The sequence below is a fragment of the Diabrotica undecimpunctata genome, chromosome 1 (assembly GCF_040954645.1).
Source record: "Diabrotica undecimpunctata isolate CICGRU chromosome 1, icDiaUnde3, whole genome shotgun sequence".
Classification (NCBI taxonomy): domain Eukaryota; kingdom Metazoa; phylum Arthropoda; class Insecta; order Coleoptera; family Chrysomelidae; genus Diabrotica; species Diabrotica undecimpunctata.
This window is the reverse complement of record NC_092803.1, coordinates 121,538,804-121,681,272: the sequence shown is the minus strand read 5'-3', so window position 1 is coordinate 121,681,272 and position 142,469 is coordinate 121,538,804. Positions and strand designations below refer to the sequence as shown.

Below are 142,469 nucleotides of genomic sequence, written 5' to 3'. Positions count from 1 at the left end.
ACGCAGTTAAACTAGAAAGAAAAAATTTTTTGTTAACTCACCAAATAAAATTAGTTTGGTTAATAAAATTGCTGCTAATACATTTCAAAAAGAATTACTACAAAAATGTCCTTGTCTAATAAATGTTTCTCTGAAATTTTAATATAATTTTGAAAACATTTTCTTAACACAAAAACAATGGAATTTATAAATAAGTTAGAATAGCGACCAATTACAAATAAGCTTCAATGTCATAAACGCCAACTTAAAATTTTTATTTTTGACAATTATATTGCCAAAAATAAAATTTTGTTTAAAAATTATTTTTTGTTTAGTAACAAAAAAGAAGAAGATTTATTCACCATGGATAGATGTCTAAAAAATGAAACAGATATATGAAAAATTAAATCAAAATGTGATATTTTACAAGTTTCATATATAAATTATAAAGAAATAATATAATTATAAACTTTGCTTAGATTTTGAATTTCTGATCTTTTGTTTAAATTATTATCACTTTTGCTAATACAAACCATTTCCAAAAAACTTCTTTTGAATTTATTACTTTCACTACATAAAATTTTAATGTTATCAAAATCCATAATATGGTCTTTAAAAATTACATGCTCTGCCAAAGCACAAGATGGTTTTTTAATTCTGCAATCATTTTTGTGAGAAATAATGCGATTTGAAAGATTTCTTCCGGTCTCACCAACATACTCAGCTTCACAATGAGTACAACTACTGCTGTACTCTACATTTGTTTTTTCAAATTAGTCTATAGGATATTTAGTTTTGGAATATAAAGATGAAATAGTTTTGATGTTCTTTATTGCTATTTTTATATTGTCAATGATAGCCGGTTCATCAGAACCCAGAACAACTCCCTGATTATCGACTGGCATAGAAAACTTCATAGTTCTGGACGGTTCCTTAACTATTGGTCATATCATAGACATTCAATAAAAATCAATTTGCTCAAGCAAATGAAAGCTAGAATTATAGCGATCAGTGATCCTTCTTTCCATTAGAAGAACCTAAAAATCCTGTCTAACCTTTTCATCAACAATTTCTACTCAAAACACCTAGTCACCAAGATTTTATTCAGTTTGACCCCGAACATAGTACGCCAAAATGATGAGGTGTAAATTATTGTCACAAGCGGAGAACAAAATATTTCACCAATTTAAAAATAGCCTTACTTCATTAACTGCAAGATTTATATATTCTAAGGTTAAAGATAAAAGTGACATCAAAGATTGTTCCAACGTATTCTACCAGATTCCTTGCAATAATTGTAATTTGGTATATGTGGAACAAACCACACGCAGCCTAGGTAGTCGCTTAATCAGTCATCGTAGCGACAGCAGACTATATCCGGAAAGATCTGCCCTTGCAGAACATGTTAATAAAGAACATCATATAATGAATTATGAATCAGTCAAAGTTTTAGCTACTGAATCCAATTAGAAAAAAAGACTTTTCTTAGAAATGGCATTCATTGCTCAAAATTCAAACGCAATGAACAAAAGGAGTGACATTAATCAGTTAAGCACTATTTACTCCTAACTATTATATTTGGATACACATTCAGATTCCAATAATGTTTCAACAACTGAGTCATTGTAAAGTTTCCAGGTTTCGTCATTTATTATAGTTCTCATTACACAAAATTGTTTTTCAACTTAAATACAATCTTTGGTAAATTTTGATGTGTAATATTAGTAGTACTACATAAGACAAAGAAAATAAGAAGAAGTACTGTCATTTGCCATGTCCAGGAATGACAGCTATTCTTAACCTAACACTCCACATTTGGCCGGCACACGTGGCCTTTTTAAATCGTTGTAATTGTCTTTTTCTTATGTGTTAAAGTAAAATAATTTGTCAAGTTTGGTCTTTTACACCATACAATTTTTATATTTTTTAATAATTGACTCAATCAATGAGTGGTGCGTGAATTTGTCACCTGTGAGTAGAACATCCACGAAAGACAAATCTCAATAACGTAAGTTTTTTACAACCTTTACACTCTTAATAGATTTCGAGGATGCTTTGGGGAGGAGTGGTAACAGTAGCACTTTATTTCAGTTTTTCCTGATGATGAAAATAAACATTTTCGAAAGCTTGAAACTTAGCTAAAAGAGTACACTTATTTCACTGTAAATCCCAATAAACCTCAAAGCTCCGGTTTTCTAACGTTGTCAGCAAAGACTTCTTTTCCTATATATATATATATATATATATATATATATATATATATATATATATATATATGTATATATATATATAAAATTTAATTTAAAACACCGTTTATGAACATTGAAACATTTATCAGGTGAAGGTTGACAAAATACTTATACGGGGAATATTTGTAATATTTTCTTTTAATGAATCGTTTTTAACTATGTTTTTATTCGTATATATATATATATATATATATATATATATATATATATATATATATATATATATATATATATATATATATATATAGAAATGTAGCCATAAGCTCCCTTACTATTAAGAATGAGCAGATTCCGATATCCGACGTTATAAATAGGAAGAAATCAATATTTTGATTATTATTGTTATTATTATGTTTCAATAGTCAAGTTTAAAATCATTAAATGTAGTAGTTTGTAGTATTTCTCAAAATTGTAACTTTTATTTTCGAAATAAAGATTTTTTTTGGGAAACTCAACGTTGAAGAAACATTTCTATATATATATATATATATATATATATATATATATATATATATATATATATATATATATATATATATATATGTATATATATATATTTATGTATATATATATATATATATATATATATATATATATATATATATATATATCTTTTTATCTTTATTCTTTAAAAACGATCCATTAAAAGAAAAGATTACAAATATTCCCCGTATAAGTATTTTGTCAACCTTCACCTGATAAATGTTTCGATGTTCATAAACGGTGTTTTAAATTAATGCCATGCTCATCCTGTAATGACTGATATAAATAAAAGAAAGAATCGTGAAGAATATTTCAAAGAAGTGTCAGTGTCTGGGGATTTCCAAGCCAGTTCCTGTTCACACAGAGCTCAAAAAATTTAAATGAATGAAACGATCCGATCTAATTAATGGAATTTCCGTTGAATCTTATCATATGTAAATAAAATGGTCGAAAAAAATTAACAAAAAATAACAGGGAAATTGTATGATTTTTCTCAATGAAACAGATTTTATGAGACCAGATCATAAAATTAAAATTTTTATGATTGTACTGTGTTGCCATGTCTTCAAGCTTTCTAAGATTATTTTTTGTGCAGAGGGCCAATGAGATAAAAAAAACGATCTAGAGTCTAATGTCTATAGAGAGGAATTCTTTCGAGAACACAGTTTTCGGTTGAGGAGAAAAGTTATATTTAAAATATGAAAATTATGTTGAGATCAATTTAAGACAAATTATTATTATTATGTTATTGGTTGTTATATAAATATATATATATATATATATATATATATATATATATATATATGTATATATATATATATATGTATATATATATATATATATATATATATATATATATAAAATAAACTATTATTGATTTTTTTTATTGTTTTTTATTATTTGGCGTATAGAAAATGCAATAAGAGAAGATGATTTATTCAGAAGAGTCTAATATACCAACTTGGTTATTTTTTGTTTCTAGCATTAGCAGAAAGGAATAAATTTTGCTTAGGTGTTGTATATCTGATTTTATGTTAATCACCTTATCTGTTGTTATGATGTAAGTCATTTCTAAAAAAAAGTCTTCAAGTATAGGATGTTTCTTTTTCAAGGATTTTAACATCTGTACAATTCATTCTGTGATTTTGAGTGTAAACATGGTTAGTTACTGAGCACCTATCATTATAAACCCTGCAGTCACTTTTATGAGTAGTGATGCGGTCCTATCTATAAACATCTGCGGAGAGTTATATCCTACCCTATCCTATCTGTAAACTTCGCGGATGCGGAGTTATCTATAAACAGAAAATTGGCTTACTTCGGCCACATCATGCGTAATGATAAATACCGACTTCTACAATTGATTCCACAAGGCAAGATTAAGGGTAGGAGAGACAATAGACGTAGACGTATATCCTGGCTGTAGTTAGGCTGTTAGTAGGTATTGAATTTACTGAAGTGGTTAATGTTTCCAGTGGTGTATTGTAGCAGTTCTATTTTCTTTTGTAGGTATTAAAACACCGAAATATTTTTTCAATCCTTTTGCATCGTTGGAATTGATAATATAAACATTTCTGGTTTGTATATAATAATTTTTAATTGCCTCTTTTTGATCGTGAATTCCGCCTGATATTGCTCGTCAAATAAACATCCATTTGTGTTAATGAGAAAGTGTACGGGGAAGCGAATGATCTTTAAAGATTATGAGATCACTTTGCAATAGACCACGATACGATTCAGGTCATTGGGATTCCGGATTTTCTTTTCTAAATTCGTAATGTAATGTTATTTCGCCTATACTCGATCATCAGAGCCTTGTTTGTATAAAGAGGGTTTACCAGCAAGAAGGTAAGATCGACATTAGAGTGAGAAAGGCTGTTTAAAATATCACTAGTTCACTAGAACCCCAGAGAAAGATATTTATTAAGGTAAAAAAATTGCTCACATTAACCATCAAGCTAGTTGGACTAGTTAATTATGGTTAATTATGAAATTTTGTCAGGACTTAGAACTAGGTATAAAGTCTTGTTTTGCATCTGCTAATAATATTATATTTCTAATTTAGATCAGTTACTTTATACTGACTTAAATGAGATTTTGGTACAACTTGAACGATAAAAGAGATCCTAATACCATTACAAATTGAATGCACTGTAGCTGATAAGTAGAAGGTTTTGTCCAATTTGTTTCAACTGTTTATAGTCCGAATAACACTAATATCACTGCTACAGCAACAAACTAGTGAAAGTATAGCGATTTCGAACCCTATAATGTCAGTTAAATAAATTTTAGATAGAATTGCAAACTTAGTTCAGGTTCTGATGGTTAGCAAATTATTTTTCAAAGTACTGTATAGAAGTAGTACATACTTCTTACTTTCTTTATATTCTTTTTAAAGTGTCATTAGAATCGATATCTTTTTTGATCAGATATCCTATGGACATCTGATGGAATCAATCTTTCTTACGCAATTTTTGCATTTTACCGCAATCTTGATTCTCATAAAACCAATAAAATGTATCACTTCCATTAATCTGTCGCTATAGAATTTTGATCATTAGAGCGTAATCTTTAAAACTTATAACACAAAATTTCGATTTTGGGTTTTGATATACCAAAACTATTTGGCATATAACAAAAATATAAGCCATTTGAAATACGCCTAAAAACGTTCAATTGAAACTTTCTCATTACAAACGATCTCGTCAATTCAATTGTTACCGAAGACGTAATTAAGTGTAATTTATAGATGAGGTTGTGTTGTTTTGAAAAACGTACATGGAGTAAGGAGTCAAAAAGGAGTTCTAAACGTTTCAGATCGTTTGTAATGTGAATGTTTAAATTCAGCGTTTTTTGATCATATTTCAAATGCCTGATATTTGTTGCCAAAACTTAAAATCGAAATTTTATGTTATAAGAATTCAAAATTAGGCTCGAACAATGAAAATTTAATAGTGAGCTGTCAATGTCCCATGAGAATTATAAAAAATGACAAAAGCGCGCAACGTTTATTTATTTAACAGCTTTATAGAAACTGACTTCATTTGCAGCAAAAATAAAAAATAGATACTAAAGCTGCATTATTTTGCTTTAAACTTCAGTTTGATTTTTGTCGATAGAACACTCAGGTAAAAAAGATATCGAATTTTTACCGCCGAGCTAATACAAGTTTTATTAAATACGCGCGCAACTTGATATTCAAAATCGCCAGTTTCAAGCGCTGCCTGAGAGGACGGTTCATTCTACAGAAAACGTAAATTATTGGTTATGTATAAGTTCCCAACACATTGTTGCAGAAATCCTTATCTTAAGCTTATTACAAAGTCATTTGTATTTGAGTGGTTTCGTTAAGTTTTAGAGGTATCTACCATTAATAAATAATCCAGTGTCACAGATGAACACAATGCTACTGCTACCTACTTTTGTTAGTAATTCTATCAAATAGAAACGACTTCATAATGACATGCAAAAAATAAATTCTACAATAATTTGGTGGTGACTGTATTTTAGACAGGAACCATCCTATAATACAAAGTTAAAGGGGTTTTATTGTTTCATATTATGGCCAATGGATCTCCAAATATGAAAAATATGTTACAGTAGGCAGTACAGTAATCTAGCGCAAAGCTTTATAGTATGTTTTCTGTATTTTTAAAATTTAAATGATATTTTTAAAATTGAATAAAGTAACTTTATATTTTATTATATATTTTATTGTACATTTTAAACAAATCATATGATATTCAAATAACTAAATGAATTATTATTCTGGCACCTAACGCCACCTGTTGACATATTAACAAAGCATAAGTCGTTTATTTTTGATAGACCTGTCAAATTTAAACCAAATATTAAATTATAATGAAATGAAAATAACTATCATTTGATAGGTACTAAATTTAATAATTATATAAACTGAAAAATGTGTTTAAAAATAATAATTGTATCTATATGAAAATGTTTTAAAATGAGAAATGTGTTTAAGATTTCAGCAGATGATTCAATATTGTTATTAATGAGATGACATTTATTTATGACTTTTACATTTTGACAATCGCTGCGAATCGAATCTTTTATTGACAGATAATCTTTTAATTTCTTATTTCTCAATAAATTTTATTGTATATATTTAGTTACTATAGAGAAAAAAGTAATACAACGCAAGTATAGAAGCTTCGTTTTAAAAATATGAATTATATGCACTTTTAGTACATATTGAAAAGTTCAAAATAAAATTTGCTATGGAAATGTTATTTTTTAAAGTCAAAAATTTTGTTTTTTGATAAAAATTTCAAAAAACCAAGCAAAAAGAAACAGGAACACATGCGATTTTTATTTTTGTCCCATAACTTTTTTCCACTGGGGTACAGGTATAGGTATTTTTGAAGAAAAAAACTTCTACTCTTCGTCTTCAAAATGAGGTTTAGTAAAAGTCTTTAGGATTCACAGTATCCGAAATACGATTTTTTAAAGTCACTTACACCATTTTTGGACCATTTTCCCTATTTTTTTACAAAAATTGTTCTATAATTTTTTTCTACGCATTTTATTATTTGATAGAAAATGACAATTTTCAACACCTGGATTTATTTACTTACAAATAAAAAAAAAAATAAACTTAATGAAGACAATCTGCTCTGCTAAACTACTAAGTGAAGCTTCCTGTTTAAATATTTATAGTCTTTCATGCCTATCAGTGGTAATTAGCCAGGTAGGTAGATGCCAACGGAGTTAATAACCGTATTAAATAAAATTTATATACTCGCTATTTTTATATTATACCAGTTTGTGAAAACCCAAGTCATGACTTTATTTCTATTAAAAATAATACTGTTATTTAACTAAGGAAAACTTGACTTTTATAATCAACACATGATAAATGTCGATGATAAGGATAATATAAGATTCAGGGGCGTAGCTATAGGCTAGCGTAGGTCATATAGTCAATCTTCTAAAGGTTTAACAATAGCAATATAAATTGTTGGACGCTTTTGTGAGGCGCTTTATTGCAATACAAAGTATAATTTTACTGCTGCCATAATATGCTTATTCGATTTGGTTTGGACTACTATACCAAGAAATAAGAATGCCTTATAAATTTATTACAGAAAATGTATATAATCGGTTCACAATTTGTCGATAGCTCATTAGAAGTTTAACCCTAATTAGAGAACTGAAATACAGAGAGGATAGGTAATACGATATAATAGTAAAAACCAACCTGAAACTGACGGTTTAAGATGTTTTCGACTAACCCACCTCGTATCTGAAGGAATACAATACAGCATAAACCTTAGAATTCGATTACGAAGGTATTTTGAATGGTTACATACAGATGACGGACCAGTTTCGTAGAGTATATGATTGAAACATTTATTTGAACTTAATAAATATATTTTTATATATAAATAAACTTCTTAATTTTATTCAAAAATAAAAAGTTTCTTGCCATTTGTAAAAGATACATTTATTTAAATAAGGGGAAATGCGCCAAATGCAGCCTGGCAAAATTTTCAATATGTTTTAAATGTATCCATTATTTTCGAATACGGAGAAAACTAATAAATATTTTTGAAAAATTTAAACGCAGAATGAAAGATTAGACTGAGGAGGCAGAAAGTCCCTGAAAACTTCTACAATGTTTATTTTAATATGTTATGTAACAGGAGTGAAAATAAAAGAGAAAATATAGTATAATTTTTAATTGAAAATATTGCATGCAAAAGAAACTTTTTATTTATTCTAATAAATATTTCATTCTGCCATTAAATTTTTCAAAAATGCTTTTTAGTTTTCTCAGGATTTGAAAAAAAAATAGATACATTTAAAACACAATGAACATTTTGACAGGCGACATTTTGCACCTTTCCTCTTCAATGCCGTAAGGTTGATTACAACTACTATTACTTACCTTATATAATTACGATTAGAAAACTATTCAAATTCAAAATAAATAGGATCAACTTCGGAATCCGAGTCGTCTTGAGGGTTAATAATTAGCTGTTGTGTCTCTACAGTCGCATCAATTATGTTATCAAGATCCCACATTTTTTGTTCTTCTTCTATTACATGTCTTACTGCATCTTTCCAGTTTTGTTCTGTAATATGTTGTAAAGACTCGTATAACAATTCACGTACAGCTTGTATTTTATATGACGTATTTTTTCTAGCCACATAACTTTTCATTTGTACCCAAATGAGTTCAATTGGATTTATTTCGCAGTGGTAGGGTGGAAGTCTAAGGACTGTGATGTTTCGCCTTTCCGCCATTTTGTCAACTACGCATTTCTTGAACTTAGATTTGTGTTGCAGGGCAATTTTTAAAAGTTCTGCTTTTACCATTCCATCTTCGTAAGGAGATATTTATTCCGCAGCCAGTTAAGAATATCCTGTTTCTTCTACTAGTCGTGAATGATAAGGTGCATTATCTAATAATATTATTGAATTTGGTGGTATGTGTTCAATCATCTGCTCAAAATACTCTTCGAAAACATCAGCTATCAACTCCTCGTGATAGTCTTTTGTGCTTTTGGACTAAAATTCCAACAAACCATGCTTAACAAATATTTTTTCACTGCCAATGTGAGAAATTACTAATCTACTGCCTTTACCAGAAGGTGGGGAGATACCAGTAGACCAACCTTCCATAAAGGCTTAATATATTTTTATCTGACCAAATTTTTTTTAGAGTATGACCTGAGTTTATCCACGTTTCATCCTGGTAGAAGATTGGCCTTCCTTCAGCCCTGAATTTTCGTATGGATCTTAGATAATTTCTTCTCCAACATATTATCTCTTCCCGGTCAATCAAAAGTGATTTTCGGTCTGATTTCTCCCACCAGAAATTTAATTCTTTTAAAACTTGCCACAATTTAGTTCGTCCGATATGAGGCCAATCCGGGTCGTCTCTAACTTCTTGTAAAATTTTGTTTAGGTTTGGTATTTCTTTTTTGAAAAAAAAAGCCATGAATTTTCCTTCGAATACCATTTTTGGCAAATTCATCAATTTCAATAGGCTTTTTCCCTGTCTTTAAGTGTTCGTTTGTGTTTGGGTTAGCTATACCGCGTTTTTTTCTTTCTGATAGGAACCTATATTATATAGTTGACTCCCCTACGCCAGTCATGTTGGCACAACTTTCGATTATGTTGCGACCAGTGTTTGTGGGATTCTAAGAAACCAGAGCATCGTGAACATTCAGGACAATAGTCTTCTCTCTTGGTGAATAGACAGACTTACTGACTTTACGCAACAGTACCGGTGTAAAACTTGATAATGTTGATGATGAAGCCATCACAAACAATCCAACAAAACGAGCACGAGCGAAAGGTACGTATATGTTCGTAGGCATATGGAATAAAAAATCACTCACGCACTGCATATAATTCGCAAAAGAAATATTCGAGACGCTAATTACTGACGTAGACGTGGAAACACCGACGAGCCGTAAATTACATGCGATCAAAAACGTACTAAACAAAAAAATTGTTTTCGTTCGTAATAACTTCACCCTTTCAAGTTAAGTTTCGAATACAAACTGAACAGACGAGGCACGTGGCCAAAGCCGGCATCTTTATACCCATTATATTATTAAAAATCTGGGGAATTCCATCCTAATTATCTTGCAACGGATAGTACCTTCGGATATGAATTCCAGGTTTTCTAGTAAAGTGAATAAACGCGAAGATTAGTATTGAAATATCCAAAGAGATAAGGTATTCTTATTTAAAAAATTGTTAATGGGTAAATTCTTATTTTTATTAATATAACATAATAACCAACATTAGCCGTGAAAGTTTTAATTGTTTTTTGCTAAATATATTGGCAATAAAACATTATTAATATTATATATAACAGTATTAAAACATTATATTATTCTTTAATGAATAAACACCTCAGCAACGCCTATGATGATATAAATTTTACGACCGTTTTATGACTTTGAGGCACATTTCGTGCTCTCAACAATTTGTGAACGGAGAATAAATCCTTGCAATAAACTCTACCGAGCAACCCTTTTAGTCTGAGTCATTAGTGTATTTTTCGACTTTGCTTTATTAGAGTTTATTTCAATTTGTGCATTCGATTCATAATGTCTAAATTGGGACACAAATTCATAATATCTTTGTCTTTAGTTGTAAAAAAAATAAGTAAAAGAAAATGAGGGTATCTCAGTGGAGATATGAAAAGAAAAATAAAACAAAAAAATAAATAAATTTTGAAGAAAAAGCCCAAAATTTCTTCATTTTCCTTTAACCAGAGTCACAAAGTGCTTTAAATTGCAATGGTCAGTAATAGGTTTTTATCTTCTAGTATAGCAATTCGCATACAGTGTCGTCTGTAACTTATTGAAGGGCTTGGACACAGTAAAATAAATGTGATCCTATGATCAAAAAAAAATTAAGATTATTTTTATTATAAGTTGAATTTTATTTTATACTGAGTATTCTTTTATTTTTCTGTATCCAGCGAGGTTCCAAAAATTGAAAAATGTCACACCGAAAATCCAAATAAGAGTCAAAAGATTTCTTAATATTTCTTAGTCAGATCTAAAAAATTTTGGTAGGAGCCTCACCAAATACAAACAAAAAATGATTTTTAAATTCGATTCATTTAAACTACAAGGGTCATTTCCTAAGAATCAACAAAAAAAGCGAGCTTTCTGAATTTATTATTATTCCTACTTAAATAAGACTGCTTAAAAAATTTTAAGCCATGGCTGTGTTATTCTAATATTTTGAATAAACTCTATTGCCGTTTCTGTTGGTTGTAGCAGATTGTCAAAGCAAATTATACTGTTCGGCATGGGTTAACGGTGTTTCTATATTTCATTTAGAAGACATTTCACACAATGTATATCAGATTATGAATACTCACAGCACCATATTAAGTACAAAGTTCATTTTTTAGATAATTATTTAATGTTTAATACTATTGGCGGACAAATCAAATGGTGCCAGAGCGCCCCATGAAAAATAAGTAATTTTTGGCGTGAAATGCAAAAATTCGCATTTATTAAATCGCGTTATTGAGAATTATGCGTATAAGAAGGATTACTGGTATTTAAGTAAGTATTTGATATTTTATATTATATTTTGTATAATTATTAAAAAAATTTGTAAAAATAATATAAATATATATAAACATATGTACCTATACAGTAAAAAATAATTCAATAATTAAACTTTTTTTTGTCATTCTTCATCAGAACTGTTATTTAACTCTTCATCGAGACCTCTTAACTGAGCTTTTATTACCATTTCATGGTGATTTTTGTTTCCAAAAGCCTTCTCGAAGAGCTCAACTCGCCCCATGTTGACGTAATTGCTTTTTAAGGAATAAACTTTACAAATAAATTCTTCAATGACTTTAAATGTTGGGTTTGAAGTATTCATTTCAGATGGAGGGATTCTTAAAAGATCCAGGAAGGCTACCTGGTATCTCTCGTTTTTCTTCAAAATATCAAATGGTCTCTTCTTTCCTTTTCTATACAATGCAGGGTTATAATATAATCATTGCCAGTAAATACATGAGCTCGTGTCATTTGTTCTCCATAATTTTGATAAATATCATTAATATTAAAATATTCCTTTTTTTTGTTGGTTGACATATCTATAATTACTTCCACATTAGATTTTAAAAATTACATATTGGATAACATAATTATAGGAATGTCAGAATCGGTACAACGAACTGTCACTCGGTAGTTCGTGTTCATCTGGCAAATATGGTGTACAATCTTTGTATCTGCTTCTTCATGTGTACAAGAATTATAATCTACAGATCTCTTCATTAGATTGTTGAAAACTTCATACACGTAACAATTATCATAATTCAATTTTAATATTTTTCCTTCACATATCTTAGCAAATTCGTCGTTGCACCAGTCTTCAATGAGAAATTTCACAAACTTTTCTTTAAAATTTCTATTTTTTAATAATTTGCCAAAATCTTTTGAGCGCATATTTTCTCTTCTGACATCATATTGAATATTACTCTCTTCTCATCTTAACTGATGGTCGTGGTATTTAATAGTTGAGGAGTTGTATTTGTTAAATATGATATGAACTTTTTTTCTTTCAAAAAGTAGAAATTTCAAAATGTATTTAGAAATTGCTGCATACTTTTGAGGTAATCTTGTTAAAGTATGTAGCACGTAAAATCCATCATAAATAGTAATGTCAAAGATATTAATAAATAAAAACGCAAGTTTTACAAAAAAAAAATTATACACAATTTTAGCGAAGGGTACGACGAAACGTTTCAGACTGAAAAATTGGAAAAAGATTCTTGTCCGTCAATTCTACATTTGTATACTACGAGATTTTATAAAACAGCTTTGAAAAAATAAGCTTGTTATTTATAAATAGGATATATCTACAATTTTAATGCTCACACATTCTACAAAAAAGTAATCTTGACTGTATATTTTTTTAATTTTTAGATAAAAGGCCCTATTTTTTTGTCGGACAATTCATTCATTAAGTTGTACTCTTCATTTAAAAACTAAAAATCATAAAAAAACGTTATTAATAAATTTCCACAGACTCGTGGAAAAGCCGATTTTCACTGTCGGATGAAAAATCCGCGAGTACATTTTATCGGACTATGTAAAAATAGTATTTTTCACGTTATTTTTGAACGATACAGAGAAAATCAGCTTGTTATTACTAAATTTTTTGAAGTTGTTTTTTTGGCATGTTTAGTTTGGTGGACTCCCTTATGAAACCAAAATTTTTGTCGGACAAGATTTTTTTCGGATATTTCACGAAGTCGACTTTTGTATTCATTAAACAGCAATAGGTTATTAATAAATTTGATACATCACTTCAAAATGACCACTTTTGGAAAAGCTGGAGAGAAAAAGCACCCGGTACAGAAAGTATCCCAAGAAATATTTGGGGATCGAGGTCTTATAAAGCTATCCTGAAAATTGTAGCCTGTTATGTATGAGTGATACAGTATGTCGCCTGGCACCTAGACTACACGTTAGGGAAACAACTGTCTCAGAAATTATAAAAGCTCCATTTATGGCGATCATGTATACAACTCAAAACTTGTCAAAAGCTGACCAACTTTTTCTGGTTTTTCGATACGTGTCAATAGTAAAAAACAATAAGTGTGTACCCAAAGAAATCAAAATCTGTAAGTCGTTTTTGGGGTTTATATCAGTAGATGATTGCAGGCAGTACAGACGGCTTAAAATTCGTATTTTAAATACTGTCACAGAATATGGAATTGATTTATTCAAATGTAGGTTATGGCATTATTACGGCGGAGCATAGGTACGTTATATCGGGTGTATATGGAGGATTACCAACACTTATAAAAAAATATGCGTCAAACTCAGCTTAAATGCATTGTGTGGCACATACATTAACCCTATATTACATACCGGAGCTTTAAGGCAACACCGGAATTAATTTTCGTTAGGAAACTAGCCTTTAATTTATTAAGTGAATTAAAACTGCATATTGCGTACTGAAAAACACATTCTATCTAAGTAATCGCGCAAACTCCTACGTCATTACGTCAAGTCAAGTTTTCGCGACTAAAGTTCTCGGGCGGGCATAATTGGAAATCTCCGGAACCACATGAAGTTTAAAGCATTCTGGTTTTATGAAGTCTAAATATTACTCAAATATATTACTTCTAATCTAGAAAAAGCGACATAATCTCTTGTCCAGGAAACAAGTTATGTAACAACGAAAACGAAGGATTAAAACAATAGATAAGATCCAGTCAAGTATCGTCAATTATTGGTCTTCCAACAAAATGGATGGTTTGTAACATAACTTGTCTGGAAAGGATATTGGGAATTAAAAGAGAATAAGAATTCCAGGTGCAAGTATGTTGACCTTGCAAACCGGCTTTCAGATGTTTTGAAGGACACAACAGGATGTGAGTTACAGTACAATAACCGCTACCATCCAGTGAATTGTACCACGTGGATTTCAACACATGGCTACCGCTCTAACATTCTGGACTAAATTGCGACGTATCGAACAGCAAGATCAGCAATTATAAAATTATAAAAGCACCATGTTAAAATCAATATTTTCAGTCTGATTTAATTTATTGTTGTTGTTACTAAAATCTTTGTAAGTCGAAAATAAAAGTTTTAATTGTGAGTTCAATTTAAAAAAAAAGTGTTTTTCCCAAGAACATTCATAATTAGCGCAGTCAGTAGGATCATCAAATACATCAAAAACTACAGTTCACAAAAAAAACATAAAAGAACAAAACAAAATCAAAAACTAATTCTGAACCTTCCCCACAGGATCACCCTGACGATGGGAGAGGAAGTGATGATCAAGGACCTGAAAGACAACCCAGGAATAATTCCCCTCAACCTGGGACAAGCAAAGATTCATACTAGTACACACGATTTTATACACTTTTTCAAATTACTAACAATAAAGGAAGAATTGGACAGAATTGGAACCCAGTACGTTGCAGTGACCACAGCAATTCAAAATGGACTTAGCCATCCGTATTTTAGCAGTTTACAAAATTTCGACCAAGCTCTTAGATATCAATTAAAATCAGCTCAAGAAAAATTCAACAATTTACCCCTATAGCAGAACAGAAAGAGGGCTAATTAATGGAATAAGAAGCATTATCAAAACAATTTCTGGAAATCTAGATCAAGATGACGCAGAAAAATACAACAATGCTATAGAAACCTTACAGACGAATTAGGGAAATCTTATAAATCATCTTAATCGTCACATTAGCTTGAACAAGAAGATTATAAAAGAGTTCAACGAAACTATCACATTACTAACATACAACCAAGAAATAATAGCAGAAGAAGTAAATAATATCATCACGAATCTCAATACATTCATTTTGACCTCAATCATTATTTGCAAGCAAGGAATGTTCTGGACCAATTAAATTTGACCCTTCAAATTATACTTCAGTTACTTAATGACCTAGAAGAAGCCATTACCTTTTCTTGTGTAAACACTCTCCATAACAGTGTGATCAAGAAACACGAAATAAAATGGATCATCAATGAAATGCTAGAACACCATAAAGCAGACCAGCTTGTGTACATCCAAGACGAAGACATCCTAAAGTACTATGAAATCATCAAAGTAGATGCCTATTATTCAAACCGTACGATTATATTTATCCTTCATGTTTCTGTCCTACATCCTAATTCCTTTACTTATTATCATTTATTTCCTATACCCACCCCAAATTCTACTACAATCATTCCTCCTGAACCATATCTTCTCATAAACGAAAAATCCTTTCAATATTTGGAAAAACCATTTGCCCGAATCGACACAAGATATCTTTGCCAAGAGGAAACAATACTAGAAACAACGAAAACTGACGACTGTATCAAACAAATCCTGCAGTTGAGCACCCAAGAAGCTTCTTGCCAATAGACCCCCGTCCAAACTCGAGATGTCATCATACAAAGATTATCAGAAGCCCACTATATAGGAATATTCCCCGAATCAACCAAAATTACAACTCGATGTTCTACAACAAAAATTTTGGGCCTAAAAGGAACTTATCTCATCAATCTTCCGCCCAGATGCGAATTCAAAACCCCAATCCAGAGTTACATAAATTCAAGGACAACCATCCCAGAGCAACCGCTAATGCTTCCCAAAATAAGGACCATAGATATTTAAACATCGATTAAATTCAAACCATTAAGGATAGATCACATCCCCTTAGACAAACTGCATGAACTCTCTAAGGAAGAGGAACATCTAGAGACAATTAACCCGAAATTATGGAACCATAGCCATAACCATTTTTGGATGATGAACCATTTTAACTTTTATGTATGTATATAAAATAAATCAATGTTTTAGGAGATCTATTATCTTTTATTCTTCCATTACAAACTTTTACACGTCTTAACACAAGGGTTTATGATCTCTATATTGGTTGTTGTGAAAGGAATTAATCAGCCCTCTGACTAACATACTACGACTTCATGTAAATTTGATGCTGTCATGATGGGACTATAAATGGAAAGAAATATTTTGTCCTCGCAAAGCTAGTTGGGCACTCCCAGTTTTTTAATTTAATTTCGAATTACGTCTAGCCTGAATAGGAATTATGTCGGAAACGTTGCCGATAATACGCGTCTAAATTACAACGGTATTTTTCTGATGACGTTAATAAATGTAGAATCTACCACTAAACGTGATCGTCTAATCAGAGATATTAAAATTTTACGTAATTTGTTTATATTAATTTTTTTTGTTAACGGAATCAGCAGAAAAATTAAATAAATCAAACAGAGAACTCGATGATGGATGACAATGTTTTATCCGTATTCACCTTTCTTTGAACTTGTTGATTTAAGTTTGTATTCCCTTTTGAAATACAAAAAAATATTTTATACAAAATTACAAACTACCCCCTTTTTAAATTAAATATCTGTTTTGTCTTTTGAATTTGTTTTGTTTGTTCTATAAATGTTTTTTAATTTTAATTCTTTTAAATTTATTTCTAATTCAATGTTCTGATATCACAATAATTTCTTTCTGTCTAAAAATTCAATATCGGATCTTTATTTACTAGATAAATATAATTTGGAGTAGTTGCACACCCAAACTAACACCAAAAATAAAACATCTATCTTATTCTACTTTGTTACAGTGCTGTTTGTTCTAGATAAATAATTTCACTAAATAACACACATTTTAAAATAAACTTCTTCAATAAATACAAATAATTTTTAAATAATATAATATCACATTTAATTTTCAACAAACAATTTACATTAATACCTACATTTCTATCCTAGTCGTTAATATCACTCTTCCCTTCAAGAACTTTTCCGTTACTCGTTAAATAGTTGCAGTAAAACTGATGATCACCTGTTTACTATAACGGATTTTGAAACTATGTTTTCTCAAACATTTAATAATAATCCTTGTAGAGGCATGTAAGGAATATTATTTAATTTCATTTTTCATGTGAAAAAGAAAAGAGTGAAAATTTTAGTTTGCAGCAACGCTACACGATCTCACAAACTCCTCTAGGATTTATTGGAAAGTCAAAAAAACCTAGGGCTTTTAAAAACTTTGGAGACTGTTCTTCCCTGCCAGTTTGGTACCGTCATCAAAAGAGTACTTGGATTAACAGTCTTTTATTCAAAGAGTGGTTTCATAATCAATTTGTACCAAAGGTTGAAAAGCATTTAGCAAAAAATAATCTACCGAGAAAAGCAGTCTTGCTGTTGGACAACGCACCCTCTCATTCCGACCCAGAAGAACTAAAATATGGCGAAATAAAGTGTCTTCTTTGCCCCTAAATGTGACATCGTTGTGTCAGCCTATGGACCAAGGTGTTATAAAGTCTATAAAACATGTCTATCGACGAAAGTTACTGAGGGCATTGATTGCTGGAATGGATGAACGAGAAAACGTTACAGATACTCTAACAAAAGTGGACATGTTGAATGTGATGTTGTGGGTGGCACAAGCATGGGATGACATAAAACCAACAACAATGGTAAGGTCATGGAGGAAGCTGTTTGACCACAAAACATATGATAAGTAGACGGGAGAAAAACCAGATGAAGGTACCAATGAATCTTTTAACGAAAAAGAGATCGCTGAACTGGTAAAGAACCTGCGGGGATGTGAAAAAATGATTAAAGACGATGTTAACAAGTGGTTGAGTGCAGGCGAACAAAACAAATTAACAGACAACGATATATTGAACATGGTATACCAGAATGATGATATAAACTCAGACTACGAAGGGGATGAAAGCACTGATAAAAATCCGGTCGTAATGAGTCACTCCGAAGCATTCAAGTCGTTCGAGGCTCTGCTGTGCTACGTTGAAAGTCAAGAAGATACTTGTGCAAGTGATGCTCTTAAAAAAGAATGAGAGACATGGCTTTAAAAAACGTGTACAGTGTAGAAAGCAGCAGAAAATAACCAATTTTTTCAAAAACTAATGTGCAAGTTGTGTAACCTTTTGTTTTTAGTATGGAGCATATAGTATGTATTTACTAAGCTTATAAACGTTTAATTTTTGTTTATAAGAACAGAAATAGAGCTTGAAAACTCTATAATATTTAGGTTTTTATTTTACCTTTCTTATCTCTGTAATGTATGTATGTATTGTATTTTAGTTCTGATATTAAATGCCTAAAACGGTATAAATAAACTATGTATTGTAAAAATTTCGGGCCGTTTTCGGCTACATATTTTTAAATAGTCTTGATATCCGGATCGGTCGGTCGCCACATTGATCCGGATGTGACAGGTTATACTGTAGTTTGAGTGGAAATAAATATGCCTTTTTATTTAAATATAAACTTTACAAGCGTTCTTGTAAACTTTGTATATTTTTGTAAACACTGACGCCCTTTAGGAAGGATAAACGTATTTCAGAGTCATTCATAGAATTGCCCCTCCCAATGTTGATGTATATATCTGTGAAGTAGTCACTCGCCAAGTTCTGCTGATGGGAACATATTCCCAAGTCGCCCAGTAATCTGACGATCATTTTACAGCTGGCTATATTAAAAGCAAATCTTGCGAGGAAGAAAGTTACCATTCATTTGTTCCTACCTACGGATACCTCCCTCTTGATCATGCTTATGCAGCCTACCGCAGATTATCCTTTTCTGAACACATACTGGCGGTCGGATATCCCATCTTTCTTAAGGACCTTGCCTAAAGTATTTAATAGGCATATAGGTCTGCTCGCCTCAGGCTCCAGGAGATTTGACGTTTTCAGATATTTTGGAAACTCTTGCCTTCTTAGCAGGTTATTTATTTCCTGTACCTACTCATTGCATCTTCACCTCAATGATAACTTTTATTATCTCAGGTGTTCCTATCAGGTCTAGACTATAACATTACCATACCCTTACACAAAAAAAAACAAAATATTAAAAATTATGCCCATTATCTTACAATCACCTAGCTTAACACATCTTAAACTGCTAAACAAGGATATTTGCTAATAAATTTAATGAAAAATACATTAAGACAGCAAAGATCAACAAAACATTAAAATCCTTTTTTGGAAACGAATGGTATAAACATTCAGACAGAAATCTTTAGTGATGACAGTCAATCGAATAGGTCTCGAGATTAAAGTATCTGGAGGTAAAAAATATTCCACTACGAAAAGATTAAAGAGAGTGCCAAAAAAAAGCTTACTCAGGATGTCTAAGAGATGTCATCTTGAAAAATAAAATATATATAAATTCTGTAACTCCAATAATTATATATGCGGAATAAATGAGAGCAGAAAAATTGGAAACTTAAATAATATTTAGAACGTCAGAAATGGGAGCCTAAGAATTAATTGTTGGGGAAACATTAGTAGATGGAACACCAAACAAGAGATCTCTGTAAAATACAGAATATTGTAAGATTAGGAAGACACAGACGACAAGAATGGAACCAGTATGTTACACAAATGATAGTAAGAGAATAGCACCAATATCAAGAGATTTCAGATTGACAGGTATTTAATAAAGCCTTAAGGTCGCTCCCAACACTCCCTATTTATACACTCATGGAAAAAAATATCGAATATTTTGGAATATCCCAATTTTTTTTGTAGTCACTATTATTTCAAAATAATTTTAGATTACTGATAATACTCATATAGTAGGCTGATGTACTCAAATGGTTTGAAATATTTTGATGTTTATTTTGACGTTTTTCCAGTGGTTAGTGTCATTCGTACATTTTATTTAAAAATCCTTCTTCACGTAAAGGAAAAATCATACTAATTCGGTTATTTTTAGTTTAATTTATTAAGTTTAATTAAATATTGTTTTGATTTAACTAAGTTTAAAACAAGTATCCCAAAAATTTGGCATTGCGATGAAATACAAGTAGCACATAATTTGTAATTTTGTACGAGGAAGGATATGCACAAAAAGGTATCGCACGACGTCTCAGTAGAACTGAATCTATAGTTTCAAATACTCTAAAAAGGTACCGCGAAACAGGAAATTTTGTACGAAGGCCTGGTCAAGGACGCCCAAGGTGCATAACCGCAATTGATGACCGTTTTTTGGTTCTTAATTCTACACGAAATCGTTCATTGACATCGATGTCCTCAGAAATGAGCTATTAAATGTTAGACAAGTTAATGTGAGTTCACAAACGAAGATCAAAAGAAGCAAACTTAAAGCCCAGACGCCCCGCCAAAGTTCCACGTCTTCTGCAAAATCATAAAGCTCGTCATTTGGAATTTGCAAGAACACATATTTAGTGGAATATCGACAACTGGAAAAACGTTCTTTTCACTGATGAGGCCAGAGTCTTATTATGGAAACCAGATGGTCAAAGCTATGTCTACAGAAGAGTTGGAGAATGATTCGCCAGCTGCAGTCTCGCCCAGACCGTTAGTTTTTGAGTTGATGGCATAATTCTTTGGGAAGGTATTAGTTGGGAGGTACGTATCGCACTTGTGGAAGTAATTGGACGGATGACTAGTGATTATTACGTTTAACATACTGCAAGATCATGTTTTGTCATATGTTGGTTACATTGGATATGAAAGATTCACGTTAATGCACGATAATGCTCGAACACATGCCGCTGCCATGGTAAGTAATTACCTTGATGAGGTCCAAATTCGAAGATTGGATTGGCCACCATCTAGCCTGGATTTAACTCCAATAGAGCACATGTGGGATCACCTAAAACGCAGCATACGATAAAGAAATCCCATTCCAAATACGATAGAGCAGCTTCGGCTTGCTGCACAGGATGAATGGAATGCAATTTCCCAAGTATATGTCAAAAATGTATTTGCAAGCATGCTGAGAAAGATGCAAGCAGTAATAAGAGCTAGAGGGATAATACTCGTTACTGATCATGCACTTCTTTCAGTTTAAAACAGTTGTTTAAGCAATTTAAATTATCATTTAAGTTTAGAGTAAAATAACCTTATTTACCTAATATTAGACATTTATTTTTTTCACAATTTTCTCAGCATAAAAACTTAAAATTGTTCATTAAACATTGTTAAAATAAACTCTATTTTACAATAAACGACTTGCTTGACCAGAATTTATTTTGAAAAACAAAAATTTGAAAATTCCAAAATATTCGATATTTTTGTCCGTGAGTGTAGTTATAATTCTATTACTTTTTTAGTAGACAAAATATATTTGATAAAGTTTGGCAACCCTGTATGTACTCAACTCTCAGTGATTCATTGTTGTTAAATAGAATTAATTGTTATGGTATTACATATGCTTGTGTGAAATTATTCAACTCATATTATCTACAAATGGTAAATAATAAAAAACTGATTTTAAAGCGGATACAGTACGTATGGAACGAACTTGTAGCGTCATACGAGCTAATTATAGAACTCGCCAAGAACAATCCATTAATAAAAAAATGAAAGGGATCGAGAAATGGAATATGTATTTTTCTATGAATTATGATGTCTAAAAATGATTTAATTCTTTAAATTATTTAATGTGCTTTTACACTGCTGAGTAATTTTTAGATTTTTTTTATTTATAACATAGTTTACTAACTGCTTGCAAAAAATTTGATTCTTCAAAGTTTATTGAAATTAATTGAAATAAAGCAAAATAAATTGAGCAGTGATAACTGCTTGTCAACGACAAGTTTTGGACACAATTTTGGATCATATTCTGAGAAAGATTGTCTCATTCTTGCACCAGTAACCAGTATGTTGCGAACTTCTCCTCATCTCATTTAGAATATGGTCAATGAGATTTGGATCTGGACTTTAAACAGGCCAAAAAGCGCGTGATTTTAAATTTATCAAAGTATTTAGTAACTATGTGAGCAGTATTGGGTCGGAAATTTTAATGCATAAATGTTGCGTTGTTTCCAAGAATAACCATGACTGGTAAAACATGGTCATGTACCTATGCATTGCCAACTTTCCATTCTAGATAGAGCCTAACTTCTAGCGAGCGTCAAAATATATGTCTTCCCATGCCATAACTGATCGTTCGTCACATAGAAGTTGCTCGACAATACAGCTACAATTTTTTTACGGTATCTGGTTCCTTCTTCTTCTTTATGTGCCATCTCCTTTAAGAAGGTTGGCAACCATCATGGCAATTCGCACTTTCGATACCAATGCTCTAAAGAGGTCAGCAGAAGTGCAGTTAAACCAAGCTCTCAAATTGTTTAACCAGGAGAAGCGTCCTCTTCCGCGACTCCTTCTACCCTGTATTCTTTCTTGCATTATTAATTACAGCAAGTTATAATGCTCGCCCCTCGTGATATGTCCCAGATATTGCAGTTTTCTGACTTTAATTGTATTGTCAAACCTATTTACAATGCTGCTAGAATATGTATTTAAAACCTAAGTTGGAGACCATGGGAATTATGGGAATTAATATCGATGGTAAATGCTTATTAGACGTACACTTTGCTGGTATCGTCTTAATTTTAGACAGTCTCAAGGAAGCAGGCTAGCAATAGTGTTGAACCCAGCCTGTGAAACTTCCCCTCTTCTGAAACACTTCGAAGAATGACATTTGGGTGTTACAATTAATTTTGGCGAGGGGAATTAGCTCCTCTCCACACCTCCACAATGCTCTAGACTATCCAGTCACCCTCTCCCATAAGACGGTGATGCTCTATAGAAGCTGCAAATCAGCAGAATACTTGTCATGTGGAAGAGCTGGGTACAAATACTCCCGGATAATAACCTACCCCGAACTATGCAAGACAGCGTGACGTGCTTTAGTCCCGCTATCTCTAGTGATTTATCATAGAACTGTATCGCTTGTTAGGGAGGTTAGTTTCCGCTCTGGGATAAGCCCAGTTCAGCTACTCGGTGCTCGAAGGTGTGGGCCAATCTTAAACGTTTTTTGGGTTTTGTTAGTGTTATTTATCCGACACCCTATTAGGGTAAAAGGAAGGGGAGAAAGAAAGAAAGTTAGTGTTATTCTGATTTGCGCCGTTTGTTAGTGTTTTATTAATTTTTTTGTTGACTGAAATATATAAAATCAAAATTAGTAAATACTCAAGGATGCAAAAGGTGAGCGCGTTGTCTTCTTTTTGATGCAGCTACTGTTATCTAAACTCTATATGTTTGCTTATATTTGCGATTTGCGTCTTTTGTGCTTCAATCTATGGTGCACATCATACCTTCATACCTCAAAAATTTTAATTAAAAAATGATTTATAAAAAGGTATATTTATTTAAAAGAACACTTCGGGCTATATCACAGAGCATTTTTAAAATGACTATCCATGCTATTAGTTATGCATGTGAGCAGCCACTAAATGTATGGATAAAAACCACATTAAATGTTATTAAATTGGTTTTATGTATATTACATTGTTGTTAATAATTTTATACGATGTTAAAGTTTTACACAGATTTAGTTCATGGCAACGTAAAACTCCCAAACGGGGATTGCTGACCCTGAGCCGCAGTCTCAATAAGGACCTTAGATAGCAACTAGTTAGGCAGAAACATAAATACTTACTATACAATCTGTAAAAAAATTAAATGAACTAGATTTACAGGGCCCAAGATCAAATGTACTAGACACAACTGAGAAAGATGAGCCAACTAGAACCTATGTTCAGCCGTAGATGCCCTTAACTGTATGATGATGATGGTTTATCAGAAAAGTCAACTAATGTTCACCTGGTATTCAAACAAAACTGATATTTACTAACAATATACGAATATTTTAGTATTTGATGATCTATTCAAATACTACTCTTACAGATAATGCCATAAATAGTGGACGAAGAGTCTTGAAGCTTGGTATTTAGATCCATAGACATGTAAATTTTTGGTATTTACTATTTGATTCTTTTTCCAGATCTTTCGATAAGTCATTGTATCAATTTACTTCCTGTGCGTTTGAATATTCAGTTTTCTTACTAGTGATTTCACTTATTGTTTTACTCTAATAGTTGCTCTGTAAATATCAGTACTGGATCCAAGCCCAGATAAAGGAGGTGGCTTTGCGTCAGGAAAGACATTCGGCAGTAACAACCTTCTTAAAACCATGGAAAGACGAATATCAGCAGAATGTAACAGACTTTGGTTGTCAATACTAAAAGAAAAAGTCAACAACAAGAATATACCAACAATAGCGGAGTAATAGGATGTCGAAAAACATCATCTATAATCTTACACAAAACACATATAAATACAAAATCTATTTTTGCTCAATTTTCAACCACAACTACGATACAGTTTTTTACACAAACATATAACACAAAATACACAAAACATCAGAATTTGATATTTCTAGGGTAAAAAAACACACCAGTATATGCTGTTTTATATATATAGGTGACGATCGCATAAAACGCGTGAAAACTTTTAAATACCTTGGCACCACAATCAATGACCAATCGGATCCACAACAAGAGATAAAAACCCGAATACAAATGGCAAGACAAGCTTTTGTGAAATTCAGACCGCTCCTATGTAATCAAAACCTAAATTTCGAAATACGCTACAGAATGGTCAAGTGCTATATATGGTCCATCTTGCTTTATGGCATGGAAACGTGGACTTTGAAAAAAACATCTATCAACAAACTTGAAGCATTTGAAATGTGGTCATTGAGAAGAATGATGCGCATACCTTGGGTGGATAGAGTTCGAAACGATGACATCCTTAAGAGAGCCGGCGTGGAAAGAGAACTCTTTGAATTAATTAAAAAACGCAAGATTGGTTACCTTGGGCACATATTGAGAGGAGCAAAATATGAAATACCACAGTTAATCCTACAAGGGAAGATCGAAGGTAGGAGAGGAGCCGGCCGCAAACAATTATCCTGGTTAAGGAATATTAAAGAATGGACAGGAATACACAATACAGGCGAGCTGTGTCACGCCGCCAAGAACAGAATTCTAGTAATGAGATAGTCGCCTACGCACTTTGGTGTATGGCATGTTAAGAAGAAGAAGATATGCTGTTTGCCTACAAAATCGAGGTCCAGCATATCAATTTTGAAATGACATAACCAATAACAAAAACTTTGGTTATACATTTCCCAGAATTTGTATGATAATCTTGTCTCAAAATGATTTCCGGAGTAGAAATCAAAACATCAAACATTAGTTAAAAATGTGATTTTCATTACAACCAATAATTGTGGCTTAATCCCTTAAACATGATATGTAAATTGAGTAGCTGAGATGCAAAACTTGCTTGTTACCAAAAATTATAAATTCGAAATAGTTGTGGAATCTGACACGTATGGCTGCCCTTAGTCTTATCCCAAAGTGTACTGTCAACGCCATTTAAGTTGGCGAGGCGCACAAACCCAAAATTGAAGTCCGCTTAGGGTGGATTAGGTGGTTGTCATCAGTCTCCTCCCAGAAGTCAGGTTCGTAACACAAAAGTGAAGTGCGGCTGTTATTTTTCAGATTTCTTATTATTTTGGATAGTTAAGTGTGTTTGTGGCAGTTTCTTTAAATTATGGCGTTAGAAAGTAATAGAAAGACTAATTCTGTTATTAATGGACAATCTCGTGAGATCATATATAATGTGTTATTATTTCAAAAATTTTAAGCTTGAAGCAAATACCTTGAAAACTGTGAAAGAACAACAGCTAAAGCAACAGGTAAGTTTATACAATAAATTAATTTTAATTCGCTATCAAATGAACTGAAAATAATCGAGAGTTTTTAACTTTGCCTTTATATTTTATTAGTCATATCTGCCTAATTCATTCTCTTTTAGTTGTATAACTTACTTTCGTGGTTGTATCATATGGTATTCTTCTTTTTCATGTACCGTGCTCGAATATCGAGCGTTGGCTATCAAATTGGCTATAGTAATTTTGTTGACGGCAGCTCGGAAAAGGGATGCAGAGGATCTGTTAAACCATTCTCTTAGGTTTCTAAGCATGACGTTCTTCTTCGACCTGTCCACTTTTCTTCCGTCTACCTTGCCTTATATTATTAAGTGGAGTATATTATATCTCTCTGGGTGTCGCATAACATGACCAAAATATTCAAGTTTGCAACGGCATAGCTTTTTAAATAAACATATTTGCAAACATTTTTGAAATTTTAATTATTGTATGTACATCGGTCTTACTTTCGATAATCGAAAGACATTTTTTAACATACTTAAATTATTACACCTATTAGCACATGAATATATTGTGTACTGTCTTATGGTATGGCAGTAAATATAGACTTTTTTATACTTACATATTAGATAAAATAACTCACTATAATTACTTTTACAGGAATTTCCATCATAACAATCGAAAGGATAACAAGAGAGGCAAAATGTTCTTTGAAAAATACCGACAGAGTCTAATTTGCCAGTTCAGGCAAAAAACGAGTAAGGAGATCAATCATAGATGTGCCGGAATACCAAAAAAGAGACATAGAATAATCTACGATTTTTATAAAACAGACAAATGTCAGGTTACGGTAAAAAAATTAAAACAAAAAATTCATAACGATTTGGATATCACAATTTCACAGACATCTCTAAGGCGACTTTTACGCAAAAAGCAATTTCGTTGGAGGAGAACCGAAAACAACTGAGAATTACTTATAGAAAAAAGTGAAATACGAGCTTTGAGTATAAAATATCTCAGGCAAATCAAACATTTTCGTACCCAAAATAGGCCAATTGTGTATGTTGACGAGACTTACTTACACAGCGGTCATACTTTTTCGATTATTTTCTATAATTTCTAAAGGTCCACGACTAATAATAGTGCATGCCGGTGGAGACATGGGATTCATTAAGGATGGATTATTAATCTTCAAGTCAGGTACAAAATCAGGGGATTTCTACTCTGAAATGAATGCACATAATTATGGAAAGTGGTTACAAAAACGTTTAATACCTAATTTACCTAACTCGGTACTAGTTTTTGATAACGCATCTTATCATAGTATTCAGTTAGAGCGGGCGCCTACATCAAACTCAAAAAAAAAAAAATTAAATGATAGAATGGTTAATACAGAAAAATATTCCATTTATACCCACCGTTTTAAAACCGGAATTATATGAAACCATTAAATATCATAAACCCCGTCATGTAAAATACAAGTCAGGCGAAATTTTACGCGAGCATGGCCATATTCCTTTGCGTTTACCTCCGTACCATCCTGACCTAAACCCGATTGAACTTATATGGGCTACAGTCAAAAATAATGTAAGCCAGAAAAACGTTACATTTAAATTAGCTGACGTACAAGAACTGATTGAGGAAGAATTCAATAAAATTGATGCAAATGAGTGGAGAAAATGATGTGACCATGTCATTAAGAAGGAAGATGAAAAATGGACAGCGAGATAGTGGTTGATAACGCCATGGAAATAGCTCCTATTATTATAAATATTAACAGCGAATCTTCCAGTACAGAGTTTTCTTTTGATGATAAAGATGAAAAAAATTAGCGATTAGAAAATTATTTTCAGTTACTATTTTTCTACACTTGATACTCGTTTTAGTGTTATAATCAAACCAAAATATCAAAATTAAATAATTACTGTGTTACATTTATTTATACAACGCCCTCCATTTAATATGAAAGACAATATCAACGTAGTTTTATTTGTTAATTAAATTCAGTCATAATTATTATTGTGTTTGTATGTTAAATTAAAGAGATATTATAAACCAGTGGCTTTCTGTTTAAATTGACTAAAAAAATAATAACAATTTCATCTTTCTAATGATATATTAAAGCTTGCCAAAAAATATTACTACTTTTTTATTTTGTGTAATAATTCTTTGAACTATACCGTTACGCCACTGAAACTACTTATCAGAAATAGTAAACCAATAGGAGAATCAAGGGGCGTAAACATAATCTATTTCTCAGTGACGTTCTGCGTAATCCGTCGCCAAGCTAACTGGTGTTTGCTGTAGCAAAACGTGCTCGATTCTCTTGGTTTTCACTATATAAAATAAGAGTTCCATACCTTGCTTTAACGAATTTAACCTAACATTTATATGCAAAATAATTTGCTTTATTGCAAACATTAAAAAGTTTACTTTTTTTAAATAAAAGTAATAAAAAAACCAAAGAAAAAAACAAGAATAGTTAAATATGAAGTGAAAAAGGACTATTGAGAAACGAAATAGGTAGGTTTATTTGGGGTTATGTTTAGATAAATAATTTTGAGCTTCAATTATTCAAACAATTTATTAATTTTATTGTTATTTATTCCATGCATACAGCAAAAGGCTTCCCCTCATTGCCAACATGCACTCATTCAAAAACATTTTATTGTTCAAAACTTAAACCCGTAAAGATGTACGTATGAGACACCAAATAAGGTGGACAAAAATAATTTTATTTTAAAACATACGAAGCAAGCAACTAGCTCCAGTAAAGAATAGAAAACAAAAAAATCATGAAAGTCTGGCTAACAATGTAGAGATAAAAAGCTGTATATCCATAAAATATTTCGTGTCAACTCCAAATACCGCGTTCAAAATATTGACAAGAAATTCAAGAAAGATCTTTTGGAATTTTGGTCTCCAAGAGAACGAACGGGAAGTGACCAAAAACTGAAAAATTTAAAGGTAAAAAAGATGCTGTTTTAAATTTTTTACAATCGCTACAGTTTGTGGTGTCTCATTATTTAAGGAAAAGAAGCACCAGACACTATATGCCAAGTAATTGCATAGCAAAAAAACTCAGGAAACAGTACAACTAATAAGTGATTGGCAACCTGCAAGTGAAATATTCTTACTACCTGTTTATTTTCAACTATTATTTTCATAATCCACAATCTACGTTCCTGTATTTGGCTGTATACCATATATTAAAAAATTTATTAAAATCCTTTGTAAAAGGTATATATTTAAAAACCCAAACGGGCTGTGTTAGACAAAACGTTTTCGGAATCCATCATTCCATCATCGGTGTCTAGGAGTACATGAATGTAGCCACTAAATATATGTGTAAAAACCCGTTAACAAATAATTAGTTACATTTGTTTGACATTATATCTTATAAATTATTAGGATGTTAAAGTTACCGTTGGATTAGGTAACATGGCGACATATGACTCCACGTTGAAGTTGCAAGTCCTGAGACGGTTTGTCTACGAGGAGTCATATGTCGCCATGTTACCCAATCCAACGGTAACTTTAACATCCTAATAATTTATAAGATATAATGTCAAACAAATAATTATTTGTTAACGGGTTTTTACCCATATATTTATTGGCTACATTCATGTACTCCTAGACACCGATGATGGAATGATGGATTCCGAAAACGTTTTGTCTAACACAGCCCGTTTGGGTTTTTAAATATATACCTTTTACAAAGGATTTTAATTAATTTTTTAATATTTTCATATTAGTTTTAAGACTCCAGCAACAGATACTTGTTCGGAATGCATTTGTCTGAAATGCCAAATCAAAACGATGACTGCAGGACCCAGGATGAAGTTATGACTGATCATGCGGTTCATAAAATAAAGCCAAAGACTTTTTATTCGGTGCTGAAAAAAGGCGACGGGCCTTCTGTACTTTTACTTTCTTCTGATTGTCAAAAAAACGTGTTATAACGCGTTCTAGACCAGGCTGTCTAGTTAAGAAGGCAACTGTACAACTGTACTGTTCCTCTACAATTTTACCATCCGTGAGGAAAATTCTACTAGTGCTCAAATTCTTGGTTCTATGTCTGCTTATACATGGTGTGAACACCAAATATAACGGGTCTAATGAAATGGTTTCGATTTTATACTACCAAGTTAGAAATAAGGATCTTTCAGAAATAAAGGAAATAATGCTTTTCTGCGATGGCTGCTCTGGCCAAAATAAAAACATTATTGTGATTGGCATATTGTGCAAATTTTTATATGAAACAATAAGCTTCAAAAAAATTACTGTTACTTACCCTGTGGTTGGATATTCCTTTATAGCTCCCGATAGGCTATTCGTAAGGATTAAACACAAAATTAAAAAATGACACAATAATAAAATCTAGTGAATATTAGGATTTGTTTTCCTAATTTAGCACAATTAGAAAAGTTAGAACCCAGGTAGCCATTCAAGACTTAAAGTGTAGTTACTACAGTTATAAAACCTTCACGCCAACTCCACTCCAACTCCTTCAAATTTGCTGATTCCAAAAGAATAATCATTGAAAAATTTAATCAAAAAATGTGACTTTGCAAGTTAATTACAGCTAGATTGCACCGTCCAGAAGGCGTCCAGAAACCAATTTTAAAAAGGGAAAGAAAAAGAAAGAAAAAAGAAATAATAAAAGAAGCTAATGGGCTCTATTTTACATCAATTTTTCTATTTATTTGAGTTATAACGATTATGTTGCATAACTTGTTTGTTCCTAGGTGGTTGCCAGCAAAACTATTTCAATGCAAAGTTTCGTTGCAAAACTCGTTCGTTCTTACTTTTAATCTATTATTTTTCTATAAAATGTTGCTTCTGATTTTTTAATTCTTAGTTTCTTTAGAATTCATTTTACTTAATTAGTCAGACACAAGTTTTTTACATTTCCTGAAAAACTCGTTTAAGGGTGAAGAGCGAGTTTTGCATCTCAACTACTCAATTAGACATGCCACAAGAAAGTAGTTTCAGAAATTAACTAGTGTATATTATATGTTTCGTGAAATATTGATGTTGTAATAAGGTTGATGAAAGTTGCTTATTCCTACTAGAATAGTCTGCATTCGTATAATTTGGCAGATATTCGTCAATTATCACTTCCTCCTAAAGTAATAAATATATAATATATCAATTTTATATCGAATAATACACAATAAGTATATATTTTTCTACGCGAATACGTTCCTGTAAATGTTTAATTGCTACTTATTGAACGAAATATAAGAAATTGTTAGAGGTTAAAATGTAAAACAAACAACGAATAGAAAAATATTAATAATTCTACTTTTACGGCGAACCGGAATCAATCTAAATTTGGTACACACGTCATGTTTAGGATTTTTGATATTCCATCGATAAATAACAAAGATAATATAAAGGATAGTAAGGAATTACTCATATGTTTTTATTAAATGTAGAGATTGTTACATATTCATAAATTTTAATCCAAACACAACCTGGTTAGCATTGAACAATTATTTCTTTGAAATTTAGCTTAATCTTTTTAGTTTCGTAAGTACTATTATATACCTGGTTTAAAAGTTGTACGTTTTATATTTTTTTATTTTTATTTAAACCCAAATTTCTACTTTCACTCAGAATGTCTCTGTTAAACAATAAAAATTTTATTTTTCAATATTTAGTAAACCGTTTTTAAACAAATACAGTCACTCCCGGTGCTGGTGCTAGGGTGTAAAGTGCCCGCCTGCAAAACTAGCATAGGCACCCTTCGTTTTTTTTTTTTAATTTAATTGTATTTATATATTCTTTTAGCAATCATACAAAATTTAGTATGCTTATGCAGAAATGTAAAAGGGCAATGTAATAAAAGTACAGTATACTTACCAAATATAATTTTATGTTAATTGAGTGTAACACTAGATAATGTTATTTTAACTACACAGCTGACTAACTGTTCTGTATTACTTAACCCGTAAAATACTAAATTGAGAGAGCTCCTAATAAACTATATTTTATGTAAAATGTTTATTTTACTAAAGATCATTCATTTATACTCCTAACTGTTGACACAATACCTATAAATAACTTACTCATATAAACAACTCTATAGAGAACTTTGGAAGCCGTAATTCAAGTAACTAAAAAACTAACTGATAATTTGCCTGTTTTCATTGAGACATACGATTTATTAACCAAAAATGACTGCAAACTGGACTATCTTACAAAAAAAATTGACGAGATTAATAAAATAAATAACCTGCTAAATCCTGACAATGTTTTAAAATCTATAAGGCAGATGAAACAAGATATTTTCAATATATCAACAATTTTTTTCGGCTGTTCTGATAACACTATCAAGGTTTAAATCCAAGACTCAAATTCAACTGAGATTAAGATGGGAATAGAAAGGCTCTCTTCAAAGATCAGTGAAATATCGAATCAAATGGGTAATCTTACCAACAAATTATCTATTATACAAACGAAACAGGAAGTATTGAAGAAAAATACATTTTATTCCACCTCAGGTACCCAAACTGAAGTCACTCAACATTTGTGTGTGTGTGTGTGTGTGTGTGTGTGTGTGTGTGTGTGTGTGTGTGTGTGTGTGTGTGTGTGTGTAGTTTCATTTTATGACTAGAGACATAATCAATTAGCGTATGATGTTTTGAGTTATTAATAAATTTTTTTTTAAACAATTGTTATAGAGAGAACCCGTAACAACAATAAAATCTTCTATTGACTTATATATAAGTACGTACCTACGTTTAAATTTTTTTTTTATTATCACTATTTTTTTTATTTCACTCAACATTTCGAATCAACAAAAATAAAGTCAAACATTGCAGAAGATAAATGACCATATTTTTCAGTGGAAGAGTTTCTTAACGAATAATTGAAAAGTTACAGTACGTTTAGGTAAAGTTTGTTTCACGAAAAATGGTTGAGTGCTTAATGGTTACCTGAGTTGATCCTATTGTGTATACAAGAGTCTCTCAATAAACTACCGAAGTACACAGGGTCGCACTTCAGAAAGTTTTTTATTTAATATATTTCATTGGTAGCTGTGTAATACACGATTATAAAAATTTATTAAATTATTTCATATGGTATTTTCAGGTTGTTCAAGTGAATATACTTGATAATTGAACAATTTTTAACATGAAGAAAGTAGTTTAAAAATGTACAGTAATAATAGTTCTATTTACAGTATATACATACAAACGAATACATAATGTACAAAAAATAGATGAATTGAAAAAAAAAATATAGAAAAATATATACAAGTTAATATTTTACAAAAAAAATACCCAAAATAACCAAAATATATTTATGAATTCCTAAATACCTAATTCTGTTTCGCTGTCGCTATCCTCTTCAAGATTAATAACAATTGGTTTAATTATGTGATTCAAAGTAACATATGAATTTTCTACGTTCATTACATGGCGTACTGAATTTTTCCAACTTTCTGGGGAGATATCATCAACACATTTCCTTATTAATTCGACTACACTACCACTTAAAGTCGAAGAAACATTTTGTGACCTAACATTTGACTTTAGTTGTTGCCACATATGCTCTATGGTATTAAATAAACAATAGTAGGGCGAAAGCCGTAACACTGTATGTCCCATGTCCTCGGCCAATGCGTCACAAACATATACTTTTTTAATAGAAAATTATTTTAACACTTCTAACAGTTCATTTTTTAAAAAACTTTCTTCAAAATATATATCGTTTTCTAACAGGTAGTTTTGAATTTCAATTTTCGTGTTATTTGCACTTGGGGACTTATATAATTGACGACTGTGGTAACTTGCATTGTCCATTACTATCACACTATTTTGAGGAAGGTTAGGTATAAGACAATTCTTAAACCATTGGTCAAAAAGCTCTGTCGTTGTATCCTCATGGTAGTCCACGCAGGAGTCTTTAATGTTCTTTGCAGAAAGCCATAAGGCATTTGGGATCCAATAATTTTCTGATCCGTAATTTCTGCATGTAAAATTGTTATTCTTTTCCCTTTGTTTGATGGAGCTTTTGTTTGACACCTGTTGGAAGAATCGGACCATCCTTTGGATGGTGTTTCATGAGTGTCAAACCATGTCTCGTCCAGATAAATTATTGGTCGTTCTTCTGTACGGTACTTTCTTATGGAAGTATATTCAGTACGCCACTTTTGTAAACGATGGGACTCCATAAGCACTTGCTTTTTGTCAATTTTACGATATCTGAAGCCCATTTTAGACAAAATCCTCCAAAGACTAATGCTGCTATAGTTTATTTGTGTATTATCATTAGTAAGCCGTTGTTTTAAAGCATCTAATGTAGGTATCCGTTTCTCTTCGTACATTGTGTAAATTTTTCGTCTTATTAAGTCCTCATCACTTTCATCAATACATTTGGTAGAACCGGCATCCTTACGCTTCCTTCTTGACTTAATGGGATTTGATGTAATTCTTTTCACTGTGGTTAAAGGTATTTTCGTTAAATCAGATATTTTACTGGCAGCAGTATTAGCAGTAAGTCCTCTTGTAAGTAAAGAACTATATATTATTTTTACGATTTCTCTAGCGTCAGCAGATAAATGCTTTTTCTTTGCTGGAACACTGGAAGAAGCACCATCAATGTTTACCCACGGACGCCACATAATGCTGTTTTATAGGTATTAATAGGTATAACACTGGTAACACTTGTAACACTTTCAACTAAATGAAAAAAAATTTCTCATCGGTTTTATATACTTCTACAAATTATACAGAATAGAGGGAACCTGTGTAATTATTCCAGGAAATACTTAACGATCAACAAATTTATTGTGGTCATTAAAAATCAACCATTGATAGTGAAACTCACTGTTAAAATGTTTAAAACTTTATGAAATAAAATGTATTCTAATCGTTTTTATAATTTTATACGATTTTTTAATCGTTTTTATATTACCAAGAATTTATTATACAAACAAGATAACGACACTCCACAGTAGCTTCAATTTTACCTGAATACTTACCTGCTCAACTAATGTTGACTAAGCTGGGGTACTTGCGGTCGGGTTTTATTGCAATCATTAAGCACTCAACCATTTTTCGTGAAATAAACTATACAAGCAACAAAGTATTTTTATATTTATTTGGGTATCACATGCAGCAGCTTAAATTTATTCGTAAACTAGTTCGTAAAGTTTATTAGGCAATTTGTAAGTTAGTAAAATTTTACAATGGATTGTATATTTTATTACGTTTTATTTTGTGACATTGACGATTTATGTAATTTTAGTTGATATTTTTATTTAGTTTTAATTTAATTGTTATTCTTATTTTTTTGATATTGTATGCTTTGTCCAAAAAATTGTACAATTTTCAGTGACAATAAAGCATATTTCTATTCTATTTTATTTACTATTTTTATTATATATTTACTATTTACTTATAACATTACCAGAAAAAAGCTCATTTTGGCGACCCATAAACAGAGGCACCGACTGCACTGCATCCCTTGCAGGCCCGTTATCGCCGGCTCTGCATACATGTAATAAAATAAACATGCAAAAATGCATATGTAATGTTGAAATTTGGAACAACTCATAGAAACCTAAGTATTATTTAAATCTATGCTTTTACAAGTGACAAGTCAGAGCAAGAAATTGAAAAAAAAAAAAATTATAACAAGTTAACACAATCCAGTTATAATGGATTTTAGACTAAAAATTTTTGTTGAAAGTTAAAAGAGAAAAAGTGGCAAAAAAACACCATTTCACAACTAAACAACACTGGAAGGAAAAAATAAATAAGTATTAAGGTTGAGAAATAAATATACCTAAATGATAGAGAACTTGGTATAAACAAGCGATGAAGTAACATGAACTATTTTAAAAACGAAAATAACAAAGATTCAAGAAGAAGACATCGGGTTCAGGATAAACAACAGAAAATAAGAATGAACGTTTGAATGATCTCATGAACGTAGGACAAAAACATAAAACAAACCCAATAGAATACAAAAGAATCAATAAAATCATTATAAAAAGTGAGGAGCAGCTAAAGAAAACTGGATGTCAACAAAATGCATAGAATTTCAACAATTTTAGGAAAGATACAATCCTTTAATTTCCATTTTTTAATTTATGTGCCGTTTTTATCGATAGTTGACCACCATCAAACGATAGGTTTCTCAATTTCATCCTCATCAAGTATTATGTTTGCAGCTTCTGTTATTTGGAACTTTTCTGTTAAGTTTCTCAGTCAGAGTTTTTTCATTCTGTCCACACCTCTTCTACCATTAATTTGTCCTTCCACTATAAGCTTTAGTAGACTGTACTTATCATTACGGAACAGATGGGCTAGATATGACTTTTTCTTCATTTTGTTAATAATTCCATATCTTTATCCATTCATCTCAATAGCTCTATATTGGTCAGTCTGTCTGTCCAATCTATTCTCAGTATACATCGATACATCTGCATTTCAAAAGCCTCTAGCTTTTTTACATAAATCCTGAAAAAAACTGAAATCAGGTCACTTGTTTGATTAGGTCGGTAGCGAAACTGAAACAATGGGAGGCGTTGGTCTCTTAGTACACAGAAAACAACACATCAATAAAAGGTGTCTCTACTCGAGGAGCTTCCTTAACCTTAAAACTTAAAACTTAGTAAAAGATATAATTTAAGAACTGAACAAGTATATGCCCCAGCAAGCGCTCATGCGACTGTGAAATAAAGGAATTCTACGATGACATTACTTTAGCTCTCAATGATACAATAATACACTATATCATAATATATGGTAATTTTAACACTAAAATAGAAAGAAAGGCAGATGAGACAGAAACATTACTTGGTAAATTTGGTTTGGAAAACAGGAACAAGCATGGTGAAATTTTATTTAGTTTCCTGCTGGAAAAAAACTTCTACAAAAAATAACATCGGTGATGGATGTGACAGAGCCCGAATGGAAAAACTAGGAACGAGATCTATTTTATGACCACTAGCAAGAGGCACATCTTTAAAAATGGTACAGTCCTTAACCAGTTTTCACATGTAGAGACTACAGAATGGTAAAAACGTCGATAGAAATAGACTTTGGGAAAGGGAGATACCGCGTAATCAAAAAGAAGTCTACACCTACCTGGACAGAGCCTAATAATATAAATGCATTTGAAGAACACATCAATAGAATTCTCGAAAGCAATCAAAATACAGACCTAAATGTCATCAAGGATACACTGCCGAAAGAAATCATATAACGAAAGAGTAAGTCCCAAACACAACATTAGTAAAAGAAAGGAGAAAGAATTCAAAGTAATAAAAGCAAAGAACACCATGAACTTGGAGAAATAAGTAAAATAACCCAAAAATCTATTAGAACGGACAACCAAAGGCATAAAAATAAACAAATCTAACAAACGATTGAAGATAATAAAAGCCTCAAAGTTGTAAGAAAAAAATTAACAAATGGCAAAAAAGAAAAAATGAAGTTAAATGATAAATATGGAAATACCATTACCAACAGAGATGAATTACTAAAGGTAGAAGTAGATTTCTATATAGAGGTATACGGAAGTCAACAAAACCATGATGAGCAACTAACAGAAAAGTTAGAAAATTCAGGAAAAAGATGAGTCGACCAAGAAACGAAACTTACCATTGATATATCAACAAACGAAGTAAGGAACGCACTGAAGAAAATGAAGCCCGGAAGAAGATATACACGCGGCAGACTTTTAAAGTATATAAAGAAATTGTTCAATTTATGTCTGCATCAAAGTGAAACACCTACAAGATGGCACAATGCACTTACCATTTTATTACACAAAAAAGACAATCCAGTAGACCTCGAGAATTATCGACACATAAAATTATTGACAAGAGTAATAACAAATAGACTAGAAACAAAATTAGATATTAACGAACCTAGGGAATAGGCAGATTTTAAGAAAAACTCTATGGCGCTAACTATATCCACTGCATAAAAAGGATTATAGAAAAATCCATCGAATAAAACCGACCATTGATCTTGGCTTTTGTATACTGTCACAAAGCATTCGATACGATACAAATTAACAGTGTATTGGAGTATTGAAGAAAAGTCGCATAACTGATCTCGAACATATACAATAATGTAACCGTGATCGTAAGACCAAAGATATAAAATAGATAAAAATCAAGAGAGCAATCAAACAAGGGAAAAGGTTATCTCTCAAATTCTTTACGGCAGTTCTGGAAGATGCTTTCAAAACAATTGGAGTGGGACGCCAAATAAATTAATGTCTCCCACCTACGATTTGCTGACGACATAGGTCTAAAAACATTTAAAAAAATTGAAACTATGCTTACTAACTTTGATGCTGCCTAAAAGGAAGTAGCATACACTTTAAAAAAAAATTGGTACCAAGCGAAAAGCCAGAAGTCAAATGCAACTGAAAAGAAGAATCTCTTTAGCATAGTCCGCATATGTATTTCTATGAATATGCCAAATTATTTGAAAAAGAAGCCATTTAATCAATTTGTAGTTTCAGTCATGACTTACGGCGCCGAAACTCTTTCCTTAACCCAAGCCACAGCAGCCAAACTCCTCCTCTTAATTGCTTCAGCCCTTGTCAGGCCGTGGTGACACTTGGGATATTATTAGCTTTCTATCTCCATTGGCTGCTATTCTGTACCATATGGACGGCTTCATGTAGGAAATTTTTCACCAGAGTCTTCATTTGATCTGCCTATCGTGATGGAGATCTTCTTCTTGGTTGTTAACATTCTACCTTTCCTTCTACTACCCATAGGTTCATGGTCTCAGTTCTTCTAGCTATGTGGCCGAAGTAAATTAGGTATGCTCGGTTTTCTCTTTTAGAATTGACAGGTTGGTTCCATATTCTGTCTAGGACATGCGTAAAATTCTTCTATAGATCCACATTTCAAAGACTTGGATCTTACTTCTACCTAATGGCCAGACAGAAAAAGCAGAGGTAGACCACCTAGACGATGGATAGATGACATTAACAGAATCGCTGGAAACTGGCTGCAGGAAACTCAAGACCAACAGAACTGGTAAAAATTGGGGAATGCCTATGTTCAAGTTTGGACGCAGAAGGCTGGATAATGATTATGATAATATTGGCACCAAACTACACAATTCAAAATAGAGCAGTACGAATTCGACGAGGAGTCTATATTCAGAGAAGCAGTAGACGAGGTCCAAGGTGGAATCAAGATCAACAGAACCAGCATAGACAACATCGGATTCGCTGATGATACAATCTTAATAGCAAACAACCCATAAGAACTACAAAATATAACAAATTCGGTAGTTCGTCATTATTTTCGAAGATCTAGCATGTTGCTTTATGTCACTTGAAAATTCTGAGAAAAATGCAAGTGAAATGAATGGTGCATACAAATTATCTAAAAGTAATGTCTTTAAAATGTTAAAAAATATTTGGCTGCCATAAAAAATACAAACCAATAACGTCATGAAACAAGGACACAATTTATTTCTATTATATTAAATATTTCAAATGGAGAAATGTTTTCAATAGTTATATAATTATAGAAAAAAGTTTGATGACTTCAAATTTAAAGTTCAAAAAATTCGCAGTTTTCTTCAATACATTTTCTATATCTTTTAAGAAATTTCTTCTTATTAAGAGAAATGAACGATTCTGTTGAATAGCATTATCCTTTACCTTAATTTATTTCAGGTATTAAAAGTAGGCTCGGTAGAAACTAACTTGACGTATCCCCAGAAATAAAAAGAAATACGTTCTTTAAATGATTTCCAACGGCTAAGATGAAATGAGCAGGTGCGCCATCCTGTAAATACCAAATACCAGCCCTAATATTTAAAGGAACGTCATCTAGAAGATCGAACAAATTATGCTAGAGAAAACGTAAGTAAAAAAAATTCATTCTCTTTCCTATAATAAACAAGATACGAAATAATAAATTTATTTCTTTTATTTGCCAAATACTATATCTACGAGTACATTCTGAAAAATCTGTGAAAAAATGAGTAAACTGTACATTTTAAAACAATAAAAATCCAAACGAAAACACGTCTAAATACTGAATGATTTAATTTATCGTCACTTATAAAAAAATACATTGAACTCAAGTCTTACATATTATTTGAATACTAATTTAGCAATATAGCCAGAGAATATAAATTAGTCAAAATAAAGATTTGTATAAGATAGGATATCTGAAGTTTTTTTGAATGAATTTACAAATAATGTACACGAAAAAACATTGACAAAAAAAATAAAATAAGTGGTATCAAAATTAAGAAATAATGAGAGATCAAATTAAATTAAAAAATTAACACCATACAACAAAACCGACAAAATATAACATTTAAGAAATTGGAATTCCAAAAACAAACATAGATTTAGACCATTTCATGATATCAGTTCATTATTTAGAGTAAGTAGTACTGCTTCGATCTTGTGACTTTGATTATCGGAATAGTATATTATATCGCTTTTAATATGACATTTTCCGTTTACTGCTAACGCGTTTGACTTTAATTGTGTGTTCTTACATTTCCCAAACAATAATCTGTGATTTTTCTGATTCATACATACTGCTAACTTTCCCTGCTTAGATTCTTCGAATATTTTATTGCTAATATTTTGAGAAGATTTTTGCGTTGTAAACTTTGGCCTCTGAGACTACCATGATCGGTTGTGTTCCAAACATATTATATCATGATGTAATATGGTATACTAAAGATATCCTGTAGATGTAGATCCTTAATTTAGCGTTTCTCGTTGCCTGCTACATCCCAATATATTTGATTTATGTATTGGTTCCTTTGTCTTTAAGGCCGATTTCTTGACTTCAAGAAAATGATTTGGCCTATCAGTTACCAATTCATCTACCCGCAGCTGTTGACTGGTAATTGTAGCGACGACTCTCTCACAGAAAAAATTACAAATTCGAAAAAACATTTCAGCAATTTAGAAATGACGATTGACTAAAGGGGCAAGAAACAGGTCAAAGGAAACAATCAAACACACAATCATTGTGAAAAATAAAGAAGAAATAAACTTAATAATACTAGAAATATCATAGGATTGTGTACAATAGGTCCAAGTATAACTATAGAAAAAAAAAGAAAAAATGGACATAGAAAGAATTGCAAACTGTACCCATGAGAGAAAGAGACAGAGGAAAGCATAGAAAGACGTGGAGAGACGACGGCGATGGAGGGAAATATATAGGAGATAGACAGAGGTACAAAGGTGTGGAATAAAGTTACTGTTGCAATACGACATATCCAAACATACAAGACGAACTATACAAAATTAGACAACGTGGAGTAATTGAAGATAGATTGTCTGTCATAATCTTACGAGAGTAAGCCGTTAATATAAAAATGGGATTACAGGTAATTATTTCATTAATTATATAAGCTTTACCCAATTAAATTAAATATATTTTAATATTGTATCATCATGAATATTATTACTCTTCCTATTAAAACTTAAATAGGATTTTCCCGTATCTATATTTATAATAGCAGTTGCAATAAAAGATGATGTCTTGAAAATTTTGTTTATTTTTGATCCAATTAACATACAAGTGCTAATTTTTTTATACTAAGTTTTAAAATTTAAAAAGAATTTCCAAAAACTCCAAAGATGCCTAAAAAGGTGTTAACTATTTTATATCATATCATTAATAGTGATATCAAAATTATTGATGTAATTTTTAAGAATAAACTGCATTGTAAAATCCAGATTCAAAAATGTCTTTTATTAGATGTTATTAATTTAATGGAATTATCTAATGGTGTAAATTTGTTTCTTAGCTACCTACATATATTTCCATTTTTTGATATGTGCATTTTAATTTCATATTATATTAATGCTTTTTTTTAATCGCAAGACGCAAGAACTGGAGTAGTGGACGGAGCAGATAATGTTTTATTATGCTTGAGGAGAGGTCTCCATGTTAAAGGAAACAGGGTATCCTCATCTCTATTACTGGAACAATTAGGGTGTTTTCTGATCTAAATCGTTCTATGTACATAGAAATATTAGACGCATATGTTAGCTACGATATTTTAATTATACACTCGTTATTTGACTCCAAGGTAGGCAAACCTTTGTATAATTTCAAACCCTTTCTATGCTAAATCTATTCTTCAAAGAATGGTTCCATTTGTAATTAATCATTTTAAGTAAATATGTATATTTCTCTGGTCTTAAAATACTTTAGTTACTAGTCTATTATTTTGTTATGGGGGTCAACGTATTTCTTATGGGCATAATTGTGTTTAGTATTGAGACCATAATGTCCTACTCTTGCTTTGTATGTTAAGTTTGGAAGACTTCTGCAGAGAATATTTCCAGTATTCAATGTCTCTTCGTTTATACATATACCTTCATCTACATCATCTAGGGCTAAATTTACAGTTTTTGGAGTTTAGATTAAACAATAGTGGGGACATTATACTGTCTTCTTCTTCTTCTTCTTCGCGCGACTAGGATTACTCCTGTTTGTCTGCCTCTTATTCTGTTTCAGTCGTTGTTGACTGTACTTTATCTTTCCACCTTTTTGGCGGCCATCCAATGTGTCTTCTGCTATACGGCTTGTTGTTTTTACAGATGTTCGCTAATATATCTGGTCCCATTCGGTTTACATTTTTTTTTCTTGTTCTTATCCACCTGTTAATATTTTGTATTTTGCATTGTTCGCTTATACTTCTGTTGGTTTGTCTGTCTCTTAATGATATGCCCGGTATTGATCTTAATACTTTCATTTCGATATTGTTGATTAGTTGTTTCGTCTTTCTTGTATCGGTCCTTGTCTCCGCTGCATATGTTAGGATTGGTCTTCCTGTTGTCTTGTATACTTTGATTTTGCTTTCCGTGGTCAGATATTTATTTCTCCATATGGATTCTCGGAGGCAACCACTTACTCTTGCCGCTTTTGATGCTTGCCTTGTGGTCTCTGTTCTTATATCCCTGTCACTAGTGATCTCTACTCCTAGCATCGAGCAAAAAGATAAAAGAGGGAATCTAATCGTTATGAAAAGGCGACCAAAAAAGTGGCCTCTGATAGCGGACATATCCGGAAATGCGAATGCGCCAAATTTAAATTTTCCGACACTTATTAACAGTAGCTATAAAATAGTTTTCCGAATGTGTCTTAGACGAGAAAATTTTAATTAAATATTAACGATAACAATCTAAAATGTGAAACAATTGTTAAAAAACTTCAATATAAATAAGATTTCATGTGACAGTTGGGACAAATAATAACATAACCCAACTAAATTTGATTTCTTAAACAAGGAAAGACTCTCTTTCCTTGTTTAATTTGGCCTCTCAAGATGGCACTTCCTGTCTAACAATATTTTTGCCCCCACTACCTTTACATTCCCTCTTTTGTCTTTTTGCTCGATGACTCCTAGGTAATTGAATTTCATTACTAGTTCTACAATTTTACCATCTTTTTCTAGTTTGCATCTACGCGGCTCTTTACTGATCACTATACATTTAGGTTTTTCTACTGATATTCTCATAATAAGTTTGTTTGCTGTGATATTGAAGGTGTGGAGCTGCCTTTGTAGGTTATCTTCGTTATCAGCAATTAGTACTGCATCATCAACATAGCATAGTATCGTGATTTTATGCGCTGTATGCTGGTTTTCCATATTCAATAGACTTCTCTATTATTTGTCTGATAATAAAAATTGGGTCTATTGTGCTGCGGTTCTTCCGGAAGCCTTGTTGTTCATCTGCCATGTTCGCTTTTTTTTTCGATTTTATCTTTTATGACTGCCGTTAACAATTTTAATGTACGATTCATCAGACTAATGCCTCTATAATTTTCAGGATTTCTCGAGTCTCCCTTTTTAAGTATCGGTAGCAGGAGACTTTCCTTCCATTCCGCTGGTACTACTCCCGTATTTATTAAATCGACGAATAATTTTAGGAGCCATTTGCGTAGTGTTGTTTCTCCATATTTTAGCAGTTCATTGTTTATCTTATCAGGACCAGGTGCTTTTCTGTTTTTTAATTTTTTTATTCGTTCTCGTAGCTCTTCTTCTGATATTAGTACTCTATCGTGAGTTTCGTTAATGATTATTTTCCTGTTCTCTTCTTCTCCTTCTCCATATAATTTCGTAAAATGCTCAGTCCATTGTTCCTCCGTAATGTTATCTATGCGTACAAATTCATTCATTTCTGTTTTTGTCTCCTTATCATCTTCCACACCTTTTTCTGGGATCCATAGAGGTCGTATTCCATGTCTTTGGTAAATTTCTCCCAGTGTTCTTTTTTGATGTTATCTATTTCTTGGTTTACTCTATTCCTAATTCTCATGTAGTCTTCTTATGCCTCAAGTGTCTTCACTCCTTTAAATGCTAGGAAAGCTTGTTTCTTTTCATTTGCTAGTGCTTTTACCCTTTCGTCGTACCATGGTGTTTTGTATTCCCGTTTATTTCTGTTAAATTTTCTTTTACCTAAAGCTGCTTCCGCTGCTTGTAGGATACATTTTTTAATAATTTTCCAGGTTTCTTCTATATTTTTATTAGTCTCTAGGTTATGGCTGATTAGCTTTTCTGTTAGTCTGTTTCTATACAAGTTTTGTATCCCTTCTTCTTCTAAGCTTTCTATGTTTAACTTTTCTTCTATTTTTGTATTTCGCTTGCCTTGTGTGGTGATTGCTATATTTATTTTTCCTAGTACCAGGCCATGGTCAGATCCTACATTGGCGGAAGATAGAGTGCGTACATCTATTTTATTCTTGGGGTGTATTTATCTGTTTGTTATAATGTAGTCAATCATAGAGTTACGTCCTCTTGTATCTGAGCAGGTGATCTTATGTTGTATTAGGTGGTCAAAGTATGTGTTGTTAATTCGGAGGTTATTCATTAAATAAAGTTCTAGAAGTCTTTCTCCGTTTTCGTTGAGCGTTTCTTCGTTAAATCTTTGTGTAACTCCAGCCACAGGTATGTTGCCTACTCTGGCGTTTAGGTCGCCGAGAATTATTGTTTTACTACCGGCTATTGTGGTGTCCAGTAGATCTTGGAGCTGTCCATAAAAAGCATCTTTGTCTTCCTTGTTTTTGCTGTTATCCGGTGCATATACGGAGATAATATTAAGTATCGTCTGGTGAAGTTTAAGGCAAACCAGCATCATGTGTTCGTTGATGTATCTTATTTCTTGAATATTTTTACTATATTTATTGTACATTAAGAGGCCTACTCCTGCCTGAGCTCATTTGCTTTTATCTACTCCGCTGTACAGGAGTATAAATTTGTTTCTATTGACACTTCCTTCCCCTTTATACTGTCTAATTCCATAATTATTTTGATATTATCTGTTTTCTCTTCTTCCATTCTTTTAGTTGATTTCTAACACCAATATTAACATTTACAACCCTGCATCTCTGTACATAAAACGGCTACTTTCGCACCCAATTTAAATTCAAATTTAGTTTCTCCAATCTTATTTTGACATTTCTTGTACTTTTGAAGTTTTGTTATTTTTAGAAAGAGAAAGAGCAAATGACCCATCAGACTAATAATGCGATAGTCTTTTTCGATAATAATATTGGTATTGGGAAGCTTAGTCTGCGATATGGTATATATCTTATAAACAAAATTGAACCACAACTCAAGTGATGGGGTCTAGTACTTTTCCATATTTTATTAGATGTATCGCGTTACTTATTTCTGACTTTATAATCATTGGAAAAATACAAGATGATGTAGGACATCTAATTAGCGAAGACTAAAGTGGATTTACGCCTAGTAGATCCACTGGCAGTAATAACTTGTTTATATTCCAACAATTAATAGAAAAAAGAATAGCGGTTTGTACCGAAGTACATCTAGCCTTCATCGACCTAGAAATGGCGTATGATACAGTTCCAACACTTAAATTGTGGCAAGCTTTACAACTTGGCATTAGTCCATACCTTTTAGAAATAATCACAGAAGTATACAGGGATAACACTACTTACCTAAAAATCGGAAATAGACTATCAGAGCCAATAAAAGTAACTAGAGGACTAAGACAATAATGCAGTATGTCACCCTTACTGCTTAATTTATAGATTGAGGCAGCCATTCAAAATTGGAAGAACCACTGTCAGGAAATGGGAATCCCTGGCAGTGGTTTTTGGAACAGCGTATGATACAGTTCCAAGACTTAAATTGTGACAAGCTTTACAACAACTTGGCATTAGTCCATACCTTTTAAAAATATTCACAGGTATACAGGAATAACACTACTTACCTAAAAATTGGAAATAGACTATCAGAGCCAATAAAAGTAACTAAAGGACTAAGACAATAATGCAGTATGTCACCCATACTGTTTAATTTATATATTGAGGCAGCCATCCAAAATTGGAAAAACCACTGCCAGGGAATGGGATTCCCCCTAAGAAATGACGTACTGTTCTCCCTGAACTTTCCGGATGACCAAGTCGTCCTAGCTCAATATTCTTATGATCTAGAATTTATGATAAAGCATCTACAGAGAGAATATGTAAAATGGGGGTTACAAGTCAGCATAAAGAAAACAGAATATTTAGTTATTAATTCAAATGCAAGGTTTGAAGTGTTGATAGACAAGGACGTGGAAATTAAACAAGTGGAAAAATTTAAATATTTAGGTGCACTCATTGATAAGAACGGCTTGGGAGAAACCGAAATTAAACACCGAATTAATCAGGGACGTAAAATTGTAGGATGTCTGAACTCCTTATGATGGGATCGCAACATTTCTAAAAGGAACAAAAAATAATGGGGCAAACCATGGTTGAATCAGTTCTTTGTTATGGCTCTGAAGTATAGACAATTAATGCAGACCTGAAGAGAAGATTGTTAGCAGTTGAAATGGATTATTTGAGAAGAAGTGCTAGAACATCGAGACTGGAAAGGAAGACCAACGAATCTATAAGAAATAACATGAATTCTACAGAAACGATCATAGACAGAATAGAAAGAAGAGGTTTAAAATGTTTTGGACACCTATTGAGAATGCCTAACGAACGTTGGCCCCAAAAACTTTACAGATGGAAGTCCCCTGGAAGAAGAAAAAGAGGTAGACCTCGACGCTCATGGAATAAAGGAATTAGAATCTGGCCGCAGTATTCGGTTTTTCTCCTCTGATGATGTTTATGAGCAGACGTTTTGAACGCATCATTTTAACAATATCTTAATTGAAACTATGCAAAACCTATGATATTTTTAGAACTCGTCATAGCACTACAATTCGATTGCTTCTACTTTGTTATTCAATGTGATTTTTAATGTACATGTCTCACAATTATACAATAGGACAGACCACACGTAACATTTCAGGACTTTCTTGCGAATTGCATTCACAGGTGTCTGTTATAATCGGTTTGCAGGTAATAAAAACTGAGACTAAGGTTTACTAAGTGCTACGTGTGGTCAGTGCTGCTATATGGCGTAGAGGGCTGGACACTCAAAACGAGGGATATAAACAGATTAGAAGCTTTCGAAATGTGGCTCTATCGCCGTATCCTAAAAATACCATGGACAGCGAAAATCACAAATATAGATGTCCTTAAAAGAATAAACCAAGAACGCCAACTTTTCGAAACCATCAAGAAAAGGAAAACGGCGTATCTAGGTCACATCATGCGAAATGAAAAATACCAGTTCCTCCAACTTATAATCGAGGGTAAAATTGAAGGCAAGAGAGGAATGGGACGCAAGAAAATGTCCTGGCTCCGAAACATAAGGCAATGGACAGGGATTAACGACATACAATCTCTGATACATATTGCAAGAAATAGAGAATTAATGGAAAATGTGATCGCTAACATCCATTAGTGGATTTGCATCTAAAGAAGAAAAAGAAGGTAATAAAAGCCTTAATTATTTCCGATTTTTACATTTCGGTTTTTAAATTTCGATTTTTATTTCGATTAATATTTCGATTTTTATTATTATCTTTTCATCAGAGCCATCCACTTTGTCTTTAAATTATTAATTTTAAGGTCTCTTTAATAGCTTTCTTTGCTGACTAGATTTTCTAATGTCTGCAGATCTTGTATATTTTCTGCAAGAACGGCTGTATCGTCAGCGTATCTGATATGTTTGATTACTTCTCCGCCTAGTCTTACTTCCTCTTGTCTGTCTACCAAAGCCGTCCTAAAGATTTCTTCAGCGTACAGATTAAAAAGACTGGGTGATAAAACACAATCTTGACGTTCTTTAGGAACTCACAGCTTTTTTTTAAGAGAACGGCGCAGGTACTTTCTTATTTTTAGCTTGCTGTATTGCATTTGTGACTTCTGATTTCAGTATAAACACATATCTGTCTAATTGGATGTATCCGGAATTATGTGTATGTGTAGTATTTACTCGAGAAAGATCGTCAAATCGGTCACTGATGTATCTCTTCCATTCTTTGCACTGTTGTTTGTGATCACAAATTTTTCTGTTTACGTTTTAAATACGTGAGCATTTTTTTAGTTTCCTAATTCCGGAGGTATATTTAAGTTTCTTGTGAAGGTTAAAACTGTGGTTTTTTGTGGTCTTCTATTTGTGTACATAAATTCTCGAAAGATTCTATGGCTTGCTTAATTTTTCTTTCACTATCAAGTTAGTATAATTTAGGCTTGTTTTACATTTAGGCTGTCTAGGAACAAAAACTATCCGTATTTTATCTCGTTCATTATAATCTGCAACATTTTCGACAAAATGCAAACCTGCTTTACACTTTTAAAATGTTAATTTATGATAGGAGGTAAAAAGATTTAAATAAATCTTTCAATTTATTTGATTTTACTGATATATTGCTAAATAAACTTAGTCCAAGCATTTAATGATTCATTCGAACATATATAAAATATATTGAGATCAAAGATAAACTAAGAAATAAATCAAAATTTATATTCTACGAAACCTATAATTTGCCAAAATATTGGACCCATCTTGTTGTTTTCGATCATGTTTTACAGCACGTTTTTTTCAATGTATATTCATACTTTTTAAATAAAATATATAAATGGAGATTATTATCTTCCTTGATATCTGTATACAAGAAATATTTCTTTACAAAGGTTAATGTCATGAGATAAGATCTTATTTTGATTGATAGTCCAGTTAACGTTATATTTACTAAAGAAAAAATACGTTTCTTTAAAAACTATTATTAAATCTTAATAAACATGTAAGTTAGAGGTTCAAGAATTCTTTAGATTTGTTCAATATTTTAAAAATGATAGTTTACCGTAATATTAGAGTCTACACACAACAGGTATATAACGTTATAATTTTGATGGGAATAAAAAAAAACAATCATTATATTGAGAAAAAACGTATAAAAAATAGCTTTTTATTAATAGCTATTAATTTAGCTATTATTAAGTATAATATGCGTATTATAAGAAGAATTAAAAAAAAAAAGAATGGTACAAAATTATCTATGGAAACAAATACAAGAATGCTTACTGTCTCTATCCTGGCTTCTGATATGTTAGATGTAATATACTTTGAAACAACAAAAAAAACGAAAAGAAAGTCGTTAGCACAAAAATTAGGGAACTTAAATTATTCAAACGGAATACAAACTGATTAGCGTGATTAAAAAATTCAAAAAAATCAGACTCCCGATCCATAGTATTTGATGCCTGACGATATTTTGCCAAAGCACTATAGGTGTACGTTACTATAAGAAAAAGAAGCCTAACCAGAATAAAGTAAAAATACATTTTTATGTCACTCTAATGGTAAGTACCTTATATCTACCTTTCTCTTGGACACCTAATATCTAGACAAACTATGTATCTGTATATGTTATTTAAAACCTTCTTCTTTCTATTAATAAGCAATCCGCCCACGTTTATTGTAGGATACCTCTATGAAAGGTTATTACGAGATCGTTTTGCGAGATCGTCAGATACTTTTTCTTCTGATTGGTGAGTTACCTCTTGTTATTTTGACTACATGGGTCTCTACCATTCTGATTACGTGGTTATTCTATTTTTTTGTTTAATGCCTATTTATTTATACATACAGTATACATCACAGTTTCTTCTAATTGTGAATTCTTAAATATGAAACATAATTACGAATTTAAGTTTTATTATTCTGAAACTAATATGGAGCCAGACACTGCCTTGGCTTACCAAGGCAGCGAGTTCCTCCCCAAGTTAATAATTTTTTTTTTTTTTTGAAAAAGTGAAGTTGTTTACATATAAGAAGAACGCAAAATATACTAGCCCTGATGTGCAAAACGAAATAATTAATTTCGCTAATTATTTAATCTAAACAGAATTGGTAAATAAAATGCAAAATGCCAACTATTGGAACATCCTTGTTAATGCCAACATACTTGTGAATGAAACCAGCGTTATTTTATATTTAAAAATATTTTTTAATGAAATGAAAAAATAACAAATTACAATTTTCAAACTATTAATATAGTTTTTTTAACTTTTGTATATGGATCTAAAATTGATTCTCTGAATATTTTTTTCAATACCTTACCATCTAACCTAACAAAAATTTGAGTTGCGTTTGGACCACCCCCCTTCAAGCACATTTTCTGGCTACGTGCCTGGATAGAGCAATTGCTTAACGAACAGTTAGAATTGAAATGATACTAATAAGTATGCGAATGTCTGTAAATAAACTTGAATCGAAAGAGCTGTGAGACTTCTTTAAATATTTTTAACTAAATTTGATTTTCTTTAAAAACCAGAAATGATGGTTAGATGAGATTAAATGTTGGAGAGTATATTTATTTCTGATTTGTTGAGTTTTATTAAATATTTCATTGGGAACAACGTCATATTTGAATTTAGTTTATACTGTACTTATTTATAGTTGTCTGTCAATAGTAAAATAATTAATATTAATAAATAAAGAATTAAGTGAAAACAATACCAAATATTTATTGATATCTACAAGCTAAACGTAATTACAAAAATTGTATGTGTTTATTCAGCCATAATCAATAACATTACTGTAATTTTTTAATTATGTATTTGACAGTTCTCGTGAACTATGAAAATGAGTATTATCGATTATATTTATCTTTTGAAAACCACATATAACTGTAGATTAAAACCAAACTTTACAAAATTCGATGAATTTTCCAATTATCAAAAAGATTCACATCTTGTTTTTTTGACGTACATCAACTGCACTTAGCATTTGAAAATAAATACAAAGAATTCAATATTTGGTTAGAACAGAAACCCGTAAAGATTTTTATTTTTCACTTGCATATCATTTATTTGTTTATTTTAGCTTAGATACGGTTACCACAAACACAATTGTTAGATATATTTTAAGGCATAATAAGCGGGCATTATGACCTATAACGCCCTGTTGTATAAGAAAAAAAGCATATGTTATAGAACGTTTTTTTATTTTAAACAATTTTGAAAGGAGTAAATATTATAAAGCTAATATTTTTTAACCTGAACAACCTTTATAAATATTAAAAATACATTTTTTTTAATAACTGAATATAAATAAATGACAAATCCGTAACTGAATAAAAATACTACTGACAACTGGGTAATAAAATCAACAAATGTCAAAATATCAACAACTGTTATAGACTACTTCAAACAAGTAAAAACGTCTCAATTTTAATGTTTATATTATGTGAAGTGAAAAATCTTGCATGTACCACTGGTTTTACCAGATGATTACGCCCATAGAGCAACATCCATTCCTTGGGCCAGATGTCGTCTGGTTGGATTATATTGCTCTCCGGGCGTAATCATCTTAAGAACACCCTTGGTGCATAATTAACTATTATTATTCAATTGTGAAAAATTACATGTAAAGCACATAGACTGAACAGTAGACTTCTAACTTAAGGCAAGAAGATCGTCTTAAAAGGTTTATATTCTTGGTATCCTCTTTAATATTTCTCATTAGACAGAGTTCGCATAATATAAAATTCACAAGAAAAATAAATTTTCCTATATTCGGCTATATACCATAAATCACAAAAGTTTTGTTTAAAAAATCCTTTATAAAAGATATAATTATATAAAAGGAACCCTTTAGGGCTACATCACAAAACATTTTCGGAATTATTATTCCATCAACAATGCTTCCATTGTCATTGACGTCATTCGACGATCATTTTGATTAATTGTTACCTACAGATCCTCATAGAGATTTGTCTGAGGTCTAGCAACCCCAATTTGGGAGTTTTACGTTGGTATAAAATAAATTTCATTTAAAACTTAAACATCCTGTAATATTATCAGCAACAATGTACTTTAAAACTAATTTAACAACATTTAAAGGGTATTTTACCAGTATATTTAGTGACTTCACTCATGTATACCTAGTAAATATTAAACCACATTTGCTCTAACCTTAGTTTAATTTAACCTTTACGTGTGCTATAATTAAAGTGATAATACTTATTTTGGAATAATAATTCCGAAAACTTTTTTTGGTGTATCCCGAAAGGGCTCTCTAATGATATTATACCTTATAATGGATTTTTTTAAGAAAAATTTTAAAGCATAATATGGTTTAAATAACTATTTTTTTATCATAAGAGTATTAAATTTCATTTCACTTCAAATGGCAATTTCTGCTCAATAATTGATTATCTACTTGATTAAATCCAACCATATAATGTATTTGTAATTATTATCATAGTAAAGTTGGTACCATGATTAATCCCAAGCATATATTATGTTTTTATAATAACAATATATCAAAGTTGGTACATCATTTTTTGAATATCGGTCTGCTAAAACAATTCCTTTTACCTAGTTACCTACTTGAAAAGCATATTATTCACATTTTCTGTAATATTTTATTTAACTGCTTTATCTATATTCTTTGCTTTATGTTTTATTTTGTAAATTAGTTTTTATCCCGTTTTTATAGTTCCATTATCCTTTCTTTATTTATTATAAGAGCTGTTTATATCCAGATTATTTTTTAAAAGTGCTCCATACTATATGAGCAGTAACTAAAGAATCGTATTGATATTGTTTGAAGGCTATTTTTCTTCTATATTTAGTTATTATTTATTATCGTTAATGGAAGCTAACCACAACTTCAGTGGAAAATATGGGCTTCTATCTGTATACATATATTTGTAAATTGAGAAACTTCTTTCCATATCAACAGATGCAATGAAAGCATATTTTAATTACACAAAAATATTTGGTTCTAAATCTATTTCTTCGCAAACAGTACCAACAAGAGCGTCAGCTACCTCAGTAAGTTTCTGAAAATTATTGATTTTTTAAATTATTGTTTCAAATTTTTGAAAAATATCTTTTTCAGTGTCATCTTTAACATGTTGACAAGGTGATTTAATTTCTTTTATTAAGGTTACGTTTTAAATCTACGAAATAGTCTGAATAGAAAAAAACGGCTTCCAACCATGTTTTCTATCGTGTTAGAACGGGTTCTGGTGAAAGAGGAATATTCGACAACCTTTTTTTATTAAGCTGAATTCTTATAGAAGATTTGAGAAATACTTTTTTATGCATGATATCAGGAGTTTACAAAAGGAAACTTTTTTCTAATTTCTACTGCAACTCTGTTCATTACATGTGCTAAACAAGTAACGTGTATTAAGTTGGTACAAAATATTTTTAAATTTTGTCCTGCCTTGATTATATATTATATGGTGCAGCATCATATAAAAAAAGCAATAATTTATGGCTAGGAACAGATGCAGGAAAAAAAATTGATATTTCTTTCGTCAACATACTCGTACAAGTAATTGTGACTAATATTAGTTTTTATATTATCTATTACTGACGAGTACAACGAGTTGACATAGTTTCATTTTAGTCCTTTCACTTAAAATATTAAATTAACACTATTTCTTACAAAATTTATTTATTATTATCTATCCATTTACAAAAAGAAGTTCAGTTTTCATTTGATAATTTTGAAAGCGGTATATTTGAAGAGACTAATGCCCGGCACAAGTCTTCATTAAAAGTGTCTTGTTCGTTTCCTTCTTTCTAACTTGCTGAAAAGACTTAGAAACCGAAGCTTGATATTTTTCTCCAGATTTAGTTTTGTCTTTTTTGGCTAAATGCGACGGAGTTCTGATATTTTGATCTATCTGAAATTTATTCACTCTTTCACTATTGCATTATTTCACTATTGCACTCTTTTTTCAAAATTTTCCGTATCATTTTGTGATTTTCCATGATTTTCGTTGATGCTTGTTGGCATGTACCCTTGACTTCAAATATCCTCATAAAGAGAAATCTAGTGATAGTTAATCATGCCATATAGAGGCCAATTCTGATAACCGAAATGAGAGAATACATGATCAGGAAATGTATCATCCAGTAATGGAATTATTTCTCTGACTGTATGGCATGTGGCAGGATCTTGTTAAAACCTCTTGTCGTCCACATCAATATCATCAAATAGCTCCAGCCCGTGTATGCACTTTTTTCGACAGTCACATATGGGTTCTCAGAACATTAATGAACTTATCAAGATGAAAATGTGCTTCATCACTGGACTTATATTGCATATTTTACATATTTTATGCCAATATTTGGGGATTTTGCATATTTATATAAAAAATTGCATAAAATGCATACTCGTTCATTTATTTCGAACAGCGAATTGTAAATAATATTTATCTTATTGTAGATAATGGTATGAATAAGTAACTGGAAATTCCAATGTTAATTTTATTTCAATATTTCAGTCTTTAATATTACGGATAGTACCTATAGATACTACCTAATATTCTTGGTATTGTTGTAGCAGGTAACCGATTATAATCCTATAATAAAAGGGTCAAAAGTTTCTTGCGTGAGGTATGAATAAAATTGTTTGTGCAGATCATTTTTTTCTCAAAAATGAAAGTGAAAACTTAAACATTGTCAGTCGTGCTTGTTTTATTTGGTAACTATTATGATTTTAAAATGCCAAAAATAACTAGTGACGCTACTTGGATTAAATCTTACAAAGAGCTATCTATGGATATGGACAAAGTTTATTGTTCAGTTTGTGGCAAAATTGTAAGTACTAAATATTTTATTTTGTTTTATATTTTATATATTATTTATATTTTATTGACTGCATAAATTAACGTCAATAAAACGGGAATAATATAATTAAATTTTAGTATAATACCAATACCTCTTTAGTTATGTATATTTTATTATAAAATAAATATTTTAACTAATGCTGACTGAAATATCAGTGACTGCCATGCAATATTCGTGCAGTGACTTGAATGACATTTCTTCTATTAACGCCTTTAGTTTAAGATTATAAAGAAATCGGTTCTGTTGAATCGGTTTCTGTAAAACTGTAGTTATTGATATTAAAAAATCTATTACAGATGTGCCAGCAAAGCCGTGAAGGTTATTTGCTTAATATACTATTCCATACACATAACCCTATATTTTGTACTTTTTAATTCACTAAAAAATTACAGTCTAAAGGAAAAAAACAGTGTTTTGTATTCAATTCAAATGTTGCGTAAATTTTGGGACACCCATTGTAATTTATATTTATTATATACTATTTTAAGTATTTTTAACATTATTTTCTAATTCATTTAAAATAACAATATTTCATATATTTCAATATTTCAAAAAAATTGCTAACTGGGGGGTGACAAATTGGGCGTATATTTTTTTTATATTTTTGGTGATTTTTGCGATAGACTTGTTTGCTTTAGATTGGGATTTTTTACTATATCGAGCTTTGTTGTTTTCTTTTTTAATCGAGCTTTGTTGTTTTCTTTTTTAATCGAGCTTTGTTGTTTTCTTTTTTAATTAATTAATTTATTTTTTGACTACATTTTGCTCATCTGTCCTTTTGCTTTATTTTTCGCAAAACCGGGATAAATGTGCAGTGTAATAGTAAATTATTACTATTATATTGTGTTTCGATTATATGCAAAATCAGCGCAATGGAGTTTTTTTACCAACCTTCCATCATAATTACTACACTGTCTCTGATAATATAATAGGGTTTTAAAAGTTCTGTAATAGCTCTCCTAGCCAGAGAAAAAATAGTGCAATCACAACATTAATGTTAGTGTTATCAGCTAGTCAAAATATGACAAATTTTCTTTAGCCTTAATACAATACTGTCATTCCACAATATTTTTAATAAATTAAATCAATGTCGCATATTTTGTAAATACTAGGTAAGTACTTAGCCTACAAAAGAAAAATGAAAATTTTGGAAAAGTGGAAATTTATTTCTCAACAGTCTCCTTTTAACTCGATAGACTTGACCCAATGAGGCTTCAACTTCTTTAACGAGTCTGAAAAATACGTTTTCTCGAGGTCTGCAAAATAGGCTTTCATGGCGACAATGACCTCCTCATTCGACATAAATTTCTGCCCGGCTATTGCTCTTTTTAAGTTTGAAAACAAAAAGAAATCGCGTGGGGTAAACTCTGGAGAATACGGTAGATGCGGCAACACTTTGTAGCCCAATTCGACCAATTTCGCCATGGCGAAGGAGGAGGAATGAGCCGGTGTGTTGTAATGGTGGAAGAGCACTTTTTCTTCCCCAAATGGGGTCGCTTTTCTGTAATTTCAGAAAATGGTGGCCATCACCTTTTCGGTCAATAGGACAGTTTTTTCTTCTTTGGAGAACGTCCGCCGGGTGTCATTCACTCTTTAGACTGTTTCGTTGTCTCTGGTATGTATCAGTGGATCCATGTTTCGTCGACGGTTACAACATGATATATAAACTCCTTCGGATTACGCTCAAATATAGTTTAACACTGCTCTGAAGTGGTCTCACGGTTGCGCTTATATTTTTTTTGGAAGGGTTTAAGTATTTCAGAATTGACAGGAAATCTATATGAAATGCTCATCTTACAAATATTGTCGCAAAATCAACAAGAGCTCTGTCGACGTATCGTAAATTTTGCAGTAAGACATATGCTTGAAATCTAAAATGATTTATTAGTCATATACAATAGTTGTCAGATCCATAATTACTTATGGCACACTGATTTAATGAAAGAAAAATAACGTAGCAAAAGGCACTAACAACGTTGCAAAAAGAGGTAAGACTCGCTTTTGTAGGGGTCAACAGTGCATGTGTATTAAGGTATTTCACATTTAATTATTAAACAGAGAAATGTTACAATAAAAAGTAATGAATTTGTATTTAATATAAACACTTTATACTCAAATAATAATTACCTGAGTTGAACTTGAACCACATACTGACATTGTTAAACCACGGCTTGTTCTGCATAACTACATCTTAATAAGAGAGTACCAAGATATGATGATCATTGTATTTTTGAGTTAGTTATGATTCATGATGCCAATAGTTTTGCTATTTTATATAAATATGTCCATTTATCTCTCGTAAATATAAATCAAGTCAATATATTATATAATTAATTAAAATGTTTTTTAGTATAACGTCATTTACGTACGAAGCCCAAAAGGCGCATACTGCAATATTACTGCAATATAAAAGATAATTGTAGACTTTCCACTCTACGTATTTAACCTAAAAAGGGTCCAGTATCTAAAGTTTATTAGTGGTTTTTATCCATTCTGTTAATAGGTATGTGTTTTCCATGTTCATTTTATATTCTTTTATTTTCTCACCGATCGATCCAGAATAGGATTAAATGATAGAAACTGACTAAATACAAAATGTACCTAACACAAAACTCTAAACTCTACCCAATCTACAAAAATTTAGACAATATGTACACGAAAGCATGTATAAAGACATTAAGCAGTTGATATTGCTGTTAGTATCATCAAAAATATGTCAACGATGAATTTTATTTAATGTAATACGTAAGTTTTTTTTCGGTGTTATATATCCCCTTGGTAATTTACATTTTTTCAATAATGTAAATATTTCGTCAAACATTAAAACAATTGGTCAATCTCTAAAAGGACCAGTCTTGGAAAATTATAATACGTTTTCTCAGATTCAAATTATAATAATATTTTCAAATAAATTATGTCGATATTACGTCAGGATGCAACCTAATAGTTAGAAATTTTGGAGAAAAAAAAATGTGTCGATTTTTTTTGTATAGTACATACAGTTTAAAAAACGCAATGTTTATTTATAATGGTATTTTAATATTCAATATGTGCAGTTTTTGTATAACTCACACCGCATACTTGGAAAAGACACAATATCCTCGAGAATTCCGATTCTTGTTTTTTTTTGCAGGCGTCTTGGTCTCTATATATAAATACATAAGATTTTTAATATATGGACCAGTCAACAAGCGGTCGAGTCCCAACCAACACACATCGACCATGAAACAAGAAGTTTTATTTTGTTTGTTGTTAACTATCAGTGCTGGGACGTGTAAGTGATTCATTTGTTTTAGTGTTTTTTATTGATTATGCATTATTTATACGTTGTCAAGAGTGCGGTTTAAATTTCCAAAAATAGTCAAGGTGCAAATTGTGTGCTATTTTTTTATAACGTAGGAGTTAAGAAATATATTTATTATAATTTATTTTTGTCACGGGCCTGATAAGACGATGGCCCGAGATTCTTATTTCATTTTATCCTCTTATTTGCCATATATTTTTCTAGATATGAATAGATAGTTTGTGTTTTAACACCATCTCGTCATTTGATCATTCATTTTCACCTTTCATATTTAGAGCATTAAATTTTATTTCCATTATGGCGGTCATTCCTTTTTTCGTCTTTTCTATCAAAAAAATTTTCAAAAAATTATCAATTTTTTGAATATGACCAGATATCTAAATCTATACGATTTTACAGTTTTCAAATCAACCATTGTTTCTTAATTTTTCTATATTTATAATTCATTGAAATTACGCTTAGCAACTTTCCGCCAAATATTTTCCTTATCTTATTTTATGTGGCCTAAACGATCCCAACTTTCCTCTATTTACAATCTAGAAGACTATGGCTCTTACAATAATTTAATTGATTTTAATGTTGATCAAAATACCAACAATTTACTTGTTTAATAACGGATTAAGAGGGTAAACATAGATTAAAATCGATATTTGTTTTCTTAATCGAGGCCGGTATTTCTTGTTTTCTAGTAGAGATAACTATCGAGTATTCAAATCCATATTTACTATTTTTATTGGAAATTAACCACAATTTTATTTTAAAATAGTACAAGGAAATAGATTCATAACAATTCCAAATCCTTGTATTTCTAATAATATTTTAATATGACATATACTTGTATACCTATATGGTTTATCTCTAGCTTAACTCAATGACTGGTTCTATTCTTTTACGAGTAAACTATTATAAAAAGCATAGAAAATAATATTTAATAATAATAATGGGATTCTTGAGACCAAAGTAGGTTTTACTAAATATAAATACAAGAACATTTGGCAAGAAAAAAATTTCTGTTTATTCATTTAGGTGATACTAAACCAAGTAAGTTCTATTTATTAACAAAAATAAAGAAAAACTGATATGAAAAACGAATCGATATTTTTTTAATGTTTTATTTAGTATTTACATTTTTTTCCCTTCTTCCTGCCAGTTTGTTTCTTTGCTTTACTTTCTTAGGCAGCTGTCATTTTTTTCGTGGTTTTCACATTTACTTTCTTTCTTTTGTCAATTGGTTGCACTATCTCTTCATTTTCTTCATCAGGAATATCATCAGGGTAGGTATCCTCTGCTTTATTTGAGGTTGTTAAGTCTTTATAGAATTAGTGAAATAATGGTGAAATATATGGCAGCAGGTCGAGGAGGTCATTTTTTTTCTCCTTCGCTATAGGATTTTGTCCTGGGTAGCGTAAATTACGGTTCATTTTATTCATGGTTTCTTTGCCTCTTCTTTTAAAACTAATGCATTGAAACGGTTGATTAAGGTCTAAGGAATTCTTATAGTAAATTATTCCAGGCTCGTTTTTGACAAACTTCAGCCACTGTACATCTCTCCAGCTAAAATTGTTTCCAACAACATCATCTTTTCGCTGTTGAAGGTCGGTCTTTAGCAGCTTAGCAAAGTCAAAGAAGCTATCTTGATTCATCTCCTTCACCACAAAAGGGCGTTTCTTACCAGTGCTTTGTATAAGTTGGGCCCAATCATAAGGATAATGAATGTTTTCAGCAAAAGCTGTTTTTTTTTTCAATAAGGGCGTGTGATGTGTCACACTCCATGTGCGTGTGGCTCAGTACCAAGAATTTATGGTTAATCTCTTCTAAGTTAGGAGAATTTTGCAAAGCTACCATACACATAGCAGCTACAAGAATACATACAAGTGAGTATTCTTGTTTTGACCACCGCATGTATCTGAGTACATGGTCAAACTTTTTACAACAGGCTTTATAGCTTCACAAATAAATTTATATACACATGAGCCAACTTCATTAGCACCTCTGCCAGCTACACCTTCATGCCAAAGCTAACAGTAAGTTGTGCCACCACTGCAGTCGTAAACTGTTAGATTAAAAGTCCAAAGTTGGCGTTTATAGAAGGCTACAGAACTATTCACGAGTAGAGTGGGAAGGCATTGCTGCATGTCAAATGTCACAGTTTTGTTTGAATCATTAACTTTTGAATTTTCTTTGTCTAACTTTTTAGACTCGTACGCATACTCAGCGTTATAAAGGTGGTCATTTGTTTTGTTTTAAAAACTCCTGATTTTCATTCTCTAAATATATTTTCAGTTGCATATCTAACCTATCACATTTTAAACAGGTATCTACTTTAGACTTTTTAATTTTTAAATTTAAGTTGTGGAACTCCTCAGAAAACTTAGTATAGCTTACCGGTTTTGAACTGCTTTCAGATGGGGTACGCTTGTATTCTTCATATAGTGCCACTATCGTCAAATGTGAAGAAACATATTTTTTTGGAACAATCTCGTCTTGAGTAGTGGCTTTCATAAGCTGGGATTTCAATTAAAAATTGATTTACTTTATTCTTTTCTTCTTCAGTTATAAAGGTTTTTCTAAAATTTCCTCTTTCATCCGGTTGGATTATGCCAGAAGAAGATGATCTTTTCTTCTGAATTATAGTTTCTAGCAATCTCCGACTTTCTCCAAATACTTTTAAGAAACAGTTCTTGCAAACAACAAATCTGTTACCATCAACTTTAATGTGATACTTGACACTAGTCTGTCTAAATTTGTCACTATTTTCTTTCCTTTCTCTTCTTGTTTTAGGTGCGTCTAACTCTAATAATGACGCTATACAACTACTCCTTCTGTTGTAGTCATTTATCTCCCAATAATCTGCGTAGACCTTTTTACAGATATTGTCCAAAACCTTTTCAGAACACTTGTTCCTACACAAATCTAATTTTTTTAACTTTCTAGCATTTACTGGTTTTCCTTTGCTTGTTTTGTATTCCATGCCTTGATTCAATGTATGCTACTGATTAGTAAAATAGACAAATCAGCTGTTTAACGGTGCGGCGTACAGTAAGTCAACGTAATAACTTATTAGTGCAGAATGTGTTAACTCATGGTTAGGCGCAAGATTGTGGGACTTAACACACTGAGTCTTCACGTTTCTTAAATAATGTTTAGTGTAAAGAGCGATATGTCTAAATTTAGGACTTAACACGCTTAACACAATTAGTATTGATTGTTTTTCATTAGTACAAAAATGAATATCTCAGTTTAGGAATGGAATTGGACTTGACACATTATACACACATGTAGATATCATATTATTCTAACATGCAGTTATTGCATTGACTGATTTCAACCATTTTTGGACTTAACTCACTTTACGCACAGAGCACAGAATTGTCAAAGGATCTTTTTGTGTATGAAGGTATACGTTTACAAATGTTTGTATAATATAATAATGATATAATGATATATCGATAAGAATTAATTAGTATTAACTATTACGAGCCCTAACAACCATATATTGGGGCAAACTAAAGTACATGCATATTTCAGATAGTTAATAGTTTATTGTTTTCTAATAATGCTTTTTATGGTAAAACTTGTAATTAGTTAATTACTTATAGTATAGGTTGAATCACCAACAAACATCTAAATATACTTAATTTAACAGAACTAATTAATAATACACAATGTTTAATTTGTTATATTATTGTTATATTGTTTATTTTTGAACCGGAGAAGCATCGCCCTTAGACTTTATAAGCACTTGATTTCGGTTGGGCATTGACTGTACTAAAGATCTGCACTGTTCAAGGGTAAATTTATTGCAAATCTGCTCTATTTTCGCTTTAAGTACGTGTAATATACTGTTTTAATAACATTTAGGTCACGGCTGCTAAAAGGCCAAGAAAAAATGTTTATGTTGTGGTTTCCAAACCAATTTTTAATAGTTTTAATAGTTCTGGCCGTATGACAGGCCCCTTGGTCCTCCTGAAAAGTATAATTCTCGCCACCATTTAATTTCAAAATGCTTGTTAGTAGGCTGGTTTATATGTACACTAAATACATTCAAATTATTATTCCTTATTTATATATCTACTTGCGACATCGTTTTATTGAAAAATCTATTCCAGTTTCATGATTCTATTCAGCTGTAACTTGCTTTAAGCATTTCTTTGATCTTTTTCCAAGCTTTTACTAATATTCTCCTATTTCTATCAGAAACTAGTTTTAAACAACCCGGGCTCATACCTTTTTTTGTCTAAGATGCTTCCTGTTTCCCCATAATGCTTAATTATATTTCACATTTTAGTTTTAGAAATATTAAGTTCATTTGCCACTTTGTTTTATTGTAGCAATCACCAACTCAAAAATTTTTGAATTTGAAGTGATACCACGCGCCATTTTATTGAAATAATACATCGATTCACTCAATATGACAAGAACTTTACTGTAGAATATTCGCTACGTGCGTGACTGACGCGACACCTACCGCCTTCATCTGACAGTTTTGGACCTACCAATTTTCAGGTTAAACATATGACATATGTTTGACATTGTTAAATACATGCGAAATTGACAATTATTAATAATTAACTTTTTAATTATATTTTTTCAGTTTATGTACAAAATAAATGTAGTATTAAAAACTGGGTTTCTCAAAATTCATCATAATATATCATTTCAACCACAAACGGAAAAGAAAGGGAAAAATCTAGTACTGGCAAATCAAGTTTTTCACGTAAAAGAGCATATTATTTATATTTAAAAACAGTAATAGTAAAAGTTATGATATAAAAGCTAAAGTCATCAGGCACTCTGCAGTTAGCTTGAAGCCTTATCAAATATCATTTAAGGTAAATTATTTAAATTTTTCCTATTTCAATTGCATAAAAATGAAGTTATGTGATATTTACTTTTTCATATTAATAGCACGGATCCATCTTTTTGTTTTATCTAATTTATATGTAATCTTTGGGAACCTATAAAAACTACACTTACTATTTTTGCTATTATTAGCACAATCAAATACGCAATATGTATTTGCACACATTTTTGATAAAATTTATGCGTAAAAAGGTAGGTCCAATTTTGTCATATTTCGCCGCTACGCACGCTGGCATCGTTTCAAAGTACCCCTACCATGGTCACGCACGGAGCGAATAGGGACGTTTCTTGGTGTCCGGATGCATTGTTTTCGCAGCCTACTTGTCTTATTTTGTTTATTTTTTAGCAGTTAGTGCATTACTATCACACTATTTATTTGTCACTAACATTTACATAATTGGATGTTCCTTATGACATTAATAGGTTATATGGATTGTATAAATAAATAATAATTACGTTTTGTGATTATTTATCACTTAAAATATTGGTTATTTAGTATTATTATCAGTTATTAAAAAATAATATTAAATTAACATTTATTGTTTGTTATATATTTTAATTTTGTCCAATATATATTTGTTAAAGCTCGTATGTATTCAAAATTATATTAGAATAACTATTTATAATAAGAAATTTAACATTTTCCTATAGTTTCTTCTCTTCTCGGATATTGGCTACCATCATAGTTTCTTGTTCTCGTTTAACACTGATTTTTCGGTTCATCTGTCGCATGTACGATTTGCCACATGAAATCTTGTATAATCCTTAATTTTCTAACGGTATTTTTGATTTAGCGGATAGTAGAATAGTTAATCAAAGATTTTTCTGTCTGTATTAAATATCGTTTCTATTTTATGTTTTCTTAACACTGCTTCTATTTCCTCTGTTTTACCCTTTACATATGGTAGAATGGCTTTTGCTATCGGTTTTGCGTTATTGTTGGATCCTTTATTCTTCCTTAAGTATTCGGAGCATTTTCAATGGTATATGTTGAGAACCCGTTTTATTTTAACGTTGTGTTCACATTATGCATTTCTTTATTTTGATGTTCTTCGTCTGTGAATTTTTCGGAACTTGCCATTAGGGTTTTAATGACTGAATATAACTGTGCTGGAAGGTGATGTGAATTTACGTATAGATAACTGTCGGTATGTGTGGGTTTTCGGTATACTGTATGTCCTATGTGTCCGTATTCTTCAACTTCAATAGTAAACTAAATTTTATAGTGGCTTAATGATTTCTAAAAATACCTTTAGTTTTTCTTTTTCATGTGTACAGATTATAAAAGATTTTTATCATCTGGTAAAATCTTATCGTTAGACTAGGTATATATATATATATATATATATATATATATATATATATATATATATATATATATATATATATATATATATATATATATATATATATATATATATATATATATATATATATATATATAATATATATATATATATATATATATATATATATATATATATGTAAATATTATTTACAGAGTAAATTTATTGTTCGATATAATGATATTTTTAAATTTTTTTGTTGGTCTTAATCCAATGCTTCCTGTATTAAAAATGTTCGGCTTTTTAGACGATGCAAATATGTCGTAATCTATACATAAATGAACAATTGATATTTTATTTGTAGAAAGCATATCCTGCACCATTCTTTGTTTTTGATTATTTTATGTAAATAATTGTTTCTATCATTAGGCTGTATGATTCGATGTGATTTGAATATATTTTACTATTTTCATACAATTTGTTAATGTCTTCTATATTAATCTTATAAATCTAATAAGGTCTTTTTCTATCTAATTTATTTTCCTGTTTAAAATTTGTTATTGCAAAGTATGTATTTGTTTGACAATCGACATAATTTAAATTTAATATTATAGGTACTTTAAGGAATGAATTACAGAAGAGTTATAGTAAACAAATATATTGAATATTTGTCTTATATTTGAGATTGGATATTTATAAAGTGCATCCAAAGGTCGTCTTTCATATTTTTTTGCTAATCTCACAGTTTTCTATACCTTTGCCGTTAATTCAAATTCTTGGGTGATAGTTTTTACTTCTTTAACATATTATTACCACCTAGTGGATTGCAAAGTATTTTTATTACCTTATTGTATGTTTATTTGAAGAGTGTTCTGTTGAAATTTATTTGTAAAAACTCACCTCATTTTTCTTAGTTTAATCACCTTACATCGTGTGTTCAGTTTTCCTTTCTTATCTTATTCTTTTCTTTTAAAAAGATATTTTGAGTTTTCAACTTTAATTGTTTGTTGTTCTTTTTTAAATGAACTCTTTTTTCTTATCGCTCGGTATGCCTGTCTTTGCATGGACTCGAATCAATCTCACGTGTAACCGGGACGCTTGTTTACAAAATATACATATATATATATATATATATATATATATATATATATATATATATATATATATATATATATAATATATATATAATATATATATAATATATATATAATATATATATAATATATATAATATATATATATATATAATATATGTATAGATATATCTATATATATATATATATATATATATAATATATATATATATTATATTTATATATATATATATATATATATATATATATATATATATACATATATATATATACACGAAATACTTATACAGAAAAAGAATATCAGACAAGATTGCTGAGAGTGAAATATCAGAAAACAATAGCATAAAGAAGAGCTGGGAAAACTCAAAAATAACATAACTAACGCATCCACGGATGCACTTAAAATAAATGACAGAATTTATAAAACAGTCATTATACCAATAATGATATAGGCGACAGAAACACGACCTGACACAGAGAGGACAAAAAGGATGTTAGAAACAGCAGAGATAAAAACACTTAATTACACACACAAAAATTAATGGTAAAACACTATGGGACAGAACTAGAAGTACAGATATACGACATAGATGCAAGGTGAAGAAAATCAAGGACTAATATTCTATGCCGTAATGATGTAAACCGAATGACAACAAATGATCAGTAGGAAGACCACGAAAACGATGCAATGACATAAAAAGAAAAAGATGCACTTAAAGAGAGGAAAGTAACAAACACTAATACATCAAAAAAGAAAACTCCATAGTTTAGACAGGTAGTGAAGACAAAATGTGGAGAAAAGAAGAAAGACTTTTTAAAATACAAAACACAACAAAGACAACATGCATACCGCCACTATAACTAAATCCAAAATGAAATGGATGCTTCAGTCCGAAAAATAAATAGGGAAAGCTTCTCAAAAAAAAGTAAGTAAGTAAGTTTCTTAAAAAACTGGGAGAGCTTCTCAAAACAGATGAAACATGATTTCTGCGGAACACAAAGAAAAATATGAAGATAAATCAACTAATAAAAACAAGACACATTTAGAAGAAAACATGGGCAGTCTACTTTTGATCACTATTTGCTAAAGTTGATGAAAATAAACCACCAACACCAGAAGTGACGATAAACAAAGAATTAAACTTTCAGGAGGTAGAAGTAAATTAAAAAATTGAGATTCGCAAGAACAAAACAGAATACGGAACGAACTCCTAAATACGGTGGACCAGATTTGACCAAACAACTATTAAATCTGATCCAAAAAATAATAGACAAAACAGAATATATCCATAAGAATGTAAATCAAGCATCTTAATACGTTTCTTAAAAAAGGAAGACAAATCGGATATGTAAACTACAGATCAAGCAATACAAACAAACTGGTTTTGTTCGGGAAATCATGCACTGACGCTATATTGAGGCAAGTATAAGGGAAATCGGTAGAATACAACAAACTGGCATATTTAGGTTTAGTGGACCTTAAGAAGGCATTAGCTGCGGTCAAATTAATGAACTTTATCCACCTAATGTACGCAAGAGAAATACTTCTAGATGTTATCAAAACGATCGAAAATATTTTCCATAATAACACTATAAAAGTAACAGTAAAAGAAGAGGTAATATACCCAATTTAAACTGGCAATGGGATAAGACAGAGAGATTCTCTGAACCCCCTATTGTTCCACTTGGTCATTGGTAAAATAATATAAAAAGTAAAAAGAAAAAAAGATACCAAATGGAAAAAAACTTAAAATAATCTGCTATGCAGACGAGGCAATAATAATCTCTCAAAATAAATATGATTTACAACGTATGCTGCACCAATCAAAGAAATGAAAGGCAGAATTGTCATCAGAGCAATAATAACATATCCATCACAAACACGACCCGACACAAAAAGAGTACTAAAAACAGCGAAGATAAAAACTTATCGACCCTTTAAAACACCTAGAAAAATCGATGGTAAGACACATGGGACAGAGCTAAAAGTACAGATATACGACGGAGATATAAAGTGGAATACATCAAGGACTAAGTAAAAAATAGAAAGGGTAGAATGGAACGATCATATAAGCCAAATAACAAAAAATAAAGTAACAAAGACGGTGAGAAATGGTTCCTTATTAGGAATAAGAAAAGTGGGAAGATCACAAAAACGATGGAACAACAACTTACTGAAGGAACATTTAAAAACAGACAGAGTAGTGTCTACATCGTAGCTGAGGTTATGACATTTTAAAAAAAGTTTATTTGATTTTTATTTTACACAATACCTGTCCTATCTATTTATTATTTTAAAATTAACAACCTTTAGATATTCTTCTAATTTAGTTTCTACTAAGTTTTAAATATTTTGTTGAAAAGCTTATCCATTGTTCCAATCTTTGTTTTAATTGGATTTTAGTATTTCCTATTGACACGATATTAATATTGATGTGTCAATATTTATTCATTTACTAATAAATTAAATGAATATTAAAAGACATGTTTAAACAAATGAACAATTAACTTATAATTTAAAACCACATAAAAATTGAAGATATTATAAAATTATGTGTTTATTCAATATACAAGGTTGTTTACTAGAAAATATGAGTATTTTTGCTGTTTTTATGGTTATTTATGTTTAATGTGCTAATATATATTCAACGCAAAAGTCACATTTTTATGTCACATTAATATAGTCACATTAATATTATGTTTGTTCTGAAGTTTGAGAAATGTTCCAGATTTTTCTGATAAAGTAGAGGCCCAAATATTCATTAGTATTGTCATTTACTTGTTATTACTTTATTCCATTTTTGAAATTTATACCCATAATGTGTAGATTTATCCTTATCTTCTGTTTTCCCTTTTCACACTGGACCTTATGAGTAGATAGTTATTTTATGTTCATTTATCTCTGTCTTTCATTTACCGCTTCCACATTTGCGATCGACCTAGGAATATTCTTACAAAAAAAAAATTGTCTCCCACATTCAATCAACGTATTTGATTCCGTCTTCTCTCTATCTCGCAATGACCTAGAATTTGTCTTTTCATGGTTCTTTGGATTCTCTTGATTATATCTTTATAAGTTTAAGTTTTTTCTATTGTATATCCACGTATGGGCGCCGTATGTGAGAACAGGTATGACACACACTTTGAATACTTTAATTCTTAATATTTAAAGAAATATTTAGTTTTTTATGGTATAGAAAAATTTTTCAAGCATCTCTTATCACATTTTTATTCCTCGCTTGAGTACTTACGGTTTGTTAATTTTATCAGCTCTGGTAGCTTAATTTAAATAAATATTCAATTTATATTTCAATAGTTTTATCCCACCAGTAGGACTTCCCGTGCAGCTAAATGTAGAATAATTTATTAGTAATATGCTTCCACGCTATCAAATGTATGTTTTCCCTGTAGTTTCTCACCGAGTCGTCCATTGTATAACCACTTAACACTTGCTTCCTGTATTAACCTACAGTTCTTATTCGAAATCTGTGATACCTTGTACGGACATCAGACATATGTCTTTGCTCTACGTAGGTAGTGATCGCTCTTACATGTCGGTCCCTAAGCACCCTTTCGTCTTAATATTTTAGATTTGAAATTTGTTTTGCTACTATGTAATTAATAATAATATTTGTCCTCTTATATCATTTGTTTGCGTAGACGTACATTTGCGTATTTCTTTAGTACGTATACTTTAAATATTTTATATACTACAGTAGTAGTATATTATTATAATATATTTGTTAAATATTTTGTAGCAACAGGTCCGTTATCGTTTACTCCAAAAATTCTGAGTATCAAAATTCTGGTTCCAGACATATACACATTACACATTAATTATTTTTTTAGTGATTCCTTTGGGCGAAGTTATATTTTTTTCTCCATTTTTTGTGTAGTAGGATATATACTTCCTTCTTTACTCGCGTCTCTTTAGGAACACATAACAAAATATGGTCGTATTGTTTGGGTTATTACTAGTAGATCCAATTTTTGATATCTCCTGTATGTACCAGGGTTATTATCCGTTTCTTTTGCATCATTTACATTCGGTTTTTAATCCTGGTCCGATGCTATAAATCGGTTGCTTTGACAATGGTTTTTTTTTACGAAAACAGGTCATCGCTCTGTTGCTTAACTTTCCTCCTTTATCCGAGCTTAAAACTAGCTGTGGTAGTTTGTATGCACTCAATCTAACCATAAACTAACGGCAGGCGGAGTTAGATATTATATATGTCTAAATATAAATTATACATACAAACTATAGAATTATTTTTTAAAATTCCTCGTTTCTCCAGGATTTTCGGGGTCGTCCTCTTTTCCTCCTTCCTATGGGGCTCCATTCGGTTATTCTCTTTATCCATCTGCTATCACTAGTTCTTCTTACATGTCCATACCACTTTAGTCCTTTTTTGTTCTATGTATGTTAGTATGTCTGTTTCTATTGATGTTCTTTGCTTTATTTCGTCATTACTTCTCCTATCCATTCTGGTTACTCTGCAGCATCTTCGCAGGCATTACATCTCTGTTGCTACTATCTTACTGCTGTTTTTCTTGTTTATGATCCAATTTTTAGCCCCATACGTCATAATACTTCGCACTAATGTTTTATAAATCTGTGTTTTTGTCTTCATATTTAGGTGTCTATCCCACCATACTGAGTTAAGTTGTCGGATTGCTGTTCTTGTTTGTCCTAATCTTTGTGTAATTTAGACACATATCACTAATAAATCATCAGACAGAAAGCATGCCTATGTCTTTCAATAACAAAGTGTGGAAATTTTCTATTTTTAGATAAGGGATGAAAAAAGTATATGAACGTATATAAAAATTACTTTCCAAACTCCTACTTGTCGACTATGTAAATGTTAATCCAATAAAACATTTGTTTTATTTCTTCAGTTATGCGAGCTGAACATGCACAGATATATCCACTTATACATACACATATGAAAACAAGCTCTTCTCAGAAAAGTTTTAAACGCAAATTATTGTATTATAATAATATCTTCAATTGAGGTTTTGAAATGATTGTTAAAAAAACATTAACATAAAATAACAACTTTTCATTTATTTTTAACAGTTAGTTATACATTTCGCGCGTAGGGGAATTATAAATAATCCTTTGTGATTCTAATCACCGGGATATCCAATAACCTTGAAGTCGTGAAGTCTTCCACGAAATTTACATTTTGAATATGCTTACAACAAATGTGTCGTTACGTAAAGAAATAGATAATTAACTAATTTAAAAGTAAAATTTTTAATTATCTACATCTTTAGTTTTTTGTTCAAAAAACGGAGAAGAAAAACCGAGATACATATATAACTATAAGTTTCGAATATTAACATTAATGTAAATCACCTTTCTTTTTATTAAATTATTGAATTTATGGCCCAAAAACAAAAGTTTTTTCATGCTATTTTTCTTACTCTTCGTTGAAATTCTTCAACAAAACATCATCCTTAATTAAATGGAAACGTCAGGATTTTTATTATTTATTGTTCCAGTTTATGCTCTTGGGTTACTTATTTCTTGTATCTTTTAAGTATTGATATCTGGTGTTATTCTGGCTATATACTGTCAGTTAAAGTAAATAACAGATTTATAACTTACTGAAGTTTGGTTATGTATTCATAACCAGATTACATAACATGTATCCATGGTATAATTCATAGTAATATGTTACAATGAATTGTAACAATCAATTAATGATTACGGAGTCTAATCCCTTGCGAATGTTATCTGTAGGTTCCTTCCTCTTGCTAGTATATTCGATGAATTGCGTTGTGGTTCAACATTGAACTTCAGCAGCTCAATTAGTTTGAGTGATCATATTTCTCCACTGGCCGTGGTCATCTCTTACACGTAATGTCTCAGAATATTATTTTTTGAGAAGCTTTTTCGTAATATCTGCACATATCTCTAGAGATCTGCCGCTTTTGCGTTGACTCTGAGGCCTACCGCCCCATTTTGTGATAACTTTGATGGATATGAACAAAGAACTTTAAAATTCTAGAGTAAACAGTATTAGAGAGACGTTGATTGGGTTTAATTTAATTTGGGAATATTATATATTCCAGTATTCATAGTCAAAGACAAGCCATAGTTTGACAGAGGGCTCCAATTATCCTCAATCCACCTTAGCCATCCATAAATCTGCGATAGCCCTGTAAATCGTCCCTATGTATCCATAAGTCAGAATTAACAAAATATCCGTTAGAAGGTACAAAAACTAGGAGTAACTACTAATTTTCATTCCAGAACAGACAAAAAAAAATTGGACGAAGAAGTTCTAGAAGAAAGCTTACATCATATCTCGAAAATCGACTATCAACAAAATTTTTATGACTAGGCATACTTTTAAGACGGAATAAGTTATTTCGGAAGCACATAAAATTTATTTCGTTCTAAATAAAATAAAATAAAGAATAATATAGGTTTTTTGAATCGTTGCAGTAGATGATCTAAATCACATTTATCTTTGTTCAAAATTTTACGTCATGTATTATTAGGGACTCAGACAAGAACAAAAAGAAATAAAAATCAAATAATGTAGAGAACGGATTAAATACAGAATTACCAACCATAAAGACACCGACATTAAAAAGTTTGTATAGAAAACTACGTACATAATAGTTAGCAAACAAAATTACATTCAAAATAATGGTATTGGAATCGAAGAAGCACTGCTTGGCAGAGTGGAGAAACTTGTTTATTTTAGGAGTATGTCAATGAGAGCTAAAATCCAAGCGTAGAAATTAAAATGCGAATAGAACAGGATCAAGCAACGTTTGTAAAAACAAAAAACGTCCATTGCAATAACGATCTTAGTGTTACAATAAATATGAGTCATATTTAACCTGTAAACATTTTGTTATTCTGACTTGTGTTTTAGTATATTCTCCGACTCGCTAGAAACCGGTCTGGCGTTCCCTTTCATTCAAAAAGGGTCAGCACAGGTCAACATCCTTCCGCTTCGAGAGATTCCAGGCTAACGGTTTGATATATAGAGAGAAATTTAAATTGTTAAAGTTAGTCTGAAAATATAATCGAGTCGAGTTTTGAAATCTTACGCGCGTATTGTCGGGATAAATAAATTGTAATAAATGTTGTAAATAAATTATATAATTAGTGTCAAATAAATTAGTATGATATTGTACAAATAAAGACTTTAATAAACTAAGTGTTAGAATATTTTATAATAAATAAAGTTAATAAATTAGACTAATAAACTCAGTTCATTAGGTTTGACTTTCTAGTTTAAATTATAGACTTTTATATATTCCCAGTACTACATGGAGTAGAAGTGTGAATTCTAAATGAGTCCATGCTTAAATGCTTGAAAACGTTTGAAACGTAGGTATACGACAACTACTGAAGATAAGTTGGATTGACAGAATCCTGGAAGCATGGAAGCATGGAAAATATGAACTGTTTCCATTTCATCATAATATATATATATATATATATATATATATATATATATATATATATATATATATATATATATACATATATATATATATACATATATATATATATATATATATATATATATATATATATATATATATATATATTGGTTTTGATATAATGGAATATGTATATTATTTTAAAATTTCCATTTTAAGGCCACGGTTTATCTATATTTTTTACTGCAATTACTTTTCATTTCCTTGTCATTTTCTTTTAGCCAGAAAAATTTACACATTAAAAAATTGATCAAAAATGTGTATATTCTATTTTTATACCTTTTTGAAGTTAAGTCAACAGTTATGTATAATTATGGATGTATTTTAACTTTTGTTCTAGGTCATGGACATGGAGTAAAAGGATCCTACAGTAATAGCTATAGTAAGTATGATGATATTCTATTTTCTTACGCTATTACTTTTTTCCAAATCTGTTTACGTATTTTGCAGTAACTTTAAAAATTTACAAAAAATACTTAAAAAATATTCGCAATAAAATATAAAAAATTAATTTATAGTAGAATAATAAGCGAAAGAAAGAGGTTGAATTTTTAGACCATCTTTAGCACGCAATGAAATTTTTTTAAATAAATAATAATTTTTACTTTTAAATCAGAAATTATTTTTATTCTCTTATTAGAATTATTTTAATTTTCTTAATACCTTTTGTTTCGGTCAGAGTCGTATGTAACAGTAAATAGCAACATAGTTTTTTAGCAAATTAACACTATGTAGTGCTAGTATAAATTAACACACTGCAATAATAAACCGGTTGATAAACTACAGACAATTTAAAAAACAACTATATTTTTCCATACATTAGACGCAACTAAATAAATATTGGTTAAGATAGCCAACTATGAATTAATATATACTGATCAGCAAAATTAACAGGACACAAAGTTTACTTTAAGTAAAATTAAAAATTATTAGAAAAGCTTAAATTCTAATCATGTTTTATTGCATGTTTAATAAAAAACAATTTCCAAAATATTGAATAAGGTAGCAGGTAGCAGCAAATAAAAATTTACAATTTTTTTTTATTCCGGAGTAAGATATTTTTGAAATCGAATACAGACATTAACATTAAGTATTCCTGATCGAACTTAAATAACAGTTGTCAAAGCAATATCGTTTTACTGTTTATTTTGTCCCCGAAATTCTGTATAGGGTTAAGATCTAGGCTTCTATGAGGCCAGGCTAGTACCCGAATACCAACATCTGTAAAGTATTGGATTGTTATCCTAGTTATTAAGACCGAGCATTATTCTTCATTGGGAGAAAATTTGTACCTACAAAATTCATATAAGATACCACATGTTCTTCTAGACCTGTCCTAATGTACAGCTACGGCCACTGAATAGTTTTCACCCTGAAGTACAGATCTAGTAGCCGATATTTTGACATTTTTACTTCATTTAAACGTACATTTTACGTCAAAGTTACGTTAATTACCTATGGCGGACTCAAAATAGGTTCGTTAAAATTAAAAAATTTAAATAAAGTAACAAAATGGAAATTATAGAAGGAGGTTTTCTTTTAATAAAATGAAATGTTCTTAATAACGAAAATAAGAAAGTCTGGGTTAAAAATATCCATTTTATTTTAAATTTATTTTATATTAAATAATGATAAATAGTAACACAATTAGTATTTGGTGGAAGCCCCATTATTGTCATATTGGGTATCAAGGGGTGCCCCCTTTGCAATCTTCTGTTCATTGATAGCACCAATCTCCTCATGTTATATTTAACAACCTCCTCCCATGCCAGCTCAAATTGTTTCCAATATTTAATTATTCCAAGGAGTTTCTACCAACCATTCTCGAACAATTCTACTCGCATGCACTGGGCAATTGTCCTATTGGAAGATGGAGTTGTTATTGGCGAATCTCAGGGATTATTTGTTATATAATCCTGTTAATTTTTCTTCGATATGAGAACAAACGCCCGGGCGGCCTTCATCACTTATACATCCTCATACTTTTATCTATAATCCTTCAATATTTTTTAAATGATGAGTATATCTTCATCAAACGTATGATTTCTCTACCTATAACCTTTTATTCTACAATTCCTTCCATTCAAATTTATGCATTCCAATTGCATAAATTTTGCAAATGCAAAAACACGGAGGAGAAAGTATAACCCTTAGGATGACAAAACTTATACAAAAACTAATATTGCACTGCATAATGATAACAGCATAATGATACCAGTGTAATGATACCAAAGACCCCAACAATTATAGAGGTTTAAATCTACTGAACACAGCACTTAAACTTACCACAAAAGTGCCAACCAAAGATCACAGAAAAGGCCATCAAGTACAATAAACCAGCATATCTATGTTTTATGGACCTGACAAAGGCTTTCGATCGCATCCAAGTCGAACACGTCTTACACCTACTCTATAAAAGAAACATATCTATCAATCAATATTATACAAACCATCGAAAACATCTACTTTTATAATCGAATACATTCAAAGATAAATGGAAAACTAACACAGTGTATATTAGTATAAAGCGGAGTCAGACAGGCTCGTTAAGCCCACTTCTCCTTAATATAATAATGGGCGAAATAATACAAGCAGTACGTAAAGGTCATGGTTACAAAATGGGGAACAAAGAAATTCGAATATTATGTTATGCAGACGACACGGCATTAATCACCGAGACAGAAAACTAGCTCCAAAGTTTAACACACATCTTTAATACAACAGCCAAGAAATACAATAGGATAATATCAGCAGAAAAAACAAAATGTATGACAACATCTAAATACCCACTACGATGTCAAATAGAAATTGATGGGAAAATAATAAAGCAGGAAGCAATGTTTAAATTTCTGGAAATAGATATAAATAGTTACGAAGATGTTGAAGAAGAAGTACGGCAACAAAGCTTAACAACAAGTAAAGCGGCGTGATCTCTTAACGACACAATCTGAAAGAACAAAACACCTAAGACAGAAAAGTTGTTGGATAGGAAGAGAAAACTAAGAAAAATAAGAAGAGCATGCAATATAGAAGACATAAATGGATGGGTGACAAAATAGAAAAAGGAGGGGAACGAACACATTAGTAGAATGGCCAAGGGTAATATAGTAGGAATAGCACGAGATAAGTCACCAAATGGACGAAGAAGTATTGGCACACCAAGAAAAAGATGTGCGATAATTTAAACAATTTAGGAGGCTAATATTGAAGAAGAAACAGACTTTAAAGTCTACATAAAAGAAGAAGAAAGAAGAAGAATGCAATTCATTTAAAAATCTTTATTTCATAAGTTAATATCCGCTTTATCAAGAGCACATTAACAAAAGCTTTCTTTTCAGCCACAAAAAAATGTTTAAAAATGAATGGATAAAGGCAATTTTATAAAAATCAAACAAAGCTAACTTGGGAATTTTACGTGTCTGGTTAAATTTGCGAGGCAGTGTATTACAGGTGAAAATAATATAAAATTATAAGTTGTTATTTTTATGAACCTTAATGTAATTTATAGATTAATGCACAGACGTACTATTATGTAACTGTCCATTATTATTTCAAAAAACATATTAAAAAATATCATTTTTAATCTACTTAGTGCTGTTTAATAAAAATTTTTATTACGTTCAAACCTAAACGAATTATTTTAGGAATTAATATAACAAAAATTTCTTTTTTTGGTTACAGGTAGTTCATCGGCGTCATCATCAGCATCATGTAAGTATTAAACAAATTTGCATTATCGACAATACTTTATTTTAATACGAAGTTGTTATTGTAATTACTACCCACCAGATATTCAGCTTTTATATTAGACATTCAAACTCGTTAGACACTATTCTTTTCTACTGCATCGTAACTGTTTCGTTCTGCTATTTTTTAGTTTATTCTTTCTTTAGGAAGTAAAATGTTTGCTAACACTAGGTTTTGTCCCTTACAGTATTTGTTTTCGCCTTCTTGTTCTTCTTCTGTGTAATCTATCTTTCGTATTACCATTCATATCGAATAATTTTTCCCGTAGATGATTCATTCGGATATAACATATTATTTATGCGCATTTTTGCATAATATAAATACTTAATCCGTTATTAAAATTACTCTAGCTGTTATAGTTTGTTAATTATCGTTAAGTTTAGTTTTATATAAAAAGACAAAAAAATATCAACATGCTTTGAGTTTATAGTTTTCTCTCACATAACCCACATAATATTAGGCAGCAGTTTTTCTGAATTTGTTTCTCTTTCCACTGCATTAATCTTCAAATGGAAAGGCGGTTGGCACTCGACCCAAAACTATTTTAATGTCTTTAATTGTTAAGTCCGTGTCAGGAGGTCAAATATTTGATCAAAATAAAACTTTCCTAGTGACGTCATAATTACAGTTTATTCAAATTTTAAAAGTCTACCTGTCACACGATCATTCAAATTTGATCAAACTGACGTATGTCAATGAAATTAATTATCTTTTTGCTTTTTTATTAGTTACTTGTGCTTTATTTACAATTCAAATTTTTTTATCCACAATCAAAATAAAAAGGCTGAAAGGATTTTTTATAATAACTAGCTGACCCAACATGTGGCTTGATTATTAGACGACTAATATTATTTACAATTTATTTAACAGAGTTAAGTAAATACGAAATCCATGATGGCATTCCCGGTATATCCAGAAAATGTAAAAATTATTTTGGACAATTTACGGCTACATCTTCGTTAACAATACTGTCGTTAAAGTTAGTTTCGTTAACATCAACATTTTTCGCCGCCAAAATTTCGCGCTCAATGAGCCAATGATTCAAGTAATTATTCAGTATAGCCGGGAAGACACTTATTTATGTTTAGTCTCAAGAAAAGTGCAAAAATTATCTAGAAGTTTGATGCATTGTGTATTTGGATGCAGCTTTATTTTACCATTTTCAATATTCAGCAAATGTTTGGAAAATATTTTCTTCGATAGATCATTTTGCTATACTTGTACTCTATACAGGGTGGTCCTTAAGTAATTGTACAAACAGAAACCTTAGATTCTACACATTAAAATATTACGATTTAAGATAACTTGCTTTAATAAAATGTTGATATTAAGAAAGATACAGGGTGTCAAAGTGAAAATTTAAAATTTTATTTTTTGCTATAACTTTTACGTATGTAAATATTTTTGGACAAATATTTAAAATTGGATGCTATTTAGTAGGATAAATTAAAATTTTATACATACTTTAATGTAACTGATAGAGGGCGCCATATATGCTACACGCGTGGCATAGATTTGCGCTTAACTTTTTTGCTCTTTAAGTTAGCTCTATTTGTGTTAAAAAATATTAAAGATACATTATTTTTACAAAGAAAAGGTATACTTGTTAGTAACCTCAAAATTTAACCGTTTTTGAGATAATCGCATGTTAGAGTCAGCTGCATAATAATTCTTAGTTGTGATATTTGTGCGGAAAAGCACTGAATACATGTAAATAAGCATATTTCATAGTTTATTCTTATTAAAACAACTATTAAAAAAGATGATAATGTAATATTACAATTTTTTTTATGGCTGCCAAATGTCTTATTGGAGAAAATGTTCTTCATCTTCTTCTTTAGGTGGCGTGTCCGTATTCAGACGTTGGCCGTCATCATGTTTACAATTTCCCTTTTCTACCGCTGCTTAGGTTTCTATACCTACTGGCGTTGTATTACTTTTTCCCTATTGCAAAATGGTGTAGACCCAAAATATGTGGTTTATGTAAGATGGTACACCACCACATTCAAGAGAGAAGGCAGTAAGAACATACTTAAATGTAACTTTTCTGAACGTTGGATTGGTCGTTGCAGTCATATACCTTGACAATGTGGTGCAGTTTCTACTCTAACTATGGGAAGCAGTTTCTTTAAAATCAATGATGTTATTTAATATAAGACGATCTTTTATGGGATATATTGACAAATGAATTAAAGAAAATGGTGGACATATCGAACACTTACTTTGACAAAAAGTTATGTTATTAAGTTTAACTATTTCTTAGTTAATTATCCTGCTGATATATTTATTTTATTTAATATTTTGTTAACTATCAACTTTAGTTAAAGGTATTTTATACCAAAATTTAGATTTATTAATGTTTTTGTCTATTTTTCCTTCGTTGCCTGGAGTAATTGCCTTAAATCAGAATTATGCAGCTGATTTGTAAAATGAGATTATCTCGAAAACTGTTGAGTTTTGAAGTTATTAACAAGTATACCTTTTTTTTGTTAAAATAATGTATCTTTAATATTTTGTGTCACAAATACAGATAACCCAGAGAGCAAAAAAAGTTAAGTGCAAATTTATGCCACATATGTGGCATATGTGGCGCCCTCTATCAGCTACATCAAAGTGTGCATCAAATTATACTTTCTCGTGTTGAAAAGTACCCAGTTGCAAATTTTTATGCATAAATGTTTACAAATATGAAAGTTATAGCGAAAAATAAAATTTTAAATTTGCACTTGTATCAACATATATAGGGTATAAACACCCTGTATCTTTCTTAATATCAACATTATATTAAAGCAATTTGATTTAAATCGTAATATTTTAAAGTGTAGAATCTACTATTTCTTTTTGTACAATTACTTAAGGACCACCCTGTATATATATATATATATATATATATATATATATATATATATATATATATATATATATATATATATATATCTTAATGGCCAATCGAATTGTTTCGATATTTCGCCATAACAACGATTGTGTTAAACACGCATTAATCTCAGCCGCATATGTAAAGAGAGGAATAACTGGTAATGTCTGTCGGAAGTCACCAGACACTAGCAGAATAGTTTAAATCTTGCATACTTCTATATAATGCTTCCAGTGAATCTTTATGAATCATAGTACATTTATCCCAGATAATAACGGAACTCTGCATTTAGTTTGCTATAAACGTCTAATGGCAGGTTGAGTACTGCATGTGCTGTTCTACCACCATCTTACAATTTTCTGAATTAACAACTGTAAGTTGCCTACATTTGGCGCAACTCAAAACGGTAAATTCAATATATTATATTGAAATTTTTATGAATTTAGTATACAACTATATTTTTTAACATTCTCAGTAGATTTTAAAATTTAAGTTTATTTATAATTGTTTTATTAAATTTATAATTATTAAAATGTATTGAAATAATGCACAAACTTAACTTTATTGCAGAGAAAATGTTAAAAAATCGTTTTTTGTTGTAAATAAACAATGTTGAATATTTTAAAATTATTTTTAATTCTAACCATACATAATTCTGTCACAAATAAAACTATTTTACTCTCGACTAAAAATCACATTTTTGAAAACACTTCATATACATCTAATAAAAGTTGCTATCTGATGGTATATGGTGTAGATCAGTATATTCTAACTGTGTGTATGAGAAAATAAAACTGCTTTTACTATTTTTCTTACAATTTCATCATATTTTCTCGTTTTCTAGTTTTTACGAAGCGAAAAAAGTAAATAGACATGTCATTTGTTAAACTTCCTGTGTTTTTAAATGAGCTACCACTGTAGTGGAGGTAGAGTGATAATAAAAAATTTTGTATAAGGGTATAATATAACTGTTTGTATGGGGTATATTTTATGATATTTTATATGTAGTTATACAATATCATAAAATAACGCTTAACAAACGTATCAAATGAACTAAAACTATAGAGGTGAAGCCAAATAAACCACATCCTGTTAATCAAAGAATGAATTTCCTCACGGTATATTTAACTGCTGATTGTCTTTATATATTTTTTCGACTAATCAAAATTAAAGTTTGATCAAACCGACCTTGAAAAATAGAAGATCCTCTTTTTTTAGATGATTGGATCAAATTCAGATATATCAACAACAGCATAATATAGTGATATGCTGTCAATTTTTGGTTTGGTAAAACTAGTTTGATCAACTATTTGACCGATTGACACGGACTTTAGAATAGAATCAATATTTGAATTTTTTTCCTCAAAAAAATGAGTAAATGTTTGCTTTGTGTCACGGTAACGTTAAATTATTTTAAGTTATACGAAACAATGTTTCGTAAAATCAACATTTCAACCAGCATTATTTTACTTACTCAACTTTTCTTATTTCAGCATTCAGTAGCTCGTACTCCTCAGGAGGACCTGTAGATCCAAATATTCTTAACGATGTACTTAAAAATGGAAACGCTGCATTCTCCTCCGCCGCTGCACATGCCGACGCAAATGGAGCTTCTGCTAACGCTGGAGCAGGCGCTTATTCGGGATCTTTCGCAACTTCCGGAGCTCAAGCTGGACATGCGGTTCACTTAAGCTCCGGTGGTCAGGCTGGATTATCTTCATCTGGATCCTTCTCTAGTTCTGGATCATATTCGGGATCATCACAGGGATGCACTACGGGATGTGGTTCTAATTCGGGTGCAATTAAACCAGCTAATCTAGATTTAAATCTTAATGGAAAAGGGTCCTCATCCAATTCTGGATCAATTCAAACTCAAGTTCCTGGAACAATACCAGTTATTGTTACTGTTCCACAAAATAAGCATTCTGGTCCTGAAGGTACGTTATTAATTTAAAATAAATAAATAAATAAAATATTGTTCTGAAGCTATTTTCGTGTGGCATTTTAAATTAATTACTATTTAAATGGGAATAAGCCACAATTAAAGGAGAACGATTTCCGAAGTGAAAATTGAAACGTCAATAAACGTATTTTAACCTTTAATTGTGGCTTATTCCCATTTAAATAGTAATTAAATAAATAAAAATTATGAAATTAAAAAAAAACCTTCGGCAAAGTCAAAGAATATTTATTTTAAAGCAATTGAATCAAGAATACATACAAATTTTAAAAAAAAACCATAAAATCTTTGAAGAGGCTTTGCGAAGTGTAGAAAGCGAAACCGGTCGTTTTGGTAATAAAATTAAATTAATTGTAAGTCTTATTTTATTTCTTTTTACCTATTTAAAATTATTTGTTTTAAAGCATACAATTGTCTATAGCATACAAAATTTCAATATAGAGGGAATTATGTACAAATTGATTTTATATATTTATGTTTTTCTTAGTAGTCAGTATTACTAACCCTAGGACTTATACAAGCTCCAATTCCCGTGGGCATGCTCCTAAACAAATTGTCAATATTTTATTGTGGTAGGTAGGTTCATTTCTTCAAGAGCAACTTTTACTAGCTGTACGGTGTTTTGTGGATTATCTCGGCGAGGTCTAATTCTTTTTTAAGCATATCCCACAAATGCTCGATGGGGTTAAGGTCGGGTGAGCAAGCAGGTCACTACAGAATAGCGATATCTTCTGCTTCAAGGAAGTCTGTAGAGACTCTGCTGGTATGTGGAGGTGAATTATCATGCATGAAAATTAAATTTCTTTACACTGCACTTTTTCAGAGTCTAACTAGAGGTTCTAGAACCAAATCAACATACCTGCGAGCTATTAAATTTGGTTGAATGGAAATTAAAGAAGTTTTTTTACCGACCATATTACCTCTCTAGAACATAACACTTTCTCCTTTAGGTCTGTGAACAGATCTGGCTGTTTCCATTGTTGCTTGTCTTGCTTGCCCTCTGCGTACAGGAATTCATCAATCATATGATTTTACACAAATTCGGGTTTCATCTGAAAATAGCACATTTTGCCAATCTCCAATTATTCAGTTTTGGTATTGAAGACACCAATTTAGGCGATCAATTTTGTGCTGCCTGGTTAACTCAGAAATCCGTAGCTGTCTACTGCTGTATAGTCCCTGGACACGAAGTTTTCTTCTTATTGTTTCAACTGAAACACTTACACCTGTACCTTCTAAAAGTTGTATTTGGAGTTGCGGATGAGAAATTGTTGGGTCTCTTCTAGCTACTTGAACAATAAAACAATTCTGGCAAGCCGTTCTTACTTTTTCGCAACTTTATCTTGGTCTATTCTTAAGCATTCCTAACTCTTGAAACTAGCATAGGTTTTTGACACAACGCTCTGTGTTACTCATACCACTGTAGCTATGTCCCTCTGAGACATTCTTTGCTCCACAAGACCAATAATCTTTCCCCTTTGCACATCTGTTAGCCCCACATATGGCATATTTTCATTTTGAGAGTTAGTTTATTCATTTTCGTTCAAATTACAACTAAAAAAAAATAATCTATACCGTGCTGGGCAGTGGTATCTGATTTTTTTATCGGTTTGTTTATTTTTAATAAAAACCTTTATTCTTCGCAACAATAACAAGTTTTTTTAAAAGAAATAAATATTAGTTTGAAATACATGGTGATTCCATATAGGTTTGGTTGTGTGTAGTACTTGTTAATTATGCTAAAACTATAAAAATGCAATGTTATTATACACTAAAGTACATTTTTGGATAAGGATGGTCAGCAGTAAGGCTATTCTAATAAAATTCAATACAAATTATTACATACAAGGGCATTTGCAACATCATTTGCATGACATCGAAATGATTAATTAATGTCATTTTCTATCAAAGACCTCAATAATAAAAATCAGCAAATACTAATATATATTAAACAAAAATAAGTATATTAGTAATTGTCTGTCATTTCTTGAGTCAATTAAAAAAAATTCATAACCGACTCAGAAACACATTGAAACTATTTGAATAAATTCTTAAAATTAAGTAATAGAATTACAAGAAATGTTGTATTTGATACAGATACTGAATGAATAAATCATCAAACTTTAAGCAAAGCCAGAAAAAGGTGATTTTTTAATTTAAAAACTAAAACTTTTAAAAATAAAAGTCACCGAGAAAATAAAAAACTTACTTAAAACATTTACTCATAATTAAAAATAAACAAAAATTAAAGCAAAACTATACAAAAGGCTTTTATAAGGCTTTATTATTATTAGTTTCATAAAAGCTTTTCTTGTACTATACAGGTAATATTTTCTTCCAAACTTCTTGTTAAATTTATAATTCTCCTTTGATTGCAGTCAAGGTTTAAGATTTAAATTAAAAAATTACTTTTTTCACCTATTAAACTTACATCATTTTAACTAAACTTTTTGTATGTTTTAGAATCTAAACCTCAAGGGACATACTTCATTAACGACTTTAGAGTTCCTGACGAATATACTCCTAATGAAGGTGCTGGTGCCTCTACATTTGATTTAAGCAAAGGTGGCTCAGTAATCAACCTAAACGCCGGTTCCAATGCAGGACATGACCAGGGAACTATAATTCAATCTAAAAAACCTTACCAAGGACACTTTCCTGGACCCAAAGGAAGTATACACGATTTCAAACCTGCTCCACCTGGCGGTGGCGGTCCTCCAGCTTGGGCTCCTGAGCAAAATCCAATTTCTGTTCAACCGAATTACGTTCATACTGGTGCGACTAACCAAGTAAACGCAGGATCAAATGGGATTTCTTTAGATTTAATTAACTCTTTCCCAGGTTCACCCGGCAGCATATATAATAGTAAACCAGCTGCTGACATTAAACCACATATTCCTAGCAGTAATATTCCTGTGGCAATAGTTCGAGTTCCAACAATAAGCACCCAACCTCATCAAAAAGTGGAGGACAAAATAATACCTGGAAATGGGGCATTAACGGTTATTGGAAAATTACCTGGTCCTGGCGGTAGCATTTTCACCAGTGTTTCAACAAGTCAAGGTTCTAATAATCAAAACGGAGCTGGATTTGTTCAAGTTTCTGTTAAACCTATCTCAGACTCATCTAATAAAAATCCTCTACCATTTACTGACATAATAAATCAATTTCCTGGAAAACCAGGAAGTATACATGAAAGCAAACCTGTCGCTGGATTTAATTGCGTGGGAAGTCAATGTATATACGGTAAACAAGAACCACAAAAAGGGCCTGGATATGTACAACTTCCTCTTATACCTGTTACAGATACATTTAATAAACATTCTGTTACCCCCGATTGCGCATCAGGGACATGTGACGAATATGGAGGACGATTAGGGTGTCATGGTAATGACTGTTTCGGACCTGGTAAGAAACCGTCTTACATTCACTCCGGATCGATTTCAGGAGCAAACGCAAACAGCAATGCAAATCGTGAAAGTGGAAACTTTAATATAGAATTTGGAAAACCTCTAACGCCTACCTATGAAGGAACAAAATGCACTCATGGAAATTGTGCAGAAAAACAAGACAGTAACAATATTAACTGTGTTAATGGAATATGCCAGAAAATTGTACCTCCAGGTGTTAGCGTTCAGCCACCCCAACCTGGACTTATAACCGTGGGAATAATATCTGACAATAAACCTGTTAATTTTAACCCTCCTGAACAAGTTCCTGAAGTATATCCTACACCAGGAAGAATTAATTTTGATATAAATCAACGTGCCCCAGAGTATTCAGGAACACTTTGCTCTGGATTACAATGCATTCTTTCTCCTGTTTCTGGAAATAAACATATTCCAGGTAATACACCAACTTCTGGATGTTCTGGAGCCTACTGTATTAGTATCATTCCAGATAAGCAAGAAACCCTAAATTGCCAGAATGGAAAATGTCAAAATAGAGATAAGCCTGTAAGTAATGAAAATCCAAACCAAGAAAATCGCAACATATATTCAGGTTCAGAAAGTAACGCTAATGCACAGAGTACCAAAAATCAAGAAAACATCAATTTGGACCTCAATAAGCCAACTCATATCGATCTTCCAATTGAAGTAGAAATTCCTGTCAACACAGAAGATCAGAAAGAGAATAAACTTAAAGAACCTGTCCCTTTAATTTTACCAGTGCAAGATAACAAACCGGGATCTAGCATGGACTTTTTACTACCTGGAAATAAGCCACCCCAACACTACCATCCACATATTAACAAACCAAATGGACCAGCTACCAACAACGGCTACTATAGCTGCACAGGTTCGTCATGCCCGTTACCAAAGCATCCTGGACAAGTGACTCCAAGTCCAACTGTGCAACATCCTACTACAATAGCTTACACTAAACAACCCTACCAACCCAATAATAAACCTAATTGCGGTAACAAACCTTGTGATGTTCCTGAATCTTATTCTCCGCAATATACTCAACCTCCACCAAGTTGTAATGGAAAAGATTGTAGCAACCTCGAACTAAATAACAACCCAATCTGTATAGGAGGAGCCTGTGTCTTCAGTAACCAACCTCAAATACCTGATGCATATAAGGGTGCTGGAGGCAAAGATAGGCTCTTTGTTCCTTATTATAATCAAGAATTGCCACCAATAGTAACACCAGTGATAGTAAAAGATCAACCGCAAGGAGGCTCACACACAAATTTTAATGCTGGAAGTCAAGCTAATGCTGAAGCTGGTTCACAGAATGGTAAGTTCACAAAATATTAGGCAATTATAGTAAAAATGATATATAATTATAATATACATCATATATATATATATATATATATATATATATATATATATATATATATATATATATATATATATATATATATATATATATATATATATATATATATATATATATGTAAAAGATAAAATCTTTTAGCGAAAGCCGCTATCGCTTTATAAAATTAAATGGCCAAATATATGGCCCGTGCTATAATAAACTTTCCGTGCTCGAATCGGTATCAATAAAGTGTTATGATCATTTCGGCCTATCCCAGCCTCATCAGACACTTGGGCTGATACAAATTCAAACTCGGAAAGTCCAACGAATGTCTCCCAAAACTTCACTATAACAGTAGTTAGCTTACAAAGGCGCCCTTTGGCGGCCGTGAACGAAAACGATATGATAATATCGTTTTCTGTATCCTTTGCGCTATGCGAAATGTGTAAAAGATAAAATCTTTTAGCGAAAGCCGCAATCGCTTTATTAAATTAAATGGCCAAATATATGGCCTAGGAGGACAAATTCGTTAAACTTCCCGTGGTCGAATCGGTATAAATAAAGTGTTATGATCATTTCGGCCTATCCCAGCCTCATCAGACACTTGGGCTTATACAAATTCAAACTCGGAAAGTCCAACGAATGTCTCCCAAAACTCAGTAAGTAACAATAAATGTTGGTCAATTTATCTATGTCTGACTTTTTATTTATACAAGACGTATTATATTTTATGAAACACATTTCCAAGAAAACACGTTTTGAATGGTTTTTCCCTTTGCCAAAATACAGGAATCTTCGAAATTTAATCCATGTTATAAAGTTAATGCATGTTCTGTGAGCGCACATGCGTTTATCTTTTTGGTTTTTATATCGCTGCGATGTGATATTACTCTACTGTGAAAATTACGAGATGATTCTCCGATATACACATTTTTACAATTGGCAGACGGTATAGAATAAACAACGAATTCGATGACTCCTGTATTGTGAAAGGATCCTTTGTCTTTGTGTACAACTTCGATACCATTTTCACATTCTTAGTTGCAATTTTTAAGCTACTAACATTTTTGAAAATGTTGATTAGCTTAAGTGTGAGAACTGGAATATAGGGTAGGCAACCATACGTTATTTTAGATTGTGGTAGCTCTGATATGTTCTGTGTCAATGTCTGTGTCAGTTGTCGGACCTTATTCACCTCATTATTATGAAAATTTTGGTTGTCAGAAATTTGCAAAGGAAAAGGAGAACCAAAAATGAGTTTATTCAAAAGCCTTGTAGGATAGGAGTTCTCCTGTAGTATAGATCTCAACTTTTTTACTCCTTTGTCCCTGAACTCGATGTGTGGTAAGTTGATACCCCTTTTCTAAAGGTTTTGGCCCTTAAAACTAGGCTCTAAAAAAGGTCATAGTTTTATGACCTTCTTGAACCGTACTAAGTATATTTAATATAAAATTAGTATTTCTTGAGTTTAGATTCAATAAAATGTATTAAATTTGGGACTAGATTTTATTGTCCATTGAAATCAAACGTTTCGGCAGGAAACCCTTGCCTTTGTTAAGATTCTAAAATATACAAGATTGGGAACAAAAAGTTATTGCATTTGTGTATAATTATTTTTATATTGGCGTATCGTTGGTGTTTTCGAAAAAAGTAAAGTGGAGATATGTTATAACTTTAAGAGTTTTTTATGGTGTTATATTTATTATTATTTAAATCAGATTGAAATATATTTTATTTAGGTCCTCTATATCTTTTTTTCATTGATTGCGTTGGTATTTCTTTTTATTTCTTTAGATTTGAATATCTCCCTCTTCTTTTTGTTTTGTTCGGCTTTTAAAATTTTGATGTTTTCGAAGTCAAATTTATGCTTCTTTTCATTTTCATGTTTTGTGAGCGCAGTGACGTTGTTCTTGTCATATTTGTGAGAACTAATTCTGGATTGAAGCAGTTGACTGGTTTGCCCGATATAGACACCTTCACAGTTAATACATGGTATCTCGTAAACAACATGTGATTTTTTGAGTTTTAGAGTTTGTGTTTTCAGTTTAGTGAAATATTTATTTAAAAGGTTGTTGCCTTTGTGATCCACTGTTATGTTTGACTAACAGATTTGTTAATTGTTCGGGTAAACCTTTTATATATGGAAGAGTTGTATAAGTAGTTTTGATACTGTTGGGTTTATTGTTATTTGTATTATTGTAAAATTTATAATCTAAGTAAAGTCTTGATTTAAAATAGTTTCGATTAGATGTTCGGGATATGCATTATTTAGAAGGGCATTTTTTGCTTTTTTGTTATTGTAGTTGGTCTGTATTCTGGATCTGTTAATTTTATAGATTTTTCAGCAAGACTTATAATTACAGACCTCTCATGGAAGAATGGATGATGAGATTTACAGTTGAGATATCGTGAAGACCATGTTTCTTTTAAGTTCTGATAGTAAGCAGCCAGATTTGTTTATTATCACATCCTGAATATTTACTAGCTCGTTGTAGTATTATTAGCAATTAGAACGATGACGTCTGAAAATCTTAGGTGGCTGAGCTATTATTCATCAATAGATAGACCTTTGTTCTGCTAGTTCATTTTGCTGAATATATTTTCTAGAGTTGTAGTGAAGAACCTCGGTGTCTCCTTGTCAGACGCCTCTGGTAGTGGAAAATTCTGGAGTATTTTTATAAAGTATTACCTTAGCTTTTGCTTGTTTTTATGTACGGTTTGTCAAAACTGCTATTACTTTCCACTTATAGGCAAGTCCATGTTTAATTTTCGGTATCTTCTAATCAACATTTTTAGGTCACCCAAAGATTCTTTGCTTTATTGGTGATTTGTCTCGAGATATTTTTTTCTTTATTCGAGTAAAAAGCCCTTTTTTATTGCAGTCTCATGTTATAAGGGGGTATTGTTTTCTTGTACATTTTAGGTTTATATTTATATTAACATGCTAATTTCGCCCCATTATGTTGTTTAGGTATCCTGCTACTTTATTAGTTGATGTAGCTTGGTATCTTAGTTTATTTTTCGTATCGCTTGAGGTGGTTATTTATAACCAAGATAATTCAAATTTATCGTTTGTTCTATTAATTAACCGACACAATTAAATACAAATCATATCGATTCTTTAGAAATGATTATATATTTGTTTATTTTTTCAGTACCTATTACCGTATTTATACTGAACCCCTTTGTAAGAAACTAGATGGTCTTCATTCTTTTTCGGTTTTATATAACTATTTAACAACTATTTAAAATGATTCTATAAGTGTCCAGATTTTAGACCATACAGAAAAATAAAACATTTTTAAGTTATACTTTTCTCTAATTATTCCAAAATATCTACCAAATGGTTTTCTCTTATTCAGCCTTATCAACAAATCATGTTCTTGGTTGACTTTTAGTCTTGTGTCTAACTGAGCTTCTAAATGGGATTACCTTAGAAATACCCTCCATCCATTTCATCGTGGGTTCATCAAAAAATTCAATTCCCATGTGTCTCAAGTGAAAAGTTTATAACCAATGTGTTTTGCCTGTACAAACTTATGGAGCAGAGGCTTTACCACTCACGCAAAAATCTGCGAGTAAACTCAGAGTTACACAAAGAGCCATGGAACGTGCAATGCTGAACGTGAGCCTTCAAGACCACATAACAAATCAACAAATCAGGCAAAGATCAAGAGTTCAAGACTCATCGAAAGAACCGCGACGCTTTAGAGGAACTGGGCATGGCACTTAGCCGGAACACAAGATGGACAGTGAACAAGATGTATAATGGAATGGAGGCCCAGAAACTATAAAAGAAGCCGAGGATCACTAACGACTAAATGGACCGATGATATAAAACGTGTAGCGGGAAACTGGCTACAAGCGGCCCAGTGTAGAAAACACTGGAAAGAACTGATGTCTATGTCTAGCAGTGGACGCGATTGGCTAATTGATGATGATTTCATCGTTAGATAGATATTATTTACCGTATATCTCCAAATGTTTCTAAATCTAAATAGTTAGATTTTATAGACAATATTTAGCAACCAATCTTTCTTTTTTATATCAAGTTTTTTCTCTATTTCCCTGCAATCTTTTCTAAACGGTTTGTCTCGCTCGCTTTTGGTATTAGTGCTATACTTCTACAAATTAGCGACAATTTTGTGTCTATTAAAGCATTTAATCAGTTTCGATAATGTTATCAGTGTTTGAGTTGCTCTTCCTATATGAACTAGGACATCAGAAATACAGATGCTAAACCATAAAAAAATGTAATAAAAATCTAAAGAGGAGTAAGTTTCAAACAAAACACTTTAAGATGTTATTTTAACACAAAATAAATCGTACCTTTCAATCCTCAAACATTTATTAATCTGTTTATTTCAGGTTTCGTTTCCGGAAATGTTATTGTAGAAAAACCAGATGGTGTTTTAGTACCTGTGGTTGACGTTCAACTTCCAAGCATCAATAAACCTGGATATTCTTGTTCTGGTACAGGGTGCGATGTCTTAAAACCTGTACAAGTTGGAACAATAAACTCCGGTAGTTACACAGGTTCATCTGGTATCAGTTTCGAAGGAAGCAATCAGGGAAACGTATATCCTGATTATCCTGAAAGAAACGTTCCTGGTTCCGGCTGTTCCAGTGGAACATGTGGTACTAATAGCGGATCACAAGGAAGTTATTCTAGTTCTTCTAATGGGCTCGTGCAAGGCAACGTACATGGTGGTGGTTGCAGTACGGGAAATTGTGGACAAGGTTTTATCGGGGGTCAGTCTGGAAGCTATTCTGGATCTGGAGGCTTTGAAGGAGGTTAGTATTAAGGATTTATTATTATTGGGCTAAAGCTGTCAACTTTAGTTAAGAGGTTTTTATTTTTTGTTACATAAACTTACACTTGCTTAGTCTAGTAAACGCTCTCAATATTACAATGTCTAGTAAAAGCTCTCTACTAAGCAGCTCGCTATTAAGAAAAGACTACTAAGCGTTTAGCAGGACACGATCTCATTGCACTCGTGATTCCTACAAAATAAAGTATTTTTTGTAGCGCGTTGCTTTTTGATATATTGTTTTATGTCACCAAACCATCGCATAATGAGTAATTATGGGTCTGACAACCTTTAAGATCCTTGTATGATACCCATATGTTGCCACAAAGCTTACGCCATGTCCATAAAGCTCTAGTTGTTTTAGTGATTAAATATGTGGGCATTCTACGTAAATTTCTTGTTAATAGTGAACAACATTGTTGTTTTACTCCTCCTAGATACTAATGTTGCATTATAAAATCACATGAATATCATTGGAATCTGATTAAAATTCGTTAAGATTAATTAAAGATTTTCCGTTATAATACGACAATTTTTTTATTATGATTTTATCCTGAATCCAATCCTGCTGATTATTCCAATAAGATTAAGCTTTAATCTTATTAAATGTTCAGATATTTAATCTACAGTTACGTCTTTATAACCTTTTTATTATTTAAAAAATACCGTAGTAGTTAGGTTAGGTTAGGTTAGGCTAGGCCCTCGCACTTTCTGTCAGTCCGATTTTGTTCATGTGCCTTTTGGGGCGACAATGTCCTGTTACGAGACCTACGATAATTTGTAGATCATTCCTATATATGTATATATATATATATATATATATATATATATATATATATATATATATATATATAATCCGTTCTACCCAGTCCGATATTGCAGTATTGCAGTAGTTATTAACAATCTTTAATTGGAATTAATTACAATTTTAGTTGAAAATAAGTTCATTTTGACGTTTTTATTTTAAAGAAGAATTGAGAATGATAAAAGTGAAAATCAAAACGCCAAAATTATTATCGACTAACATTGTTGTTAATTTCCATTAAACACAGTAAATAACAGAAAAATTACAAAAGAAAATAGCTTTAGAACCATAACACTGCACTAGGTTAAAGCATATAATATTTTATTTTTCTTTATAGTAAAAGGTGGTTGCAAAACAGGATCCTGCGGCTTTCAGTCTTCTGGAAGTGGCTCATATAGTGGTTCTTTCTCAAGCAGTTCCTCATTCGGCGGCTCTGGTAGCGGATCTTATGGAGGGGGTGTAAAAGGAGGGCCTAGTGCTGGTTCCTACTCCTCATCTGGTAGTGGTGCAGGTTTTGAAAATGGTTTTCCTCTACTGAAAGAACTAATTAATCAGTCAATTAAAGGAGGTCATTCTGGGTCTGGATCATTCAGTGGTTCAAATTCGTATTCTGGTAGTTCAGCATCATCGCATTCTTCAGGTTAGTATATTTATTAATTACAATCTTAAATTACTATAATATTGAAGACATATTAATTCACACTTTAAAAATTATCATTCCGATTTAAAATAGATTTTAAACTCAGTTTAAATAAAGGGATGAAATAAGGAGATACCACATCCGCAACACTGTTTAATCTAGCGTTAGACTATGTAGTACGAATTATTATCAAAGAGAACCTAGAAACGAAAGATGGACAAATAATCTCATATGCGGTTATTATTGCAAAGAGGATATATAATAAAATAAATGCTAGAATAAATAAAATAGAAAGCGGGGATAGTGAACTGGGATGGAAACAAGAAAAGACAAAAATATAACCATTAAAGAAACACCAATAAAAGAAAAAATTAAAATAGGGAGTTCAGAATTTGAAGAACTAGAACGCTTTGAATACGCAGAAGTAATAATAAGCAAAATCGAAAAAAAAATACCAGAAACAAAAGAAAAAATATTGGTTGCAAAGAAAGCTTATTTTGCAAATAAAAGATTACTTAAAAGCGAAATATTGTCTAAGAATCTAAGAAAAAGGGCAATCCAAAATCAAAGTGGCTGCAAGAAGTTGAAAAAGACTTTTAAATCGCAGGAGTAAGAGAATGACATATAAAACTAGAGACAGGAAAAAATGTTGAGAAATCGTTAAAAAAATAACATAAGCAAAAGGAACTGATCCTTCCCCAAGACATAGGATCTAGAAAACTATTGCACCTCACATCGGGGTGTAAAGCCCGATGTATATATATATATATATATATATATATATATATACATATATATATATGTATATATATATATATATATATATATATATATATATATATATATATATGCTAAAAGAAGAGAAAATGACAAATAGAAATGTCTATAATCTAAAGATGAAATTTAACGCAAGTGTACTCAGCAACTTATCACGAACTTTACGAATACCTCAGTTACCAACGGAAATTATCTAATTTATCATGTTTTTGTTTACATTATCTTTTTCATTAATCGTATGAATCAAAACTAGTCTTCACAATGGAAGCTTCCATTTACACCACAACCGAAAAAACTCGTGAAAGTCGAAATAAAATCAAGTTTTTTTAGATTATGTATATTAAAGCATGATCAAAATTCAATAGGTAAAACAATTATGTTTAAATATTAATACTATTGCGTTACACAATAAAAAGAAAATAGCCTTCGACTACGTTGTGGTTTTTCCAAAACTTAAAATTCTGCTTAAAAAGCTACATTTGGACGGAATAGACACGATTTAGATACGTATAACGATAACACTGAAAGCTGCAATAACTAAATAATTCTGAAGAAGTGCTTCAGTAATTTAAGCACCGATAGGAATGTGTTGACACAATACAAACAGTACACCAATTGTCAATCTATCCAAAATACAGTTAAACGCAATAGAGATCCTCATACTCCCAAAACGTCTAAATTATGCTGTTATACGCCAATAAGTTCCTAAACTAGACATAATCAGTGCAGTTGATAAAACCTGTCAAGTACTATCAATACACAAAAATGAACAATATAGAGCAATGTGCAAATAGGAACTGAAGAAAAGCACAAAATCTAAATCAAAAGTTATTAAAGAGGAACTCAAAACTATCAAAGCTCTCAAAGAAGATTTGTCCACAATAATATTACCAGCTGATAGTAACTGGCATTTAATACAACTGTAATTATGGAGAAAAGTCAATATTACGAGAAAATTTAAGAAATGGTCCTAAATGGACCTTGATTACTCTTCAGAATCTTTTATAATTTGTTTAAAGAGGACATTTTTGAACAAATGGGGTTTCTTTTATTAGCAAATTTGGCGTTTGATGTATCTATACTTTTTTTATAATATTTTTTTTTTTTGAGAAGTAACTGCAATATTAAAAATGGTTAAAATTTTAATCTTTAAATATTTTTATTAAATAAAGTTACTTCAATATTAATTTATTTCTTAATTTATGTTTCAGCTTACTCAAGTTCGGGATCATTCTATGCGAAGTAAGGTCAAATACTGAAGTTCTCAAAAAAGAAAATAATACATTTGTGATTTTATTTTTTAAGTTAACTTTTAAGTATCTCTATAAAAATGTGATTTTTTTTTAATAAAAGTGTTTAAATGCCTTGCAGCATTTTTTAGTTAGAAGTGTTACTAAATTTAGCAGGAAATCATCATCATCGTCCCCTTTATCTTTATACCTATGCACAGTCGGCTTCCTTAATTACAATTCTGCGTAAATTTCTATCTTAGGTCATTTCAGTGACTTTGCCGACGTGTCCTGCCTTAGCGTCTCGCAGAAGTCTTCTTTGGTTTTACTTCTTTCAAGAATCCGCAGATCAGCAATTCTTCGTATTTGGTGATTAACGTCTCGACTTTTAACATGACCAGATTATTTTACTGTATTCTCTCTTATTTTGGCATCAATTGGTGCCACACCTCGACTTTCGCTAATATACTCGTTCTTAATTTTAGTTTTTCGGTAGCAAAAAGATTATTTGTCTAATGCTATCCCCCTCTCTCCACATACACACACACTCATTCTTAATTCTATTCTTTTTTGTATCTCCATTTATTCATAGCATTCTCATTTCCGTCACATGCATTCGTTGCTACTCTTTCTTGGTAACTGCCCAACATTCAGTTCCGAATATAATAGCTGTTTATATGGCTGTTTCATTGAATATTTCCTTCATATTTATTGGAATTTTTCTATCGCACAACACACCACTCGCTTCATCCACTTAATCCATATAACCGTAATTCTACTGCATGCATCTTCATCTATTTTTCAATTAGTCTGTAATAATACCGATTCTAGGTACTTAAAATTATTACTTTTCGCTTTAAATATTATATAAAATTATCATTTTATTTGTAGTAACTCTATCTTTAAATGAATATTCCAAATATTCTGTTTTTTCCCTACTAAATTTTAAACCTTTTTCCTCAAAAGCTTGTCTCCACTGTTCCAGTTTTTTTTTCAGCTATCCGAAGACAGGCTGAATTTTAAGTTAGCTTATTTAAACAACACTGGGTCGATCGACTTTGTTTTGGTTTTCGTGATAAAGCACCAGATCCATCAACTGTTAACAGTTTGGAGAATTTAAGCGAGGACGCATCAGCCTCAGTGACTACTTCCTTGAAGGCTGCCCGACTACAATTGTGTAGGATTTCGGATACCTCAGGATTTAAGGTGCTGTTTAAAAGAAGGTATCAATTGGTGCCGTGTTACACTCAAATACTGCATTTGAAACAATGGCATATCGTAACTGATGATAAAATAATATGTATACAATACGTTAAGTTATATTGCACAGTACATAAAGCAGTAAAATCGGCAACATTGCCTCGTACGAGGTAATTGTAATTCCCGATCTCCTCCGACTCCACGACAGAAAATCATTTAGTAGCACATAACAACAAATCATACGGAACATACATCTCCGTCATTTGAATTCAATGTTTGTTTTCATTACGTATGCCCGGTTCATTTCTTAGAGTACATAAACTAGATAAAAATACACTGACCTTTATAAAGCTGTGCATTAGTATCGGTTTTTAATAATGTGAACAATTTTTTGTGGTTGAATTAAAAATAAAAGTGCATTTCTTTAAAAAGATAAAACAAAAAATATGCTCTTATTGAAAATCAACATTAATTTCTAATAAAGTAAGAAATAATTCTTTATGTCCTACAAAAATGATTCAAATATTTAACCTTCTATAGCTGAACAGTATCCCAATCTGTCATAAAAACTTCTGCAGATAGATGAAAGAATTTCAGCTGTAACAGAATAGGAGACTTCTCTTACTCGCTTTTTTTATTTATTTAAATTTTGGGTTCTAGCCTCAGGATGATCGTAGATGCTTTTACATGTCATCAAAAAAAGAAGTTCATTGGTGTAAGATCTGGATATCACGCCTGTTCCACTGATATCTCGGTTCGGGAAAGTACTTTTTAAATACTCTCTAATAATTCGAGCGTTCTGAACTGAACAGGCGTCTAGATGAAACCAAACGTTCTCCAGATTTACATCAGCAGGATTGAGAATAGCGGGAAGAACATAATTCTGTAACAAATCGAGGTATACTCTGCTATTCAAGTTGCCCTTAATAAAAAATGTACCTATTATGTGGTCTACTAAAATGATTTACACTATAAATGGAATAAAATGTTTTTAATAAAATTTGGTTCATGATTAGCCTTCGTTATTAGAGTTACACAAAACTCCGTTCTTCGAAAGTAATCGTCTGGATAAATCTGCTGCGTTTTCGAATATTTAAAATTCTTGTATTCGTGCTATTTCCTTACTTTTGTTTTTTTTTACAGTAACATTGCTAAGATATAACTCTCTAGCAACGCTTCTACTTGAACGTGTTGAATCTAGCTCGATTGTGTATCCCGGTATTCTCTTTTCTCAACTTTTTCTGGTGAACACACTTCTTGAGCGTGATATTTTCTGCAATTTTTGAGGCAATAACAACTCTCACAATTTTAAGCAATATTATCAATTGACTGTACGCAAGGAATTGGTCTCCTCTCAAAAAAAAACACAAAAAATAAATCTACGCACTGTTGTCCAGAATTACCACCATAAAACCATTTTATTATTTGAACTTTTTCTGCGGGCGCAAAATTAAATTAAAGATCTACGCTGTTAACGCTTTGAATACAGAATAAACCACTCAACTGTGGGTAGTGTATTATCTGCTTTAAACAACCACTGTATAATGACAAATTATTGGCGACGGGTCAACGAAGTAGGTTAGTCAAAAGTCGACAGCGCTTAGTGTTGCCATTTATACTGTATATATCTAATTTAAAACTTAACGTACTATATATTGTTATGTGGTCTAAACCAAAAACCAATCAAAGGTTCAGAACCAAAGCCAATAAAAGTAGTCCGCGTCTGAAGCGTTAGCAAACAAACGGTCGCGAGTTTTTTTGGAAAAACAAACATGTTGCCACGATTTGTTTAAAAAATACTGAAATCCAGAAAATGTCAGCTCTCAGACGACTCGTATGAAATCCGAATATTTTTAAGCGAAAGTATTGATTTGGTGAGTCATTTACCAGACTTGGTACCGTGTGATTTATGTGCAATCACTACAACTAAAATCGTTTTACAATGCTAGATGATACCGTCGAAGCATAATCTAAGGCCTATTTTTAAGATTCCTGAAACCTATTTGATTAGGAATATGATATGATTGTAATTATGTAAGGATTTTGTAATCCAAGATATCAGCAATCATGAAATTTAAAGGTAATTTAGGCTCCACATACTTCGTTTTCGTAAAAAACATAAAAATAAGGCAAACAGAACATAAATAAGGCAAACTTTTTTTGGAATTTGTCTATGATAAAACGGTTTTACTATAGCCAATCGGATTTTTGTATACCTTCCAATTTTCCATGATAGCCATTCCAATTCTAAATGAATTGGAAAGAGTATTATTCAGACTTCTAAAACACTGTATCAGTTTGTGTAGATTTAGTAGAAGGATACAATATAGTTTTTAGTTATTAGGTAGTCTTGTATTTGCCGCTTGCGATCAAACGACTCGCATTTATGCACGAATCAATATTTGCAACTATTCCCAAAAAAGTAACTATTTTTACTACTATATTTACTACTATACTATGTACAGCAGCGCCAAATTACCAGATAACTAAGTGGAAACAGGCCCATTGCTGGATGGATAATTTCCATCGTTTTCTATTCTTAGCTAACAGCCTTCATTCTCTGATTCCCATCTCACTGACATCTTCCATTACTGCATCTCTTCATTTCTTTCTTGGTCTTCCTCTCTTTTTTTGCCCCCAGGTACTCTCCAAGCAATATTCTTGACTAGTCTATTACCTTGCATTCTTTCTAGATGGCCGAGCCATTCTAGTCTACGTTTTTTCACCACTTTTGTTATTGTAGGGTTAGCATACAACTGATACACTTCTGCATTAGTTCGTCTTCTCCATTCTCCCTCTACTACTTTTCCACCAAATATTCTGCGAAGTATCTTTCTTTCCCATGCTTCCAATGTGCTCTGTACGGTTTTGTTCATAGTCCATGTCTCGGCAGCGTATAGCATTGTGAGTCTAATTATAGTTTTGTATACTCTTATTTTTGTAGTACGAGATATATCTTTGGCCTTAATTATTTTGCTCATGACTCCAGCACACTTGTTGCTCTTGGTCAGTCTCAGGTTGATTTCAGTTTCTTCTTTACATGTCTGATCAATAAGAGTACCTAAGTACATATATTCACCCACCTTCTCGAATTCTACAACTGATCCATTCTCCACCTCCAATTTAAAGGATCCCCTGGTGTTTATTCCTTTTTTGGGAATTATTAATATTAACTTTCAGTCCCATTTTAGAGCTTTCCCGAATCAGTCTTTTTGTTATATTTGATAGTCCTTTTCCATTGCTTGCAATAAGAACCACATCATCAGCGTATGCTAAGCATTGGTGCTCCTTGTATAAAATAGTGCCGGACCTATTTATCCCACTAATCATTACAATTTTTTCCAAAACTATATTGAATAGCAATGTAGACAACGGGTCTCCTTGGCGAACACCTTTTTTCACTTCGAATTCTTCTGAGACTGTATCGTTGCATCTCACAGCACAAATGGTTTGTCTAATTGTCATTTTTACCATTCTTTTTATTTTTTCTGGCACTTGGAATTCTTTTAGTGTTTCTATTAACTTGTTTCTGTTTATTGTATAGTAGGCAGCTTTGTAATCAATGAAAAGTGCTTGTGCTGAAATGTTGTATTCATAGCAATTGGTCAGGATTTGTTTTAGCATAAAAATTTGATCGGTTGTTGATCTTCCTTTCCGAAATCCTCCCTGGTATTCTCCTATTTCTCCTACTTCTCTATATATATTTCTAATCGTTTTTTAATTAGTATGGCGAGTACTTTATACATTACTTCTAATAAGAATATTCCTCTATAGTTTGTGCATTCAGTTCTATCTCCCTTTTTGTGTATAGGAATTTTAATCGACTTATTCCATTCTTGAGGCATTTCTTCGGCATCCCATACTTCTAGTGTTAGTTCACCAAGTTTTTTTATTAAGACCTCTCCTCCATATTTTATGTTCTCTGTCACAATGCCGCTCTCCCCGGGACTTTTTTGGTTTTTCATATCTTTTATTATTTCTTCAATTTTTTCTCTTGTGGGCTTTGGTATTTCTTCTATTATTATTTGAGGTCTAGGAACATAACAATTTTCTTCAGTAGTCACTTCGTCATCTCGTATCTCTCCGAAATATTCTTTCCACCTTTCACATATTTGGTCTTCATCCACTATCAGGTTTCCTTGCTTATCATTTACATTTATCGTTCTTCCCTGATACCCAGTTTTAATGTATTTTACTTCTTTATAAAAAAATTTTATTTCATTTTTCTTGTAATTTTCTCCAATGCGCTTAATTTTATTCTCCATATACTTTCGTTTCCGCTCCCTTAGGATTCTCTTTACTTTTTTTCGTTGTACGGCATACCTTTCTAGGTCGTCTTGTTTTTGCGAACGTAAACTTTTTAATCTCAAATCTGATCTTTTTTTTTAACTCTGTTCTGCATTCGTCATTGAACCAGTGGTTTTTTCTAAATCTTTTTGCTCTTGGTATGTTCTTCGACGTATGAATATGACAAAATGTGAATATCTCTCAGTGGGAACAGATGAAATATGTGACCTAGTCTTGGAAGACGACAAAATCAAAGGCGTGCAATCCTGCAAATATTTGGGGGTCATTTTCAACAAGAAGGGAAATAGCGCAGATGAAATCAGGGAAAGAATAAACAAGGGCAGAGCAGCGACCCGTGCCTTAAACTCTCTTCTCTGGCAAAAAACAATTCGACGAGAAACCAAAAAACACATTTACGGTAGTATAGTTCAAAGTATTACACTTTACGGTTCGGAAGTATGGGACGTCACCAAAGCTAATAAAAACAAACTTATGACGACAGAAATGGATTATCTGAGACGAAGCTGCGGTAGATCGAAACTGGAGAGAGTTAGAAACGAACAAATAAGAAACGAAATGAAAATGGAGAGAAATATCAATGATGACATAGAAAGAAAACAATTAATCTGGTTCGGACATGTTAAAAGAATGCCAGAGTACAGATGGCCTAGGAGAGTACTGGAATGGATCCCTCCTGAAAGAAGAAAGAGAGGACGACCACGGAGAAGTTGGCGCAACGATATTGATGAAGCAATGGCGGCAAGAGACTTAGAGGAGGCAACTGCATATGACAGAAAAAGATGGAAATTGGGGGCGGAGAAGCGGCGACAGCCGTAATAAATCCGTTATTATATATATATGTTCTTCGACGTAGCTTCCTTTATAGTGTTTGTCATTTTCAAGAACTTTTGTTGTATGTTACTCACAGTAGTACTATTTTGTTTGGCGTAGGTTTCTTGTATATGTTTCACGTTTTCACATTTGTCATTAAATTCGCAAACTTCTCTTGTATTAAAATGTGGTCTATTTGATTAGTTTCATTTGACCCCGGAATTTTCCACGTTCCTTTATATATATTTTTTCTCCTAAACTGGGTACTCATTATCTTCATCCTGTTTTCAATTGCGAATGTGATTAATCTCTGTCCATTATCATTTGTATTCAAATGTTTACTTTCACCCCCTGTTATGTTTTTATATATATCTTCTCTTCCGACCTTTGCATTGGCGTCGCCTATAATAATTTTTCCACGTATACTCCTCGAACATTCCATGTCGCAATATTTAGGTACATATTCTTATTTTTTATTTTGCTATTTATGTTCAAACTCATTTTCCTGTTCATCGCTAGGGTCCGTTGGCATAATGGGCCATCTTTTCCTTTTTCCACTACTATATGCGTTTTTTGGGTCCATATTTCTAGATTTTTCTCGTTTGAAAGTACCATTTCCGGCCCATACCCAATTTATGCCATCCACAGTTAGTTTTCTGTACCCTATCTCTTCATTTCTACCTTCAGCTCTTAATTCCTTGCTTTTATTTACGATTTCCTTCCTCATGTGTCTTTCTTTTTAGGTTATGTCATCGTTGATGAAGATCTTTTCTCCAGTAAGAAATCTGAGTTTGCTTTTTTCTTTCATTAGGTACCTTAATTTTTTCGCCATAATCCTTCATTTGTACCAGACATATATTGTTCTTTAACTTTATTGCAGATTCTATTTCGACATCCTCTTTTAGGTGCTTTTGTATAAAATCTTTTACGTTATTTTTTAAGAGTGTTTCATCTGTTGCGTTTATTGGTAAACCCGTAATTACTATGTTATTTCTTTTCATCTGTTTTTCAATTCTTTCTACTTTGTTTTCAACCTGGGTTAATTTGTTTTTTGTTTCTTCTAATTCTTGATTTATCTTTATATTTTCTTTTTTCAACGCTATCATCTCTTCTCTATATTCCTTATTTTCATTCCTGATTTCTTTCAGTTCTTCCATCATCTTCTTGAACATGCTTATAACGTCGTCCAAATCCTCTGAATCTTCTTCCTTTGGTTTTATTTTGCTTGGAGTTCTGGCAGTTTTTTTGCTCTGCAGGAAAGGTGAAGTTGACCCTCTATATTTTCTCTTGTTGCCTTCTGACGCATTATCATCACTGTCCGTGTACATCATATCTGTTTCTAAGGACCGCGAAAGGAACTAGATTCGCTTCAACCGCTCAGAAATCCAGTTCCTATCAGTCCTCAGTTTGCAGAACTATTTTTAACTTTGGCAACGTCGCAAAACTAACGGCCAGACTTCCTCCAGTATGACTGTTTCGAATTGTAAATAACCTTACTTACTTTTATCACTTCAAACACTAGTTTTTACCGAAAGCGAGTTTTTTTCCAGAAATTTCTTACTGTGGTATTACGAAGCCTTTTTAAATTCACATATATGTAAACAAACCGTAAATTATTCTTCGCTACTAATCGCAATATTTGGGATTTTAGTAGGAGAAAAATATATTTACTTTTATCTGCTTAGTACACCGTTGCCGTCAAGAAAGTGGAAAGTGGAAACAGTATTTGTAGCTATTCCCATCAATTTAATGAGTCACACAATCAAATTTTTTATGAAAATATTTCATTGTCGCATATACCAACTTTCTGAGAGGATTACTGATAATAAGCAGTTTGAATTCCAAAGCGAAATGGATACTCGGGAAGCACTGTTTTGCATGCGAATACTTTTTACAAAAAAGCATTGAGAAAAGCATCGAAAAAAAAACAATTACATATCAATTCTTAAGCTTAGTTGGTCTAGATACGTACATCAGATTGGTCAAAAATCTACTACAATCTACTACAATCAGATCGCTTGCATTAAGGTGGCTAAGAAGGTGTCAGCTAAAAGTCCTATTAACCGTGACGATAGACAGGGATGTGTTATGTCACCGATGTTGTTTAATGCCTACTCTAAATCAGTATTTAAAATAGCGGTAAACAATTGTAGCGAGGATAATAAAATCGGTATCGGTGTTAACAATAATAATAACATCAGATACACATATGACTAGGGTCGATCCTAGAGGTTTTGCCGCCCGGGTGCAAAAACCAGATTTGCCGCCGGAATTTTGGAAAACAAAATTAGGAAAAATTATTAAAAACACAATTTTGAACATTTAAATCATAAAAATATATTTATTAAGTCAATGAATAGATACATACCTATAGTATAAATGAGCTTATACAACATATTATGTATTAATTCGATATAACCAAAATACAAAAATCTACATACTTATTTTAGGAAAAATAAAGTAAAATAAAAAACAAGAAATAAAACACTAGGTAGGTATACACGTCTAAATACTAAAATCGACTTTTCGCCTTTTTAAGTGCAAATTCCCTAACTAGGTCAGTCACATCTAAATTAAAACAAATATCTTCCTCGATAATCATTATAGCTAAATTTGTAAACCTGGATTGGCTCATGGTAGATCTTAGGTAGTTTTTTATTAATTTAAGTTTTTAAAATGATCGCTCCCCATGAGCTACAGTGACGGACATAGTTAAAAATATCCTAAGCGCAACAAATAAATTAGGAAATATTCCTATTCCAAAACTCGTTAGCAACGAGATAGGCTAACACTTCTTTGGCCGACATATTATTTTTATTAGTAATTTAAATAGACAATATTTATATCAGTCTCATTGTAAAGATATATTGCATTTATATCAAAATTTTTTGTTTCCGTGTTCAGTTAGTTTAGTTTCTAAATTGGTACAATATTTCCTCTTTAGAACAAACACTTCAGTTTTTTAAAAAACCAAAAGATTCAACATGTGTTTCTAAATCTTGAAATCTATCATCTAATTTTGAGATGGCAATATCAAGAATATAAAAATGCAAATTTACTTTAAAATGTAATTCTGGGGATTGAATTGGTTCATCTTTATGTTCACATTCATAAAGTCTTTTTTCTTCTGGGTCGAACTGTATGTATGAACTACAGGAAATGAAATTTCTGCATCCATTTCTTGAGCTATTTTCTTAGCTTCATTGAGCAAATTTATAAACTCATTGTCGGATCTCATGTCTGTTAAAAATATTTTAATTCCATTTAACATTTGTACAGATTCTGGTAAAATAACGTTAGATTTTTGGATGATTTTGCTAACTACATTTATTTTTAATAAAATATTATACGAGACAACTAAGGAACATATTAATTTAAATGATTTTATTTTATTAATCAGGAAACTTGCAGTATTCGTTGTCATTATCTCTAGATGTATTTTTATAAAGGGCGATCAATGCATCATAAACTTTTTCCAATTCATACCTAAGAGTTTTTACGGTATCAATTTGACTCTCCCACCGGGTATCAGAGAGCGGTTTTAGCTTTAACCTAGGTACTTCCTTTAAAATAATATTCCATCAATATATTGATGTGAAGCGAGCTTTTTGCTGCATCATTCACGACTAAATTAGGGATGTGCGGCGCACAAGGGACAAAAATCTGGTCTCTGGGATTAATATCTGAGATTTTTTGTAGGCTATTGTGTTTGCTTTTCATATTGGCACCATTGTAATAACCCTGGCCCTGGCTTCGCATATCGGCAATATTAATATCAGATTCCTTTAGATTTTGAGTGAATAAGCCAATTTCTATGTACTTTTTCATTATTCGTTAACTTTTTTACGAAGTAAGTAGAGCTAAAAGATCTGTATAAACTATTTACAGGACAAATAATATTTTTTAATTGTACTGGACCTATGTCTAAAATTATAAGTTTAACAGTATCTGTCAATACTTCTGGCCGATATGCTAGATCTTTAAATTGCTCTTCACTCACATCAATATCTGCGGTTTCGGTTTGCATATTATTTGATGAGGGATTATTCGTTGTATCCTGGTGCAGTGTAATGTTTTCGGCAGTCGATTTATTTTGATTCTGTTCTTCTGCATCGTTTTCACTTAATTTAAAAGGTTAAACATCTAGAGCTTGGCTTGTTGAAGGTTGAGGTTGCGTACTCGTCGGGGATACAAAAAACCTTTTTAGCGAGCCATCTAATCCCTTGTGATCTACCTCTTTTTCTATCCTTCTTTTTCGATATTGTGAACCAGAAAGGTTCATCTTTCTACTATCAGCCATCTAAATCAGTAAACAACAGTTTATAATTTGAACCAACATAAAGACCAGAAATTTTTTATGCTAAAAATAATTAAATCAGTAAAAAGTGCAAAATACTACTTTAACTTTATACAGTGATGAGTGTCTTACCACTTGGCGTTTTAACGTAAGAGATAGAAAACACAGTTACTTTGTAAAATAAAAAGAGATGAAACTCGTAGAGGTGAGAAATAATCGATAGAAACCTATAATTTACATTACATTACATTACCACTATCGATAGTCTCACACCTTTAGACGTTAGCTTCGAGCTAAATCACCTCGATCATAATTAATGTGTGTCACGTCGTATGTGTAACGTATTTCCATTTTTTAATTTCGCATAAAGTAAAAACTGATTGACCACAATAAAGCAAAAATGTGAATAAAATAATTTAATTAATATTGATTATTTAGTCTTAAGTTTTAAATTATTAACCAAGAATAATTTCTACTATGATTTAAACAGCAGCAGAACAATAACCCAAACTGTCAATAAATATTTATAAAAGTCTGGTGGATCAGAGTTCAAGGCACGATGTTCTCATCCAGGCGCTCAGGGTTCGAATCCAACATGGAGGTTTTACTTTTTTAAAAATTAAAATTTTGAAATTATGCAGATATTATATCGTTTTGCTTTAAATCACTAAACATTTATCTCAGTCTTTATTAGAAGTGTTTATAGTAAAACATGAAAATCTTATTGAAAAAACAATGGGCTTTCGAAAATAAAATAAAAATTCTTCAAACATAAAAGAACGTTCTAAATAAAAGTACTTACAAAAAATGTTTAAATAGGTAGAAATTCTGTAAAAATATTCTAAATAAACGTATCTTATTCTAATGAAATGTATTAACAAAAAATGTTCGAATAAGCCTCCATTAGCAGCAGAACAAAAACCCAATCTATTATAAAAGTTTCGTCTAACATTAGTTAATGTTTCTGGACTAATACCTCTCATTGAATTAAAGATCTTTTCTCTTAATTCTTGGAGAGAATTAGGCCTATCGTCTTCAATTCCATATAGTTTGGACTTGATATATCCCCACATAAAAGAATCACACGGTGCAAGATCAGGTGATCTTGCAGGCCAAAAAATATCTCCGTGACCACTAATCCATCGATTAGGAAAAGTTGTACTGAGATATTCACTGACGATGCGAGAATTAGGTGCAGGACAACCATCGTGTTGAAATCATATGGAATCGAAAGGTATTGGTAAATTACGAAGGGCTGGGACAATTTGATTTTGCAGAAGTTCCAAGTATTTCCGCCCAGTCAACATACCGTCTATAAAAAATGGACCAATGACATGATTCCCTATTATGCCTCCCCAAACATTTACTTTTCGAGGACGCTGGGTACGAGCGACATAAATCTGGCGAGGATTTCCTCGAGACCAATACCGAGTATTCATTGAATTGTGACGGCCATGCAATGAAAACGTACATTCATCGGTAAACAAAACGTTCTCTAAAAAATGTTCATCTTGATGTGACATTTCCATCGCAGTTTGACAAAATTCTAAACGTCTATGTTAATCCCCAGGGAATTGTTCGTTGGATTTATGAAGTTTATAGGGACGGTATCCATGTCTTTTCAAAATTTTACCTACTCTAAATCTTGAAATTTCATATTGTTCTCCGAGACGAGATGTTGATTGGGTAGGATTTTGCTGAATACTTGCACAAATCAAAGTGTCTCTTAGTTCCAAATTCATTTACCTCCCTTCGTCTACGAACTCCTCTTGGAGCGAACACGGATCGATAAGTAAAAAAAAAATTACGTATAATGGACTGAATTGTTGATCGTGCTGGAGCCGGCCTAGTTGGAAACATATTTACAAATTGTTGACTAATCATGTTGTCTGATAATCCATTCACATGCTAGACAACAATTTGCACTTTTTCCTCGACCGTTAAAACCATTTTTACGAATTGTTTTTTCAATAAAAAGTTTCTGTTTACCGTGCAAAAATACTTCTCGATATGTTATTATTTGATGGCTGAAGGCTTGATGATTCGGTTAGCTGTAAAGCAGGCAGCTGTTCGCGCGCATCCATTCCAATGTTCTCAATTGTTTTGAAAATCATTACCTGTACAGAGAAATTGATATTAACACCGAGAATTTAGTGATGGATTTGACATTAAACAGTCTTCACCGAATTATTTTGCATTTACAACTGAAGATTGTAAAACTGGAATTGAATTTGAATTATTTTGTATTTCTATTTTATAACATTGGAATAAGAATAAATTGTAAATAATGAGTTTTTCGAAAACTTGTTACCTAATATGTATCATATTTTTTATTATTTTTTGATTGAATAAAACAAAAATTTTGTCCTTGGTGTGAATTGAACCCCAATCTTCTTGTCAATAGACCACGTCTCTAACTATTACACCAATTCCACATACAACAATTGTTTTCGGACCGAACATACCTACCTATAGTTTAGTCAAATATTTCAGTAGAGTTATTTATATTATTAAATAAACTTAAAGATTTATAATTTAAAATCGCTACTAATTAATGTTTTTTACTATAATATATCTTAATTTATTCAATCATTTATTCTAACATCAGAACTTATTAAAATAAAATATTTTCGAGGTCATCCGTATAATTATGACTGAAGTCAAATAGCCACGTCTAAGAAATAGTTTATCTCGTACTATCTCACAACTTAATATGTCTTCTATCCTTTCCGCTATTTGGCCGGGTGGTAAGACACTCATCACTGTATAATATATGTAGGTAATAAAAAGCTATTTGGAATACATTTTCCATTCACAATACACTGATAACAGTAATAATATATAGTATAACAGATAAATTTACACTACATGGTTTCATTTCCAGTTATAATACGCAATACGTTATAATAGTATTGCATTTAATTAACATAAAAATATATTTGGTAAGTATACTGTATTTTTATTACATTACGGTTTTACATTACCACACAAGCATAATATTGAGGTTTTAAAGTTATTATTTTTATACTAAATTTTTCAAAAATTTCAATATGAAAATATAGGAATAACCTAAAGTATAGACAGAAAAAAAATTCATCATATTATAAATATAAATTTATTATCACTTAATTATATTATACAATTTTTACAGCTTTTTTGGTTATTTTACTTCTTCGTTGGTCAATCATTTTAAAGAACTGAGCAGAATTAAGTAAATTTACCACCAACCTGAAACATAACACATTTATAATTAAAAGAGAACTAAATTATGATTAGATTATGATTATGATTATAATATAAATTATTTACAAAAAAACCAGAAATGTTCCCAATTATCCTCTCAAAAACTCGAAAATACATTGTAATGTTCTACGAAGTGTTCTAATCTCTAATTTATTACTTCGATTAAACAGTTCTTATATATTTTTGAAAATTAGTTGCATTTCTCTGAATATCTTATCAAGACCAATGTATTTATGTGGATATTTTGGGATTTACCGAATACTTATACTCATCAATAAATTTATACTTTGTATAGGCAAGTTTGTATCTGGGCTTTAATTTTTATTTTTTTTGAAATTAATTGATTTAGTTATATTCAAATATATCTACACAACCTTTAAAATTTGTAAAACAGGCTGTCTTATATTCTACATTACTGTTTGGTTACCTTGATCAACTTTAGGTACACAAGGAACTTGTTTTTAATACATTTTATGCTATAAAAAATACAAATTGCTCATTGCTCATGTAAAATTTGGCCGACTATCTTATTTTCTATCTACATCATCTACGTATTACATATTATCACTATCATTATTTTCTACTATCACATAAATTTTATTATCAGTTGTGTATGTACGATCGCATTGAAAGCTCGCGTACATTCTTTTATCTGTTGTTTACGACGAAGCAGAGTCCAAGTAACACTTAGTAGTAAATCATTGCTTTGTCGAAAAGCATTTTTTTGTTCTGGCTAATTGGCTTAGTTCCAGTGCCATAAAACAAAACACACACACACACACACACACACACACACACACACACACACACACACACAAAAGCATTTTTCACATCAGGACGATATGCTTTATCCACACCAAGAATTCCATCTTTTTTGAAACGTTTAAAAGTTAATTATTTCTGAATTTTATTTGTTATCAGTGGCGCTATATTAGTGGGCTAATATGTATATAATAATTTTTATATTTTCAGATATTCCATTAAATTTTTTATTACCTGGGTTCCATCCGCCTCCCGTAGTTACAACCCTAACAACTTTGACAGCTGGTGGTGGTGGTGGTGGTGGGAGACCTCCATATCCACCAACTCCAATACCACCACCATAACCATAGCCTCCTCCATAGCCATAACCGCCTCCAAAACCGTAACCGCCTCCATAGCCTCCGCCATTAACGATCTTGATGATTTTGACTGGTGCTGGTGGTGGTGGTGGAGGTAGAATAGGCGGCGGTGGAGGTCCAGTATTTATTACTTTGACTATTCCAACACCTCCTCCGTAACCTCCTCCGTAACCTCCTCCGTATCCTCCATACCCAATTCCTCCTCCATAGCCTCCATAACCACCTGCATATCCGCCTGCATACCCACCAGCATATCCGCCTCCATACCCATAGCCACCTCCATATCCTCCGTAGCCTCCAGCTTAAACAGAAAAAAAAACATTAAATTATGTGAATTATAAAACTTATTGCGCCTGCTACAAAGATATAAAGAATAATAATTAATACTTTAAAAAAAAGAAATCTTCTAAAATCTACTGTAATGGAAACTTCTGTTATTAGGAAGTACATAAAATTTTTATTATAAAGGGGACAAAGGAAAAATATACGAATAAATAAATTTAACCAACGTTCACATAGTATTGATTAATATTAGGAAACTCTTGATAGAGAACGCCGAGACGCATTGTGGCGGGAAATTGAATAAAAGGACGAGTATATAAAAATTGTAAAAGTTATGTAAGTTGAAGACACGAGTAGTATTGGCAAATACAGAAAAGAGTATTAATAATTGCTGGTGATAATAGAAATATATCAGACCTCGATACTTTGGTCACTGTTATTCTCGTTTTTATTTACTGATATGAACCAAAAAGTAGAAAAATTACCTTAATTTATTTCTACTTATCCTTAAAATATTTTCATTGACTTAAACTCAACTTACCTATTGGTTACAAATATTATAAAATTGTAAAGGAATTATTAAAGATTCAGATTTAATTAAGAGTTTTAAAAAATAGAAGTTTAGAACAAAAATATTTTTAAAACATCCAAGAAACAGGAAATGAACTAAAACTATTTCTTTGTGGTTAAGTTTTTCCAATACTACTACTACTACTACTACTTGTCGGTTTATAACGTTCTCCGCTGTTTCCGACTTCCAATAGCCACTTAGTCCGGTTTTTCCATAGGTCTTCTTCTATGGCCCTCTCTCTCAGTTGTTTATTTATTCCTTCGCTCCAACTTTTTCTCGGTCTACCTCGTTTTCTCTTTCCTTCTGGTTGCCATTTTAATATTTCTTTTGGTATTCATTGTTCGTCCATTTTTCATATGTGTCCGAACCAGATAAGTTTGTTTTGTTGTTAGGTCATCTGTGATTGTTCGTTTGATTTCCATTATTTCTCTAATGCGTTCTTTGGTAATCCTTTCTCTTCTAGATCTTCCTGCGGCTCTTCTCCAAAAATCCATTTCCGTCGCTCTTAGCGTTGCCAGTGTTCTTTCTTTAAGTGGCCATACCTCACAGCTGTATAAAGTGATACTTTTTACTATAGTCTCATATATCCTCTTTTTGTTTTTTTTTTGCTGATGGATTGATCCCATAAAATGCTGTTTAACATTGTGATGGCTTTTTTCCCTGACGTATTTCTCTCTCTTATGGCTTTGTCTAATGTTCCATCTTGTGAAATAGTGATATCTAGATATTTGTAGTTACAGCTGTGCTTTATCGTGGTGTTATCGTCTAGTTTTTCCAATAGCTTTTTCTAAATTGTATTTAAATATCCATTCCACTTTGAAAATGATAAATAAAAGTTTTTCTGGATAGAACTAACGTCACCCCGTAATGTAAAAGTCCTCTCTCTCTGTATTGAGCTATTTTGAATCTCTTTTGAGCTGTTTGTGCGACGCTCTCCGATTTTACCCATTATAGTCGTCAAAATTAGTCAAAAAATATTGTTGAATTTTCTGTTGTTGAGAATTGCTTCGTTTTTCTGCTTTGTCGTCCACAATATTTTTAGTATTCGTATATACAATCACATTTCAAACGCCTTATGTGGGTAATAGTGAAGATTCTAATGAATAATTATTGAAAACGTTAAAGCGGTCATCTCTAGCTTTTGTAGTCCTACCTTGTCCTGAACCAGGTCTTCGAATCAGCATATTAGTATTTTCGTAACGCTGTCATACTTGTTGCATATTCAAAAGTCTAACAACAACGTTTCTGGTGCCATCTTCTAAAAGTGCCACAATTATGCTTATTGGAATACTCGAACAATGACACAAAACTACAGAAACAAAAACTATCGTAATAATGGTTTTTCGAAGTTAGGGTGAGTGGCCTTTTATATCAAATAATATCGAAACTACATTCCTTTTTAAGCAATTAGATAGACTATATTAACACTGAAAAATTTTTAAATTATTTAAAACAAAAATGCAAATGAGAATTTTGGTCTATCTAATATTAACAATCCGATTAATTTACAGTGTAGCACTATATACAGTATAATAATAAAGACAAAAAATATATGTAATGATAAATATATAATTAAAAATATATTCTTAATTCTAAAATCTTACCTTGACTATAGGCTGTCAAAACGGCGAATATTAGTGCCCCCAGGAAAGCCTAAAAATTGTTTTCCAAACATTATTGACTTGTTTAGGAGCATTAATGAATAAATAACAATATGAAAGAGATTAAAACAGTTAAAACATAGATAGATACTTATCACATATTTTAGACTGTCTACGATCAAAGCAATGAAAAAGCTAGCAGTGCCAAATCAATTGGTAAATTTAACGAAAGTATTTCTTGAAAAAGTTAAATGTAGAGTACGAATCCAGGGTGAACTGTCTAAATCTTTTAAAAGAAATAACGGGCTGCGCCAGGGAAAACCTCTCTTCTGTATACTGTTCAATCTGGCTCTTGAAAAAGTACTACATAGGTCACAAATCAGAACAACCGGTTCAATATATAACAAATCAGTGCAAATCCTTGCCTATGCTGATGATATCAAACTTGTTGGGAGCGCTCATTAACACGGAAAATAATACTACCACAGAGATAAACCGCAGAATTTTTATTTGCAACAGATGCTATGTTTGGCTTAATCTCGCAGGGTTATAAAGCCAGAATGATGATGATAACAGTTAAAATTTATTAAATAAATTTTAATAAAATTAGAATGCTTTCTTTAAATCAAATCTAAAAAGCACATATACAAATAGGAGAAAATTAAGGTTCAAATAAGATTTGAACTAAAATAAAATATTAATAATATATGTATATACTGTAGTCGCGCACCGTCTCGGAGTACGGATGAAAGTTTCAAATCAGATTCCTTTAAAAGGGATAAGAGAATATGGGAATAAATTTATTGATCTTGGTATGGGTAATTTGACTGTTCAATTTACAAATCAATATATCTAATCTATTCGTCATAATTTTTCCTGACTTTGAGATGCTGCGCTTTCAAATGCGATTGAGATTCGTCCTATATTGGGACTACTGTACTTGGGCGCAGTCTATCACGCAAACCCTCTGAACGTTGAAGATATATAGAAAACGGAAGGGTCAGGTATAGAGGTGTTTCGTCTTAGGATCTCTTTACAATTAGATGTAGAAGGCGAAGCCTATATTGTTACACTCTTTAGCATTTAAACTCGACGCAGTTGAAAGCAAATCCACAATTTTACTCTAAAAAATTGAAAAAAAATGGAAAACTAATATAAAACAATTTAGGAAAATTACTACTAGTTTTTACATTATACAGTATACTCTGTCAAAAGTAATCAACATAAATATTGAACAACTTACCCACAAGATATACAGAATTAATATAAAAATTTTCTATATTTTACACAATTACAACTAGAATGATAAACTATAATCAGAAGGAAAGAACAAATAAACTAAAGTTAGTTGTGAGGTGAGCTTGAAGACAGGAGGTCATAAAAAACAAAAAAAAAGGATTACTTGAAACGGGCATTGGTTGGTCAAGATATCCATCTAGATTAGATATTCGAATCCTATTTTATAACAAAAAATGAACACAAAAAGAATACCCATATTAAAAAAAACTTTGTAAACTTAAAAAGATAAGAGATTAAAAATCAATTCAAATTGAGTTTACGATTGATTACTTTATACTATACACACTATGTTTTTCACTAATCACTACAAATAAAAACGTAATGCTAATTTCGACTTTTTATTACCTTCATTTTAGTGAGTTTACTACTTAAACAAAAAAACTCGACTATACTTGCCTTCAGAAACCTTTCAGTTTATATACCAAATTCAGCCAATTCATGCCCCCTTAGTTGACATGACAGGTCAACGATGTTACCAAATTTTTCATATTTTGAATAATTTGGCTGTTTGTTTACAAATGTCATGATTTTTGTTGATCTTTCTTAGATTAAAGTAATAAATTAGACTTCTATCACCATTTTTACCGGTACGACCGCAAAACTCATTTATTGATGCACCTCGATTTCACTTCTTTATTGCATATTTTAATAGAAACATTGGTTTCAAAAGTTGTTTCTTTTTGGCAAAAAAAGGATCAATTCTCTAATAAACCTAGCTTCTGGCGGATGTTGTAACTGTTTGTGATGTAGTGTAGCGTAAGATACTTTTACATTTGAAGGTAAGTTTGTTTAGATTAATTTATTGACACTGAATTTATAATTATTGTAAAGCTACTGCATTGATGTTTTTGTGATACAGATATAAATACATACACACGCACACACACACACACACACACACACATATATACATATATACATATATATATATATATATATATATATATATATATATATATATATATATATATATAAATGTTTTTGATGGGTTGGAGTCAATAAAAGGGGCTATTGGTTAACTATTTAATATCTCGAGCTTTCAATTGTATTTACAATTCTTATCAAGAGCTGCTAAAAAAGACAAAATATCTTACAAAGTTGAACTAGAAAGAAAAACATTTTTTTTTTGTTAACTCACCAAATAAAATTAGTTTCGTTAATAAAATTGCTGCAAATACATTTCAAAAAGAATTAATACTAAAATGCCCTTATCTAATAAATTCTTCCCTGAAATTTTAATCATTTTGAAAACATTTTCTTAACAAAAATAATTGAATTTATAAATAGTTTAAAGTAGCAACCAATTACAAATAAGCCTCAATGTCATAAATGCCAACTTAAAATTTTTACCTTTGACAATTATATTGTCAAAAATAAAATTTTGTTTAAAAATTATTTTTTGTTTAGTAACAAAAAAGAAGAAGATTTATTCACCATTAATAGATGTCTGAAAAAATGTAACAGATATATGGAAAATTAAATAAAAATGTGATATTTTTCAAGTTTCATATATAAATTATAAAGAAATAATATAATTATAAATTTTGCTTAGATTTTGAATTTCTGATCTTTTGTTTAAATTATTATCACTTTTGCTAATACAAACCATTTCCAAAAAAGTCCTTTTGAATTTATTACTTTCACTACATAAAATTTTAATGTTATCAAAATCCATAATATGGTCTTTATTAGATATAAATTTTATAGAATTTATTAGATAAGGGCATTTTAGTATTAATTCTTTTTGAAATGTATTTGCAGCAATTTTATTAACGAAACTAATTTTATTTGGTGAGTTAACAAAAAAAAAATGTTTTTCTTTCTAGTTCAACTTTGTAAGATATTTTGTCTTTTTTAGCAGCTCTTGATAAGAATTGTAAACACAATTGAAAGCTCGAGATATTAAATAGTTAACCAATAGCCCCTTTTATTGACTCCAACCCATCAAAAACATTTAGGTATATATTTTTTCCAAACGAGTCACAAGTACTTCTTTTTTCTATATATATATATATATATATATATATATATATATATATATATATATATATATATATATAAAGTGCACTCGTAAGTGAATGGGATGTTTTCGGTCAGTTTGGAGATAAAAAAGACAAGAGTTGTGCTACTTTATCTATTTATTGAAGACGTTTCGCCCACTGCTCAATGAGCATCATCAGTTCATCTTTAAAAGAACTGTAGCATTAAAATGTTATTATTGTGAAAAATCATCAAAAATTAATCTACTAAATACATCAGCAAAAACACAGAAACACAGAACGCCGGAAGATTCCCAATCTAAGTAATTTTATATTAATTTTTTTTAATTTAACTTTTGAAAACATTTATTGATTATAAAATCTATCAAAATTTTTTTTTTATTTTTTTTATATAATTTTATAATTATATACTAGAGATAGGAAAAAAGTTGGAAAACAGATAACAACATTCTCTAAAAAAATATTCAAATACAGGGGCACCCATATTGACAGGGTGAAACAAAACTTATCTTTTTTTAATGGAACACCCTGTATATTATTACATTTTTGTACTCTTCCCGATATTCTTGTTTTTTCAATAAATGGTTTGGCAGTGTTGTATAAGCTAGTTTACAAGATAATTTTACCTTTTTTATTACTTTCGTAGTAAAATTAACATCCTGTAGAATTGTAGATATTTGATATCAAAAAATATATTTATGTTTAAAACATTTTAAATATAGTCTACTATTTTCTAAAATTATTAACAATGCGAAATATTTTATTTTGATGTACACGGTGGGTCAAAACTCGGAATGAGTATTTTTTAAGTTTTCTTAAATAGAATACACTGTATTTTAGTATTGTAATGAAATGTTATGTTATGATAGTTTATTATTTATCAAGCATTATTTATACCTAACTGCTTTAATTTGTGAGTTATAAGTGCGCGTTTCCCAAAACTTTATGTAAATGATGTTTGATTGTTCTTACTCCGCTTTCTCACAGTCCGCCGAAATGTGGAGAATATGGAGGTATAAAAGACCATGAAATATTATCCTTTAGTAAGGATTCTCTTATCGCGGCGAGCTATATCAAGTATGCTGCTCTAAAAAATCTCTTAACGATTTTAACTCCGAACTAGCTGCTATGAAATTGGTTTCATTATCGGAAACCATCCTTTGAGGCTTGCTTCTTCGGGCAATAAATCTTTTAAAGGCCAACAGAAATGATTCCTTAGGCAGTTCCGTAACTAATTCTAAATGTATGGCCTTCGTACAAAAACAAATGAAAAGACATATGTAGCTCTTTATTTACAACTTCGACCCTTTCTTTCGCGAATTAAGAAAAGACCCGCCTAATCTACACCTGTTACAATAAATGGTGGCCCACTTGCGAGACGCTGGTCAGGTAGGTCTCCCATTACTGGCTGAATGGATTTATATTTTAAACGAAAACATTTTACACATTTGTGTACAATGCGTCATGCTAAATTTCTTCCTGATAACGGACAGAAAGTTTCTCTTATTGTAGAAAGTAAAAGCTAAGGCCCAGCATGCATAAGATCTTTATAAAAATGATCAAATGTTAATGCTGTAACTACATAATCTGCCGCTAAAATAATAGATGTTTTTTGTCATACAAAAAAAAGTCGGAATGTTTTAAACATCCGACTACTCTCATAATGCCCTGATCATCAAGAGATGGAGATAAATTTACAAGTTAGCTGTATTTCTCGAGAGATCCCTTTTGGTTCCAAAGCTTAATTTCATTAGAAAATGAGTGTGATTGACACAGTTTTAGAATACAGATAAACGCAGAATGTATTTTATCCACAGAAAGGGCTTCGGAAGTTCTTTCCTTATTTTTACAAATGCGGATGAATCGGAACACATATGCAGCGGTTCTTTTTAAACGTGAAATATTAAAAAAGCGCTCAAATAAAAATACTTCAGTATTCTGTGTTTCATCAAGTTTGTTAATAAAAACCTTTATATTTTTCCTCATTTCGCTTGTTTCAGTAACAGCAACTTGTAATTTTGGCCACTTATCTGAATCTTGCATGAGCCGCTCCGGTCTATGCCACCATAAGTTGCATTCCATTATTTTATCTGGTACCATGCCTCTGGACACTAGATCTGCAGGATTATCCTTGCCTGGCACATGACACCACTGCGCAAACGAAGTAGTTTCCTGGATCTCTGCTACGCGGTTACTCACAAACGTCTTCCATACATTGGCTGATGTTTTAAACCAACTAAGTACTATCTAGTAATCTGTCCTGAGGTAACACGTGTTAAATTGCACATATAATGAATTTTTGACCTTATTGACTGATCCACAGAGCTCTAAACGTGGCATGGTAACTGGCTTTAAGGGCGCAACCTTGCTTTTCGCACATAATAAGAATGAATACGACCTACCTAACGAATTGGTAGATTTGATGAATACGCAAACACCGTACGTTCTTTCTGAGGAGCCGCAAAATCCATGAAGTTCTATTTTGACCTCACGAATAACATGTCGAGGTATTTTTAAATTGTTTAAGTTTCCTAGTTTAGTCCTAAACTGTAAATAATTTTTCGCTAAATGCTCAGGTATGGGATTATCCCATGAAAGACGCTCTAGCCATAGTTTTTGTAATATAATTTTCGCTATGATTGTACACACACTTAATAGACCCAAGGGATCAAAAATTTGAGCTATGTCCGGTAATAAAGTTCGCTTTGTGATTAGGTATATGACCTAGAGATGAGTTCATGCTATAACTATAAAACATAGTATCTGATTGCGGTGAGTACAATAATCCCAAAGTTTTCGCTTTCTCGTTTTCACGGAATTGAATAAGGGAACCTGTGGTTGATTTATCCTGTATATCTCTCAATATTTCAGGATCATTTAAATAGAATTCACAATGTAAATCCACCGCCTTTGAGGACCTCAAAAAGTTTGACGCGTTTTCTGTTTTGAATCAAAACCTGTCAAAATGCCGTCCACATAAAAATCTGAATTTATAATGCTAGCAATATTGTCATTTTTAGGTTCTTGCTCTTCTGCTAATGTCATTAGACATTTTATCGCTAAGTAATAAAAGCATTTCATACCATATGTAACTGTTTGCAACTAAAATATTTTAGTCGGTTCTCCCGGATTATTTCTCCATAGGATACATTGTAAGGATTTTTGCTCATCTGCAACCAACACCTGACGGTACATCTTTTCTATATCTGCACTTACTACATATAAGTGTGTTCTAAAAAACAGTAAAATGGAGAGTAAATCATTTTGTTAGGTTGGTCCGGCCATTTGAATACTATTTAATGAAATGCCGTTTGTAGTTAGTGCTCTACAATCGAACACAACGCGCAAGTGTGTCGTCAAAGAACTCTCCTTTAATACTGGATGATGTGGTATAAAATAAAATGTAGTATTTCCACTAAAGTCTGCTGCCGCTTCTGTAATTCTGACAAACTTTTCATATGTCCTAACTCTTTATATTCCTGGATGAATTAGCTATAAAGAGTTTTAAGATTGTCATTTTTATTCAATTTACGCACAAGATTTAAAAACCTATATTTTGCTTGTCAAACTGAATTACCGAGTGAACTTATCAGTTCCTTGAATTGACACTGGCAATGACACTATGAATTTGCCCGTCGCATCGCGTTTTTCATTGAAAATCTCTTCAAGTTCCCAGAATTTACTTAGCTGTTCTGTAACTTCGATAGTGTTCGTAAAATTACACTTAGTTATTCGCTTTGGCTAGTTTACGGCTCTGCTATGATCCAGCCGAGTATTGTTTCTTGCATGAATGGTTTATTTTTACCTAAAATAATTCTGTTTGCGCCAAGTATTTGCCATAATAGATCACTTCATATCAACAATTCGATTTGTTGTGGTTTATAAAAATGACTATCCGCTAATTTTAAGTGTTTATGTATCTTCAAATCGCTAATGTTTATCTCAGATGCCGGTACGCACCCCGTAATTTCTGGTATTACGGAACAATTTAAAGTTGTATGAAAACCTACATCGCTACGAGACTTATATTTATTTCGCATTTGTATCGAACGGGAGATACAATATTATTTATGCCCATGACTGATATGTTTGCGCTGGTCTTTTTTACTCTAAGTTTATCGCATAGATTTTTGGTTATGAATGAGCTTTGTGAACCGCAATCTAATAAAGTTCTCACCATGTATGCCTTGCCGTGGCCGTCTTAAGTGATAACTAATACTGTGAACAGTATAGTTTGATCTGTAGCGCTAATTGCCGAAACTAACAAGTTGGCAGTATTTACAATACCTTATATGTTATCTACAGATTGTATATTGCTCGCGTTTTCTACCGGTTGCTGAACTGAAGCTGTGTTCTGCTCGCTTGACCCATCTGGATGCAATAACGTGTGGTGTTTTGAAGCACATTTTTTGCATGTTGACTGTCGACACCGCTTATAGAAATGTTCAGGCCTAAGACAATTCGTATAAAGATTGACCTTTCTTACTTTATTAAATCTTTTCCTAGACGAAAGTTTTAAAAATTCGCCGCATTGATAAATGGTGTGTTCCCTTTTGCAAATGGGGCAACATTGAGTATTGAGTCTGCTTTGTTTAAAGTTCCCTGTGATGAGTATAAACCGCGAATGTTTTGTGAATATTACGTATTCCGTGAATATGTGCCCGCCTGAGAAATGTTTCGTGTATTTTGCCTTTCAGCTTGATTTACTTTAAGTGATTCTAAGAGACACACCCTTGATTTTAAAAATGTTTTGACATCCACAAAACTAGGAATTTCATTATGTGTTTTGGTATTCTCCCACGTCGAACTTACAAGAAATAATATGAATAAGGAGTATTTCCCATGAATCCATGGGTAGCCCTAGCTGCTTTAACGCGTATTAATGCTTCCAAAAAATGTCAACCAATTGCCGCAATCCACTAGATGACTCTTTATGTATTGGTTGTATATTAAATAATGCATTAACATGATTGAAAATTAATAATCTCTTACTGTCGTACCTTTCCCTGATTAATTTTCACGCAACTGCGTATTTTTCCGAGGTAAACTCTAATGTTTGTATTACCTGCACCGCATCGCCCTGTAATGAACTTCGTAAGTAATTAAACCGCCTTATATTGTCTAAGTACTCATTTTTGTTAACCAAAAATTCAAAAAGATCTGCAAAATTTAACCAATTAATATAATTATTAGTTACTCGATAGCTTTAAGCTCAATACAATGCCCTGTATATGAATTCTTAGAGCTCTCACTAGCTTTATCGGCCTCTCAATATAGGTAGCTATTGATTATCGGGAATGATTATTCGCGCTACCGCTAATTGTGAATAATATTTTTCTATTTTCGTATTTTTTATTTGCCCTTGAACTTCATCGAATTCGCCCTGTAAATGTTCTATATTATTTATTTACGATCTATATAGCCTGTAAAACTTCTAAATCTGAAATCGCTTCCCCGCTAGTTATTTTATCATTCAACGCTAATACAAATTTCGAAAGTATTGTGTTTGCATTTAAAACCTCTTTTACGCTTTAAATTCTCCATAATTTTATAATGAAATAAACAGTGAACAGATTATAAATTGCTTGATATTCAACTCAACGTTCTAAGAATTATTACGTGTTCAAAATAAAGATATAAAAACTGATAAATAAAAGGAAATTTGTAATGGGATATGCTCACCAAAATATTTGGATGTTTATTCTAACAGCCGGCCGCCTGGCGCCATAAATCTTTGCATCAAGTTCAGGTCTTCACAAGTTTAAAAAACAGTTGTCCAATTATGTAACTGTCTAACTAATTTGACGATCCGGCTCGAAGGACCATGAATGTAACTTGATTTGCACTTCAAATGGGCCGCTGGTAAATAGTCAAAACTCCGTATGAAAAAAGTCTTTATTTTATTTGAATTAACAAAATACATGAATATATGACCGGTAATAAGTATTATGTTTCGATAGCTATCCGCCGGTTTCGATTCTAGATTCTTGTGTGCTGTCGCCTTGAGATTCTTTTCGGGACTCTTCGACTCTTCTTAATCTTCGCATATAACACATGATGGAGTGAACAATATATATATATATATATATATATATATATATATATATATATATATATATATATATATATATATATATATAAACACAACTATTTGGGTATGCAGCGGAAGATAGGACAAACAAGTACTTTTTTAGTCTACCAAGCTTTCGCAAGCGTCATCAGGATGAATAATTGAGGTTAGTTGTCATGGCGTTTATAAAATGAAGTAAACTACTCATCTGACTCCTATAAATAATGGCGAAAACTATTAAAAATTGTTTTAAAAAACGTTCTTTCACAAAACACATATTTATTTAAAGTTAGAATATTAGACTCTCCTTAATAAGACCATCTTGTCTTATTGCATTTTTCTAAACCCTAAATAGTTAAAAAAAACAATAAAATCTATAAATAATAGTTTATTTTCTATATATAAAAACCCATAACAAAATAATAATTTGTCTAAAATTGATCTTAAAATAAATTTCATATTTTAAATATAACTTTTCTCCTAAAACGGAAAACTATCATCATTCTTGAGGGTTTTTATATTAATTCATTGACCATGTGGCTTCCATAGTGACAACTTTATAGTATGTTCGTCCTAATATGTGTATTTTAATAATTATTTGTAAATAGATAATTTTGAAATGCCACATTCGATATATACACTTAATTTTCTGGGTCGTGTATAATTTTGAAAATGAAAAATGCTCTACACAATATGATTTTTGTTCATTTTTTTCTTTTCACTACAATAAACAACTCGTGACTTTTTTTTACAACTTTTTGCTGCAACCTCGGACAAATAAGTGTTTTATCTTCCACAAGAAAACTAAATTCCTGTAGCTGGCTGTATACCATGTATCACAAAAAATATTTGAAAATTCCTTTATAAAAGGTATAATATTAAAAACCCTATCGGGCTACATCACAGAACGTTTTTGGAATTAATATTCTATCATCAGTGCTATCTGGATGTACATGTTTTAAACCACTAAATATATGGGTAAAAACTCTAAAGATTGTCACATTAACTTTGAGTTACATTTTTTAACTTTATAAACTATGATGTTTAAGTTACAACAGGAATAGATAACATGGCAACGTAAGACTCCACTGAAGGTTGTTAGTCCTGAGACGAAAGACTTGTTGATAGCAACTGAGTTTGCATTCCACTGCATTTGCTTCCATTGGATAAAGTCCTAAACCTTTTCTTTCATAGATAAAAAGTCCAAAAGTCCTGTTATATGTCTGGATTTAATAAGGAATTCATTACAGAAATTTTTTCATGGATTGTTTAGTAGATTCCTTAAAAGTGGCTTGACTGTATAATCAAAATCTCCAAATATCATCATATTTCCATTATCTCCATTTAAACTTTTGTTTTAATTATCAAGATTATGAAAACATTGAATGCCTAAACTAAGTGAAGAAAAAGGGGTAGAATACCTAGTTTTATATTATTTTATTAACAACTATTTACAATATATTGTCGGTTTACCAAAACCTAAACCTCTTAAAAACGCTTCTATCATTACAAAAATTAAAATGGTCGACTCTGCCTCAAATACTATATTCTTGTATTAAATTTATAAACTTTAAACAGCATACTCTTCGATTATTTATTCTTCTAATACCGGATCCATGTCTCTCACCCACAATAAACAACAATATTTAGGTTATATTTTTGATTTCGCAATAACCTACAACATAATAAGAGACTACAATAAACAATATTTATTTTCCAGATAACTTCTTATTCCGTACTTTATTTGGCAAATAAATATTTTATATTTTATCTGTCAGATAAGTTTATTCATGTCAGTTGGTAGTTCAGATTTCTTTCCTAGGTGTTTAAATCTAAACTAACATTTTTGGCAATTTTACGAAAAACTTGTCGTCCTAGCTTTCTATAGATAGATATAATTAATATTATTAGTATTATCAATTAAACTCAGTAGATTGAAATGTCAGTTGGTAGTTCAGATTTCTTTCCTAGGTGGCGTAGTTACCTTACTGGACAAACAGTGTGACTTGTCTCCCTAGCCTTTTATATAGACAGATGCGGTCAAGTTTGACCTTTTTTATCTTTAGAAAAAATTGTGGCTGTATTTGAAAATAAATGGCGTAACCAACTGATGGTTCTATAATCATCACGGGTTTTTACTGTTGTCTTCTTAGGTAGAGCTATGACCAATGAATTTGACCAGCCATTAGGTAGGTGTCCGCTGGTATAAATGATAATAAAAAACAAAGTTATAGCCTCTAAACCATTGCTATCATTTATAAGCTTGTACATTTTACTTGGAATTTCATCAGGACCTACCACTTTGCGATTTTTTGATTAGTGTATAGCTTGTTACCACAGAACGTGTAATAGAGGTCCGTCGCAGTTGGTAATATCCGGAGGTGAACTAATCCTATCGTGTTCGAATAAGTTCGTAACTGTAATCTTTCCATTCTTGAAGTTTGTCGTCTACTTCAAATATGACTGTACCATATTCATCATGTATCAGTGTAGTTGTCTCTTATTGAGGACACTAGCCGCTGCTTTCGTTTTTTATACATATTAAACTTGTCGTATCTATTTTCGAATTCTTCAATTTCATGAGACTGTCTGGCTAGATGTTGACCTTTTGCTTCTCGTATTTTACGTCGAATTAGAATAATTGGGCATATCTAAAAATTCCATATACTAAAATTTCAGATATTAATAATGTCAAGTTTCTCTAAAACGTGTAACTAGAACTCCCAAAGAGTCACCCAGTATGGAATTAATTCAACCATGAATAATGAGACAAATATTGACTTGGTTGAAAACTTTTCGCTTAAAATTAAGTATATTTTTGAGCCAAGTTAGTAAAACAATAGACTGTTTAAATCTCCTTACAACTAAAGAAGTTATAATAATTCATTAAATAGTAATTACCCAACAAATTTCCTCAATGAACGTTTCAAAATTGTTTAAATATTACAAAACAGTTATTCTCACGATTTGAACTCATTTTCTAACGTCGTAAATCCTATAGGTCAAATCCATTTGTTGGTCTCTTGATCTTTTATTTCTTCGTTAGATATGCAAATTCTTTTTTAATTTTGGCTTATAAATGTTAAAAAATTGCATATTTAATGCATTCACTTTTTAAAGTGTTTAGCAAAGATATTTTTAACAAGTGTTTGGCTGATGAATCATATAGATTCGCGAATAATCATAAATAAACATGTTGAGAAATTTTTTAAATCCTATAAATATGCCACCAAAACAAAACTGAAAAAATGTGAATGGCCTTATATAATGAATATTTTAGAAAAAAATACCATTTAAACTCATTTTTCGGTCTTTCATTAATTTTCTTAACCCTAGAGTACTAACATAAATCAATTTTACGTGCCGATTTTAACACTTAGGGTACTGGCTATAAATTTGAAGTTTTTTGTCAGAAACTGAAACAATATTTTGGCGAAATTCACAATATTTAATACTAAAAACATGTAAACACAAATATTTAGATATTTAAAAAAATAATAATAAATCATGTGTAAAGGCTGTTTAAAAAAATGGTACACAGTTTGTGACAGAAATAAACGCGTATTTATCTTCTTAGAAACTGTGTGTATCATTTTTGGACACAATTTTCATTTTTTTGCTTAACAGTAATGAATGTCAAAAAAGCAGTTGGTACACAAGAACTTCTCACATCATTCTAGACAAAATGTTTTAACACATTTTGTTTCTTTTATAGAAAAGTTACGTTCATTTCTATCACTATTAATTTTATAACATCTTGTACAATGACCTCTCTGTTCCACTTCAGAAAGTTTGTGATTTCTTTCTTGGTTAACACGACGATCATCCAAATTTTTAGTCTGAAGATTTTGACTACAAAAAATTTCTGAGGTGATTTCTTCTCTAAATTTGGTGACACTTATTTTTTTGTTTGTTATAGCCTCGTATGCAGTATTTGCATTTATAATAGATGTACATATTAACCAAAAGTTCTATTGAGACTTTTCTATACCATTTAATACCCCTATGCACGCTGATGAATATGATGCTTTTTGATTAGAGACGTCTATAAATGATTTCACATTATTATACCGCACGATTGTAGAAGACTTTCTCACTACATCTCTTTTTGTTGTTAAAATTAATTTTCTAAAGTGTGTTTACGATTCAACCTCATCCAAATTAGAAGACCTAATAAAACAAAAATTTCGGTTTGATTTGTGTTTCTCTATTGTCCCAATAATGTTGTTTTTGTTATGTTTCATTTGTAGTTCCATTTTCTGTTCAGCTTATCTGTTGGTTTCCTCAGCAATAAGTGATAAGATTTTGTTCTCAATAAATAATTTATAAAAATGAATCGGATGATCTCCTTCTCTCTGTATAAAAAAACTTTGGGGGAATCCTGAATTTTCCGTGAAAGTAAACAAAACTTAAAACTATAAAAGTGAATACTAATTTATATATTACCTGTACAATTATTCCAAATGACATTATTATTAAAAAAATGACAGTATTATTTAAAAAATTATCAGGTTCAGAATCATTTTTGAGAGATTCTAGATCAGATTCGAATTCTAACTCTTGCCCATCACTGTTAATTACTAAATTAGAGGAAGAAGAACACGAATCTTGATAATTTGGATCATCTATCGAATCATCATCATCTTCACTAATAAAGTCATATTCTATTTCACTCAAATTCTCCACTATTTCAAATAGTCAGCAGAAATGCTACACGCAGTAGCCAAAGTGTTAATCTGACAGCCTCTAAAAGAAAACTAAATGTGGCATTGCGTGGGCCCGTCGGCTATGCTATCCACACTTCGTGGTCAATAAAACAAATGAATATTTGCTTTGATTTTAGTTTAGGATAGGATTTGACGATCGTATTTATTAACACTCTGTACGTTAAAGACACGTGGGGTTAGAAAATGCGTAAAAATTTTTATACGTAATTGCGACGTGTTGTTATTATTAATGTATAAATAACATGCCTAAAAATCAAATCTTAATCTAAAGTCTCCTCTCACTGAAAAATAATTGGAGGAAAGAATAAATAAAAGTGACTTAAGTGATTTAAGTGATACAGAAGATGATCTAGAGGAGTTAGAAAATCCATTTGACAGCGACGACCATAGCATTGAAGATAGAGACTATGATCCTGCACAGGATGAAGACCATCAATGTCGTTCGTATAATTTACTCCGTGGTAATGCCATTATCCGATTGGGCTGATGCTAATACAACGCTGCTAACGTGACGACATTAGCGCTCTTATAACAGAGTCCTAAGACATGAAAATAAATTAAACAAAAGAGAATCCCTAGAAATGGTATGCATAAATAAATATCAATGTGTTACTTAAAAAACTAAAATTGATAAACTAAGCAATATCTATAATATTGTGGAGGGTTCGGCCCTGATAGCGATCAAATCTACCACGTTATCAGCTTTTCCGAAATATAGTCATTTTAAATGGTAAAAGCAAATCATAATTTAATATTTTATACCTCTACCATCCTCTACTATATTATTTTAAGTGAATAGCACTTCTTTTCGTATTATTTTTGTAACAAGAACAAAATAACCTTTAAATATTACCTACGTAAAGAGATAACAAAAATTTCAGTTGGGTCTTGACCATTTTTTTGGACCAGGACCGGCTCAACTTCTGATGAAGAAAATTAATCAAATGACTTCGTACAACAATAATACTACACACAACTCCACTAAACACAGTTACTCAGATGTCGTTAATTATTTTAAACATCCAACAAAACAACAAGCAATAGTCATTTCCAGCATTGAGGGTACAAAAATCCATGATTACGTCGTAGCTGTTGGATCACTAGTGGGTCCAGTTAATGTACTTTTTGCCTCCAGAATTGCTAACAATAGGATATGCATATACCTCTCTTCAAAAAACACTGTTGATGCTCTTCTTCATTCTTAAAAATATATCGAAATAAATGGATGTCAAGTCGAAGTAAGAAGATTAATTTCTCCAGCCCAGAGACTTCTAATATCTAATGCATGTCCTACAATCCCGAACGAAATAATTGAACAAGAATTACAAAAACTTGGTATTCACACTGTATCCAAAATGACTTTTCTTCGAGTAGATATGTCCAAAACTGAGTACAGTCATGTTCTGAGCTTTAGAAGGCAATCATTCATTACACCCCTGGAAAATATGTCTATTCCTGACTCATTTACCATAAGTCATGATAATACTTCGTACCAGGTATTTCTCTTCATAGACGGATTCAGTTGCTCCAAATGTAAAACCATTGGTCATCAAGAATCAGAATGCGCTCACAATTCAAACCAAACTAATTCAACTACCCTCTTAGATTTAACTCAAACCACATCATCATTATCTAAACCTCATGAACCTAATGATAAAATATATCAATCTATGAAAATCGACCTCATCCAAAACATTTCTAAAGATAATCAAAACACTTCGTCTTTTTCTTTCAAAACAACATCACCAGCTGTAAATAACACTGAAAATACTACGTAAATCGACCTCATCCAAAACATGTCTAAAGATAATCCAAACACTTCGTCTTCTTCTTCCAAAACAACAGCACCAGCTGTAAATAACACCGAAAATACTACGACACCAGAAACACCAATAACCTTAAATAATGCAGTCAATTCTAAACAGCTAAAAAGACATAACATATCATCTCCTAAAATTAACGAAGACAACCCAAAAACCGACTCCACCGACTCATCCGTTTTTAATACCCCTAAACAATATAACATATGGTCCATCTTGCTTTATGGCATGGAAACGTGGACTTTGAAAAAAACATCTATCAACAAACTTGAAGCATTTGAAATGTGGTCGTTAAGAAGAATGATGCGCATACCTTGGGTGGATAGAGTTCGAAACGATGACGTCCTTAAGAGAGCCGGCGTGGAAAGAGAACTCTTTAAATTAATTTAAAAACGCAAGATTAGTTACCTTGGGCACATATTGAGAGGAGCAAAATATGAAATACCACAGTTATTCCTACAAGGTAAGATCGAAGGTAGGAGAGGAGTCGGCCGCAAACAATTATCCTGGTTAAGGAATATTAAAGAATGGACAGGAATACACAATACAGGCGAGCTGTGTCACGCCGCCAAGAACAGAATTCTAGTAATGAGATAGTCGCCTACGCACTTTGGTGTATGGCATGTTAAGAAGAAGAAACAATATAAACCAAAAAAGAAACACAAAACCTCTTCCAAAACCTCCCGCGAAGATGTCATTCACTCCCTAGAATCCATCAAAGACAAAATGGAAAATAGATCACCTCCTTTTATACTAAATTTCAATGAAATATGTGATTTTATGGAAAATGTTTTAAACTATCATAACCCTGAATTAACTTCTAAAGATTACTCCAATGAACCAGAAGAACTAATTCAGATCCTTAATTCTAAATTCTAGGTTAAGAAATAATATCACTCGAGCCGAATAAAGAAAAAAATAATCCCTAACCCTTCTTCAGCTGACGAAACTGACGAATCATCACTAGTTGAAGGATAATCAAGGGATGACTAATTCTCCCTAAACTATATAGGGAAAATATCAGCACAAAAACAACATACAGTATTCTCCTAAATTGGCCATCCCAGTATTGGTTCTACAAAACTAACTAAAAATAGCACTCCCCTTATAGAACGAATAAAATCTTCTAACTTTGATATGGATAAGCTAAATCAATCTCCACAAGTCAGTGTAAATTTTCCTCCATGGACAATCCAACCACTTACCATTGACTTAACCCTCACAAAATACCCCAAATCAACTACAAATCCGATTTTCATTAAACACTTGTACTCCGAAGTGATATCTCATTATCCTAATTATCTCCAAATTTTTCAGTGATGCCTCTAAAGTTCATGACGGACACGCTGCTGCATACTACATAATTCAATAAACTCGAAAACAAGTAGCATTTATCTAAGTACCATCGAATGTAGGAATAGCTATAAATGAGAAAGTGGACAACCTAGCAAACACAAGTCGAATAAACTCACAATACACAACAAAATCAAGAAATTACCCATACTCCGATCAACTTAATTAAAGACCACTGTAGGAACATATGGCAAGACTACTGGAAAGATTCAGAAACCAAACTATATGAGATTTATCCTCTTGTGAAGACCATTTTGAATGATCCATCCAATAGAAGGGACCAAGTAATAGCTAACTGACTAAGAATTGGACTGCACTGACCCATAAATTCTTAATCAACAAAGAATCTTCTCCAACCTGCAGAAACTGTTCTCTCCCATTGACGGTGAAGCATATTCTGATTGACTGCCAGTACCACGAAGAAACAAGAAGAAAATATGGAATCTCAGATTAACCTCACTTTAACCATAAACACTGACCATGTAATAAATTATTTAAAATATTTACGTTTATATACATCTATTTAATGTAAATAAAATGAACTCTTGTGTACGTTACTCCACTAATAACCCTGCGTGGTTGATGTGAATTATATGTTTTTTCTAAATAAAAAAAAATCTATAATATAATAAACAATCGAAAACTAGTTATCAACAAAGTAGAATATAATAAACACAGATGAGTATCTTTCTGGCATAGATTGAATTTAAAATTATTTATTTAAACATGAACTTTCTGAATGTACAAAAATTAAAACATTGTAATTGTAAATAAATCAATTTTAAAATTATTGTTTTGTGATAATGTAAAAAACTTTATGGTCGAACCTCATGTAAGTTTTTATGCTTCTTTTATTCGCTATGTGCAAGTTTTGAAGAGCGACACCTAGTGGTATATATCAGCGACGATGTTAGCACTATTAATATTTTAGTCTTATATTAGCTGCAAATAAAGTGTCTTAAACTTTTTTATTTAATACAATAATTATTGTAATATATCAATAATAATTAATTTGGGAAAATTTTGAATTGATGTTTAACTGTAAAAATTCGTTTTTTACGTTTAGATTTTATTATTTGAGATTTAAGATTAGGGTTATGAGATTATTAAAATGTAAACATTGTACGTACTAAATAAAATTAATTACTAAATTGCAGTATTACTGTTAATATAGATGCAATAATAGAAACTGGATTCCAGAAAATAAATCATAAAATACCTTTTTAACCAACTACTGAGTCAAAGGGAAATGCTTTAGTTGTGGCAAACCATGTTAAGAAGGTATGTAGAAGAATTAACAAAAAATGGACAAACTATTTAATTCAAGCAATTGTTATTAGACAAACGTCAGTCACATCTGAGCCATGTAATGCAAAATATATATGTACGTTACTATTTATTAAACGTTATAAAATTTTTCAAATAAGCGCCCAGTATTTAATGGTTTATTTCTTTTGTTTAGATTTATGACAAAATAATGATTACATATGTGTCATGCAATTGTGTGTACAATAAAAGTAAAAAGTACAAGCATGTTGCTGCCATTATTTATTTTGTAAATCACAAAGTTTATCGAATTTGGGTTATGTTACTAATGTCTGCTTTATTAATATATAAATCCACTTTTCTCGTTGCATTAATTTGTACTTAGAAGTTGGAAACTGCTAGAAATTATAAAATTTGTGAAAAAAGTTGCAATATTTCACCGCTGCACGCGCACTATCGTTTCTCGTATCCCCTCCAAGTACTTGCACACAGCGAATACAATGTTCTTTCGTTTTAATTTCAATGTACTACTGAAAAATTAATTTAAGTTTATTTTAGCATATCCTGATGAAGCAAATATAAATTTTGAGTTCGGTCCTGGCAACGATATACCACTACGTTATTAGCTGGTTCCGAAGTATAAACTAACAATAGAAATTATAATATTTTACATCTCTACCAAAGTATTAAAGTACCCATCTTAGTGTTAATGAAACTTACCTGTACTATGAGTACTATTTTTATCGATAATATTTGGAAATAATACTCAAGAGTAGTTACTGAAACTTTTCGTTTTATCGAAATCTGGTCAAAGCTACCGGTCCCTAATCACCAAACTGGTTGATAAAACAGGGTCGGCCTTACTTTTGTCAGAAATGGTAAAATTTTTATGAAATTGTTGGACGAAGTTCAAGTTTCTATATCTCAACCTACCACTTCCACACCAAAACCATACTCATCAGTTACCAGTTAACAAAAGAAATCATCATACCCTTCAAAGAAACAATCAGTAATCGTAACGTCAATAAATGAAGTTATATTGGAAGACTATCTTATAACAATTGGATCCATCATCAAACCGGAAGACATCATATTTGCATCCAGAATCACAAACAACATAATATGTATATATATTTGTCCAGCGAAGATTGCGTAAACAAATTTCTGATCAAATGCAACAATACTTAAACAGAACAATAAAAACTTCCCATCCGCAGACTAATCACACCACACCACAATTTGTGAAAAAAGTTTGTTAGTTCAACACCAACATCTTTTGTCTGGAAATGTGTCAGACAAGTTACAGGAAGGAAATATAATCCCAAAATTCCATTCTTAACACAAAATGGAAAAATAATAACAAATACAGCAGAAATTACGGAAATATTAGCAAACCAATATCAATATAATTCAGGTGACAACAACTATAGTGATGCTTTCCTGGAAACAAAATACACCAAAGAAAAGGAATTAATGAATTACGATGATTATACTCATAACTCAATAAATAACAAAGAGTTTTTACTACAAATATATAATCACATATGGCCTAAAAATGTATTTCCTTCAAGTTGACGTGAAGCCATAATTATTCCATTACTAAAAACTGACAATAACCGAACTATCACAGAATCATATAGACCAATATAGTTAACAAATGTTATGTGCAAACTGTTAGAAAAATGTGCAAACAAAAGATTGGTACCTAGAACATCACAATAAACTTATTAGTGAACAGAGTAGTTTCCTTCAAAATAGGTGTACAGCTGACAACTTGATTGACCTAGAGTCAGAAATTCATGAAGCTTTTGCAAACAAACAGGAATGTGTCGGAGTATTTATAGATATATATTAGATATATATGGTGACGCAACATTATAGAAAAACTCCACAAGTGGAACATAAAAGGAAATATTTTACACTTTATTAGTAACTTCTTTAAAATTAGAAACTTTCAACTCAGAGTTGATAATATCTTATCTTCAAAGAAAATACAAACAAACGGCATCCCGCAAGGCTTTACAATAAGCACGACTCTTTTTTAATTGCTATAAATGATATTCTAGATCACTGCTCCTCACTAGTGAAAGGAAGACTTCATGCTGATGATCTGGTTATATTTGCTAAAGGGAAAAATATCACATCTACCCAAAAACATATTCAAACTTCACTAGATAGCTTAGGTCGCTGGTCAGAATCCATAGGATTGAAGTTTTCTATATCTAAAACAAAATGTGTATTCTTTTCGAAAAAACATTTGCAAGTAAATCCATCATCGTACGTCCAAGGGCAATTGAAGGTATGACTTTTGATAAAAAACTAACCTGGGGAGACCATATTGTAAACTTAAAGAAAACATATCAAAACCAAATAAATTTATTAAGAACCATCGCCGCTCATAATTGGGAAGCTGACTTCTCTAGCCTCATGTATTTATACAAATGTCTAATTATCTATTACAGCAACTAAATACAATACAAAGCAGTGCATTACGAATTGCCACAGGAGCTTTCCGAACGTCACCTGTCGTAAACCTTGAATGCCTAAGGGAGAACCACCTTTAGAATATAGGAAAATGTACTTAAGTTTATCGTATGCGACAGCTGCTCTTGCAAATGATCCAGTCAACTATAATATCAAAACCAGTCGTTTCCCTAATACATACTTTAATAAGAGACAAGATCAACCTTTTTACGAAAGAATTAGACAATATACAAATAACCTTAAGATACAACTACCAGATTTCCTTTCATCAAATACCAAAACACCTCCTCCCTGGACAATTTCCCCATTTCCAATCAATAGTGACCTAATTAAATACAACAAAACTAAAATAAACCATAATTACATTAAACAAGCTTTTCTTGAGATAATGAAACAGCATAACGATTATCTTCCTATATGTATATATCGACGCCTCAAAAACAGACCAACATCTTGGAGCATCAGTAATATCTCCTAACGCTGCTAAATTATTTTTAATTATCTTCGTTTAATACCATCCTTACAGCCGAACTGTACGCCATCTTGGAAGCAGTAAGATTTGCAAAATCGACTCATCACTCCAAAGCAATAATAATCACAGACTCTCTAAGTTCCATCCACACCATCCAACAGTTATACTCTAAACATCCGATTGCCAGCTTAATAAAATCAGAATTATTTTTTCTTCCCAATTAGAAATTAAATTATTATGGGTTCCATCACACGTAGGCATATACGGAAATGAAAAAACAGATTTGTATTCTAAAGAAGCAACAACCAGCACCGAAGCAACAATAGTGAGCGAAGTAGTTGCGAGTGATATTATAGCGGTTATTAAAAATAAAATAATGTGTATGTGGCAAAACAAGTGGAATACGACTGCAGAGAAACTTAAAACTTAAAAGAAAAAAGAAAAAAAAATAAAACCGAGTGTGAAACCGTGGAAAAATAAAGACCTAAGTGTGTATCACATACTAATGGAGTGTAACAAACACAACAATATAAGAACTAACCATAACCTTGCAACTAACCTTACGTCTATTTAAAAAAAAGACTGTAATTCGGTAAATGTTATAAACTTTTTAAAGAATGTAGGTCTATTTCATCAGTTGTAATTGTAATGTAAATATATTTGTGGAGCAATGTAATGTAACTTATGTCGCTACTAACAAAGAGTTTTACTTTTCTTACCCTTATAATTAATGACTGCAGCCTCAAAATATATTTGATTTACTGTATTGCCAATAAAACAAACATAAAACTGTTACCATATACGAATATAATAAAATTTAATAAATCAGTCGTTAGTACGAAATCGGAATACTAAACGTCTGGTATAAAGTGCCCTGTTTTTTTAATAAATATTATTTTTCCTTCGTTATGTGCTATTTTAGTATCAACTTTCAATATAACTGTAAATTTTTGATGAATCACAGATCGACAATTATTCAATCTCCATTCTCGTAGGAAAACTGAGTAATGATACATAACATAAGTGAGGAAGTCCTTCTAACTAATTAAGAATTACTTCTAATTAAGTTTGTCTTTTAATATAAAAACACATATGAAATTTGCTTTTTTATTAAAATACTAATTAAAGATATAGCTTATTTCAAATTATGTATTATATAATGTTAAAAATTAATTAATATCAATGTGGCCTGGATATAACTAGTTATATATTTGTACATATTTTCAAATTTACATCTATTTACTATCTGTTTCTTCGTAATCACCACCAACCACCTGGAAATAAAAAATAAATATATACTATGATTATAATAAAAGAGAAAAAACATATTATTTTTTTAAGTGAAAAGAAGTCATAACTAACATGGCACATTAGGTGAACTATGAATCCAAGAATACTGGAAGTTATTGAACAATATGTTAGAAATAACATTTTATTTCCGAAATAGATCCACATTTTACCATTGCAAAATACCATATTTTGTACTCGTTACGTAGAGATAAGACGTTAACATACACAGGTATTTTGCAAGGATAAACGGTAGATGTATTGTTAAAATAAAAGGTTATTCCTTACATCGTCCAATAGCTTCATCATGGTTTAGCTAAGTTGCACTTTACGTTTTTTCAATAATATTTTTTTAAGTTTTTTCTTGGTCGTCCCCTCTTCCTCCTCTGGTTGTCAAGAAAATAAAGCACAAAATAGGCCTTACTGTCGATTTTCAGCAAAGTTAGATGGATTTAAATGCGGTTGTGAGCATTCAATTCGTAATAATATCTACAAACTTTGTGACCGTATGTGATCTCGAAAAAATTATAACTTGAATTTGTGCAATAAAAATTGCATTTTAAAAGTGCTATAAGTATTTAAAGTTAAAAAATTTATATCTCGATGAATATTAATAAGCCTAATTTTGTTATTTGACAGTTTTTGAGGTCGCTAAACACGAATATAATGTAGATTCTTGAAGCGATTATATATTTTTTTATTACATACTTGCATTACGTCGAGGAGAGATAATCTTCAATAACTGACATGGTTTATGTACGTAAGTTTATGTACATATCGATAATTTTACCTTTGTTATAAATAAACTAATTATTCCGGGCAGTATGGTCAGCCACACAGCGAAAAATATTCTGATTCGGTTTGTCAATCTACAAGTTGCCGTGAGCAAACCATGGTTATTCATTGTTTAAACCATTTTTTTAAACAATTTCGAAAAATGGTTTTTTTCGGAATTAGTTATTTTAGGTATTTTGGATAAATTAAAATAAAAAATTTCTCTTAATATATATTTTATTCGATATCACAAACCTTTAAAAGTTTGAGAAAATTTAAGTTTTTACTACTGTTTTTGAGCATCGAAGCTAGTAATTTTTACGTTTTTTCGGACCTAAAATCGTAAGTAAGTTCAAAACCATCTATTTTAGAGAAAAAGGTCAGGGGTAATTTTTTGTTTATCTTTGTTTTTTCAAAACCCGAAACAAAAAAAAATTAAATGAGAATATTTTTTCCAGTGTGGCCGGCCATACTGCCCATACTAAATCAAACCGCCGAGATTGTTGATTGTCGCAGAAGCTCAGTGTCAATATTCGACAAATATCATTTGTCCGTGAGGATATTTGTTGAGTCGTAAATTGTTTTGTGAGTAATAAAATCTTTGTTTAAATTCAGAACTAGTTTGTCGTCATTTCGTTTTTTTTTTTTTTAACATAAACCGTTTTGATCGTTTGAATCTCCGATTATCACTACTTAAACGCCATCAAAGAAAAACTCAAAACGAATCTCCGAACACTTCCACGTTCTGCCAGGTTGATTTTAGTGTTTTAGTCGGCTTTTTCAATCTTGGTCACATATTATAACTTGATAAGAATAGGAAAGGAACTACATTCTTATTAAAGGCATTTTTACGTTTGTTGTATTATTTATTCTGGTATTCGATCTATATACCACATTTTTATGATTGGCATAATACTTTCCTTTATGTTAGTCTTGTTATCGGGAATTAATCACAATTTTAGTTTTAAATATGTTTATTTTGACATTTCGATTTCCACTTTGGAAATGGTTCTCAAAATACATTTCTCAAAAAATTTCCAAAGTGGAAATCGAAACGTTAAAATAAACATATTCTAAACCAAGATTGTGTGTAATACGCAGTAAAATAGTAAATTTTATTAAGATGCCACAAGAAAATAGCTTTAGAACAATATTTATCTTAGTATTTTTCAAGTTCTCCATTAACAAGTTTTGTCAGTAGAGTTACTTCAAGTAGAGCAATGCAAGTTTCTCTTTTCTCTTCATTATTTTTTCTACTCTAATTTTAAGTGTAAATAGAATTTCCGTAGGTGAACCAACTTGCCTGAAATGAAATTTTATTGCCTATGACAGTTTATTCTAATTTCTAACGGATGTTTCATATTTGTTACCACAATAACTTCCTTTTTATTGTTTCAAAGGAAATCAATCACAACTATATTAATAATAATAATATCGTATGGCATCTTTTGGATTGTTCCGGCGCCCTTTTTCAGGTAACTGCTATGGATGCACACTAGACCAGGGGGACAGAAGGCTTTAGGTACCCTTCGAAGCACGGTGGCAGCTTGTTATCATTGTGAGCCGATACCATTGTTGGTGCTAAGAATCGAACTCTTGCGTTCCAGCTTAGAATGACACTAAACTAGCCACTGAGCTACGACCCTCGCAATGTCAATTATAATGCTTGTAAACACATTTTCACTACGCTCCTTGAGGTTCTTTAGGTTTTTTAATAATTCGTATTTTATTTATTTGCGATATATTCCTCATGTTGCTTCAGGATTTTTATACGCTTAACAGGTTTTACCATCACTTCAGATATATCTGAATTTATTTCTGAATCGTGTTGTGATTTTTATCTAGTTTTTAAATTCCTCTTTATCTGTAGCCATATTTCTTATAAAAATGGTTCAAAACGATATTCCTACTTTATGGTGGTCAAACTATACTTTCATTACCATCTTTATTTTGAGTTATTTTATGTTAAACAAGTTTTTAGATTTCTCCCCTACTAATATGTATTAGAGCAAGGTAAAGGGTGCATGCAAAGAATCAGAGGGATGGGCATGGCTCCCATTGACGTAAGAACTCTTGCAACTCAAAAGAAAGCTCATTGAATTGCAGTACGAACTGCATAAAATAGGATCTTTTAGGACTTTGCTTTGTGAAATGCGAAGAAATTAAGAAAACCAAATAGTTTTAAAATCTTGGCGTCTGCTGCATGCCATTGGAGAAAATGTTAAGGCAGTTGGTAAATTAAACAACATGTTTTAGTCTAACGGTTCATTCTGTTTGAAAGGAAAGGTTTTTATAAAAAGAAATTTCCAAAAATATTTGGAAAATTTTCTAGCGATTTCTCTCTTGAGCTTCTTGCGTCCAATTTGTGGTGATTCGATTTATAGCATCCAATCACACATACACACACGCACAAATACAAAACGTAAATATGTTTACCTAAATTATGCTCCATTGGCATATTACAGACAGCTTACAACTGACCCACCATACGGTAAGATTTGTGCTGCGACTACTGCACTCCCCAATCCCGAGTTATAACATGATGATGCCAAAGGGACGCATGGTGAAGGAAAAAAGTGTTGCTTTAAACTGTTGTGAAAAGTGTTGCTAAGTGATGTCTTCGAACTTTAGAGGATTCCGTGTAAACTTTAAATAAAATGGGCAGTGAGACAAAACGAGATGAACCAGAAGGAGACTTGGAAATCAGTCACTCTTTTGAGTCTACAAATAAAAATATAAAGCAACAAGAACTGACTGCTGTCGTGAAGTTTCTAACTCTCTCTTTGTCTTAAATGTGTTTTAATAACCTCATTCAGAATACTACAACATAGCAGCCTTCGGCAAAGTAAGGCACCTTCGAAAGACCTTCTTTTTTCTATAAAAATATTTAACGACATCCAGTTTCCTGGAGCCAAATTTAAGGTTCGGTGGGTGTTTATACATAGCAGATCTGCTGAAGTCTCGAAGATTTGTTCAATAGTTAATTGAATATGTACTACATTAAAGCAATTGACTACAGTATGTCCGGTGTATGATACATTACTTCCAGAGAAAAAATCCCTCTTATTTTTTATGTACATACACATTCAATTTCTAACCTATGGTTACAAGTTAAGTTTACTTTCAGTTACTTTTCCTAATATTACCTAATTTTAACAAAATTGAATTTATTGTATTGACCTTTAAACTCATAAGTTTCCTTAACTTTGAAATACAAATGTTGTCGCGTTATTTTGTTAATGTCTTTTATTTATATATATTTATCTCTTGCGAATAGGTATTTGTTGGTCTATTTTGTTTTTTAATATTTAAGTCCAAGCTACTTCTGTACATTAATTTATTGCTTACATTCAAATGATAGTAATAATATATAGGTAACAATTAAAATTAGTTAAGTAATTAATAGTAAACAACTTACTTCTCCATCCTGAATTCCAACCACTTTTCCATGGACTAGAATAATATCCCGAACTATAACTTGGGACTACTCTTACAACTTTTACAGTCCTGTAGCCACTGCCTCCCCATCCGCTGTTCCATCCACCACCATAACCGCTCCTATATCCACCATAACCTCCCCAAACTCCAGCTACAAAAATACATAGGAAATATATCAAAAGGACAATAAAAAAATAGCTTAAAACACAATTTGGGATCCAATAATTAAAAATACAAAAATAATTAGTTATCTTGGTATAATTAATAAGCAAATAGAAAGAAATAAAAGTTAATTAAAAATATACATAAACACATTAAAACAGTAGTAGTAAATCGAGTAACAACATCGGTTAAGAAAATATGCTCAAACACGAAAACACCCAAAACGTCTAAACTTCAACCTAATACAATTAAATTACTAAAAGAAAGACGAAACAGAACAGATCGAACTTCGGACAGCTTCAAAAGTTTAAACAACAACGTGAAGAAAGAAATTAGGAACGATCATAGAAACTATACTAACAATCTAATAAAAAATATAATACAAGATAACTGCAATATGAAAGTACTCAAAGCAAAAAACTCAAACGGCACAAGAAAAATCATAGAAATAAAAAATGAGAAAAACGTCACCGTCCGAGACAGAAAGGAAATAAGCGAGGCCATTGAAAAATTCTACACTAAATTATACTCGGCAAATACACAACCACAACAACGACGTACTGAACGAACAATAATTAACACCGGCTCAGAAGAAATACCGGACATAACCGACTATGAAATAAGAATGGCCCTAAATCAACTAAAAACGAATAAATGTCCGGGAGAGGATAAAATTACAGTCGAAATGTTGAAAATCGGTGGAAGAAAAATAGAACATTTATTAAATATTTTATTTAATAAAGTAATTGATGAAGGAAAGATTCCTCAAGAATGGTACAACTCCGAAGTCATTTTACTATTCAAGAAAGGAGACAAAGCAAAAATCGAGAATTACCGACCAATATCCTTGCTCTGACATCTGTATAAATTACTAACTAAAATCATAACCAACCGCCTAACACATAAGCTCGATTTCTAACAACCTATCGAGCAGGCTGGATTCAGAAAACATTTTAGTACCATAGACCACTTGCACACCGTAAGAACACTGATAGAAAAATGCACCGAGTATAATGTTCCAATTCATATGGCGTTCGTCGATTTCCATAAAGCATTCGATTCCATCGAATTATGGGCAGTGCTTGAATCTCTAGAAAATGCACGTATAGATTCAAGATACACTAACATAATTAAAAACATATATGAAAATGCCACCATGCAGATAAAGCTGGACGAAAGCACAAAAACTAATCCCATAAGACTACAACGGGGAGTAAGACAAGGAGACACCATCTCTCCCAAACTATTTACCCTTGCTCTAGAAGACATTTTTAAGAAACTAGAATGGAACAATAAGGGTATCAACGTCGACGGATCATACTTAAACCACTTGCGATTCGCAGATGACATAGTTTTAATAGCCGATAATATCCAAGAACTAAATATGTTACAACAATTAAATGCAGTTTTAGGAGCGGTAGGCTTAAAAATGAACTACAACAAAACAAAAATACTGAGCCGAGACCAGACAAATATAACAATACAAAATCATACCATAGAAAATGTTGAACATTATGTATATCTAGGTCATGTTATCAAACTAGGAAAACCAAATCAAGATGCTGAAATTAAAAGAAGAACACAACTGGCATGGGGCGCTTTCGGCAAATTAGCATATATCTTGAAAAACACCTCCATTCCTGTAAACTTAAAGAAAAAGGTGTATAACACATGCATACTACCAGTTTGTACTTACGGCTTGGAGACAGTAGCCCTTACCAAAAAATCTGCTAAAAAATTAGAAACAACGCAAAGAGCAATAGAACGAATCATGCTTGGAATATCACTAAGAGACAAGATTAGAAACACCGAGATAAGACGTAGAACGAAGATTAGGGATATTGTGGAAGAAATTGCAAAAATGAAATGGCGCTGGGCAGGTCACGTAGCCCGATATAATGACAACAGGTGGACACGGAGAATTCTAGAATGGAGACCAAGGACGACAACAAGAAGCACGGGAAGACCTCAAAAAAGATGGGTAGATGACATAAGAACAGTGGCAGGCAAACAGTGGATTAGATTGGCGCAAGATAGAGAAAGATGGAAGCAATTGGGAGAGACCTAAATTCAGGAGTGGATGGAAAATGGTTGACAAAGAGAGTAAATAAAAAAAATTAGGAACAAATAAGAATTTGACCGAGACTAAGCAAGAGCTAAACGTTAAATAAGACTATAAAAAAATAACACCTGTATAATGTCAGTAGTCAAGAATGTTGTCTATCTCCGACCTTATTTAAAATATATATTCAATCATCGCTAGAGTAGTGGAGGAAACAAGTACCCGGAATGGGAATAGACATAGGCGATGGTAAATGTCTAACAACTTTATATTTCGCAGATGATCAGGTAGTCGTAGCGAATGATGAGGAAGACATGGACTACATGTTTAGAAAACTAAAGAAGAATATGAAAAATGGGGCCTCAATATGAATATGTCAAAGACAGAGTATCTTAAAATAGGAGATGATGAAGAAGATCCAGAGTTAGAAATTAGAAACACAAAAACATGTAATAAATATAAATATCTCGGATCTATAATATCTAAAGAAGGCACTACCAAAAGAGATATCGAAAACAGAACGCAGCAAGCGAAAAAAGCGGTAAACATTCTAAACTCTCTAATACTATGGTCTAAAGATATTAGACAAGAAACGAAATTGACAATCTATCGAACTTTGGTAGAGCCTATTATGACTTATGGGGCAGAAGTTTGGCAGATCACGAAAAAAGATAGAAAAAGAACAGAAGTAGTAGAAATGGACTTTCTAAGGAGAGCGTGTGATTTATCCAAAGAAGATCGTATCAGGAATGAAGATATTAGAAGAAGGACAAATACTGTATATTCCAGTGTAGACAGAATTGAAACTAGACAACTTGTGTGGTATGGTCACGTGAAGCGAATGAATGAAGATAGATGGACAAAGAAAGCTTTAAATTACATACCACAACAAAGAAAAAGAATGAAAAGGCCTTCAGTTGCCTGGGAAGAAAATGTACCGCACATAATAAGAGA

The 142,469-nt window shown here is 31.4% G+C and overlaps 2 protein-coding genes across 2 annotated transcripts; one reads left to right on the top strand and one right to left on the bottom strand.

The window, feature by feature from the left end:
* The first annotated feature begins 58,389 nt into the window (after positions 1-58,389).
* LOC140431278 (uncharacterized) lies at positions 58,390-95,004 on the top strand. Its single transcript, XM_072519212.1, has 8 exons — positions 58,390-58,512; positions 73,598-73,639; positions 76,939-76,968; positions 81,373-81,816; positions 84,303-86,582; positions 90,975-91,400; positions 92,560-92,862; positions 94,851-95,004. Exons 1-8 carry the CDS (start codon positions 58,461-58,463, stop codon positions 94,883-94,885), a joined length of 3,612 nt encoding a protein of 1,203 aa, XP_072375313.1. The 5' UTR covers positions 58,390-58,460; the 3' UTR covers positions 94,886-95,004.
* Positions 95,005-108,584: 13,580 nt separating this feature from the next.
* On the bottom strand, positions 108,585-114,034 carry LOC140431269 (uncharacterized). The gene is made up of 4 exons (XM_072519208.1): positions 113,946-114,034; positions 112,305-112,353; positions 109,723-110,148; positions 108,585-108,711 (listed from the first exon to the last, which is right to left on the bottom strand). Exons 1-4 carry the CDS (start codon positions 113,949-113,951, stop codon positions 108,701-108,703), a joined length of 492 nt encoding a protein of 163 aa, XP_072375309.1. The 5' UTR covers positions 113,952-114,034; the 3' UTR covers positions 108,585-108,700.
* Between the last annotated feature and the right edge of the window lie 28,435 nt (positions 114,035-142,469).

Bases quoted from the DNA above. Each gene is read 5' to 3' on its own strand.
- LOC140431269 (XM_072519208.1), bottom strand. The intron at 110,149-112,304 runs GTAAGATTTTAG...TTTCTGTTTAAG, and splicing joins TTTGACAGCCTATAGTCAAG to CTGGAGGCTACGGAGGATAT.
- LOC140431278 (XM_072519212.1), top strand. From the start codon at position 58,461: ATGAAACAAGAAGTTTTATTTTGTTTGTTGTTAACTATCAGTGCTGGG. The intron at 76,969-81,372 runs GTAAGTATTAAA...TTCTTATTTCAG, and splicing joins GGCGTCATCATCAGCATCAT to CATTCAGTAGCTCGTACTCC. The intron at 92,863-94,850 runs GTTAGTATATTT...TTTATGTTTCAG, and splicing joins AGCATCATCGCATTCTTCAG to CTTACTCAAGTTCGGGATCA.